The following is a 144,179-nucleotide window of genomic DNA, read 5'->3' as shown; positions in this document are numbered from 1 at the left end:
GATAATGGACAAATATTGGCACTCGAACCGTTATCCACCAATACCCGAGCAACTATCGAGTTTTCGCATTTGACAGTTAGGTAGATAGCTTTATTGTGCTCTGTACTTTCCACTGGCAGATCATCATCTGAGAATGTTACCCTGTTCACCTCGAAAATCTTGTTGGCAATGGTTTCCAGGTGGTTTACAGAAATCTCGTTGGGTACATGAGCTTCGTTTAATATTTTCATCAGGGCCCGACGATGCTCCTCAGAATGGAATTAGTAATGACAGCAGCGAGATCTGGGCCGGTGTTTTCCTCAGCTGTTCGACCACGGAGTAGTCCTGTACTTTCATCTTCCTCAAGAACTCCTCAGCCTCTTCTTCGGACACAAGTTTCTTGGTTGTAGCGGGGTTGGTTCTTCTCAGCTCCACCGGAGCAAAACACCGACCAGATCGAGTCAGCCCTTGCGCTTCACAACTAACTTCCTCCACTTGTTTTCCTTTGTACATCACCACTGCCTTCTCGTATTTCCAAGGCACAACCTTGCTATCAATCATCGGCAGCTGAACTACAGGCTTTATGGTGACCAGTTCCCTGTATACCCCTTTCAACACAACCGCAGGTGTGGGCGGAGCCCCTGATATTACCAACTTGTTTGGCTCGGGTTTGCTTGTTATGGCGGACGGGCTCTTTCCCAATATCACTACCGGCTTGATGCCTTCTCCCTGGGACTGTACCCCCGTTCCTCCACTGGTCGGTCCTTCTTTCGGAGCGGCCTGGATCATCATCACTGTTTGTGAGGGTTTTCTCAACTCTCCTCCCTCATACACCAACTCAATCATGTGAGTTTCGTGGTGCGCTGGCAGTGGGTTCTGGTTGATGTTAGGAGCCTCCGGTGTCTGGACCTCGATCTTATTGGTATCAATAAGATCCTGTATGGCATACCTCAACTTCCAACACTTTTCGGTATCATGCCCCAGCATCCCTGAGCAGTACTCACAGCTTACTGATCGGTCTAAATTCTGGGGTGGGGGATTTGGTTCTCGAGTCTGGACAGGACTAACCAAACCCAATTGCCTCAATTTGTGGAACAAAGCGGTGTAGGTTTCTCCCAACTCGGTGAAAGTTTTGTGTTTCCGCAGCCTATCATTCCTAGCATCTGGATTTCCCCGAAAGCCTACCCCTGGAGGGTTTCTATATGCCCTCTGTGGAGGATAGGTGTTTTGTGGTGGTGCATATGTGTTCTGGGGAGCCGGCGCGCGCCATTGCGGGCGAACCGGAGGCTGAGTGTATGTCTGGGCTTGGTGTATGGAGAAATGTGATTCTCGAGGTGGATAGTAGTGCTGTGTTGGGCTGTATGGGTAGTTTGTCCTGTGGGACCTGGGTTCGTTGTAGTGGGGTTTTCCAGACCTAGGCCAACTGCTTGCCTCAATCATGGCAATTTCTTCTTTCTTCCTTCTTCCCAGCGCACCTCCCGTGCCGTTCTGAATAGCCTGGGTTGTGGCCTTGAGTGCCGAGTAATTCAGGATTTTGTCAGACCTCAGACCCTCCTCTATCATGACCCCTATCTTTACTACCTCGTTGAAGGATTTTCCAACCGTCGTCACCAAGTGAACCAAAGTAGGTTGGATCCAGTGTTTGCAAGAAGTAGTCCACCATTTCTCCCTCTCTCATGGGAGGATCCACTCTAGCTGCTTGTTCTCTCTAGCGGAACCCGTACTTGCGAAAACTTTCCCCGGGCTTCTTCCCGGTCCTCAATAATGTGAGACAGTCAGGGACTATCTCGAGATTGTATTGGAAATGACCTGTGAAAGCCTGCGCCAGATCATCCCAAGTGTACCATCTGCTGGAATCCTGCCTGGTATACCATTCTAGTGCCGATCCGCTCAGACTTTGGCCGAAATAAGCTATCAGCAGCTCATCTTTGCCACCTGCCCCTCTCATTTTGCTACATAATCCCCACAAATGCGCCATGGGATCACCGTGCCCTTCATATAAATCAAACTTAGGCATCTTGAACCCAGCCGGGAGTTGGACATCCGGGAAAGGGCATAGATCTTTGTAGGCCACGCTGACCTGGTTTCCCAATCTGTGCAGGTTCCTGAAGGACTGCTCCAGGCTTTTGAATTTCCTCAATACCTCATCTTGTTCAGGGGCTTTAACCGGCTTTTCAATTTCTGCCGGTACCTCCAAATGCGGATTGTAGGCATGTGGTTCGGGGGCATGGAATGTAGGCTCAGGGGGGATAGTATTGCGTATCTGGAGCCTGAAACAATGGCTCGCTAGCCGTTCTCTGCAGGGTGGCTGATGTGGGTCCCGCAAAAGTGGGAACATTTGGTGTTGGGAGAGGTTGATGCGGTGGTGGAGCTTGGGAATCGTGCGGGCTTCTTTCTTGATGATAACGGGGATTTGTGAGGCTTGTTGAAGGGCCGGAGTGATGGTATTCCGGCATGTGCCCCAGTGGCTCAGGGTTCTTTTGTGCTTTGGCTAAAGCTAGCTGCATTGCATTCATCTCTAGTCCCATCCTTTCAATCTTTTCCATCGCTTCTTTTAACAACTGGCTCATCGGCCTTTCTCCCTCGGTACTATTCTCTGAAGTAGTCATGCTTGTTGCTACTGGTCCTTTGGATCTGGTTTGGTAAGGGTGTGTTGCCAGAATTCTTTAACAACTAACTGTCTGGATGCAGACAACAACAAACTTTGTTAGCGTTAGAGCTTAACAGATTTGATAACAACACATCGAGGATGCAATGCTCCTAGGCAGTTAACCGTTTCTAACATGCTTTGCTTCAAACAACATGCGTCATCCCGGCTTGCTCATTTGTCCTTTTAAAGCACTTTGTGAAACCCTGTATTTTATTTTATTCTTGTATTTATTATTTTTCTTTTTCTTTCTTTATTAAAGGCGGTCGAATCTTATGGGGATTGCCTACGTATCACGTCCCCGCGCGAATCAGACCAGGCGTAGTTCTGCCATAAAGTAAAGAAACACAAAATTCTTTTGGAATCATTAAATTCATTCTCAAAATTTTGCTATTACAAATTACTTCAAACAAGGAACAGCAATGGTACAGACTCCACAGTTCTTAACCCGATTTGACTAAAAGAAAAGAAAACAACATATGGGAAAGCAACAAAGTCAAATAAACAGGACTCGACCAAAGATTAATTTTCCAACTTAGGGGCCCGCGAGGCATCATTCGGCCTTTCCGCGGCCCTTGGTGTGAGGTCTCTCTGCAAGCTTTTCAACTCGTTCATAATCCGGTGGACGCAGCCCATGATGGAAATAAGGAGGGTCTTCCGAGGTATTTGCTCACATGCTAGGCATTTCATGTAGATGTAATGCCCAATTTCGTCGATCCTTCCTCGAATGTTGTCCCTTTCAACGAACAATTGTCTGATTCGTCGGTTCTTCAATCCCAGTGCCTGAGCATTGTCGGCAAGTCGATCCTGGAACAACTCCATTTGTCTTTCCATGCAGGTCATTGCATCGTAACAGTGTCTTCTGTCAGCCTGGGCATCTTGTGCTTGTTTGATGATCCGATCATGAAGAGTGGAGTTCGTTTTTCTTAATATCCCGATGCTCATTTCATAGTCCCTTATGACCTGTTGCAGACGCTGCCTCCGGGCCATTGTGCATTTTGCCCATCTGACCTTCATCCTTGCTACGCAAGCTTCTGATTGTTCTAATTTTTCTTGGCTTTGGATGACCTGATTTCTCAAACTTGCTATCAATCTTTCGTCGGAGCGACGCTTCTGTCGGTCGATGTTACTCTTACTGGCTTGGCGAATGCGGGCCTTTAGCGTCTGGTTTTCTTGGGCTAACTTGTTCTTCTCAACCCGCTCGGAGGCGATTTGCACGTTGTTCTCAAATACAAGCTTTTCAACTTGTTGTTTTAGCTTCCCGATTTCAGCCCGGTAGCCTTCCTCTCTTATTAAACAGCCCCATTGTGCATGTGATGATTCCTCAAAGTCTTGGATGTGAGCTCTCTTAGTTGGTCTCTGGTGCTCAAGCTCTCTTCAGTACCACGTGAGGTATTTTGGCGACACTTCGCCCTTGGCCCTGTCTCGTACACAAGTATCTACCTTCAGGGTTTGACATTCATTCCAGATTCGCCGAACGACCGCCTCAGGGAACTGCCCACCAGGCCCGATTTCGATCACCTGACTACTGAGATCCTCTTCTTTTGGGATTATTTGGTATCGTCCCAACTGTCTCAATACTCTGCATGGTGCGTAGGGCTGGATACTTTGGAGACCCATCAACAGTAAATAAGATTTGGTGGCTGACATGTGTATGACTTCCTCTATGGGTAGCCATTCGAATGCCCACTCTATCTGGTTTGCTGAAATAGAGCGCAGTAGCGTGACCCATTCGGCGACCCCTTCCGGCAATCTGAAACCGTCGATCCTGGTGGGAAACTCTTCTATACAAGTCTTTTGTGATGACCCATATTTCAGCAATTGAGGGCGATGACATAGATGCTCTATCATCCACATTTGCAGTAGTATGTTACATCCTTCGAAGAAAACCCCTCCGGTTTTGCAAATAGTGAGTGCGCGGAAAATATCTGCTATTATCATTGGTGCTAGAGTGCTGTTTTCTTGCTTGAGCAAAGTGCTGACGACCCCAGTGATTTGTATGTTAATTTTCCCATCCTTTCTAGGGAACACCAGAAAACCTAGAAAGGCTATCATGAAAGCAATACATCTATGCCATTCCCATTTCAAACGGCTTTCTCCACTGCAAATCTTATTCTCGGGATTGTTGAACCCTCCCAAATGACCGTACCTGTCGTACAGAAATGCAAAACTACAAAACCCTTTTGATAACTCTGGGTTATGTACCGTTCTGCGGATCTTTACGATGTCCAGGAATTTGTGTATGGTTACGGTCCTTGGTGCAATGAGATACTGCTCTTTCATAGGGATGTTAGGACATCCAATGTACCCTGCCAACTCCTCCAGTGTCGGGGTGAGTTCGAAATCTGAGAAGTGAAATACGTTGTGAGCCGAGTCCCAAAATGAAATTAGAGCCCTGATAACGTCCCCTCGTGGATCGATGTCCAGCAATCCAACCAAATTTCCCAAGTATATTTTGACCGTATCTTGCCCTGATCCTCCCAAGTCGTTCCACCACATGCGTAAGCCCAGAGGAACTTTGTTTATAATGGCCTCAGATGAACTCCTACTTGTGCTCATTCTGCACATTTATTAAGGTGATTTTAGACAAGGAATTTTTTTTTATTTTGACTCCAAACATTTTTTTTGAAAGAAATAATATGTGTATATACATACATGGGTATATATATATATATAATATATATATATATATATATATATATATAATTATTGGTAAAACAAAATCGGGGAGTTGGACCCGATAAGGGTTGCCTACGTATCCCACATCCGGTGGGAATCAAACCGACATAGTTTGGGTAAGAAATTTATCACTGTTTTTCAAAAATATTTGGACACTGCCTTTTAAGTGAGAAATTTTGAAATTCCTTTTTTCATATTTTTTTTATTTATTTATTTATTTTTCAAAATTCCCGTTACCACCTGTTGGTCAACATGCAAATTTGAAGCAAATTAATGCGATAACAGATAAAATGCCACATGATGGTCTTTTTTTGTTCCAGGTTGCTATTCCTAGACGGGCCCAACCCCTATGTTGAGCCCCCTAAGTCAAATGCAACGTGATGCAAATAAGCGCTTTCCTACTAGGGATCCGGCATGAAGTTATGTTTTACTAAGCTTCAAACTGGGCTTTGTTCTAGACCTGGCTTACACGAGCGGACAACTCGAGTTGAGGAGGGGGCTACGTACCGGGGACCCGCGGGGTCGTCCGGCTTTGTAACTTATCCGAGCCTCTTTCTACTTGGGTATGACACTAACAGAATAGGGAGTCTCGACCAGCGAGCTTCTCCCCGGAGGTAAGAAGAGAAGGGTTTCGGCACAATTTATATATGCAGTCAAATAATATCAAAGCGGTAACACACATCATTTTGCACATGAATCACATATAAGAATATCTGATAATAGACAAAGCCAAATAGAACAATTATTCCAAGCTCGAATTTCTAACCCTGAACCAGTGGTTCTGGGTCAGGAGGTCCCCAACAGAGTCGCCAGAGCTGTCACACCTCCTTTTTCCGCCCCCGCGAGGGTGCAAGGGAGTTTTTCCAATTAAAGGACAATCGAAACGGGATTTGTTTATTTATTTCAGAGTCGCCACTTGGGAGATTTAGGGTGTCCCAAGTCACCAATTTTAATCCCGAATCGAGGAAAAGAATGACTCCATATTACAGTCTGCGCACCAGAAATCCGGATAAGGAATTCTGTTAACCCGGGAGAAGGTGTTAGGCATTCCCGAGTTCCGTGGTTCTAGCACGGTCGCTCAACTGTTATATTCGGCTTGATTATCTGATTTTATACAAATATGAACTTATGTGCAAAATTTTATCTTTTTACCGCTTTCTTACTTATTGTTATTATTTTACGAGAATTGCAACGTCGTGGAAACATATCTCGAACCATGTTACATCAATGCACCCGTAGTTGTTTGGCATATCTCGACTCGGTTGAGATTTGGATTTGGGTCACATAAATGTGCACCCGAGTTAAGGAAAATAAATTATTAAAGGCGCGCCTAAAGCAACTAGTGTCTTGTTATTTTGGGGAAGGCCGTAAAATTCGCTAAACGGTCTGTCCTCGAATTCTAAGTATTTTAATATATACATTTAGAGGGCCCCGCAGCTTGTGCATTTTTTGTTTGTCGAGGCTCGTCTCATTCATTATTAAAAAAGAATTTGCAACGTCATGGAAATGCATCTCAGACCACGTCACAATTAATGTACCCGTGATTAGAAACACATTTCGATTTCGTTGAGATTTGGATTTGGGTCACATAAATGTGCACCCGAGTTTAAGGGGATAACATTATTAAATACGCGCCTAAAGCGACTAGCGTATTATTATTTTGGGTAGGGCCGTGAAATTTGCTAAACGGCCCTTCCCGACTAAAAAAATTCTTAAACCTTTACTGAGGGTCCTGCAATTTTTTTTTTATTTTTTTTTTATTTTGACGAAGTTCGTCTCACTTATTTATTTATTTATTTTTAAAAGGAAAGTAACTACATTTATATTTTTATTTGTCTCTAAATAAAGAAAAATCCAAGTTAATTACATGCTAAAAAAAGGTAACTTATTTAATTAATAGATTACAACAGATGCTAACGAAAATTATACTTGAACTTGTAAAAATGAAAAATTGTTTCGCACCTTATTCCATAAGCTAATATTACTAAAAATGGAATTATGTATATAAAAAACGTACAAGATTGACTAACGTTACTACAATTAGCCATTTTTAACTGTGGTGAGGTTAACTAAATGATCAAAGCTATAGACTAATTCATTAACCCTAATGGATTCGCAATTTAACTATACTTTATTGAAACTACTCTACATTAGTGTAAGTATACTTAATTATTAATACATAAAATTATCGACTACGACCTTTATTTATTTATTTATTTATTTATTTATTTACTTTTATTATTATTATTGGAGCTATAATGTTGACACTACCCAACCACCTTATTTTTACATTTTTATCAAGTCCACAATCTATCTATGTGAGATTATTTGTAACATGAATTAATGCCAATACTGATGAGAGTATAATCACTTAAGAGGACTAATGGAAATTAGTTTTAACCATCTAAACGAAATACTAATTGGGTTTTGACTAAGTACTCTATCTCATTTATGGACTACTTGAATATATGCATGGAAACAAACAACTAACTAGAGATATGCTACTTATCATGATTTACCCCATTAATCTAATAAAATTGAAAGGTTCATGTTATATCAGCGCATGACCATTTATACGATTCCTTCTCTTTTCAATCCAATTATACAAAAAAAAATAAAAAAATAAAAAATAAAACAGTTCATAAAAAAAACTAAATAGACCAGATTGTCTACTATCTGCTTTATTGAAGCGGTTCGATTTTATTGCTGCATTTCAACTTCAAAGCTTTATCACTACAAGATTCGAATGTGTACCTGGAATTCGAACTACAAATAGAGAAAAGAGGTCAGGAGCAACAATGTACAGCAGTAGCACAGCAACAGAATCCCACAGCAAATAACAGCAACAAAACAGCAATAACCAATGTAACAATGGTCAGAACCAAACTGAAAACCCCAGAAAGCTTGACTGAAAATCAGTAGTACTAAACGCAATCCAACAGATGGCAGTAACAAAGTTCTGATTTCAGCAGTAAAGAAAAGAACCTCACTTTCAGTTTTTAGCTCTCAAAGACTGATTTTTAGTTCTGAAAAATTAGCCTATCTCTCACTTTTAAGTTCTGAAAATTTCTGTTCTCTCAACTTCCAGTCTCAATCCTTTTTTTTCCAGTCCCCTTCTCTATATCAACTCCCCTTATTTATAGGCTAGAACTAAACATTATTTATTCAAAGCTTTTCACTTTCAGCCTGTATATTCCCTCTCATGTGCATCTATACACTTTTATCATTAATCTCATGCTTATTTTCTGATTTTCCACCCTTAAAGATACCAGACATGGTATATTCTGCACTACTAATTCCCTTTTCATTAAATAATTCATTAATTATACACTGAATATTAACTGGCAGACTACTAACACTAATCCTTTTAAATCTTTTAACACCCAAAAATACCCCTGAAAATCCCCTATTATTATTGCCTTGCCCTCACTCTTAGCAATATGTATTTAAACCTCTCTGATTTACAACTACACCAAATCACTACACAGCTACAACCAATCCTTAAGTCAAATTCACACAAAATGATTCAAGCATCAAAACATACCAACGAAGTGATTCATGCTGTATTCGTCCAAACAAAGCAGTCATAAACTAACTATTCGACGAAGTTGTTCAAATCGAATGTAGCTTATAACGCACACTCAAACAAACAGAAGAAAAATCTTGACCAAATAAAAAGGTCTTGAAGAAGAAGGAGAACTAATGAACAAAACAAGATTACAAAATAACACTTTAAACAAAGAATCAATAATCCGAAAAATAGAATAATAAAAAAAACAAGATTAGGAACAACATTTAAAACCAAAGCCATAACAGAAAATAAATAAAAATGAACTAAATAATCTTGAAAGAAAATCCTAAAACTTGAACGAACCCAAGTCGAGCTCGGAGTTGAACTATTGGAGGTTGAACGGACTGTTTTGTGGACGTTGAAAAAGGACGAAGCAGCAGCTGGACGTTTGGACTATGGCGGATTAGCATGGAGGGACGAGGGTGTCGTGGCGTCGAGGAGTAGCAGCGGCAACAAAACTCAGCAAGGCAGAATCGCAACAACCAACAGATGCTCGCGAAATATGAAACAACGACGACAGCAGTAAGGTCAACGAGAGGGGGGTTGCTGACGGGCCTGTTTAGTGGTGGCGTTACTGGTTCACTTCCGGGGATGCGAGGGGTCGTTTGGGCAGTGGACGATGGGCAGTGATGGGTGGTGGAAGGGTCTGTTTGGTGGTGGTGTTTGGTGGTGTTGTTTGGACGTGAGGGATTAGGGTCGGGGGATAGTGACGGACTGGTTTTAGAAGGGTGATGAGGGTTTAGGGTATGGTTGGTTTGGAGGAGAAGAACGTGACGCAGCAGCAGCAGTGTTCGTCAGATTTAATGGAGGATCGCCGGAAAATGGTTTGATGGAGCTAGGAGGAGGAGTGGTCGTGGGGTAGGGCTGCTAGGGTTTTTTGTTCTTCTTCTCTTGAGGAAGAAGACGATGAACAGTGCCCCCAAAATTTTTCAACTCCTCCAGTCCAACCCTTTTGCCCGTGCATTTGTACCCTTTTGCAAAGAAAAATGGACCCCCATGCGTGGTGGGGTTCAAGACTTGTGTCCCCCACGCGTGGTGGGGTTCCCCGTGTGTCGTGTTCCCCACGCGTGGTGGACTCGGATTATTATGGGCTAGGCCCAAAAATTAGGCCTAAAAACGGGTAGTTTGAACCCGAATATTATTCTTTTGCCCGGACCCGAGAAATAAGAACACGACGTTGCTCAACTAATTATGTAAGCAAAATAACTACCAAAAGACTAATATTTAAGACAAAACTATATCTTTTTAAATATTTTTTCAAGATTAAAATAGCTACAAAATATTAATAAAACTATTTTTGTAATTTTCGTTTTTATATAAAGATAAAATATAAAATAATATTTTTGTATTTTTTCAAAATTAAAATGACTACAAAACATTAATAGAACTATATATATTTTATTTTTTTTGGTAATTTTCGAAATTATATAAATTACAAAAGTAAGGTACAATTTTTGTATTTTTTCAAGTTTATGAGAAATACACAAACTAAAATTTATATATATTTTTTTGTAGTCTTCTTTTGCGGCGAAATAAGATAAAATAGTCAAAATAGCTATATTAGACCCAATTCAAATATTAACGTCTTGTAGCCCTCTTTTCTTTCTTTTTATTTATTTTTTTTTTATTTTTGATAAAACTAAAATTCTAATTGAGCTACAAACTAAATTGACTCCAAAAATACTAATTAAACTCCTAACAAAAATTATCATACACAATTAAACACCAATTAAAACAAAATTGCATAATTTGACATTAAATGCTAACAATGCAAAAATATCCCTATTTTTGTGACTTTCATTTTTTGTAAAACAAACTTAATTAAATACTAAATGAAAAATGTGATATATTTTATATTTTTATTAATTAAAACAAATAAACATGCACTCATAAAAATACAAATAATTATACAAAAATACCACAAAAATAACAAAAATTGCACACAAAGAAAAATTGTTTTATTTTGATTTTTTTGGGAGTAATTCTTTCATAGGGCAAAAATCACGTGCTTACACCTATTACCTGCAAAGTTTGACATGTTCATATGCTGTTGTTTGCTTTACTTTCTTGCGAATGCTTGATCCCTATACCTTTACCCTCTATGTGTTTGTAAATGGGGATTTAGGGCATGGCAACATGAGTTGTTGTCCATGAACGGAATTTTAACCCCAAGTAAAGGGTGTCAGTATGTTTTATTGCTGATCATGTCCTTTGCCCACTTTTCCTTTGTCTACTGTTTCTGTTATGAATCCCCTACCCTTACCCCCTATGTATGCTGAGTTAAGGCTCATGATCTGGTAGCCTCTTAAATGGCTGCCCAGGCCTGAGCCTGGCTTTCAATAAGCCCTAACTCCTCAACTTGAAATGACAAGTTGGTCAGGGGTGTGCCAGTACTTCAAGTTGCTTTGCATGACCACCAGCTTATCACTCCCCCTCCCCCGCACTTGCACCTACTCTTAGATTTTAAGTTCTGCCCCCCTCCTATGAGCCTTGCTTTGGGACCTTGAGTTCCCTCTGAACTTGGACATTTGAGGGCTGGCCCTTCCACACTGCACTATGTCCTTGATTCTGAAATATATTTGGGGTGTAAGCATTGCCCGGAGCCCCTTTGAGACTCTTGGGAACTTTGACACATCCCAAATAAGAGAAAGGCTTTGGAACTTGATCTTTGGAGTTGGTTTACTTCATGCTTCAGACAGAAGTACGAATCAGGCTCTCCTTGGTTGGGACTTTTAGTTTTCTGATGTAATTTTTATTTTATTTTTCTTTTATCAATTCTGGTTTGTAATAATCTTGTAATAAACATTTGGGTTCGGCTAGTGGAAAAGGGTGGGGAACTATGCATGCAAGGGGTAGATATCATACCTATAGGGGTTATCATTTATAAAATTCTGCATCTCATCTAGAGATCATGCCTATAGGAATTACTATGTTTTAAAGTTTTGCATTTTATAAATCATTGAAACTGCATTCTCATATAGATACCATGTCCGTAAGATTTTCTGTATTCTCATATAGACACCATGCCTATAGGACTTTCTGTATTCTGCATATGCATCTATCATTAGGCAAACGTGTATATAGGTTTGAATAACAATCAGTATTTTAGACACCAGACCTATAGGACTTCTGCACTTCTATAAACGTTTAAAATCAGTAACGTCTAGATATCATGTCTATAGGATTCTTGCAACTGTTTAAGATCAATGACACTTAGAAACCATGCCTATAGGATCAGTTAATTGAATCAGCCTCGTTTCGAATCTAAAACCCGTCTTAAAATCTGCAGATCCCTTTTTCTAAAATCAGTAAAGCTTTTCCTTAAAATCAGTATACTTTGCATTATTAGATATCATGCATATAGGTCTCACCTAGGCAAGCTTTAGGGTAAAAACCATAAGTGCATCAGTCTTTGACAATTCCAATCAGCAGGCAGGTCTGATTCGGATTTCTTATCTGAAGTATGTAATAAATCAGTCTGCCTCACGCATTTGTTTTAAGTTTAATTCAGACCTAATCATTACATGTAAGACATGCTAAACTCTATGCTTTTCTGACTTGAGGAGGTTTATTTGAGCCTTTCAATTGTTATGTGTTTTCCCATATCTGCGTTATGTATTTTGTTTGTCGCCCTAGAATTTTATCCTTTTAAAACCATAAAAGCCCCAACTCCCTTCCCTTCAGGATTAGTAGTCTCAATGCCTCCGAGATTGATAGGATTGGGACGGGTAAGAGCATGCGATAAGTAACGATACCATTCCGCGCTTTAATACCTTAATGGGGTGGGAAGGGTAGAATATGGATATGATGACCGGTGCACTAATATCACGTGCGACCCCTCTTCTGAGGAATGATTGCTGGATATTGCATTGAAGTGATCCATATTAATCACAAACCTAGGACCCCCTTTTCTTTATTCGCTTCCTTTAGAGTTGTTTAAACTTTTCAAATCCTTGCTCTCTTTCTACTTACTTTCATAAGTTTCAACCTAATTGCAATGTTGTATGCAAGTCCTTATTTGAGCTTTGATTGTTTACTTGTAAAGTCACAATTGTAGCATGGCCGGGAACCACACTAGTGGATCTTGAGGGGTGCCTAACACCTTCCCCTCGGGATAATTTCTAGCCCTTACCCTAATCTCTGGTCTCTTCATCTCAAACCCTTCTTAAAGTGTCCTAATGCACTATAATCATTAGGTGGCGACTCTTCAACTTCTAAACCCAATTCTCGAAAGGGAATAGAGTTGTCCTCCCAATGTCGTATACCCGATTTCTGACCCCACGGTTAGAGAAAAAGGGGGTGTCGACAAGGGTCTCCTCTCCCTAGTCTCTTTTACAACATAGGGTCTCCACTCCCTAATTGATTTTGTTTTAAGATATAGGGTCTCCACTCCTTAGTCACTTTTCCAACATAGGGTCTCCACTATCTAGTTGATTTGTTTTAGACATAGGATCTCCACTCCCTAGTCGTTTTTCCAACATAGTGTCTCCTATCCTTAGTTGATTTTATTTTATACATAGGGTATCCACTCCCTAGTCGCTTTTCTAACATAGGGTCTCCACTCCCTAGTTGATTTTATCTTAGACATAAGGTCTCCACTCCCTAGTCACTTTTCCAACATAGGGTCTCCACTCCCTAGTCGCTTCTATTTTAGACATAGGGTCTCCACTCCCTAGTCTCTGTTTTCTCAGGGTACACCAATCTCGCCTTTTAATGCTTTCAACAGTGAAGTAGTATAGATTTTTGTAACAAATAACTCATGAAATTTTTCTAGTGAAACTGGGGTAGAAAAATTTCGTTCATTCATTTGTTTTGGTGTCTGAGCAGGCTGTTACCTCGAGGCACAGGGTTCGAGATGACCAAAAAAGAAGTTTCAAGCTAAAATTAAAAAAAATGAATCCAAAGTGCAGAAGTGGAGAAAAGATTTGGACTGCTCAAGACATGACTAAAGTCACAAGCTTTGCATGTCCCGTCTTGATCAGGAAAAGTCTAAGAAGAATGAACTAGCACCTGCAGCTAGCAAGCATCAAGGTTCAAATCAGAGTCTGCGTGAAGAACCAGTCAAAACTCAAGATCAAACTTCAGAAGACTCATAGATAGGAAATCTTGCAACTCGTAGCTGATAGGCTTAGTTAGTCCTTTTCATTTTGATGTTGGTGTAATAAGGAGTTCGGCAAGTAGTAACAGCAGCAACATCAGTGAAATCATAGCTGTTCGGTAGTCCCAGCTACCAAAACTTCCAGAACTACACTGACCTGATTCCTTTATAGCCAAGGATATGTAGGCAACCTCCGAAGCAAGTTTCCGTCAAACTCTTTCAAAAGTACTTCTCATGGAGTATTCGAATGGGCAAAAATTGTTCATCATTGCTCGCTTTGTCTTTGCCCCAAAACTTTTAATGTTTCCGAGCAAAGAGGGGCAACTGTGAGCACCTAAATTTTGCCTTACAAAAATATTCCTACACAATCCACAAAAAATAAATCTTTCTAATTGTTTTTAATTTTTATAGAATTTTTGGAATTTCTTTTTAATTGTTTGCTTGCATTTAGTTGCATCTTTTTGCATATTTAACATTTTAAAATCATGAAAAATGCCATAAAATGTTCAATTCTTCGTTGAATAGCATTTTAGATTTTAATTGCATTTTGTATTTAATCACATATTAATTGTATAATTAATAAATAAAAATTACAAAAAAGACCCTAGTCGTGTTTATACTTTTAGCTTTTCTTTTAAATTAATGATTTCTTTTTATTAGTTTATATTGTTAAGGTAATTAATTAATTAATTAATTAATAGGTAAAGTAGCAAAGAGGTTAGTTTTGCAATTTTAGTTTACCTATTATGTTAGTTTATTTGGTGGCTTATAGTGAAATTTTAAAAAGAAAAGCATGACTATTTGAGCTTCATTAGCTAGATTGGGCCAAATTAATTTCAACATCCCAAAACTCCGCAAGAATCTGCCCAAGGCTCATTCCCCATGACCCGCCAGGCCCCAATTCCCTTTCCCCTCATTTAAACCAAATTATTTTCCCTACATTAGAGTCGGACCTTCCTTCCCCCCTTCCGAAGAAACCCTAAGATCCTCTTATTCACATTCTCTAAGAACAGACAACCCCAGCAACGGGACCCCATTTTTTTCCCCTTCGACTCTTAGTAGAAAACACACGGACCCTTTCCCCATAGAAAAAACCTAGTCGTTCCCCCTAGCTCTGTCATCACACAATAACAGCCACGCCTGTTCTTCATCTTTCTCTCAACAGACGAATAAACCTATGAGTTGTTGCCTCCCTCCACTCTAACTCCCTCCTCTCTGAAGAACTAGCAGTCGTCCATCCTCACTCTCACACACACGTCAAAACGACAAAAAAATTGAAAAAATCCTCTGAAATCTAAAATAAGGGAAGAAAACTGAAATAGCAAAGAGTTGGAGAAATTCTCATTGAAGAAAGGAAAGCAAATCGTGTTTGAATCTTGCTTGGAAGTGAAGTGCTTAATCTCAAATTTTTGACCGTTTTAGAGCTTATGATTTTCTATTAATTTGTGGGTTAATCTCTGGGATACCAAGAGTGATTGAACTCTTAGATTACTACCGAGCGCTGCTGAATCACTTCTTTGCTGGGCTCCATATTTATTTCCTATCACCGCCTCTCTTTATTCTATCACAGCAAGGTACTCTTCTAGATTTTGACTCTGTAAATTGATTTGGATCACTCGTGTTTTTATGAAAAAGGATTTCAGAAATTACAAGTTGTTCTCTGTTGAACTAGTGATCACTGATATTGATTTGCATGTCATATCTATTTGAGTATAAAGTTGGATTTATATACTGTCATAACACTTTGCATCTGAATTAGAGGCGTGTTGATTCAAGCAAAACTTTCTGCACAGAAGTGCTTTCTTCCTTTTCTTTGACTTGTAAATGTTTGATGAAGTTGCCTCATGTACATAACTTGTTTAGATGCTTTTAATCAAAGATAGGAATAAATTCCTATATGACTGGAATACAGTGTTGTTTGGGTGCTGTTGAAGTTTGTTTGTGAACCTTCGCGTTAGTCATTTGATCAATTGTATAAGATCTCTCATCTTAGCCTTAAATGAATGATTCTTTCCTTATTTGTTTGGCGCAATCGTTAAATTTCTTTATGCACTCAGTTAGTAGATGGTTTACTCGATCATCATTTGAAGCCTTTTGTTTTAAATTAGCAATTGGACCATGCAGTATGGTTGAAGCACGAGGATTCTTTTAGGCCGTTTGGACTTAGATAATTCAACTCTAGTGGGCCAAGAGTTAATAAAATTCATAAGCTATTTCATCTTTCTATAACTAATCTATATCCTTTTCTAAAATAATTTCATAACCTTTGCCTTCACAATAATCTCAAAGTAGGAAGAACAACTTATGAACATCGTAGCTTGCTTTAGGCACGATAAATAAAAAAATTATCGCAACTATGGGTACGGTTACCGTAGCATGGTCGCGATACATAATTCTCAATTCGAGTGTGTGTTTCACGTAACTCTACCATAACTTCAAATAATAATAAAAACAAACATGTTTTGAATCACGGGTACGTTTCACGTGGCGCGATTTTCAATATGTACCAAAACAACATGTCACGACCCCAAAACCAACCCGATCGTGATGACGCCTATCATGGAACTAGGTCAACCAACTCATTCCCAAAATAGTTCAACATTTCATTAAAAACTTTATAACAACCTTTTTCAACTGAAATTCCGTATAATATATAAAGTCGAAAACCAAAATACGGAAAATAAAAGCCCGACCTCGGGTGTCACTAAGTCATGAGCAATACTACAATTGTTCCGAAACATAACAAGACCAAAATAGTCTGGAAGTAGCAAAATATATACTGGAAGGAAGATAAAGAAGGAGAAAGGCGGGACTGAGAATGTCAGGCAGCTACCTCGCTATCTCTGGTGAAATTCGCGTCTGGAATAGTCAACAACCGCTACTATGGCCTGAGATGCCTGGATCTGCACATAAGGTGCAGGGGTAACGTGAGGACACCAACTCAGTAAGTAACAAGTCCAAACTATGGACTGACAAGTAGTGACGAACTAAACCTCAACAGGTAAACACAATTAAGCTATACAGTAAAGTAGGCATGCTTGTAGTTCAAGTATTCAGCTCAACAGTAAGCAAATACAAATTTGAACAATGTGAAGTATAAAGCTTAGCAAATCTCTACGTACCAATGCACATAAAGCTTGAAAATGTACCATATACCTCCACTCTCAAGGGCTCAACTACTCGGTAATGTATATGGCCATCGGACCTAGGGAAGATCCATCCCGGAATATATACACATCACTGACAACAGTCACCCAGTATCGAGGAAGGCCATTCAAGCCCTATGGAAAAGATCCATCTCCAGGTATATGTACTTCGGACAAGATCCATGTCCAAGTAAGATTCATCCCTCAATAATCTCAATTGCGCTCACTCGGGGTGTGTAGACTCCGGAGGTACTCCTTTCAGCCCAAGCTCTATAACAAGCCAATGAAGGCATAATCAATAATCTGCTGCGACGTTCAGCCTGATCCCATAACTGTCACTCATGATCGGGCTCTCGGCCTCACTCAGTCATCACTCTCTAGTCTCATACATACGGGCTCACACTGCCATAATACTAGCCTGAAACAATGATATGATGTGCCAAATGATAACAACCGAGACTAAGACATAATATGATATGCATGAACAAGACTGAGTACAGAATATCAATGAAACTAATGAGGTGACATCAAGAAACAACCACTCGGGTCTCAACAGTATTGGCGTGAACCCTAACATGATAATTAGCATGATTTACAATTCATTTACTTAATCACATAATCCCAACATAGATATCAGCAAGAAAGAGTCTCTAACCGGAGCCATGGAATGAACCAGGCCACAATTCTCATGGTGCACGCCCACACGCCCGTCACTTGGCATTTGCGTCACCTCAATACAAATCATATAGCACAATGTTCTGGGTTTCAAACCCTCAGAACCAAGTTTGGAAGGGTTACTTACCTCAAACCAAGCCAAATCCTACTCTGATGCGCCTTTGCCTCTGGAATTAACCTCCAAATGCCCCGAATCTAACCAAAAGCAATGCAACGCAATCAATATAAGCCAAGGAATCAATTCCAAATGAAAAACTATCAATTCAAACAAAAATCCCGAAATTCACCCAAACCCGGCCCCCGGGCCCATGTCTCGACACTTGACAAAAATCACAAAACTAGGAACTCCTTTCACTCCCAAGTATATACATACCAAGATCATCAAAATCCGACTTTAAATGGTCCTTCAAATCCTCAATCAAAACTCTCCAAAACTCAAGTCCTAAACCCCTAAATTTCACCCCTTTTCGCACTAATATCATGATTAAACAATGAGAAAATCATCACAAACACAAGTAATAAAGCCCAAGTAACTTACCCAACCGAAAACCCTTGATTCCTCTTGAGAATCACTGCCCAAAGCTCAAATCCCGGCAAAAAATGGTGAAAAATGACCAAAAATTCGCGAATGAGCCTTTATATACATTCTGCCCAGCATTTCCGCATTTGCGGCCCCTATTACGCATCTGCGGGGCCACATATGCGCAAAATTCTCTGCTTCTGCGGAATCTCATAAAAAGGGCATTTTCGCATCTGTGGTTGCCTCACTTCACCTGCGGTCATCACAGATGCGGGGACCAAACTGCACCTACGACCCTGTTTGCTCACCTGCTCAGAATGACTGCTTCTGCGGAACTCGCACCAGCGGTCCCCAACCCGTAGGTGTAGAAATGACAAAAGCAGCAACTTCAGCTGCTCAAACCAAGTTCCAATCATTCCGTTAACCATCCGAATTCATCTCGAGGCCCTTGGGACCTCAACAAAAAATACCAACAAGTCATATACCACTATTCAAACCTATTCCAACCTTCGGAACACTCCAAACCTCATCAAAATTCTAATTCACCCTCGGACTCAAGCCTAAAAACTTCTAAACTTTCGAATTCCACAAATGATGCCGAAACCCATCAAACCTCGTCTGAATAACCTAATATTTTGCACACACATCACAAATGACACTGCGGACCTACTCTAATTTCCAGAATTTCATTCTGACCCCGATATCAAAATTTCCACTACCGACCAAGAAACGCCCAATTTCCAAATTTTGCCAATTCAAGCCTAAATCTACCACGGACCTCCAAATTACATTCCGAACATGCTCCTAAGTCCAAAATACCTAACGGAGCTAACCGAACTGTCAGAATTCACGCTCGAGATCATCTACTCATAAGTCAACATCTAGTAGGCTTTTCCAGCTTAACTTCAAAATAAGAGACTAAGTGTCTCGTTCCTCTCTAAATCCACTCCGAACCCCAACCAACCAACACGATATGATGAAATACAGCTGAACAACACATAAAGAAGTAGAAATGGGGAAAACAGGGTTATAACTCATGAAACGACCGGCCGGGTCATTACATCCTCCCCCCTTAAACAAACGTTCATCCTCGAACGAGTCTAGAAACATACTTGAAGCCTCAAATAGGCGTGGATATCTGTTCTGCATCTCCCGCTCGATCTCTCAAGTAGCCTCCTCCACATGCCGACCTCTCCACTACACTTTTACTGATGCTATATCCTTTGATCTCAACTTTCGGACCTGCTGCTCCAAAATAGCCACTGGCTCCACGTCATAAGTCAAATCACCGTCCAACTGAACTGTGCTAAAATCCAAAACATGAGACGGATCACCAATATACTTCTGGAGCATAGAAACATGAAATACCGGATGCACCCCCGACAAGCTAGGTGGAAAGGCAAGCTCATAAACCACCTCCCCAATCCTCTGAAGGACCTCAAAAGGCCCAATAAACCGAGGTCTCAATTTGCCCTTCTTCCCAAATCTCATAACACCCTTCATGGGTGAAACCTTTAGTAGAACCTTCTCCCCGACCATGTAAGAGATATCACGAACCTTTTTGTCAGCATAACTCATTTGTCTTGACTACGTTATACGAAGCCGCTCCTGAATCACTTTCACCTTGTCCAAAACATCCTGTACCAGGTCTATACCAAAAGCCTAGCCTCGCCCGACTCAAACCAACCTACTGGAGATCTACACTGTCTCCCATATAAAGCCTCATATGGAGCCAACTAAATACTCGACTGATAACTGTTGTTGTAAGTAAACTTTGCGAGCGGTAGAAACTGGTCCCATGAACCCCCAAAATCAATGACACAAGCGCGCAACATGTCCTCCGATATCTGAATAGTGCTCTCGGACTACCCGTCCATTTGAGAGTGAAAAGTTGTGCTCAACTCAACCTGAGTACCTAACTCTCGTTACACGACCCTCCAAAACTGTGATGTAAACTGAGTACCTCTATCTAAAATGATGGAAACTGGGACACCATGGAGGCGAACAATCTCTCGGATATAAATGTCAGCTAACCGCTCTGAAGAATAGGTAGTACACACAAGAATGAAGCGCGCGGACTTGGTCAGCCGATCCACGATCACCTAAATAGCATCAAACTTTCTCAAAGTCCGTGGGAGTACAACTACAAAATCCATGGTGATGTGCTCCCACTTCCGCTCTGGAATATCCATCTGCTGAAGCAAGCCACGTGGTCTCTAATGCTCATATTTCACCTGTTGGCAATTGAGACACCGAGCTACAAATCCCACTATGTCCTTCATCATTCTCCTCCACTAGTAGTGTTGTCTCAAATCCTAGTACATCTTCGCAGCACCCGAATGAATGGAATACCATGAGCTATGGGCCTCCTCCAGAATCAACTCCCAAAGCCCATCTACATTGGGTACACATATCCGACCCTGCATCATCAATACCCGGTCATCACCAATAGTCACATCTCTGGCATCGCCCAACAGAACTTTGTCCTTGAGGACAAGCAAATGAGGATCATCATACTAGCGCTCTCTAATATGATCAAGCAAGGAAGACCGAGAAACCACACAAGCTAAGATTCGACTGGGATCCGAAATATCCAACCTCACAAATCAATTGGCCAAGGTCTGAACATCAACTGCAAGAGATCTCTCCCCAACAGGAATAAATGCCAAACTGCCCATACTCACCGCCTTCCTACTCAAGGCATTGTCCACTACATTGGCCTTCCCCGGATGGTACAAGATAGTAGTATCATAGTCCTTTAGTAGCTCCAACCATCTTCGTTGCATCAAATTGAGATTCTTCTGCTTGAACAAGTGTTGGAGGTTACGATGATCAGTAAATACCTCACAAGACACACCATAGAGATAATGCCTCCAAATATTTAACGCATGAACAATGGCAACCAACTCCAAATCATGAACAGGGTAGTTCTTCTCATGGGGCTTCAACTGACGAGAAGCATAAGCAATCACTCTACCCTCCTACATCAATATACAACTGCTGCCAACTCGAGAAGCATCACAATATACCATATAAGAACCTGAAGTTGATGGCAAAACTAATACCGGATCCATGGTCAAGGAAGTTTTGAGCTTCTAAAAGCTCGCCTCACACTCATCCAACCACCTAAAAGGAGCACCCTTTTGAGTCAACTTGGTCAAGGGTGATGCTACAGATGAAAACCCTGAATGAACTGATGGTAATAACCTGCCAAACCAAGAAAGTTGCGAATCTCTGTGGCTGAGGACAATCTGGGCCAACTCTGAACTGCCTCTATCTTCTTCGGATCAACCTGAATACCCTCATTGGATACCATGTGCCCCAATAATACCACTAAACTGAGCGAAAACTCACACTTGGAGAACTTTGCATAAAGTTTCTCCTCCCTCAACTGCTGCAATACAACTCTCAAATGCTCATAGTGCTCCTCCTGACTACGTAAGTACACCAGAATATCATCAATGAATACAATAACAAACGAGTCGAGATAAGGTCAAAGCACGCTATTCATCAATTGCATGAACGTTGCTGGGGCATTGGTCAACCCAAAATACATCACAAGGAACTCATAATGACCATATCAGGTCTTGAAAGCTATCTTAAGAATATCCGAGTCCCTGATCTTCAACTGGTGATACCCTAACCAGAGATCAATCTTGGAGAACACTCTCGCTCCCTAAAGCTGGTCAAATAAATCATCAATACGAGGCAAATGATACTTGTTCTTGATTGTGACTTTGTTCAACTGCTTGTAATCAATGCACATCCTCATAGTGCCATCCTTCTTCTTTACAAATAGGATAGGTGCACCCAACGGTGACATACTAGGCCGAATAAATCCCTTATCAAGGAGTTCCTGAAGCTGGTCCTTAAAATCCTTCAACTTTGCTAGTGCCATACGATACGGTGAAATAGAAATGGGTTGAGTGTCCGCCACCAAATTAATACCAAAGTCAATATCCATGTCCGGTGGCATGCCCGGCAGGTCGGCACGAAACACATTCGGGAAGTCCCTCACTATCGGAACTGAATAGATACTAGGGGTCTCTGCACTGACATCCCTCACAAAGGCCAAATAAGAAAGACAACCCTTCACAATCATCTGTTAGGACTTCAAGTATGAAATCACCCTACTGTGAACATAACCTGTCAAACCTCGCCACTCGATCCATGGCACCCCCGGCATAGCAACGTCACTATCTTAGCATGACAGTCTAAAATAGCACGACATGGAGATAACTATTCTATGACCAATATCACATCAAAATCAACCATACTAAGAAACAAGTCCACTCGGGTATCCAAACACCTAATAGTCACCACACACGACCGATATACGCAGTCCACAATAATGGTATCGCCCACCGAAGTAGATACACGAACAGATGAAACAAGAGACTTGCAGGTAGGGGTGTTCAAATGAAACCGAAAAACCAATCCGAACCGGTAAACCGAGTCAACCCGACTTAATAAACCGATAATCACTCGGTTTGGATTTAAATTTAAAAAAACCGATAATATTTGGTTTGGTTTGGTATTAAACCCCCCAAAAATCGTACCAAACCAAACCAAACCAAACCGACAATATATATATATATATATATATATATATATATATATATATATATATATATATATATATATAATTGAATCTTCTCTATCTTTTTTTTAAATAATTTTGGCTCCTCTCAAGTCCAACACTAATATAAATGAGTAGAGAAGAAAATTCCTAGCCCAATTGTCCCATAGCCCATTTAAGTTTAAGATGAAAAGTAAAAACCCTAGTCAAAAAGCTAAGCCAATATCATATCAACGAAAGCCTAAGCAGTCACAATTTTCAGCAAAGGAACAATTCTATTTCAAGTTCTTCTTAGTTCTTGCCATCAATAATGGCAACCCCGGTAAGAACTACTACTCCAAGTTTATTCTTTCAATATATTTTCTAATGTGTTTGAGACAAAGGGAAAACAGAGAAATTGGATATTTTGGTTTTTAATTGATTGTGGTTATTATCTTTTAAACTAGCTTTTTACTTTCTTTGCATCCCTTCTTTTTACTTTAGAAATTAATTTTGTCCATCGTTGGCTAAAATTTTAGCCGCTACGTATCTTGTGAATTTTTTGTTCCATTTAAGTTTTTACTCATTTTATGTCTTTGAATTTTCATGAGCAAGTACTATTTTTTAAGTTTGATTTCCTCCCTTCTATTGTTGTCCGAACTAACTAAAATTTGTGACTTTTCCAGATGGAAACTGAAAATACTCCAAAAGAGGTGGAACCCGTAGAGGTAATCAACAAAGTCTCTCCAACTACATTGTTGAAACCTGAGCTTAATGCTAACAACACCCCTGACAATATTCCTAATCCTCCTAAGAAGCATAAAAGAACAACTCCGTGTGACCCTGATGGTAGCCTTGTGAGTAGTGGCAGGGAAACATCTGAAGTTTGGAAGCACTTTTCCAAATATCTTGATAAATGGGGTATGCCTAGGGCGAAATGCAACTACTGTTCTAAAAATTTTGCTTCTGAAAGTAAGAATGGAACTTCAACAAAATGGAAGCATTTAAATGAGGTTTGTCCTAAATCCCCCTTTAGAATTATTGATAGAAAGCAATCAACACTCAGGCCAATTAGAAAAAAGGGAACAAACATATAGTACATGTACTTTAGAAAAGGTTGTGTTTAATGTTAATGAGATTAGGAAAGCAATTGCTGAGTTTGTCATTATCGACGAACAACCTTTTAAAGTTGTTGAAGGAGAAGGTTTTAAGAGACTAATGGCAGTTGTTTTGCCTAATTTTCAATTACCTTCTCGTCTGACTGTTGCTAGGCAATGTTTGAAAATATATCAAGAGGAGAAAGAAAAGCTTAAAAGCTTATTCAGAATCAACGTGTATGTCTTACTAGTGATACATGGACGTCACTTCAAAATTTAACTTATATGGTTATTACTGCTCATTGGATTGATGATGATTGGAATTTAAAAAAGAAAATTCTCAACTTTTTTCAAACATCAGATCATAAAGGTGAGACAATTGCTAAGGGGATTGAAGCATGCTTGTTAGACTGGGGGATTGAGAACATATTTACGGTGGCCCTAGATAATGTAACTGCTAATGATGCTGCAATTAAACACTTGAAAAGAAGGATTGAGGATTGGAAAGGAGGCATATTAGGAAATGAGTTCTTACATGTTAGATGCAATGCTCATATTCTAAATTTAATCGTGAAAGAAGGGCTAACTGAACAAAATGAGTCCATTTCTCAAGTAAGAAATGCTGTCAAATATGTTAAGTCCTCAGCTGGAAGGTTTGATTCTTTTAAGTCATTTGTTGAGAAGGCTAAGATTGGCACTCATAATCTTTTGACTTTAGATGTTGAGACTAGGTGGAACTCCACATATATTATGCTAGATACATCTGTAAAGTTTGAAAAAGCATTTTCAAGAATGTATGATGATGATCATAAGTACCTCAAATATTGTTTAGAGACGAATAGTATGGGAGGACATCCATCTATAGACGATTGGAAGAATGTTAAAGTTTTTATTAAGTTCCTTGAGAGATTCTACCAGGTCACTTTGAAATTCTCTGGAACTTCATATGTTACTTCTAATTCTTTTTTCCATGAGATCTTTAATCTTCAGAATTTTATTCAAAAATATTCTCATAGTGAAGATTCTATTTTGAGTGGCATGGCTGAGAAGATGAAAGTTAAATTTAAAAAATATTGGGGTACTTTTGAGAGTATGAATAAGTTATTATTTGTTGCTGTTGTTTTGGATCCTCGATATAAATTGAAGTATGTGGAATTTCTTTTCAACAAGTCTTATGGTAGTTTGGAGGGAGGCCAACAGTCAAAAAAGGTGATGGATACTTTGACTCGCTTGTATGACCATTACAAGAGTTCTTTTCGTGATAATTCTAGTGACATAACTGGTGGTCAAACAAGCTTGATGGATGAAATTGATGTCCTGGACAGTGACGAGATGTGGCAATCACAATGGGAGAAACATTTGGCAGATAAAGTCAATATTGAAAATAAATCTGAACTTGAGAAGTACTTGGTAGATGATTTGGAAAAGACCAACGATTTAAATATTTTGGCTTGGTGGAAAGTTTCATCTCCTAGATATCCACTTGTCTCTAGAATTGCAAGAGATGTTCTTTCTATTCATATTTCCACTGTTGCATCTGAATCTGCTTTTAGCACTGGTGGTCGAATTCTTGACTCTTATCGAAGTTCTTTATCACCAAAGACATTAGAAGCTCTTATTTGCACTCAACAATGGTTGAGATCAACTTATAAAGAATACAAGCTTGAAGATCTTTTAGAAGAAATTCAGAATTTTGAGATAGTTGAAAAAGGTAAATTTATACATTTAACTCTTTTGAATATGTTTTTATATTTTTAAAGCTTTAAGGCCTAGTATGTTAACTTTTTTCTTTTTCAGAATATGCTGGCACAACTTTGAGTATTGATTAATTTTGAGATACCAATTGAAAGTGGTAAATGCATGCAACTAGTAGTAGTAATAGTAGTAGTGGTAGTAGTAGTGGTAGTAATAGTGGTAGTAATAGTGGTAGTAGTAGTGGTAGTAGTAGTGGTAGTAGTGGTAGTAGTGGTAGTAGTGGTATAGTGGTGGTGGTGGTGGTGGTGGTGGTGGTGGTGGTGGTGGTGTTGGTGGTGTTGGTGGTGGTGGTGGTGGTGGTGGTGGTAGTGGTAGTGGTAGTGGTAGTGGTAGTGGTAGTCGTAGTGGTAGTGGTAGTGGTAGTCGTAGTAGTAGTGGTAGTGGTAGTGGTAGTGGTAGTAGGAGTGGTAGTGGCAGTCGCAGTAGCAGAGTGGTAGTAGGAGTGGCAGTAGGAGTGGCAGTAGCAGTAGCAGTAGCAGTAGCAGTAGCAGTAGCAGTAGCAGTAGCAGTAGCAGTAGCAGTAGCAGTAGCAGTAGCAGTAGCAGTAGCAGTAGCAGTAGCAGTAGTACTAGTAGTGTTTGATGAACTTGTTCAATTTGATGTAACTTCAATTGAGGATAAATTAAACTTTGGTAGTAAATTTTTAATTTTGCTATTATTTCAATTGAGGTTCATTTTGTAAGGTGTTTGGATTCTTATTTCACTGTAGTTATTTTCTATGGAATGAGAATGACAGTAGCATGATATCAAGTTAGTTTTGGTATCAATGTTTTCAGCTCTATGTTACGACTTACGACTACACTTGATTGTTTGATGGAGACTTATGGGTTGAGGCTTCATGATTGTTTAGATGTTATGCTCCCTTGTTTTGGTGTTCTACTGTAATTTTCTATAATAAAATGTTAGTATTCTAAATTTTGTTTTCTGTTGCAAACTTGCAAAAAATAATGCTTTCCCTTTTCACATTAATATGTATGAAGTTTCTGCTCGCTTAATTGATCTAAGACAAAAGCTCTATGTTTTAAAAAACATTGCCTAATTAACGAGCAATTTGTAGTTGTCGAAGATGACACCAATTTAGTCACATGCTCCTTACGTTTCGCTTTCCTATATCTCTTTTTTATATTTATTTTTTTAATCTCACTTATATCAATATTTTTGCACTATAAACTATATCTTTAAAAACCGAAAAAATCCGCAAAAACTGAACCAAATCGATAAAACCGATAATGTTTATACTATATTGGATTGGTTTGGTTTGAATATTAAAAAAACCGCTTTAATTGGTTTGGTTTAGTTTTAAGCAAAAACCGAGCCAAACCGAACCATGAACACCCCTACTTGCAGGGCGTATCCAAATAATGAGCAAAATATGATGACACATACGAAAAAGTGGAACCAGGGTCAAATAATACAGAGGCATCTCGGTGGGAGACTAAGACAATACATGTAATCACAGCATCTGAAGCAATAGCATCTGGTCTGGCTGGGAGTGCATAGAAACGGGCCTGACCACCACCTGATCAGCCTCCCCCTCTAGGGCGACCCCTAGGTGACTGACCTCCACCTCGAGCTGGCTGGACGGGTGGGAAAGTAACTAGTGCTGAAGCCGAAGGCTGAATCCTCTGCTGGGATGAACCTCCCATAAGACGGGGATAGAATCTCTTGATATGACCCAAATCTCCACACTTGAAGCAACCTCTCCCGACAAATGGCGATGGGGACTAAAGGGAGCCCCAAGCACCATGATACCCACTAGATGAACCAGGCATAGATGAACCCTGAACTGATGGTCCATGAGTCGAACTTTGAGTTGGAAGGGAACTAAGAGATGAGTGACCCTGATGTGAAATGTGAGAACCATGGCCAGATGATCCACCATGGTGACCTGAACGAGCTGGCTGAGCATGTCTGAATGAACGGCCTCTGCCATGCTGGAACTGACCTCTAGAAGGAACACCACCAAAACTGCCAGATCCCCGAGGCCTCTTGGCCTCCCTCTCAACTCGCTCCTAGCGGCGAACTGACTCTATCTCTCTGGCAATGTCAACCACCTCCTTAAAAAAAGCGCCAGATACTCTCTCTCTGGTCAGAAAAATCTGTAGCTGATAAGTGAGGCCATCAAAGAACCTCCTAATCCTCTCCCTATCCGTGGGAACTAGCCAGATAGCATGACGGGCCAACTCGGAGAATCTCATCTCATACTGCATCATGGTCATATCCTCCTGACGCAACTGCTCGAACTACCTGCGCAGCTCCTCTCTGCGGGAATGCGGTACATACTTCTCTAGGAAGAGAATAGAGAATTGATGCCAGGTAAGGGGCGCTACACCAACAGGCCAACGCCTCTCATAAGCCTCCCACTAAGTAAAGGCAGCTCCAGAATATTGAAAGGTAGTAAATGAGACCGCACTGGTCTCCAAAATACCTGTTGTACGAAGAATCCTCTAACACTTGTCCAAGAAACCCTGGGCATCCTCGCCCTCTGCACCACTGAAAGTCGGAGGATGAAGTCTACCAAATCTCTCCAATCGACACTGCTCGTCATCAGGAATGACTAGTACCAAAAATCCTGAGCAGGTGCAACCAGCTGGGCTGGTGGAGCCTCCGGTGTCTGAAGTCCCTGAGCAACCTACTGGGGTGTACGAGCGGCGGGAGTCTGAGTGCCTCCCGGCCTGAGAACTAGCTGTTGTAGTAGAAACAGCAACCGCCTGAGCAAGGCTAGTGCACACGGTCAAGATCCAAGCTAAGGTCTCCTGAAGAGTTCGGAACCTTTTTATTGTCTTTTTGGACAAAAGATACGTAAATAAGCGTAAAAAAAGTTACCTTTATATATATAACACCAAAACACACCACGCTATACCTTAAGGTATAGTGTGGTGTGTTTTGGCATTATATATACTGATATTTGACTGACACAGGTATAGCGTGCTATATTTTTACGCTATATATAGCGTACAAATACAACACGCTATACCCCTAATTAAATAATCCCTTCGTCTTCTTCCCCAACCAGAACGATCCCTCCCCCATTTTTTTACTTCAACCAGTTTCTGGTCCCCCTCCCCATCGTCTTCTTTAAAAAAAATTGTGGGCCCCAGCCGTCATACAAAACGTTAATAACATAGGTCCCACATCATAGTAGAGCATCGCATTATTGTGGTTTCACTCTTTCGGACTCAAATTTTCACACAAAACACTACATCAAGGTATTTTAATTTATTTTATGTCGTAACTTATATAATTATGCATATTTATTAGTTGATTGAATGTGTTTCCATGTTGTTTTGTGCTTTATTTGCGAAACTAGTATGTTATATTTATCCGAACTTAGATATTAGTGTTCTAAAAAAAGTCAAATTGAGAAATAATTTTTCTGTTGATATCAAGATTTAGATATTACTGTTTCCATGTCGGTTTGTGTTTTATTTTTGCTAAACTAGTATGTTATATGTATTTTTGTGAATGTTATGTGATTAAAATGTATTTATTGTTTATATTTAGTTTAGATTATTTATTAGCATAGTAAAATATAGAATCTTTTAGCGTAGTAAACTGTTGAGTATTTTAGCGTAGAATCCCTGTAGTTTAAGTATTTCTTATATTGGTAGATGAAAATATATACTTTGTACAATTAAATAATTAAAAATTAAGAATTTAAATTATAAAACAAACACACACAAAATTATCAAAATATTGAATTTGACACACATAATTATTCATGATAGTTTGGTGCTACTGGGCCTCAAATATTGAGCCTGGAACCCAATAGGTATATATACTTTGTACAATTAAATAATTAAAAATTAAGAATTTAAATTATAAAACAAACACACACAAAATTATCAAAATATTGAATTTGACACACATAATTATTCATGATAGTTTGGTGTTACTAGGCCTCAAATATCGAGCCTGGAACCCAATAGGTATATATATTTTTTATAATTAAATAAGTAAAAAATTAAGAATTTAAATTATAAAACAAACACACACAAAATTATCAAAATATTGAATTTGACACACATAATTAATCATGATAGTTTGGTGTTACTAGGCCACAAATATCGAGTCTGGAACCCAATAGGTATATAGACTTTGTACAATTAAATGATTAAAAATTAAGAATTTAAATTATAAAACAAACACACACAAAATTATCAAAATATTGAATTTGACACACATAATTATTCATGATAATTTGGTGTTACTAGGCCACAAATATCGAGCTTGGAGCCCAACAGGTATATATACTTTATACAATTAAATAATTAAAAATTAAGAATTTAAATTACAAAACAAACACACACAAAATTATCAAAATATTGACACACATAATTATTCATGATAGTTTGGTGTTATTGGGCCTCAAATATCGAGCCTGGAACCCAATAGGTATATATACTTCGTACAACTAATTAATTAAAAATTAAAAATTTAAATTATAAAACAAACACACACAAAATTATCAAAATATTGAATTTTGACACATATAATTATTCATGATAGTTTGGTGCTACTGGGCCTCAAATATCGAGCATGGAACCCAATAGGTATATATACTTTGTACAATTAAATAATTAAAAATTAAGATTTAAATTATAAAATAAACACACACAAAATTATCAAAATATTGAATTTGACACACATAACTATTCATGATAGTTTGGTGCTATTGGGCCTCAAATATCGAGTCTGGAACCCAATAGGTATATATATTTTGTACAATTAAATAATTAAACATAAAATTAATGTTGTTTAATTTATAGTTGAAGACATGGACGCGCCGCCTATACATTCCGGCCCTTACTCTCGTGAGATATTAGTGCTACAAGGCAATCATAGGTCCGCCCATATATGGGACGGGGAGTTACTGTCCCAGACTCTCCGCGCTAAGAGAGTAGACGACCTGTGGCATTTTTTGAGGCCCAGAGATCTCCACGAGCATGTAGTCCAGTGCATACAAGATACGGTATTTTATAGGATTATTTAGATCGGGCGGATGCAGCTTGACTGGGCTTTGATCACGGTGTTGATTGAGCGGTGGTGATCGAAGACGCAAACCTTTCACATGCCCATTGGCGAGGCCACCATCACGCTGCAGGACGTGGAGGTTTTATATGGCATGGCCATTTCACTGCCTATTGCTATGAGATCTATGTCGCGCGATGATTATTTGGACATGCTGCAGCAGCTCACGGGTTTTAGGCCACAGGACGAGACATTTTCGTCGGGCGTCAGTCGGTTGTCTTTGAACCCTACTAGACAGTACCTGGAGGTACTCCACCCCATTATCACCGACGATACAGAAGAGATACATATTACCCGGTATACGAGGTTGTTGTTGCTTCTTCTATTTGGAGGGGTCTTGTTCCCGAACACTTCGAGGAACCTAGTCAACCTGAGATTTCTTCATCATATTCAACTACTATATGAGTTACCATATTACAGCTGGGGTGTTGCTGTTCTCGCCTACATGTACAGGAATATGTGTCGGGCGAGCATGGGCACTTAGAGAGATGTTTGTGGTTTTCTGTCGCTTCTACAGGTGACAATATATTCGAATAATCTATTAATCAATTCCAACTCTACCTAGTTAGAATTTATCTTAAACCTGACGTCAACTTTCTATGTTAGGTTTGGGCCTCGGAGTGGTTCTTGCAGTTTCAGCCACCTCTACCACAATTACCTCCTAATGTAGTACCTCCGGAACTCCCTCTATCCAGGAGGTGGGTTCTCCGTCTTACACTTTCACGAGAGCATGATGCTCATCATAATCCCCCCCTCTGCAGGGATGTGTTGGATCTGGTGGAGGGCGGACATGTAAATATGTACCTAAACTTACCTGCTATAGATTAACTTAGTGTTGCGCATACTCATGTTTTGTTTTCTTATTTGATAGTTCATCTGGACGCCATATAACGATGATTTGATAGCTGGCCTACCAGCTTATTGCTGGGCCGACCGATTGATTTAGAGAACTTTTGCCCCGCTCATATGCCTCGTTATTGTGGAGCATCATGCCTCGGAGCGGGTACTTCGCTAGTTTGTCCGCCCGTAGTATATACCGAAGGGCCTATATTGGAGCCTAGGAATTATCAGAGGGATGATCATTGCAGAGCGGATGACACATTTATGGCATGGTTAGCGGTGCAGATCCATAGGACCAGCGATATCATATGATTTCGCCCCTACTTACACAGATCTAGGAGGTGGCTATTGAGAGGTATATGTCCTGGTACCGCCATGTTACCTAACTTTTTATTGGGAACCCTATTCATCAGGCTGGCGGTCGGTATGTTCCATACGTCGGGCGACACGAGGCCCTGGTATATTTTCTGTTATTATTAATTATATAACTGTAACTTAGTGCAATATATGTAGTTTATATTTTATACGTTGTGCAAGCTATTGGACTACATTCAGTCTATCAGATGGGACTGCAGATGTAGGATCATGTCGGTGATCCTGCAGCCGCCTTGCAGGATTACAGTTGTCGATTTGTAGAGTTGGCTGCCCGGACACTGCAGCGAGCCTGAGAGGATCAGCGTTTGGCACACATGCCTGATTATGTGGAGCCAGAGGAGTACGAGCGAGGCACTGGTGTCGCACGAGGTGGTGGTGCCCGACGAGGCGGGGGTGCCGAAAAACGTGGCGGTGGGTGGAGAGGAGGTGGTCCCCAGCAAGGGGGCATTGAGGCCCCTGCTAATGATGTTGCTGCAGATCTGCCGGGTGGCCTACATGAGACGGGCATGCCATCATACAGCCTTGGAATGGATCTCACTCTAGGGACTTCGCAGGTGACCCCGTCAGGTCAATTATTGATCATGGGCACGGACCTTTCTAGAGTCGATTGGGATACATACTTTTCAGGCTTGTCTACTGTTGTTGAGGACCGGCTGACCCGAGATTTACATAGTGGACGCCGGTTGAGTTATGCTTCATCATCACAGGCACAGGTATGGTTTTCTTAGTATTGAATTACAATTTGTCGTTATTTTCCATAACTTTATTAATTTCCTTTTTAAGGTTGAACGCGATGCTGACATAGCTGCGATAGATGATTATATTCAAGAGCCCGATGATATCGTGGTAAGACAATTTAAATTGTTGTGACTTATTATATACTTTGTTATACTGAGCTTTTTATTCTTATGTAGGTTTCTACTGGACTGGCGGCCCCTTTTACCGATCCTGTCAGCACCACTAATGTTCATGATGCGGCGCATCCGGCTATTAGGAGGCGACTTGATGATGACGATCCCGATAGCGTACCCAGGCGGGATGGGATGCGCCTCAGACCAGCGGCTGCATTGAAGCACACTAGATGCGGGACACATTGATTTTCTTTCCTTGTTTTTTATATTTGATGTAAACAATATTTTTGTATATACATTAACAACAATTTTTATATAATATGTGCATTACTTTTTAAATTCTCCGTTCATTAGTTAGTTTCGTACTACAATACAAACACTTAAATTCCATTACAATTAATAAAAATAAAGTTCATTACAAATAATTTAGTTTAATACTACAACACAAACACAAACATAGCAACTTAACATAATTAAAATTCAATACAACTAATAAAAATACACGACACATGAAATAGAAAGATAAAGTGATACACTAAACACATACATGTCAATGTTTAGTCACTGCCGCCCATTATTTTCTGCTCCAACCACTTAAATTATTCTTCCAGCTTATTTTTTTTCTTCTACCTCTTTAAGTTTCGCTTTCAACTCCGCAGCCTCTCTTTTATGTTCTCTTTCACGTTCCTACTATTTTAAACACAAATTATTAAGATCGTTCAATAATTCTTTGTAGTATTCCTGATAACAGGGTTCATCAATCCATACCTCAAAATCGCAAATAGGTTCGCCGGGAACCTTATAAAACTTGTTCAAACATTCCCAGTAGCTGCATCCAGCTTCACCATTATCCCAACAACTTTGCATCATGCATTTTTTCCACACTTGCACATTGGTACATAAAGAGGTTGAGACATTTGTGCGATAAAAAAACTTGCTTTTAGTTATTGTTGAGCGCAGAAAATAACTAGAATGAGCCCGTTATTTATAGGCAAGACAACACACATAACGTAGTATTTAACCGTGCTATATATATCCATAACATAGTATTTGACCGCGTTATGCTTTGTGTGTTAAAGGTTCTGACGGGTACGAAACAACTTTATGTCAGTTGGGCAGCTTTTTCAGTTCGACAAGACAACACATATAACGTATTATTTAACCACGCTATATATACACATAACGTAGTATTTGACCGCGCTATGCTTTGCTTGTTAAAGGTTCTGACGTGTACGAAACAACTTTATGTCAGTTGGGCAACTTTTTCAGTTCGACAATACAACACATATAACGTATTATTTAACTGCGATATATATACACATAACGTAGTATTTGACTGCGCTATGCTTTGCGTGTTAAAGGTTCTGACGGGTACAAAACAACATTATATCAGTTGGACAACTTTTTCAGTTCGACAAGACAACACACATATATAAAGTAACAAACATAATTAATATTAAATTAATCAGCTTTATGAAATTTCAATGTTGTTTCAAGTTCTTCTGAATATATATATTTTTTTAATTATCATTAACAAAACTGAAATGGAAAAGTTCAACTCATAATTAACAAACATAATTTTATTTTATAAATCTTGTAACATAAACAAAACAACTAAATATTACAACATAAACTCATTGATAGCTAGGCACAATAGAAGAACACCCACCACGAGCTTGATTACTATTGCCATCCAAAGGACATTTTTGACGGTCGTGTCCTGTTTGCGAGCATATACCACATCTGCGTGCATAAACAATATCACTAACATCCATTTGGTTCCGTATACGTGTTCTCTTCTGCACCTATATTCGACACAAATAGGACTTGTTACACACACATTTTAAATGATTCAGACGGCCAATAATGCTCAGCACCCACTGGCTGCAACTGCTTACTATATGTGTTTAGGTACTTCGCAACACTATATTATTGATCAACATAGTTGGTTATACCTAAACCAACTTTTTGAAAGCACTTGATGGCATGTGAGCAAGGCATGTGGTAGATGGACCATTTCCCACAAGAGCATAACCTTGTATATTCATTTACAGTATGTACATTATTCCCCCGATTTCGATGGATAACGGTTCGAATTTCAAAAATATTTCTTTCGTTATCATACTGCAAAAACCAATGCCAATGTGCTCGCCGTTTGTATTTCTCAAATCTCTTCATTGGCACTGGCATAAATTCAACACCCCTTTCCATCACTGACGTTGCAGCTGCAGACCTCTCAACAAACCTCTCCGCCATCTACTTGAACGACATCCGCACCATGGCCGTGACAGGCAATTCCCTTGCCAACTTCAATAACCCGTTGAAAGACTCTGACACATTTGTAGTCAGAGTTCCCCAACTGCCACCATCCGCATGCAAAGTCCACTTTTCAGGGTCATGTCGCATTAACTAACGATAGGTTGCCTCGTTTTCTTGCCTGATAGATTCCATGTGCCTCTGGAATTTATGCTGTTGGCGGTCTGTTGCTGCCATCCACATCAAATCATGCAGATCCTTGTTGGGATATGCCTTCTGAAAATTGGCTTTAAAGTGCCTCACATAGTAACGGTGGTAGGCATAAGGTTCTTGCCATGCAGGCAAGTTTTCCACAGAACTTAAGATACCACCATGACGATCAAATATTAGACAAATACCGAAACGTTGTTTGACAATGTGCTCTTTCAAGTGGTTCAAAAATAGCGTCCACGTCTCTTGGCTTTCATTGGAAAAAATAGCAAAAACTAGAGGAAATATCTGTCCATTAGCATCTACTGCTACGACTATCAATAGCTTGATATCGTACTTTCTATAGACATAAGTGTCGTCTATGGATATTACGGGCCGACAATGCAAAAAACCATCAATTGCTGGTTTAAACACCAAGAACACGTAATTGAATATATATTCTGGTTTACCCGGACTCCACTCAAGCTTCCATTCAACAACCCTCCCGGGGTTAAAGTGCTGCAGTACGACCATGTACCTAGGCAGAGCTGCAAATGACTTATCCCAGTTACCATAGACTATTTCAAACGCTCATTTGCGCCCGAGATATGCCTTTCTTTTGGTAATGGTATGGCCATATTCCTGGTGGACTAATGTAATGCACTCTTTGATTTTATACCTTATGGATGCTTCGATGTGTGGAATAAGGACAAGAGAAATCAAGTCAATATCCAAGTTGAAGTGATTCCCGTTGAATGTGTCCATTTCGCATGTGTGGGTGGGAATGTATTTACCCACTTTCCACAGACCTATCTTCTTCTTGCTTGCACGCAACATCCAATGACATGTCCAAAACCACCTGCGACAAACAACTTTGTATACAATCGGACTTGACTCCCATACCATCATCTCACGACACTCTTTTACGTTGTGCATTTTACAAGCCCTACTTACGCGCACTTTATCAGGAAAAAACATGTCCTTTTCCATCACCGTTGGTCAAGACTCATCCCACATTGCTGTCCGAATTTCATCAAAATCCCTTGTGAGAGCTTCCACATCCGGCATGCTTGGCAAGTTATCAAGGTAAGGAATCTCCCTTGAATGAAACAGCACTTGGGACTCGTACACACTTCGTCTAGGGGGGTGGAGCATACTCTCTGGTCGAATCAGGTCCTTCCTTCTCATCCTCCTCATCACCATCCTCACGAGGAAAGGGTGTCTCGTCTCCAGATTCATCAGCATTGTTGTCGTAATCACTGTTCTCTTCCTCACTCTGTGCATCTGCCAGATCCCGATTTAATACGTCGTCTTCGGGCAATTGAGTGAGTACATGTGGTTCAACTTGCTCGTTTTTACTACACAATCAAAAAAATAATAAGTTACTGAAATTAATAAATACTTTCCATATAGCTGTATCACTTCACTTACAAGTCGTAATGTGATGAAATTCCATGATGAACATTTTCATTTAGGTGATGACTACCGGATGGACCCCCATGATCCAACACACCAAAACTATGCTTGGGTTCATAATTTGTAAAATTCATATTCGATCGGTACCTCCTATTAAATGTATGAGCGTTAATACAAATTCAATACAACAAAAATGTACATCGTAACACAAAGGAAAATTAAAGTTTACCACTCGTCTTGTGAATTATGAAAAGCAGGCGGTGATAAGTTTAAATCAAGGAAAACTCTTTCATCCAGAACTTGTCCGACAAAAACTGCTCCAGAATAACCACCCGATGATTGGGGCTTATCCGGAACCTGTCCGGCAACCTCATTGTTGGGAACGCCTCCTTGACGTACATATCCAACATTTTTATTACAAGAAATTCCCAATATTCATCCGGAGTCCTTAGAAAATCCCTCAAAGTTTCATCATCGTAGATGTTTAACTTCGAGTAAAAAATAGCCCCTTGCGAAGTGACGGAATATGGATATCTTCCGGTTACTTTAAGTATCACTCGGTGTTTCCTCACACTCATTTTTTTGCATAACAACGATATCAATTTATCGTACTCCATTGTAAGTGGTAATTTAACATGACCCCGTGGAGATAAACTATACCTCACTGAGTTATTCTCCATCACAACCTCACCACCCCAATATAATAAAACTCTTAATCAACGCTCTTCAGACATTACGGAAAAATGCTTGAGAATTTAACAAGAAGAAAAGATTGAATGGGAGTTAAAAAATTTTGCGAGCCCGGGGGTTGATACATTCACTTATTGGTGGGCCCATAATAAGGGGTATAGTGTGTTGTATTTGTACGCCATATATAGCGTAAAAATATAGCACGTTATACCTGTGTCAGTCAAATGTCAGTATATATAACGCCAAAACACACCACGTTATACCTTAACAGCAAAAGTTACCGTTAAGGTATAACGTGGTGTGTTTTGGTGTTATATATATAAAGGTAACTCTTTTTACACTTATTTACGTATCTTATGTCCAAAAAGACAATAAAAAGGTTCCGGACTTGTCTCCTGAAGACTTAGAATAATAATAGGCACAGTCGGTGCCTGAGCTGGTTCTGCTGGAGCATCCATAGCTGGAACATGATCATGAACTGGGAAAGCTGGTGGATCTGCAGGTGCTGCCCTAGCTGCTGTGCGGGCTACATCCATGGCCCTACCACAACCTCGATCGTGACCTCGACCTCTAGTGGCCCCAACTGGTGGTACTGGTGGACGTCTGTCCTGACCGGTAGCACGTGTCCTCACCATTTATGAGAGAATAGAATAACAAAAGTTTAGTACCAAAATCAACAGATTCGCACGACAAGAATTCAAGAATGTGAAATTTTTTCCTAAAGGTTCTACAGCCTCTCAAAGATAAGTACAGACATCTCAGTACTGATCCGCAAGACTCTACTAAACCCGCTCATGACTCGTGAGACCTATGTAACCTAGGCTCTAATACCAACTTGTCACGACCCCAAAACCAACTCGGTCTTTATGGTGCCTATCATGGAACTAGGCCAGCCGGCACATTACCAAAACAGTTTAAAATTTCATTAAAAACTTAATAACAACCTTTTTCAACTGAAATTCCATATAAGATATAAAGTCGAAAACCAAAATGCGGAAAATAAAAGCCCGACCTCGGGTGTCACTAAGTCATGAGCAATACTACAATTGTTCCAAAACATAACAAGATCAAAATAGTCTGGAAGTAGCAAAATATATACTAGAAGGAAGATAATGAAGGAGAAAGGCGGACTGCGAACGTCAGGCAGCTGCCTCGCTATCTCCGGTGAAATCCGCGTCTGGAATAGAAAATAACTACTACCGTGGCATGAGATACATGGATTTGCACATAAGGTGTAGGTGGTAACGTGAGTAGACCAACTCAGTAAGTAACAAGTTCAAACTATAGACTGACAAGTAGTGACGAACTAAACCTCAACAGGTAAACACAATTAAGATGTACAGTAAAGTAGGCATGCTTCCTGTTCAAGTATTCAGCTCAACAGTAGGCAAATACAAATCTGAACTATATGAAGTATAAAGCTTAGCAAATATCTACGTACCAATGCACATGAAGCATGAAAATGTACCATGTACCTCCACTCAAGTGCTCAACCACTCGGTAGTGTATATGGCCATCCAACCCAGGGAAGATCCATCCTGGAATATATACACATCACTGACAATAGTCACCCAGTACCGAGGAAGGCCATTCCAGCCCTATGGAAAAGATCCATCTCCAGGTATAAGTACTTCGGACAAGATCCATGTCCAGGGAAGATCCATCCCTCAATAATCTCAATTGCGCTCACTGGGGGTGTGTAGACTCCGGAGGGGCTCCTTTCAGCCCAAGCGCTATAACAAGCCAACGAAGGCATAATCAATAATCTACTGCGACGTGCAGCCCGATCCCATAACTGTCACTCATAATCAGGATCTCGGCCTCACTCAGTTATCACTCTCCAGTCTCATATATACGGGCTCACAATGCCATAATACTAGTTCGAAACAATGATATGATGTGCCAAATGATAACAACCAAGACTAAGACATAATATGATATACATGAACAAGACTGAGTACAGAATATCAATGAAACTAATGAGGTGACAGCAAGAAACGAGCACTCGGGTCTCAACAGTATTGGCGTGAAACCCTAACATGATAATTAGCATAATTTACAATTTATTTACTTAATCACATAATCCCAACACAGATATCAGCAAGAAAGAGTCTCTAAGTGGTGCCATGGAATAAACCAGGCCATAATTCTCATGGTGCACGTCCACACGCCCGTCACTTGGCATTTACGTCACCTCAATACAAATCATATAGCACAATATTCGGGGTTTCGAACCCTCAAGACCAAGTTTGGAAGCATTACTTACCTCAAACCAAGCCAAATCCTACTCAGCTACGCCTTTGCCTCTAGAATACAGCCTCCAAATGCCCCAAATCTAACCAAAAACAATACAACGCAATCAATATAGGCCAAGGAATTAATTCCAAATGAAAAACTATCAATTCAAACCAAAATCCCAAAATTTACCAAAATCCGGTCCCAGACCCATGTCTCGGAATCCGGTAAAAACCACAAAACTAGGAACTCCTTTCACTCCCGAGTCTATACATACCAACATCATCAAAATTCGACCTCAAATGATCCTTCAAATCTTCAATCAAAACTCTCCAAAACTCAAGTCCTAAACCCATAAATTTCACCCCTAATTCCCACTAATATCATGATTAAACAATGGGAAAATCATCATAAACACAAGTAATAAAGCCCAAGTAACTTACCCAACTGAAAACCTTTTATTCCTCTTGGGAATCACTGCCCAAAGCTCAAATCCCAGCAAAAAATGGTGAAGAATGACCAAAAATTTGCGAAGGAGTCTTTATATACATTCTGCCCAGCATTTCTGCATCTGCGGTCCCCACTATGCATCTACGGGGCCGCATTTGTGCAAAATTTTCCGCTTCTGCAAAATCTCATTAAAACGGCATTTCCGCATCTGTGGTTGCCTGACCACACCTGCGGTCATTGCAGATACGGGGACCAAATCGCACCTGCGACCCTGTCTGCGCACCTGCGCTGAATGACCGCTTCTGCGGAACTCGTACCTGTGGTCCCCAATCCGCAGGTGCGGAAATGATAGAAGCAACAACTTCAGCTGCTCAAACCAAGTTCCAATCCTTCCATTAACCATTCGAATTCATCCCGAGGACCTCGTGACCTCAACCAAAAATACCAACAAGTCATATACCACTATTCAAACTTATTCAAACCTTCAAAACACTCCAAACATCATCAAAACACCAATTCACCCTCGGATTCAAGCCTAAGAACTTCTAAACTTTCGAATTTCACAAACGATGCCGAAACCCATCAAACCTCATCCGAATGACCGGAAATTTTGCACAAATGTCACAAATGACACTATAGACCTGCTCCAATTTCCAAAATTTTATTCCGACTCCGATATCAAAATTTCCAATGCCGATCGAGAAACGCCTAATTTCCAAATTTCGCCAATTCAAGCCTAAATCTACCACGAACCTCCAAATTACATTCCAAATACGCTCCTAAGTCCAAAATCACCTAACGGAGCTAACCGAACCGTCATAATTCACTCCCTAGATCATCTACTCGTAAGTCAATATCCGATTGACTTTTCCAATTTAACTTCAAAATAGAAGACTAAATATCGCATTCCTCTCCAAAACCACTCCGAACCCGAAACAACCAATATGATACGATGAAATACAGCTGAACAACACATAAAGAAGCAAAAATGGAGGAAATGGGGCTATAACTCATGAAACGACCAACCGGGTCGTTACACAACAAGTGTACGACATCGTAACTTGTTCAAGAAATAATTTCATAAATCCTAAAATCAATTAAAATAATTAAAAGCAGTATAGAAGCGAAAAAATGCACAATATGTTTTAAACATATAATAAATCAGATAATTAAGCCAATTATTAATAGTTGAGCGACCGCGAAACTCGAGAGTGCCTTCCACCTTTTTCCAGGTTAACAGAATTCCTTACCCGGTCTTCTGTGTTTGCAAACTTTTAAAACAGAGTCAAATTTCCTCGATTTGGGATTTTAAAATAAATCGGTGACTTGGGACACCATAAATTATTCCAAGTGGCGACTCTGAAATTAAATAAATAATCTCATTTCGATTAATGTCACTTTAATTAGGAAAACTCTCATATCCCCCTGGAAAGAAGGAGGTGTGACAGCGATGCTTCTTGTGTTTCTGCATTTCCTTTCCTGTTTGAAGGTTGTGGAATTGCCTTCTTTGTCTAAGGAATATGCTTCTTAGCAATTGATTTCTTCCTCATGTTACCTACATGCAAATATACAATGTCACATTTAATAGTTTAAAACTTGTGATTAGAATAAGAAAAATAAACCCCAATTCCGGCAAACATGTATGACCAAAAGACAAACGACCACATGCTTATCAATAAACATTAAGCAGCCATTCCAACGATATTCTAAAATACAAAGCATAGAGGTAGTCCAAGAAAGATATAACCACCCCACGCATAATATATGGTTATACACAACCCAATCGATTTTAAACATGCACATGAACAAATTACTCTACAAAACCCGAAATCACAAATGTAAGAAATAGAAGAAAAAAAAGAATTTAGGATTTACCAAAATCGGCACGTTTTGAGCAACAATACAGTGCTTGTTGGTCTATAGAGATGATTCCACCCAAAATCGAAGCTTAATTCTTATCCCTTCCCGCTGGAAACCACTGTGGTTAAGGGGTTGAGCGAGAGAGACGAAAAAATAGAGAGATAAGAGAGAAATTGGCAGAAAAATAAGAAAGAAATATTATTTCAAACCTTATAGTGACCCACAAATTTTGAAAATATTAAAAAGGCCTCATGTACCTTAACGTAAAAATTGCGTGGGTAGCCACTTTTTAAAGTGATATTTGTGAGCACCTAATTTTTGTCCCATATATAAAATTACTGCTAAAAAATATTCAAAATAGTTTTAACTGTTTAAGTAGAATTTTAGGAATTTTTCTCTATTTTTATATTTGTTTGGCATTTATTTGGAATTTTAGCATATTTAGTAGCATTTCAAATAACAAAAAATACAAAAATATTTTATATTTTATTTCTTATATATTTTCATATTTTAATTCCAAAATACTAAAATCATAAAGTGTATTAATTAATATCATTTTTATATTTGTAGGTTTAATGAGTTAATCAATTTGTTATATTATAATTTAAATAGTTTAATATTAGATAAATGGGTTATTTGTGCAATATTAGAATTAAATAGGGAAGTGATTAAAATGGAAAGACAAGGTTAAGGAAAGAATTAAGAGCTAAAGAAAAATGGGCTGTTGTTTTGAAATTGGGCCGACCAAATTACTCAGCCCAATTACCCATCCCTATAAACGACCATTCCCCTTTTTTCTTCAGGAGATCGGATCCCCCTCTAGAAAAAGGACCCATCCCTGTCAACGACCATTCGCCATCTCTTCATCAGCTGTTTTTCCTGCTCGTTTTGCTTCATCTGTGGCTGGGTTTCATCATCTTCTTTTTTCAGAATTTTGGTCTCGGTTTTGTTTGCTGTTTAGGTATGTTGTACACCCATGTCACTCCTTTTGAGATTTTTCTGAAATTCCATGTTGTATTTGTTCCGATTCTGTTGAGCTGCGTGGATTTGTCACGTGTTTGATTGTTGAGCTGCTTGAATTAACTTATCTGGCAACTTCTGAAATTATTATGTTCCAGATTTGCTCAAATCTTTAGGATCTGTTACATGTATGTGCTGTTTTTAAGTTTGCATTTTACTCCCTGTTTGAGTTCTGGACTCCAGTGCTTCTGAAATTGGACATTTGAGGTAATAGTTTGTCTTAGCTAAGTGTTTAAGAGTCAAATCCTTCCGTGAGGCAACTTGTTAATCACACGACATTCTAGGATTAATCTCATAGTTTCAATTGTTGCTTATAACTGCTCTCATGTTACTTTGAATTTCTAATTTGTAACTTGTTTTGGCTACAAATTGTGTATTGATCAGTTTAATTGCTATTGAGGGTGGAACTGTTTCAATAGAGCAAGTTCATAAGTTCAAAAATGGCATTATTTTCATTAGGAGACAAGCTTTCATTGGAACAGTCATGTAATTAGATCAGTTCTTCTTTGATTATGCTCAAATAGTGTTGAAATACAGATATTGATGAGGTCTTTGGTCTGTAAATAATGCAAGCTACTTGGAGTATTTTGGACATGAATTTGAGAACTAAATTTGTGAGTAGGGATAAAGTGGCTATTTGATTAGGGGGTATGTAATTTTTCTCTGTTCTATCATCATTGGCTACGAATTGACTAAGTCATCATTGGCTACGAATTGACTAAATCAGGTGGTTGAAATAAAGTTTGTGGTTGTAGTACTTCAAAATTTGAATTTCAAATGTATGCTAATGGACCTTGGCTTTCTTGGAATGCCAGAACGTAGTGTTTGGTTGTTTGGTTCAACTGGATATGAGTTTAGGCTAATAGTTGATGATTTTTTGAACTGCCAGCACTTATTCCAACCCAATACATGGCTCCATAACTCTCAACTTTAACACACGATCTTGAGCGTAGAAAAGTAATTGATTCTTGAATCTTCGTAGTTGCTTCAGGCGCGATTAATCATAATCATCGTGACTATGGGTACGGTTCCCGTGACATGGTCACGATACATAATTCCATTCGGGTGTACATTTCATGTGACCCGACTATAGCTTCAAACAATAATAAAAATAAACATGTTGTAAACCGCGGGTGCATTTCATGTGACGCGATTCACAATGTGTTTAAAACAGCGAGTGTGCAACATCGCGACTTGTTTAAACCAGGGTTCAGAAAAGCGTCCGCTTCCTCGCTTTAAGCGAGAAGCGAAGCGGAGCGGGAGGTTGGGCGCTACTCCAATTAAAAGCGGCTCAAGAAAAGCGCCCGCTTCTCTCTAAAAAGCGAGAAGCGGTGAAGCGGATTGAAGCGGAAGAAGTGGTCGCTTTTTGAATTAAAAGACCTAAAGTCTTTTTTCAATTAAAAGACCAAATCGCTGACTTCTGTTCCAGACCCATTAGTTTCTTCGACTTCTTCACCAGCAAACTAGGGTTCTAAACTAGCGATTTCTTCCTCACTAAAACGGTAAAACCAGCAATTTCTTCAAGCAAACTAGGGTTCTTTTCTTCTTCAACACTACAACAACAACTTTCAAGTTTCAACAGGTATGTTTTGCTTTTGCACTTTTTATTTTCATTCTTCTTCTTTTTCTTTTTCTTTTTCTTTCTAAACGTCCAAAAAGCGCTGAAATGCTGACAAATATTTTTCAAAAAAATTCTTGCCCAGTTTCTGCCCAAATTCTGCCCAATGATAGTGGAATAAAAGAATTTGACAATCTTGTAGAAGAATAGGATGCTCATTTTGTGCTTAATTGATGCTACTCTTTAGTTTTTTAATTGAAGTATTGAATATTTGCTTACAATTACATGTGTTGTCTATGTCGTATTTATTTTAATTTTTTTTTTAAAATTTCCCTTCACTTAAAGAAAGCGGGCGCTTCGCTTCTCGCTTTTCGTGAAATGGGGGTTATCGCTTTTCCTCGCTTCACGCTATTTTTAACACTGGTTTAAACAAATTTCATAAATAAATAAAAGCGGTTATAAAAGTAAAAATGCATTATAGATTTAAAACATGTGATAAATCAGATAGTTAGGTCAATTATTAATAGTTGAGCGACCGTGCCCGGGTTAACATAATTCCTTACACGGTCTTCTGTGTTCGCGGACCAAAAATAGAGTCAATTTCCTTAATTTGGGATTTAAAATAAACCAATGACTTAGGACACCAATAATTATTCCAAGTGGCGGCTTTGAAATTAAATAAATAATCTCAATTCGATTTATGTCACTTAAATTGGAAAAACTCCCTATCCCTTCGGGAAAAAGGAGGTATGACAATATTTACTTTTTATCCAGCATTTTTAATGCTGAGCAAAAGTAGCCACTAGTCTATTAAAATTAATATGAAAAGACAGCGTTACACTTTCTTCTATCTCTTTCCCTTCCCAAACGGAAATGCATATTCATTTCTCCTTGTGCTTCCTGCAAATTATTAAGGCGTCACTGTGCCAAAGACGGTATCTTTGCTCCTTACTTTCCTCCTGATGATCCCCACAAGTTTGCCATTGTTCACAAGGTGTTTGGTGCTAGTAACGTTAGCAAGATGTTGCAGGTTTCTCGTTCTTCCTCTCACCTTTTATACATCCTTCTTATGTAATTCTACTATAATACATCAACCCAAAAGAACAACATTAAACCCTTTATTAATTAACTTTCACGTAGGGTTGTGCAACCATTTAAATTTACGTTTCTTTTAAAAGTAAAATAGAGTTGGTCCTGAACTTAGAGTTGGATGTTCAAAAATTAAGGACACTTGGTCCTTAACTTAGAGTTACAAGCACAGAAATTAAGGACAGGTAGTCCTGAACTTCGAGTTTCAAGTTCAAAAGTTAAGGATAGCTGAACTTATAGTAACAAGCTCATAAGTTAAGGACATTTGGTCCTGAACTTAGAGTTGGAAGTTCAAAAATGAAGGACACTTTGTCCTTAACTTGAGTTACAAGTGCAGAAATTGAGGACAGGTAGTCCTGAATAGTGTTTTGAAAAGCGAACGCTTCGTCGCTTTAAGCGTGAAGCGAGGTGAAGTGAGAAGCTGTCGCTTTTTCCTTACTGAAGCGACACGACCAGCAGAAGCGATCGCTTCAGCCAAAAAAGCGAGAAGCGACCCAGAAGCGAGAAGCGCAAAAGCGCTCGCTTATGTTCAGAGGGGCCATTTTGAAAAAAAAAAGTTTGGGTCTTTGTTTTTGTTATACAAAACAAACCCAAAGTGAAAAGACCTTCTTTGTCTTGCCAAAAATTGAACATTAGCAGCAGCAGCCAACTAGGGTTCAGCCTCCAGGTAATTTTTCTCTTTTATTCTTCTTCTTTCTTCTTCTTCTTCTGATGAACGTTAGCAGCAGCAGCCAACTAGGGTTCAACCTCTAGGTAATTTTTCATCTTTTATTCTTCTCTCTTCTCATTTTCAGTTTTTCTCGTCCAGTGTTTGTGCTAGGGCGTTGGTTTTTCCCCCTTTTATTCTTCTTATTTATTAATTTTAATATGTATTTTAGTTTATAAAATTAATTATTATATATATATATATGTTATATTTTCAGTTTATTTGATTTGTTTAATGTGTATTTCAATTTATAAAATTAACTATATATATATATATATATATATATATATATATGTATGTATGTATATATATGTATGTATATATATGTGTGTGTGTGTCTATATATATATATTCAGTTTATTTGATTTTTTTAATGTGTATTTCAGTTTATAAAATTAATTATTATATATATGTTATATTTTCAGTTTATTTGGTTAATTATATATATATATATTATATATATATATATATGATATGTTATATTTTCAGTTTATTTGAATTTTTTAATGTGTATTTCAGTTTATAAATTAATTATTATATATATGTTATATTTTCAGTTTATTTGATTATGTATTTTCTTATATTAATAGGGATTTAAAAATGTCCCAAAGTTTTTAAATTGAATTTTTGGATTATTTATATTGTGTCTTTGCCATGTTTACATTATGTTTTTTTTTAAATTGCGCTTCACTTTAATGAAGCGTGCGCTTCGCTTTTGAAGCGAGGTGAACCCCTGTCGCTTTTTTGCGCTTCTCACTCTCAAAAACACTGGTCCTAAACTTCGAGTTCCAAGTTCAAAAGTTAAGGACAGGTAGTCCTAAACTTAGACTTATAAATTATGGATAGCTAGTCCTGAACTTACAGTAATAAGCTCATAAGTTAAGGAACTTGGTCCTGAACTTTATGAGTAGAAGGGTATTTTCGTCCGGGTGGGAAAAAGTTTATTAAAGCAGTGGCTAAAGACTAAAGATATTTTAAACAGTGGCTTAAAAGTAAATACATGTCTTATTACTGGCTAATTGTGCACTTTCCCCTACCTTAACTCACCCATTTAGCTATTTTCCAACCCAAAAAAAAAATGAGAAAAAAAAATAGGAATTTAAGTTTTGAGTGGCTTCTTGACAATTCCTCGACAATTCCTCTCTGCTAACTACTAATATGAGTAACATCTACATGTATTTCATTTCTAACGAAAGAAAAAAATATTTATTTCTCTTGCTTTTCTTTCCCAGAATCTGTCAAATATAATCCTTCACCGCCATCGGCAAATCAACCTCCCTTTCGGCCGTGCGCCGCCTGCCTGCCCTACCTTGCTTGGTTGTCTTCGATCTTGGATTCTCGATTATACCCTCTGACCCTTTTATTTGGTATGGTATCTCACCACTTATATTTACTTGTTTTTCTGTTTTAGTTTCTGTTCTTTGATTTGTTTGTTTCTGCCTTCTCCATATGCTTTAGTTTCTCTTACGGCTTTTCGATGTTGGTCATCTCAATTGAGTAGTGCTAAATTGAATCATTTGCTGGTGCCTGTTGTAAAGAAAGGACTTCTATTTCTGAAATTGAATTCAATAGGTTTCCTTCGTTTGAAATATATGCAAGTTTTGCATTCTGGTCTTAGAAAGTGCCGAATTTGTGTGCCCTTTCTAGAAATTATTCATTATATTTGCTTTAGCTTTAAGCCCCTGTAACTATTTTCTCCGAAGTGCGCCTTGAACCCATTAAATAAGTAGGACTAAAGTAGTATAGAAGCTGATGGACAAATTCTGAATTGGGTATAGTGTTGGTTCTTCAATGGTTACTGTGGAAGATGATGTCAAAAATGTATAGTGGGGTGGCATTACATTCTTTTGCAAATAAATTCCTACGGAGTTTGATGGCTGAGCTGTGCTAAATTTTTTGTTTGTTAATTCTCAATTGTGAGGAGAAAAAAACCCTTTAATTTGTGAACAGAGAAAGTTCATGTTTTGATTAGGAAATCGCGGAAATATTTGATTGATTATTATAAACTTCTTGCCTAGTTGGAGATTGTGAAGGAGGGGACCTCCTGACATATACCAATGTCAACTGCTCAGACCATGATGAGTCAGCTTAATAATAAAGTGAATGAGCGTGCAGCCTCCTCTGCTTCCAAGGTTCAGAACCCAACTTCATCATACAAAAGATTGGGAAGGAAATCGCCATTTATGAGATATGGACTTCCTATGATCTCACTAACGGTGCTTGGATCTATTGGTCTTAGCCAACTTCTGCAAGGCAGGTTAGTTACACTTAATGTCAAACTACTCAATTGAAGTTCATGTAACTCTTACAAACTGACATAACCTATTCTAAGTTTTTGCATGTCCTGCCTTTCTGTTGGCACAGTTATGAAATCCTACAACTAAAAATAGTTTGGCTTCCAATAGGTTATGTAAGAGTCATTACCAACAATCCTGGCAAGTGTTTGAGCTTAGATCAGAAAGCATGTTGGTTAAGGGGGTTTGTCTGTTTTATGTAATTTGTCCTTGTTTTCCTTGTCTACGTTTGTGCTACAGTGGAGGCTCTTTGTAGGGTCATATTTTCATGGTTTAAAAAGTATTCCAACTAGTCCTTTTATGACTATCTGCAATTGCAAGTTTGGGCTTGGATTCTATTTTCCTTGCTTTGTTTTGATTTACTTGTATTGTATATCTAAGTCGCAGTTCTTTGCTTTTCCTTTTGATGCCTTTTTTTCTCTGAGTTCTCAAAGCTTTCCTAGTTGCTGCTTCCTTGGCAGTAGCTAAAATGTAGTAATTTTTATTTATTTTTTGGGTAATTCTTAGGCATCTGAGTCCATAGGTTGAGGAAGTCAGGTGGAGATGACCTTTACATATTAATCGATATGGGTCTTAGATACTGCAGACTCATATGTAGCTTCAAGTCCCTAGGGGGCATGGGATTGTGAAACCTCTAAGGTGTCATTTGGTAGGATGTATTAGAGAAAATAATGCATGCATTAGCTTTTGGTATTACTAATTTATTGTTTGGTACATTTTGTCAACCTATGTATTACTAATAAGTATTAGTTATACAATAGATTGGGCATTATCCTTTGTATAATTAATACATAGCAAATCATGGTATTAGCAATACCAAGGCTATTAATGCATGCATTAGCATGGTTAAAGATAAAATTGTCCTTGAAGTCCTTTAAAGCTAAAGAATATGGAGGGCATTTTTGTAAACAACTAATTTTCTTAAAAATTATTCAAAGCATTTTAATTTTTAATGCACCACACCAAACAGTGGATAAGAAATAATCTCTGCATAACTAATGCTTGCATTACTAACCCATGCATTACTAATTCCTGCATTACTAATACACTTTATTCAATACTATTCTTATACATCCTACCAAACGAAAAAATGATACTCTAGCATGTGTAATGAGATTTTTCCGCGAAAAAAAAGGTTCATCCTGAATGATTGATGAATGGAATGGCATCCATGGTGATTTTTTGTTTTTGGTCTTTTTGTGTTCTTGCGCTGTGATTTTTATAGATAAGATTTAGTTGCTACACCCATGTGAGCGGTCTAGTGGTCAATGAAGTGGGTTGAGAACCATGTGGTCTCAGGTTCAAATCCAAGTGGAAGCAAAACCACTCTTCCATATGTCCAAAGCCGTTGTGGACAGAGTTACCCGATACCTGTGTGCTGGTGGTAGTTAACAGGTATCCCGTGGACTTAGTCGAGGCACACGCGAGCTGGCCGGGATACTATGGTTATAAAAATAAATAAATAAATTTTGTTGCATATTATTATGAGAAGTACTAACCTTCAAAATGTGTAAGATGACTTATCTTAGTATTGCTAACAGAGTTAAGCTGTTACACTATATCATGTGTAGCTACTAGCTTATGATATCTCGCCTATTCAAATCACCTTCCACCTGGACAACTTGCAAGTTGTGCTTGCTTAGCCTTTGGATCGGTGCTGCTTATTCGTGAAATAATTAAGGGTAGTGTATTGATGATTCGTAGTGGTTCATGGGTAGATCTTATTGTGCTTGGTAGGATTTTACATATATCAAAGCATTAAGAGTCGTAATGAGTGGAAGAAAGAAGCCATTGCAGATGATGATAAGCACAACAATGTCTTATCCTAAGTTGCGCGGACTCTTCATTTTTGGTGCCACACCCATCCGAAATTTTAATAAACACAATCCGAAATCCGATCCAATCCGAAATCTGAAATCCGAAATTGAACGGATCGGCTCGAATTTCGGGTATCCGATCCAAATGAACTGGCCTACTTGAATGGCTTTCTTTCTCTTTATAGCTCTATTTTTTTTTATAATTTTGAAATTTTTTTAGCCGAACCCCCGCACCTGTATCCATGCCTAGATCCGCACCCCCGAATCTCAAAATTTCGGTTTTGCCGAATCCGACACCCGAATCCGTGCCCGTATCGGATGCCCGCACCGGAGTCCGAGCAACTTAGGTCTTACCTATTACTATAACTTTTTCTCTCTTTTATTTTCTCTATCATTCATTTTGACTTTATCTCATATAATGGCATGATCTTTGCGGGAAAGAGAAAATATCAAGAAATAAAGAGGAGTTAAAAGGCATGGAGAACTCTTTTCATTATCATCTCATGTAATGGTAATAAGTTTTCACTCTTCCAGCCATTCTGACTGTTATTTCGTCAATACTACAAATTCAGAGGATGGAGCCATGTATAATGGGGCTAATGGTAGCACCCTTTAGAGGAACTACTGAATCTTTCCTCAATTTTGTGACTCCAATATTCAAAGGATTAAACTGTCCGTTCTAGACAATCAAACATGCAAACAAACGGTTAAATTTGCATGAATATAAACATACCCCATAGCTTGTCCAAAAAAGCTCAAGTATCCCAGACCCTTATATTTCATAATAGCGTTGGAATATGAATTATTTATTGTCCATTAGATTTATAATTAATATTGCTATCAACAGGGAACAACACTAACATACATTTACCATGTATAGTTAACACTGTAAGGGGTTGTAAGGGGTCGTTTGGTATGAGGTATAAGAAGGTATAGTGCTGATATAAAAATTTAATACCACCTTAATACTTCGTTTGGTTAGCAAACTAGGTATAAGTTATCCTAGGATTAAAATTAACACCGGGATAACTTATATCTTATAGAGGGTACAATAATTAGCACCGGTATAACTTATACATTCTTCTTACAAATTATGCAATTGTCATATTTAATACAACATACCAAATAATGGATAAAAAACAATCCCAGCATAACTAATCCCAGCATAACTTATACCAGTATTACTTATCCTGGCATAAGCCGTATTCAAACAAAACGACCCCTAAAAGGTAACTAAATAAAGTTGAAGTTAGCTTTTACCCCGTTAATTCCCCTGAAACTTTTTTGGACTTTGTCAGCTCCTTAACTTTAGATTAGACCTTTTGTAATTGAGCTAACATTGTCTTTATATTTTTATCTTGCATTGTAATTTTTTCGTTTTCTTGATGTCATCTATGAAATTCATTACCTTATTTAAAAAACTAATATTTGGAGGAGAATCATCATTGAAGTATGACAAATGCCAAAGCAAATGTAATAAGTCAAAAGGTAAAATTATATTGATGGTGCAGAAAAAGTTTGACAATAATTCAAGTTGAAAAATTCACTTACTTTTTGGACCTAAATTCCATGTATATCTTGTTTTGGATCATTGTACTTTTATCTTTTCACACTCTGATGTTATTGTGCTTTTGTCTTCTGGATCATTATGGTGATGATGGTATGTATGTGTATTGCTAATGCAATAATAACCTACTAGTGCTACTAACTAATAGCATCACGCTAGATTAAATTTCTTTAGCTCAAGCGCAGCCCTTAATTTTAATGGGCTATTTAAGTCCGCCCATGTCTAAGGGCCAATATGAGGGCCAGACAATAAATAAGCCATCTCTTACCCCTCACTGGATGTAATTCTGTGGTTCATGCCCACCCTTCAGTTTACAGATAGGCAAAATTCTCAGCTTTTGGTGTTCTCCCTATGCTCATGCCATATGCGGGGCCTCATGAATGCCTTTTAAGATGCTGTCCCCTTCTTTCTGCCCTGGTTTAAGACTAAGTGGTGCAAACTTTTGTAGTTCAGCAAGGATATAGCTAAAGTAAAGGACGATCAAGAGTGGGAAATCATCGAAACAAGAAAAGCTCTTTCCAGGGCTGGACCTGTCAATGCATATAACCCCAAAAAAATTAACTTGGAGGAAGAACTAAAGGTACGAATATTCTCCTCAAGTGTGCATGTGTTGAATTCCTTTCTTAAGCTTACCTTGATGCCTATTGTCCTTTGCAGGCTTTGCAGGAGAAGGTGGATATTAATGATTATGAATATAAAAAAATCCCTAAGCCCAAGGAAAGCGCATAAAACAACGAAAAGGTTACTGAGATTCTCGTGTGCTATAATTTTGCAGCTCGTAGGGATTCTCTTTTGCAATAATATACCAGCAGTGCAGCTCTTCCTTTCCTTGAGTTAACTGGTGAATTTTTTTGATCGGTTGTTGCATTGTGCATGCTTTTTTAGTTGTATATGCAGCTCTAAGCAGGATGAATGTAAGTGACTCAGGCAATTTTGGGATTTTAAATTTCCTGAAACAACCTATCCAGAGGAAAGTCAGTTGTGGCATTAATGTGAATATTTATGGAAGTGTTATGTTCTCTTAGTCCTGAAACCCAGTGTCCAATTTCAGCAAAGCCTGACAAGTTAGGGATTTCATATACTTATTTTTTGAATTGTTCAAATCGGTAACCTGCCTAGGATGGTACGGTTTTCAAAATTTGGCATATTAGTCTTATCCATTATCTTGTTCAATAGGGGTCTCATTTTGTTTACATCAATTTGAGTTTGAATTTTGATTTCAAGATATCTCATATTATGCAAGGTCATAATTAGTGAAGCTTAAGCTGGGATGCTATAACAGTGATATTGATTGGAATTATGCAGGTTTACATTGGCGAGAGAGGAATACCTAGTTTAATGAAGGACCTTCCATTTGTAACCAAATGTTAGGGTTTATAACAATAGAGTTTGATTGTTGTGTGTGTGGGGGGGGGGGGGGGAAGGAGGTGCCTTACCATATCAAAAAAATAAACTAGGAAGGCTCAGATTCCCCTCAAACAAACGCTGTACTGACGAGTTCTGAAGTTCAAAATACGAAAGAGAATTACACCTTGGGTCACAAGTTAGTTGTGATGTTTTGTTTTTTCGAAAGTCAAATTACGTGAACAAAAACTAACATTTTAAAATATTTCTTTTTTATCATATTGACACGGAGGGAGTAAGTCTGAAGAAAGGTGGACAGTTTTCTTGGAAGTGGTAAAGTTTACGACGTGGCTAACATACTACGTCATGAGTTATAAAAGATTAAAGAAAGTTGGAGTATAAAGCATAATGAATGGGCCACAGATTAATAAATAGCACGAGATAGTCAGTTTTCGAACTGGTAATTCAAAAGTAGCCAGCGTTTGCAAAATTATTGAAAAATAGTCACTATTTTGTTGCAACACGAAAAGTTCCAGCATAATATACTGGAGATCAGTGCACCTATGTATGAACTTCCAGCGTATTATGCTGGAATTCCAACACGTGGAAAGTTTCAGTATATTATACTGGAGTATTTTTCCGGATCTTGAACAGTGTTTTCGTTCAGATTTATCTTTATATAAAAAAAGTGGTTATATTTCAATTACTTCTGAAACTGTGGCTATTTTTAAATGACCACTTGTAAATCTGGCTATTTTTTAATTTCTCCCGAAAAAAGTGAGTGCATAATTGCAGCTTAAAATCACTTCACTTTCATATTTTGTCATGAATTATAAAGATTGCTTCTTTTTTCCTTTCATCCTTCTTAACTTTTCCCATACTAAACCATGAAGCCTCACAACTACAGCACAAAGTCCTCTCACCATCATACTCTGTCATGAATTCTAAAGATTGCTTCTTTTTTCCCCTTTAATCATTTCTAACCTAGCTTTTTGACATAGTTTTTTTTCACTCTCATCCTTTTAACTTTTTCACTATAAAGCATGTAGCCTCTCGTTTGTAGTAGCTAAGCTTCTGCAAAGTGCATTTAAATTCAAAAGTTGAACTCAGTCTGTCCTCCGTCTAAAACCCCCCACACCTATATATATATATATATATATATATATATATATATATATATATATATATATATATACTAGTCTTAGTATACGCACGTCGCATGTGTACCTATCTCGATGATAATTTTATTAATAAAATTGACATAAATATTAAGAGCAAAAACACATAGCCTTTGAAGATGTAAATATTTTTTTTTGATTTTTTTGTGAAAAGTTATTTTCAAGTTCATTCATTTTTTTTTCAAGTTCATTCTAGAAGACACAAACATGATCAGGTAATTGACGTAAGACGGACTTTTTCTTTCTCCCAAGCAAAATATGCAAGTTCTTCTATATGAATTGCTTCTGACAAATTAGAAAAGAATAAATTATTATTGTAAGAGCAAAATTCAACAACTACTTTTAAAGTCTTAAATATTAAAAATCTAATTAAATGATAATTTTATTTAACGTGAAATTAATCTTTAAAAGTGAAAGATTATCAATATTTTGTATTGGAGTTTTCCGCTTTTATAATTACTAGTTTCTCAGCACATGCGTTGCCCGTGTACTCTATCTCAATAAGTATTATGTTTTTAAACAATCACATAAATGTTGATATTAAAAAAATTTGTTTGAGCAATAAAGTAAAAGTTAAAAACAAAAGTATGTAAGTACAAGAAAATGATAATTGTTGCTTCTTATTTATCCAGCCTAATAAAAGAAGAAACTCTACCAGATATGTCCTCAATCATCTTAAATCTAAATTGATATATTCAACTTAAAATTGTTCAAGTTTTTTGTATGAATTTTCTTGAAAGAGTATTTATTCATAAATACACAAATTTTCTTGAAAAGGTATTTATTCATAAATACACAAAAACTGAAAGATGTCTTTTTTTCTTTTTCACAAGCAAAATACATCAAAATACAAATTGTCCTTTTTTTTTTAATCTATAAGAAGTTATTTTCAATATATTGAAGAATAAAGCATTATTGCAAAATAAAGTCTAACTGTTACATCTTGATTAGTCTACTCTTTTTACATTTTGAGGAGAGAATTCTCTCTGCCGATACACACAACCATGCATCTGAATATTGTTTTTTATGGAGGCAAGAGTCTATGATTGTTAATATTATCCGAGAAACAGTGAAAATATGAGAAACGTGTTAGTATCATATTACAATTTATTCTTTCAACTAATTTTTATAAATATTTAAGTTTTCGTGTTTGTCTATATACAATTAATTATTATTTAAATTTGGACTTTTTAAAAATAAGCTTAGTTCGATGCAAAAAAAATATTTTAAGTATTTATATTTTCTATAGATATTTTTAAGAGAAATATATTACAAAAATACTCTGCCTATCTCTTTTCTATTTTTTTCTTCATATTATATTTCTTTTACTATTTTATTTTCACTTAAAATAGCAAGTGGTTTACTATTATTTAGATTTCTGCGCTAAAATATAATATAATAGCTTGCTAATCAATTCACTTTTAAATTATTTTTTAAATTTTTATTATGGTTTCTTTAATTGAGGATCATTAATATATTCTAAATTCCAGTCACTTATAAGCACCTTCGTAAAACTATACATTCATTTCCTTTCTTCGTAATAACTTAATTTTATCTTTTAATAAAGTACATTTTGTTTGTAGAATAATAAACAAATATAGTTACATAAACTCTCATGCAGTAAGAATTGCCTAATAAAGATATGCTACATAGTATTTATTAAGGTGTTTTATTATGCCTTTACCCTTAAAAAACAATGAAAGTTGAGCATATCTTTCTAAAGTTTGTAACTTTTTCATATTGCCTTTTTATAGTTTGTAAACTTTCATTCGTAAATATATTTAATACAAAACAATAATTTTGATCTTCAACAAATGCATGAAAAAAAATACCCCACATAAATTATTATAGTTTCTCTTTTTTAATCTCCAAAATAAACCAAGGCAATAAACTAAACTAAAAACTTAATATTATGGTAATAGATACTAAACTAAACCAATATATATGTAAGGCACAGGAAAATAAGAGTTTTATATGGACAACATTAACTTACCGATCGAAGAAAAATATTTGATGTGTGATGGACTCCTCCATTTATTTGCTTTTTTATCTCCATATTTTAAGTGAAGAAGTCAAAAAATCAAGGAGTGAAAAAGAAGAAAAAGAAAATCTAAATTAAAGATATTACTGTACACGCATGCATGTTGACTTAGCTTTCTTCAAAACATTATTCATCCTATATAATTTTGGATCTCTATGCTATTTGTCATGCTGTATGAAGGCAATATGATTTTCAAAACTTCTAAGCCTCAAAGAATACCACAATCTCGTAGGACCATTATTTGTTTGGTTAGAATAATACTCACACTTGCAAATGAATTTAGCCTTCATCATTGGTTTTTAGCCGCATATTTGTACCGTTTCAAAAACTTTGTAAAATATAAAATCTGGAAATTAAGAAGGTGAAGTGGCACGTCCTCTCTTCGGCCATATACCACAGTTATCTTTTTCTCAAAATTTCAGCCTTTTCCAATTTTTTTCCTTTGTTTCATTTTTTAAAAAGCCACAGTCATTTCTTAAATGACGCCTGTTTTTGAAGGAAAAGGTACCTTTTCGGACGAGGGGTTTTAAAAAAAATTATAAGTAAGAATATTTAAGATATTTAAAAGGGCATTTAAGTAATTTAATTTTTAACTAAGGGCTTTCCACTTTTATAATAATATATAATATAATAAGATCAATAAATATATAATAATAATAAGTATAGGTACTTCAAAGAAAATAATAAATGTATCGACAAAGAAAAATCGGGCTAGGAGATGACTCATAATCGAGCTCGCTATTGGACCCTGAATCCACCAAACCCGTATATTTCATATAATGATATTGATCTAAAATAGCAGAACATACTGGTTTTAATATCTAAATTACAGACCTAAATAACATTATTCGTGCTAAAAATCAATAAACTTATAATTACCTTAAAGAAATACTACAATTTATGCTCACAAGGTAGGGGTAAGGTCAACATGCACACTACCTTCCCTAGATCCTACAATGTGGGATAATACTGGGTATGTTGTTGTTGTTGTAAATGCATACAATTTTGATGTATATATTTTAGTATCTTATCTTTATCTAATTGGGTTTATGTTTTAACATATATAAATTTACAAAAGAAATTGATGTACATTATATTATTCACTATAACTGAATTATAGTTTAAAATGTAGTCCTATCATTTGTAAACTTATTTGTAGATATTATTTTTATTCATAATTTATTATAGTATTTTTTCAAATGTACGTTTACATAAATTGAAAAAGAGAAACTTTTAGCCTATAATTATTCTTTAAAGCTACTTGTTGTAAGGTGGATTGTGAATACACTTTGAAGTATTCACGCTAAAAGAGTACAATTTTATTACATTAGAATTCTTAAACCTAAAAGGGATTTCTATGTGCACGAGACTTCATTTGTAGTTTTTCATTCTTTTTTAATTAAATTTTATTTTACTTAAATTATTAATAAGTAATTGGTTATAATTCTATGAAAAGAATAATGACTACTAAATCTTAAAAGAGTTCAAGTGGACGAAACTTTCCTACTTCAATTTTTGGGTGTTACTTTTATTTTACAAATATATTCTCTTACCTAGTTTAAATAAGAGAATTCAATACAAAAAGTTTAGTTAGATTTTGAATTCCTAAATATAAGGAAAATAATTAAATAATTATTCCTTATATTAGGAAAAATAATAAAATAACTATTGTGTCTAGTGTGAAATATATTTTTAAAGGGTAAAAAGGTGAACGACATTTCGCTAAAGGCATTCGTGCTTTTAATATATATATATATATATAAAGAAACAAAAGAAAAGGCCTTTGGACTAGCTGACTAGCATTTGCATTGTCAATGCTTGTGGTTATGCAATTATAATTAAGCCAATTAGAATCTTCAATAAAAGAAGTGCCAATTTACGCCATAAGCGGATGAATTGTAGCTTGGTTAAGCTCCATTGGAGAGCTCTAGAAGCTTCGATTGAGAGAGGAGAAGAGGATTGATTTCAGAGATAAAAGAAATGAACTTCTCATCTTTGTATTGCTATGTATCAGTACATATATACACACTAGTATAAGATAAAAAATAGCTAACTCTAACTGACAACTAAGCAACTCTAACTGACAGCTAAGCTGGTCTTTAACTAACACTAACTAACTGTACAATACTAACAGCTAAGCGTACAACGTATAAAAGCATATGAAATATGTATACACATCTCAATACCCCCCTCCCCCCCTCCCATCAAGTTGGAGGTGAAGTCTTCACACCCAACTTGTTTAAGAGAGCAGAATGTTTGATAACAATGAGAGCTTTTGTAAGAACATTTGCTAGTTGAGCACCGATTGCAATGTGATGTAAGGAGATGAGGCCTTCATGAAGTTTGTCTCTAACAAAGTGACAGTCGACTTTAATATGTTTAGTCCTTTCATGAAAGACAAGATTTCTAGCTATGTGTAGAGCAGATTGGCTATCACAGAAGACAGAGACTAGTTTGGGATAAGAGATAGTAAGTTCATCAAAAAGTCTGCACAACCAAGTCAATTCTCCTACAACTTTCCTCAAGGACCTGTATTCTGCTTCTGCAGAGGATAAGGAAATTGTTTCTTGTTTCTTAGATTTTCAACAAATTGGATTGTTCCCCAATAGGACTATGTACCCTGTGACTGATCTCCTAGAATCTGGGCAGGATGCCCAGTCTGAATTATAACATCCCTTTAGACTGCAGTCAGAATCATTAGACATGAAAATTCCTAAAGTAGGATCACCTTTCAAGTACCTAAGAAAATGAAAAGCATCTTTCAAATGTTGTTCTCTGGGATCTTGCATGAATTGACTGAGATATTGTACATTGAAGGCTATGTCCAATCTGGTGTTTGTGAGAAAGTTCAACTTTCCCACAAACTTTCTGTAATATGTAGGATCTGGTAATGATTTTTTCTCTTTGGCCCTCAGCTTTTTATTAGGATTAAGAGGAGTATAAAGACTACTATAGGAGAGGCAGTCATATTCCTTAAGCATGTCCATAGCAAACTTCCTTTGTGAAATGATCACACCATCAGCTGTATATAGAACCTCCAGTCCAAGGAAATAATGTAGTTTTCCCAGATCTTTGATCTTAAATTAATCATGTAAAAAAAGTTTGAGTTGAATAATCTCTGAAAGATCTGTTCCAGTAATAATGACATCATCTACATAGACATCTATATAAATTGTGGAGTGTTCTATCTTTTTGTAGAAAATGGAATAATCATTCAAGGAGTACACATATCCCCTTGAACATAAAGCTTCAGTTAGCTTAGAGTACCACTGTCTGCTTGCCTGTTTAAGGCCATACAATGACTTGTTCAACTTGCAGACCAAGCCTGGAGAATCAGTTTCTAGTCTTGGTGGCATTTGCATATACACCTCCTCACGGAGATCCCCATGAAGGAAAGTATTATTCACATCCAACTGAAAAATTTACCATTATTTCTTTACTGCTGTGGCTATAAGGTCTCTCACTGTTGTCATCTTTACAATAGGGCTGAAGGTCTCAGTGTAGTCTATGCCTGCTTGTTGAGTATAACCCTTCACTACCCACCTAGCTTTGAATCTCTGCATTGCTCCATCAGCTTTGTGTTTTATCTAATAAACCCATTTGCAGCCAATGGCTTGCTTCCCACTTGGCAGGGGTACAATATCCCATGTATGATTTGCATGTAATGCCTCATACTCCTGAGTCATTGTTGCTTGTCATGCAAGATTGAGTGCAGCTTCCTCATATGAAGATGGTTCACAGTCATTGCAAACATTCATCACAAGTAATTGACTATCATGGATTAAAGATGCAAGTGAGATATGTCTGTTTAAGGAAATAAGGAACTAAGAGAAGTGGAGGATGTTTATTGGTCATTAGTTACAGAAGGGGGAGTGGATTTCAATTGAGGTACAGTGTAAACATAATCTTGTAAGTGAGTAGGGAGCTTGTGTTGTCTCCCAAATCTCCTAGGTTCTAGAGTTGGTGGAGGATATTGTAAGGTGTTATCAGGTAAGTCTTGTGAGGTGACAATAGGAATGCCAGAAGGTTGTGGTTCAGGAAAAGAACCTGCAGAGTGATTGATGGTAGACTCATCAGATGTAGTCTCAACATTGTCTGAATTGAATGGAATATCTGTTGTGGGTTGAAGAGCATCAGCGTGTAGTTCAGTGATGAAAGGAATTGAATGAATGGTTGAAGGGAAGAAATAAACAGTAGGAGAAATGGCAAAAGGAAAAATGTCTTCATGAAAAGTTACATCTCTAGATATATGGATCATTTTGGAATCCAGATCTAGCACTTTATAGCCTTTGGTGTCAAAAGGATATCCAACAAAAATATGTGGCACAGTTCTGGGCTCAAACTTGTCTCTTTGTATTTTTGGTTTGGTAGGAAAACACAGACAACCAAAACTCCTAAGGTGAGAGTAGTTTCGCTTTGTCTTGTACAGAAGTTCAAATGGACATTTGTTTTTTAGATAAGAAATGGGTAGTCTGTTTATCAGATATATAGCTGTTAGAATACACGCTCCCCAATACCTCACATGCAACTTTCACTGAAATAAGAGTGTCATAGCTATCTCTAAGAGATACCTGTGCTTCCTTTCAACTACACCATTCTGTTGTGGTGTATATGGACAAGTTCTTTGATGGACAATGCCTTGATCTTGGAAGAAAGAAGTTGCTTCCATACTAGTGAATTCTAAACATTTTCTGATCTGACTAACTTTATGGTTGTGTGAAACTAGTTCTTAACTAGAGAAACAAAGGCTTTGAGAACCTGTAGGGCATTACTCTTACCGGACAAGAGGCGAGTCCAAGTGGACCTGCTATAGTCATCTACCATGGTAAGAAAATATTTTTGATTGTTATATGTAGGTATATGATAGGGTCCCCACAGATCAATGTGTAACAAATCAAATATCTGTTTGGTATTGTTGGTTCTTTGGGGAAATGGCAACCTGGTTTGTCTGGCCATTGGGCAAATAGAGCACATGAAAGGTTGTTTGTTAGAAAATGCAACAGGAATGGTAGAAATGCTCTTCATTTTAACAAAAAGAACATGTCCCAACCTATTATGCCACAATACATTCACATTATTGCCATGAAACAAACAAGAGAAAGGAGAACAATGACCAGTGAACAGTGTCGTAAATAGTGACCCGTGAACAGTGTCCCTTTAGCATAATGCGACATATTCGTTGCGATTTTGGGCAGATTCGACGCACGTGGAGGCCAATTCGAGGGGCAAAGGCGTTGCGAGCTAAAGAAGTAGCCGGTTCGAGGTGAGTAATTGATGCAACTGTTGTTCTGAGGGTTTGAAACCCCGGACTTTCACATAGTAACGCTATATTGAGGCGTGACACGCATCCCATGGCAGGTGCGGGGTCGTATATGATTGGGGATTGTGACTTGGTCCATCCCGAGTGATAATTATAGTATATTGGCGACTGATTCGCACATTGTATTGATACTTATAATATGTTGGCGACTGATACGCACATGTATTGATGATATTTGGGCTTAATGCCATGTTTGGGGGCCTTGTGCCGACTTGTAGAATCCTTCGGGGATTAATATCATTTAATTTCAGTCCAAGATTTTAATTACTGTTTTGCAAACTTAGCCGTAATTCTAAGTGTTGAAAACTCAAATGACATTTTAAATGTATTTCGGGCTGGAAACTTCTATTTTGTAAATGCCCAAGGGGCTTATTATATTATTTTCTGGACTGATTATAAAGTGACTTGAAACAGTGGTAACAATGACACTGTATGATATACTTGAAACAGTGGTAACAATGACACTGTATGATATACTTGAAACAGTGGTAACAAATGGCACTGTATGATATACTTGAAACAGTGGTAACAATGGCATTGTATGATGTAAATTGGTCAGGTAACAATGGGCTGACCGGTCAGGTAACAATGACTGACCAAGATATTGCGCTTGGGCTGTAGCCCCTCCGGAGTCTGTACACACCCCCAGTGAGCGCCGTCGACGATAAATAAATATGGATGGCTCGGTCTGCACGCCGCAATGGGTACTGGAATGTACCATCATATGCATTGCATTGCATTCATGTATTTGTATTTATACTGTTGTTTAGCTGCTCAGTTCCATATATTGCTGTATATTTGGATTTTAGCTTACTTTGTGTATTTACTGGATTTTCTTATCTTCGGATTGCAGTTACTTTTATTACTCACTGGGTCGGAGTACTCACTTTAATCCCTGCACCTCGCGTGCAGCTGCAGGTATTGATCACCCGGTAGTGGGATATTAGCTCATTGAAGGTATTACTATTGTAGCTGAGCAAGGTTACCGCCAGCGTTTGCGGCACCGGACATTGTCTTTAGAATTTCAGAATTTAATTTTGTATATTATTGGCCCTGTAGTTGTGTTCAGGATTTCTTTAGATGCTCGTGACTTGTGACACCCCGGTCGGGTTATGTTGGGCTTTAAACACTGGTTATTATTGTCATTAAGCTGTATTTATTTATTCATTTATATTTAATAATTGTTAAAGATACGATTTGGGTTAGTTGGCTGGCCTTGTCTTCACGAGAGGCGTCATCACGACCGGGTTAGAAAATTGGGTCGTGACAAGATAGATATGAGATTAAAATTGAATCATGGGACAAACATGACTCTACGCAAGGTGATTTGAGGAGCAAGTAACATGCTACCAATTTCTGTCACAGTAACCTTGTAACCATTTGGGAGAGTAACCAACAAAGGGTAGGGTAGTATTCTAATGTTTAGCAAAGAAGATCTATTGAAAGTCATATGATGGGATGCCCCAGAATCTAGAATCCATGTGTCAATCCAAGTTTAGATTGACCATATTGTTCCTCAGACAAGTTTAGATTCTGGCTTTCATCTTTGGGTCTAAACTCATATGTTTTAGCACATGTTTCATCTGGCGAAGTGACATGTGCATAAGGCTGTATTGTGGTCCGGTCCCGGGCCTAAATGGGCTAAACGGGCCGAGCCAAACAGTCTCGGGCTCTGGTGGCTCGGTCTCTAGCGGTCCCAGGCTTAACGGTCCTGGAGGATAGAACCGACCCATTACGGGCCTAAGCCCACATGGTCCTGGGCTAAATGGGCCGGGCCCACGGGCCTAAATGTTCCGGGCTATTTATTTTTTTAAAATTTTTTATCTAAGGCAATTTCTTGTAAACTATATATATATATATATATAATTTAGATAATTTACAAGAAATTGCCATATATAGTATATTGCCTTATATAAGATTTTTGAATTTTTTTTATCTAAGGCAATTTCTTGTAAATTATATATTATATAATTGTGACTTAAATCTTCTAATTCAAATTTAAACATAAAATAAATTGCAAAGAAATATTCAAGGGAATGCCTTATAATTTTTATTATTACGACATTAACAAAAAATGACAATATCTTTCTTAGTCTTCCTTCCCCCAATGGAATGAGCACAACAAGGTGCTAATACCACCATTAAAAGGAAGAAAAAATAATGAAGATGTGCCAAAATACAAGTTACATATTACTCTATGTATTATCTCTAACAAATTTCATAAATCCTTCAAGGTCCGGAGGAATTTTCGTTGGTGGTGGCGGAAAAGAAGCTTGTTCATCACCGCTTCTGGGCGAAGCAACATCCTGCGCAAGTTCTGCTATCATTTCATCATAAGCTTCGTCCATCTCTGGTTGTGATTCAGCAAGTCCAAAATTTCTTCTTTCCGAACGGATTCAATCTCTGAAGAGTACTGATTTTTCCAAGTTCTCCCTCATAGACGCTCTATGATCACTGATTTGAAGTCTCACTTGACTGAAAGCGCTCTACGATGCCACTGTTGAAACTTGAATATTTAAAATATCTCGAGCCATCCTTGAAAGAACCGGATAATGTTTTTCTTTGTCCTTCCACCATTTCAAAACATCAAAGGAGCAGTCAGAATTCTCTGATTCAAGTCCCTGCGACAAATAAACTTGAAGCTCATTTAGTTGTGAACTATCACCAATATTATCACCTTGAGAACCCCTGAACTCCGTCTAAGAACTAAGTGCTTTTAGACTCATAGTTCTTTTAGATGATTGCAAACTAGACGAAGTAGGAGTTGAAACATTTGGTCTAACATGATCTAAGCCAAGTTGATAAACATTATAAATTGTTTGAGCATTTATTTTAATTGAGGCTTTTGCATCTGCAAGTGTAGAATATTCCTCATCTGAAAGTGATAAAGCCCTATAAATATTTATATACTAAAAGTAAGGACCTCCTAATTTCATGGTAGGATTTAACATGGCAGCAACACCAAAAATAGTGGGATAGGGAAAAAATATTTTTTAAACTTATCTTTAATAGAATCAATAGCAAGTTGATAAATTACCCCACCCTCTGAAAATTGAGTAAACAAATCTGCAAGTGCTGCAATATAAACTAAACAGTTAGAAATAGTAGGATAATATTGCCCAGATAATTCATTTGTAGCAATCGAAATTGTTCTAAAAAGTCTATAAACATTTTAATATTAGTCCAATCCTGATTTGTAAGGTGCTCATCATCATCATCATCAACACCACCAACACGAGCATTAAACATTGCTTTTATTGGGTTTCTATATTCATATGCAACAACTAAACTTTCATACATGTAATTCCATCTAGTCGGACAAGGTTTAGGAACCTTTCTTTCTCTAAGGCCAAATTCATCACATTTTAAAAATATTCTCTAAGTCTACTTCTACGGTTTGAATAAAAAAGCCAATTAAGAGCCATTTTAACCTTTTCAATTTCAACATTTAATATTTTCATACCATCACTGGCGATTAAATGGTAAATATGACAAATACATCTAACATGGAAAACATTACTAAATGCATGATTTAGTGTAGTTGTAAGCAACCCTATAACATTAGTATTACTAGAAGCATTATCCATTGAAACTGACATTATTTTATCTCTAATGCAAAAATATCTACAAATATCTGCAACTGTGTTAGCAATAAACTTACCTGTGTGACGTGAATTAATTATTCTATAAGCAATAATGCGCTTTTGCATTTTCCATTCCTCATCAATCCAATGAGTGGTAACAGTAAGATAATCATAGTCATTACCACTTCTACCAATATCAGTAGTAATAGCAACGCGATAATTTATATGAGTAAATAAATAGCGCAAATATTGTTCATATTCATGTTTATATTTATAAATATCGCTCTTTACGGTTGCGCGAGGCCTTCCTTTATAAGTAGGATTAAAAACTCTTCTAATATAATGCACAAAGTGAGGGTTAGAAGGAAAACTATAGGGTAAGCACATAACAATAACCATTTTTGCCAATTCTTTACGATCTTTATTTGGATCGTAATATAAAATTCCACCGGTAACAATGTTAATTTCAGGTTGAACTAGATTTGACCTGGTACTAGGGTTAACCTCAGTACCAACACTTGTCCCCTCTTGCACAACTTTCATTTAAAGATATCTAGCTTTATCTCTAGGGTGTGTCTTTATGTGTCTAGTCAAAGTACCCGTACTGCTACGGTCTCCAGTATATTTATGAGCCATCAAAGACCCACAAGTTTTACATTTAGACTTATTTTGAGCTCTTAGTTGAGTAAAAAAGTGCCAAACAAGAGATGTTTTGGGCCGTCTAGAAGGTTGTCTATTAAAAGTAGGGGGTACTACAGGAGGGTTAGGCAGAGCATCATTTGGATTATTATCAGTTGGGTTAACAACATGACTAGTAGGTGTATCATCTAAATCCGGTTGCGTTTAATCTAAATCATCATTTTCCTCATCATTTTCATCGATAGTTTGATTAGGATAAGGAGCATTCATATAATCATCATTCAATTGTTAACCTGGTGCAATATCATGGCAAAATTGACTATCGGTAAATTGAAAACAAGGGTTATCACTATCAAGAATAATAGGCGGAGGAGGACGGGTAACAGGTCTGCGTCGGGGAGTCGGGGGAGCAGTGGTATTGGCCACTAGTTTCACCAATTTTAGATTTTCCCTTAACCTTACCACCAAATATTTTTTTCAAAGAAAAGTCCATATTAATTATAATTATACAAACTAAAACAAACAAAACTATAATATTAAAACTTAAGAGTTGGAACAAGTTTACCGAATTGACGAACAATTTCTTGAAAATTGTATATCGTTGAAGACTTGAATACTTCAATTCACCAACTTCACAATTTTTCACAAATTGCAGTAATAAAGTAAGGAGTTATAGAAGAAAATTAGAGAGAGATTGATGATTTTGTGAGTAAAATAAAAGAATGAGGGGGTATTTATAGTTGAGAATAGGGAAAAAGTGTAATTATAAAAAGTTTGGGGGCCAAATGACTATTTTTTAAAAAGCCAAACCGCTAAATTGGCAGGCCAACGGCTAGTTTTTAAACTTCCAACCATTGGCCAATTTTAATTTTTTTTTTGAAAAATAGTCGTTGGGCCCGGTTGAACCAGCCCAGGCCTGCCAGCCGGTCCCGGGCTCGCGGTCTCAACATGGAGGACCGGCCCACAGTGGGCTCCTAGGACCGCTTGGGACCGGACCGTTTGGACCAGCCCGTTTAGCCCATGGTCTCGCGGTCCCGGGCAGGTCCCGGATTGGGACCGGACCACAATACAACCTTACATGTGCATTGGCTATTACCCTTTTATTTTTGTTATACTTGAAGTTTTGATTGTGAACCTGAGGATAACCATGAAGCTTGAAGCATTTGTCTTTAGTATGACCTAGCCGTTTGCAGTAATCACATAATGGTCTAGTTCTGTTGGTGTTTGGAATGTTAGCATTGGGGGCATAATTGGTTCTGAAGTTATTGTTTCCAAAATTGTTGGCATATCCTGAAGTGTTGACATGAAGGGAAACAGATTCTGCAGCCAAATGATTTGTAGGTTTCATCTCTCATTGCTTTTCATCTTGAATGAGCAGTGACAAGGCTTGTGCCATTGAAGGCAGTGGATTCATCATGAGAATGCTACCCCTTACAGCTGTATAGACCTCATTAAATCCCAAAAGAAATTGAATCAATCTCTTGTCATGTTCCGCCTTGTGCATATTCTCCTTGGCACCACAAATGCATTGACAGCTGCACTGTGTCTTTGCACTGAAGGTGCTCAGTTCTTCCCAAAGCTTCTTCAGTTGAGTATAATAGTTAGTGATATCCAAAGTACCTTGGGGTAGATCATTGATCTCCTTCGGAATTTGGTACAATCTCGCATCATTGGTCTGTTCATATCGATCTTCTAGTTCTCTCCACAGTTCAACTGCATAATTAGCATATTCTACACTATCTGCTATCTCCTTTGATAATGAATTAAGAATCCAAGATGTCACCATTCATCACAATGTTCCCATTGTCGAAATTTAGGTGACTGAGGATCAGGTCGTTTGCTCTCTCCACTGATAAATCCAGTCTTATTTTTGACAGATAAACCACGCAAAACAGCGCGTCGCCATGACCTATATCCAATTCCACTAAAGGCTATACTGACTAACATAGCTCCAAGATTGTCTGAAGGATGTAAATAGAGTGAATCACTAGGATCAATTACATAATTAGGAACATCTTCTACATTTGGAGTAATACCAGTTCTATCGCTTTGATCGGTAACAACCATGTCTATTTTGAAGAAATACCTAGTCGAAAATCAAAAGAAACCTAGATCGAGGGCGAAATTAGGCACTTACACAGTATGTATTGAAAGGATTTTGAACAGAATCGAGAAGTCCTTTGGACTGAGGGACGACCGGTACGAGTGGATCGAAGGTCTCCATGCTCTGATACCATGTCAATTTACGCCAAAAGCGGATGAATTGTAGCTTGGCTAAGCTCCATTGGAGAGCTCTAGAAGTTTCGATTGAGAGAGGAGAAGAGGATTGATTTCAGAGATAAAAGAAATGAACTTCTCATCTTTGTATTGCTGTGTATCAGTACATATATACACACGAGTATAAGACAAAAATAACTAACTCTAACTGACAGGTAAGCAACTCTAACTGACAGCTAAGATGGCCTTTAACTAACACTAACTAACTGTACAATACTAACAGCTAAGGGTATAACGTATAAAAGCATATGAAATTACTACTTATTTATAAGAGGGACTACAGGCGCCTCAAGGTCAATATGTGTGCTTCCTGAAATTAAAAATTTATCTGAGGGTACTTCTATCATTTCAATGATATTCAGTCCATCCACGTGGGGTTCTAATTTTAACATTTGGCAACAATCGCTGGTACACATCTATCCATCCACGTGGGGTTCTAATTTTAACATTTGGCAACAACCGCTGGTACACATCTCAATAAGAGGAATCTTTCCGGACACCTGAAAGCTACTGATTTACATACAGAGAGAAAAACAAAAGGAACAATTCAAGAAGCCATGCAAAACAGGCTAATTTTTGTATAGGATCACCTATATATAGATGAAATTTCACAAGGTATATCCCACAAAATTACTTATACCCATTTTTCCTTGAGACAAATCTTTCCTTATGTACATCACCCACAACTACAAAATTCTAAAGAAAAGCAACAAAAAAGCAATAACCTAACTAGTGCATCCCCCCACTTTTCTATAATTTACATTTTACCCTTACCATTTTCCCCTAGATCAAAGTTTATTCCTTTACAAGAATAGACAGGAGTATATTGACATACAAAAAAATTTCTCTAGTTCCATTCCAAAACTAATTATACTAAAAGACAAATGAAGTACATTTGTAACCTCTTATGATTAGAAACCCTCCCTGGTTATGTACTACTGTTACCTAGGTTTCGGCTGGGATGCTAATGACCATACCGGTCGAACAAATCTCTGAGCAGATGGGCTACCAAGTAATGTAGCCTGAAAGCGAGTTACCATCTCTACCATTGATGGGGTTTGATAGGCTTGGACGAGACTTGATCCATCTGTAGAGTCACCTCGTGCTGTTGCTCTCTGCCATGAGTGTGAGCTTAGTCCGGACAATATATATGCCCTTCCTGATGCTTCATAAACATGTCTGCTTGCCATTCTCTCCTGCATCTCCTTGAGCTCAGCATCAAGTGCAATACAGAGCCGGTCTTGAGATTTAGCCGACACTGACTCAGCCAACAACTTTCGGCAGTTTTCTAGGATGGAACTTGCACCAACCAGGTCTCCTTTCTCAGCAGCTGCTCGCGCCTGAGCCATTGCTTCAGCTGCTCGGAGTCTGTTCTGCTGCCTGTCTACTTCGATTGAAACACGCTCTTGTACAACCTTTTCAGGTCTCTTTATTTTAAGTTCTTCACTTCTGAGGGTAACTGTTTGTTTCGTCAAAGGATCCACATAGACACACTTAACCTTCAAAAGTGAATTTTCTGGGCTCAATGATTCGGCGGGGATATTGATTGAAACCAGAAAGTCCCTTTCTTCATCGGCATATAGATCTCCAACATCAATTGATCCCATCCGTCTATCAGACATTAAACGGTTTGGATAGCTTCCAGCTTTCACAGAGCCAAGCTGGACTCCTATTTGAAGACACTCGATGCTTACATGCAGATCCTTGACTACGACACTGAGGAGCCCACCAATGCATTGAGCAAATGCATCCTGTATTATATCTTCTGTCTCAACAAAAGAAAAGGTCCGTCCTGAAATCTCTGATATCGAATGCATTGATGAAGCATCATGATCCACACCAAACCCAAAAGCATGCACTGGAATTCTAAACCCTGAACTGTCTCCGCTGTGAATAGACAAGGGAAGAAGCAACTTGTAATTGGGTTGCTGTTGGTTACTACTACCATGATTATTGACTGTTTATGTGTCCTGACCATCAGACAACAGAATTATACTAGCAACTGGGTTCTTTTCCCTGCGGTCTTCCATTATTTTGGCACCCTTTCTCAAGCCTTCAGCAATATTGGTTCCTCCATTAGCAACTAAGGAGTTTACAGCTTGTAGTGCTTGCTGCCGTCCTGTTTCAGACATCCGACGAAGCGGGAAGAGGCGACGAGCTGTAGAAGAGAAGGCGATTACTGCCAATCTATCACTGGGACCAAGATTCTGTATCACAAAACCCATAGCCCGTTTTAGTAGTGTAAGTTTGGTGCCAGCCATACTTCCACTGACATCAATAACTGTCACAAGGTCAACAGGGGCACGAGGCGTATGGGATACTTTGGGCAAACTAGCCTGGTTTCTGCAGGGATCTTGAACCGAAACTGAACCAGGAGCTTTGAGATGAACTAATACAGAAATTATTTGTAGGTATAGACCTTGGGACAGCGGGAACCTCTGGAAAAGTTTCAATCTTTACAGCTCTGTTGTCACAGATGTCTATTGAACTCTCATGCGAAGCACTTTTGTCAGTAGAATCAACTTGTTGACCCACAGGTTCATCATCATTAAAGATGGGCAGGTTCAGGAGCCTGAAATAATGGTGAAATATGCCGATTGGGGGTTGGACGACTTACTGGTGGACGATGTGTTACTGTCGTTAACGCATTATTTTGGGGCCAGTCTACAGGATTGATTCTAGCCCTCCCAAGGGGAGTATCCAGGCTGGGAAAATGAACAGGGATTTCTTTCCATTTTGCCCTGCAAACTGGGCAAATTTGGTTTCCATGTTTTACATTTGAAACAATACACTGGAAGTGAAATGAATGTGTACATTCAGCAGTAAATATCGCATGACCATCCCCTCGCTTCATTGAAGCCAAACATATAGAGCACGTTCTCTGCAAGTTGAAACTACTTACTGGTGAGATAAGAATAGAATAGTAAAAACAATTTAATGACATGAGATAGCATAAACTGTGGGAAAAGGTACAATCAGAAAAAATGCATCACATACTAAAACGCAAAGAACCATGACAATATGAGGCAAAGCCTGCAGTAGATATGCATAAACTAATATTTTTAGTTCTGCAACTATTACAGTAATACACTACAGTCCTAGAAGACAAAAAATGCCAATAACATTTTCAATGTCATAAGAAAGAAATTAAGCCTGCAGAGAACCATACACTGCCCATACTGAACACTACTGGTTCACCAGACAAATAGTACTACTCCTAAAAGGGCTCGCATTTGAATATAAAGGATTTAGCCAAAGTGCTCTATATAAGATTACCAACACAAAAGAAATTAGAAAAAAGCCTGCAACTTGAGCTTAAACTCATTAATCTCCTTGAGAAATAAGGGTCGCCATTTGTACATCACAGTAGTTGGGTTAAAAGTACATTTCACAATCAAAAATGGATTATATGTTCAGTTTTAAAGAAGCTTGAGGACATAGCAACAGTAGTGGTATGACAACATAAGGCATCTAAATTAACAAGATGAAAAGATGGCCATCCATGATCTTACTAAGAATATGATTAGCATCCCTATTAATCAAATTTGTTCCCTTATGCCACATTCAGCAGCCACAAAATAGATCTATGGCCCTGTCAATGACCCAAACTACGCTAAAGAGAAACACAACTTTCCTGCTTCCTTTCTTGGTTGGGACAAGTATGTAAACTTTAAGATGAAGAGTCTACAAAGAAAGTTGCAGAAAAAGCCATCTTTCGAATTGTCCAAGATATGTAAAATGCCTCTATTAGAGGAAGAAAATAACAAAGATCCTGAAAAGGACACATATAGTAAATGCAGGCCTTATCTTGGACGCGTTCATTTTGTACTTCGAGAAATCATAAAGTGTAAATAAAGGATGGAAACCGATTGCCAACATGGGCAAATGGGAAAAAAATGTGCATACATTTTTTGGATATTTAATAAGGAAGCTGCTGAACGACCACCTCTCTTTCCGATTTATTAAAAAGAAAATCTATGAGATGGTACAACGAGTCATGTGCTTGCAAAAGGGGCTTTTACGAACAAATCACATGCAAGAGCTCAAAATAGTTGATCTCTTCACTTTGCTCTACTTGAAAAGTTATGAAGTAAACACAAGAAAAAAAATCTCAAGTTAGTAATATTAAAAAATTGAATAGACTTATCATGTGAGTGATTTGGCAACAGAAGACACCTAAATCAATATGCTAAAAGACTGAAAAAGAGTTCAAATTGTACATACAATGATGACTATGCTTTTATTTTTCAATTAACTATAAAGGGGGAAGCATCAACATTTTTGAAGTCAAATATAACAAACACAAAAATAACAATATAGTAGACTTTTAAAACTATCTAGTATTACCATTTCATATCTTCTGTTATTTGGTTACTCACGTAAGAATTTAGTCAATATGAAAGATTAAGTACTTGGGTACCATGAATCATCACCAATCATAAAAAGGCAGACGACAGGTAATCAAAATCCACCAAAGGAAAACAGGGGATTGCCACATATTACATGACATAAATAGAAGAATAGAGAAGCAAAAGTAACTCCAACCAAATTGAGAGGGGGAAAGAAACAAAAAATGAATGCCAAAAATCTTAAAGAAAAGCATAAAAACTATTACTAGTACTACTAGATTGATAGATATCATTCTTTACTCATCTCCATAAAAATTAATTTCCAATATTACACATCACTTTCAAAATTTTCTGACCAACCAAACACATCTGCATACGGATTAAAACCCCAAAAAATATTCCATTTTAAGAATTCATGTATTACTCACCAAACAAATACTAGAATTCCAAAACTTATCAAAAAGCTTTAAAGACAAAGATAGATATACCTTAGAAGACCTACTAAAGCTCTTGGACAACTTCGACCCATGAGGCACCGTGACCGGAGGAGCACGTTGAATGTCAGCCGTCGCCGGCGAGATAAGGGCGGCGCCGGAGTTCTTCTCAGGCTCAGAAACAGAGGAAGAACTATCCTCTTCATCATCATTATCAAGTGTTCTTGGAATATAAGTACAAAGATTCAAACCCAAAGCCAGCTTCACTTTAGCCCATTTGCTTCCCATTTTTTTTATAAAAAATCAAGATTTTAAGACACCCTTTTCTCTTCTTCAAAATGGGTTTTTTTTACACAGCAATAGGAACAAATAACAAGAAAGTCTTAACCTTTTTTCTTTCTTTTCACCGAATGCAAAAGAGAAAAAGTTGAGAAAATAAATAGGTGAGCACAGAAACCAAGGAGAATAGAGAAGAGGGAAAGGGTCATAGAAGGTGAGCAGAGGGTTGTTTGTTTTGAGTTTGTGACTTTTTTGTGTTGTTTGGCGGCCAAAGCGGCCATCATCAGAATGGGAACTGAGCTGACTCTGTATGCATGCTGATTGAGTTGGGGGTTGTTATTTCTTGACCTGTGCTAAAAGTGCTTTTGTACCACTCCCTAATTACAAAGATACCAAACACCCCCCCCCCCCAACCCCATTTTCAACCCCACAATTTTATGTAAAGGAGAAAGAATTACTCCCTCGGTTCCAAAAATAAGCAATTTTTTAGTTTTTTCATATATATTAAAAAATTTATCTTTTAACATTAATTATTAATAAAATTGACCATATTAACATTTAGTATCTCTTCACATAAATACTCTTAATACATACTCCAACACTATTTATTCCAAGGGCAATGTAAGAAAAAAATAATTAATTCATTCTTGCAATCTGAAAAAATAATTTATTTTGGACCAAAAAAAGGCCAAAAAATCACTTATTTTGGACCGGAGGGAGTATAGTCTCTAAAATAATTCTTAGATATTTTCGTTACTATAAATCATCATATGATAAAAATGAGAATTTTATAGTTAATTATTTCTAAATATAAAAATATAAAATTTATTTTGGGAAAAAATAAAAAAAAATATGTACTACATATATTTTTGTTCCTATTGAACACCTACACTCAAATCAAATTGTATCTATCAGGCATGTTTTGCTGACATGGCTTAGTAGGTGTGCCACACTTGATTCTCAGCGCGTAAGCTATGGTTTTTCACACAGAAAAAAATTCTCCTTTTCACTCAGTTTCCCAACCACAATCTCCTCCAGCTTCTACCACCATCCGGCACCATCCACCTTCTGCAATCCGGGTCTTTGAGCCACCCTCAAAGTAGTACCTAACACCAACCATGAAAACTCCATCGGCATTGTTAGTACCGGCAACGATCATGCCGTCAACTGAAAGTAAAGATTCTTCAATCTTCAACTATCCTTTCTTGATGAATGATAGGAACCAATTTTCCCTTTTTGTACATTTTTTCACTGATCATAGTCAAAACATGGAAAGTAATTTTTTGTATGAAAACGAGATAGGAAAATAAAATAGAAGAAAAGGATAAGAGAGAAAAGTTATGAAAACAAGAAAAAAATCTGTCGAAGAATTATCCACAAAATTTCCATTAACCCAATGTCTTATCATTGTATTTGGAGTCATCTCCAGAACAATTTCATTACATAATTCAATATGGTGAAAGTGATTACTAATTTTGAAAGGAAAAAAAGTGATTACTGGTAAAGACGTGAAGAAGAATGGCAAGGGCAAGGGGAAGGGGGGGGGGGGGATGTAAGGGCTTAGGAGAAGACGAAAGGTGAGAGGGGATGAGATTCTGAAGAAAAAAAGAGAAATTGTTTCTAATTCTTTTTACTTTTCCAGGTGTCGCATGTTAATTTATTTAATTTGCCACGTTGGAGGTGCTTGGCCCCATGCTCTTAAGTTATTTTTGAGGTTGTGCTAACCGTGCCTGATAGACACAATTTGACTTGAATTTAGCTGATCAATAGGAATATATCTTAGTTCAAAGTGTCTAAATAAAAAAAATGGACAAATAACGTTATGATACACCTGGATTAAATATTGGAGATTAAGAAAGAAAGAAAGATTTTCATTATGATTATAAATATGTCATTATATATATATATATTAGGATCATTTTATTATAAGTAAAATAAAAGAAAGTTTTCAAATATAAAAATATATTATTATTTTTTTATAATATATTAAAAAAGAATGACATAAAAATGTATGAGTCAATTTTATCTCATTTTGTGCAAGAGTCTGATTTTTGGAGTTCAAGTTAATAATTTGATAGTACTTAATTTTAAAACGAAAACAATTAAAGATGTTTTTGTTTAGCATTATTTCGTAGGAGTATATGCATGATCATATTCATATGTAGTTTTTTCTTTCTTCCTGATATTGTTAGACTGGAGGTAAGCTGTAATTGCGCAATTGCCTTTTAGTTTATACAAAGTGTTTTACAAATTTTCTATTTAAGAAAATGGGCACCATTTTGATATGGTTAAAAAAAAGGGTAAGATTATCTTGCACAACATTAACTCGAGAAATTTTTTCAGTTTGTAGCTTGACTCATCAGCATTTGTCAAAATGTTGTTTTCAATACTAATATTTGTATAACATAATTTGTATAAACCTTTGACTAATATTTACTCAGAGTTGACAATTAATTTAAAAGAACCCTAAATAATAAATAAATAAATAAACAAAAAATAATACTAATAAATAAGAGAAAATAAATATTTCCCACCAACAAGGAAGAATACCGGGGAGGGGGGGGGGGTTGGTTGGGGTTCCATTCGTTCTTTTAGTGGAATTGGGCTCCATCATTGTTTGGCAAATGGGCATAAGCATCATTAGCATGGCAAGAAATATTAAAAAGGGAAAAAAGAAAAAGTGGAGTCAATTTGTTGGGATTTTCCTAATAATGAAATATGATCCCATGGTATGATAAGTACTCCAACACGTGCGCTTAATATTCATATTTCATTACTTCTAATAAGTCATTCACCCCTATTTTTGGTCTGCTATCGGTCAAGCTTTTTTTTTTTTTTAAAAAAAAAAATTGAAGTATCTAATAAAGTGTTTTAAATTAATTATGGTGCTTGAAGTTTGAGGTCAAAAGTTTGAATAACACTAGGGTTGAAATTCTTTTTAAAATTATGATCCACTCTTAATTGGAAAAAAAATCAAATTGAAGCATCTAATAGAGTGTTTTTGATTGACTTATAATGTTATATTTGACGTAAAAAAATTAAAATACGTTTAAGTCCCCGACAAATTAAAAAGGTGAGATTAGAAATAAAAAAATTTAGGTTGAAATTCTTTTTAGAAGTATTTAGTTTTTCAACACAGTGACATGCATATTAGGATTCTCCTGGTCAGCTCTTAATTAGCCAAAGCAATCTAGATCAGAAACTGATGACTGAGAAGGAAATCTTTGAAATGATTAATCTGTACTGGATAAAGACGTCCTAGAACGACTCGTCAGAGGATCACAAGCGTCCCCAAAGACATTTCCCCCAAACCAATGAACTTAAAAATTCATCAAGTGTAAGGTATGCGATATGCTAGAAATACTCCTAACAGATTGGCGTGATATTAGAAAATAGTTATAGTGAGGGTGTCCTATAAATTTTTTCTTTTCTACCATTGTAAATCATCTTGATACACCTTTATATATGCTATTATATTGAAACAATAACAAACATATTGTGCTCTCTTCCTTAGCATTCCTATTATCTATTAGTTCAAATCAATAAAAATCTCTTTGTTTTGCTATTTAATACTAATATAATTTTATTTTTTTATTATTATCGTAATTGTCTTATCTTTTATTGTCAAAAGTTCAATAACGTTGGGTTAACTAATTGTTTATGGCATAGAATACAAATTCAATTGCTAGCATATTAAATGAATTTTAGGTTAAATATTTTATTGTTGGGGCCAAGTAATTATATGATTATTCCAAAACATCACTGATCATTTGATTAATTTTTTGTTTGTTGGAAGAGAAACATCATGGTTGATGTTCAAAGCAGATCGCAATCAAAACGTTCGACTCCAAATGAGTCTTACCAGAATTCACATCGGCAATAAGTGAATATTTATCTCAAAGAAATAGAAATAGAGAAACTAAAAAGGCCTAGCCAGGCTTAGGTGAATTTACAGACCATCAACACGCTTGAAACCAGAGATTAGTGCGGTAATATTGGCCTTGACGAGAATGTGAACATAGAATTGTCACATCTTCTTTTTACTACACCACGGAAGGGTACAAGGGAGTTTTTCCAATTTAAGTGATAATCAAAACGGGATTAATTATTTAAAATTTAGAGTCGCTACTTGGGATGGTTTGTTTTCTGGTGTACCAAGTCACCGGTTTATTTAAAATCCCAGATCGAAGAAATTCGACTTTGCTTTTGAAGTCTGCGAACCAGAAATTCTGAATAAGGAATTCTGTTAACCCGAGGGAAGGTGTTAGGCACCCCCGGATTCCGTGGTTCTAGCACGGTCGCTTAAACTATTACAATTGGTCTATTATCTGATTTTAAAACAATTTTGAACCTATGTGCATTTTTACTTTAAACCGCTTTTAATTCATTTTAGGAAGATTTCAACGTTACACAAAATATGTCTTTGGATCACGCCACATGAAATGCACCCGCGATCCGCGACATATTTATTTAACGTTGTTAGGATTTGGATTTGGGTCACATGAAATGCACACCCGAGTTTAGGAAAGTAATATTATTAAAATAACCCGCCTAAAGCAACTACGCGTTTTTAACTTTGCGAGGGCCATGGAAATTTGTTAAATGGCACGCCTTGAATTCTAAGGATTTTAAAAGAAATAATTAAATGAGGGCCACGCATTTGAGATTTTATTTGGCGCGGCGCACCTCAATTCCAATTTTTAAAAGGGAATTCAAACTACATTTGGAGGGCCATAAATCATTTATGTTATTGAATATGGCTCGCCCCAACTAGTTAATAGCCTAATTGATTAACACTAAATATAGTTAAAGGTTCCATTTAAATTAATTAAGATGGTTTATGTGAGGGAAAATCAATCCATTATACAAAAAGGCTTGAGCCAATACAAGAGGACTGATGGTCCAACGAAAGAAATGGACCGGATCTCGTTCGAAGAACTTTCAGAATTGGGCCTCATAATTGAGCCCAAGTTCGGAGCCCTGCAGCTGCTGAGCACCAGGCTCAACATCGAATCCTTGTAATGTATGAGCAAGCTTGAAGTTGCAAATGAATTCAAAGGGACAACAACGAGACTAATACATATGCAAGCAAACTTTGGAATCGTCTTTAACTTATCAATAGCCAATTACATGACATCCAATAATGATTTGATCTTGAAAGCAATTGTGAGTTCCAATTCTAATAACTCATAGTAGTTAGCGGAATATAACAGTTTCAACGTCATAACAACACGGCTAATCACATTACTTTTGTACAGAGGTTACAATATCAAATTATTTTTGGTCATTCAGCATCTAATACCACCAATAGTCTTTACCAGCAAACAAATTACTAACCCAGACTCCTAAATGGAAACTTCAAACAAACAACTGAAATTCAGAAAAGTAATACAGAATACTGCATATGCAAATACCTATTATGAATGTCCTTGAAAGTCCCTTTATACATATACACCAATTCAAATCCATGAAATCCAAGTAGCTAAGCCATAATTTGTTCCATGTTTCAAACCAAAGCTAATTCTAGGACAAAGAACTTAGCAGGTATACCCAACAATAAGATGATTACAAACATAATCATACTATATTCAACCATAAATATACTCGACCAAGCTATTTCTGAACTAAGTAATACACATTATGCATGAAAGTGAAAGAGACAGAAGTGAGAATTCAATAGCAACCATCATCCTATTTGTTCATATTTCAGATTCAAGCTTCAGACTATATTTAAGTGGTGTCCGTGGAATTGACAAATACCTGAAATGAAAAGAAAGGGGATGTAAGGTCAGCAGTAACAACAACAATAAGCAGCAGCAGAAATAAACCTCCCAGAACCAACTTTAAACCAAGAATTGTTGTGCAGCAAACAAAACAAGCAACCAGAACTTCAAACCAAGTCCTTTTAAACCATCAAACTGAAATGTTTCAGCCCAGATAGATCAGAAACTATTTCAGGAATTAGAAACTAAAGAAATCACAAAAAGAGTTCAATGAAACAGTAAAATCAGTCGTTTGTATTTTCTGTATTTTCGGCTCTTCCCCTGTTCTCTATCTCTGTAATTTCTATCTTTCTATATCTCTCTGTATTCTTCAGTATTCAGCCCCCTTAATAGGCATTCAGCTTAGTGCATTCACCATCATCAATTCATCTTTTTAATTTTTAATTATCCACTTAATTAGTGCAATTCTAACTCTACCATCTATTAGAAGCTTCTTAAGTAGGTGAACACCCTTTTTATTAAACAGTTCTCAAGGTACCCCTCATAACCCCCTGTTAATTACTTCTTCTGCCTAAAACTAACAATGAGTCAATTTTGAACCAATAGTTTAGACCTAAAGGATGGGTCAATCTTGAACCCAAAGCCTAAACCAAGAATCAGAAATCCAAACATGACTAATTCGAGTGAGAAGCAATCACAAAAGCCTAAAACACAAACTAATCATTGATTTTCTTTTAAGCTAAATACCAAACTGGAATCAAACTAAACTAATCATATTAACAAAGGTCCAATTCAAGCTAATTAATCAAAAGTGCCAATAATTTAAAATAACGTTAAGAAAATGAAGAATATCAAATAGCAAACTTGAAAAGGAAGTACCGAAAACTGACAAAAATGGACCCTAGATTAGTCTAAAGGGAATGACCAGGTTCAAAATTTTCAACAAATTCAGACGAAATTCATGCCATTCGAAGAATTATTGAAGAAGAAGAGGAGGAAAAGAATAAACGAACAAAAACTGGACGAAGAGAGAAAAAGAAACTTACCAATTCAAATCTTCTAACTTGACTGCTCTTATAATTTAATCCTCAAGTAATGTCATCCGCTTGTTATTTGTCAAGAACAAGCGAACAACGTTAGTTCAGGATTAAATGAATCTTGACCGCTAAGAAAATCTCAAGGGATGAACGAACTTGGCTATGGTTTTTAGGGCTTGAAAACCTAGATTGAAGATTCAAAGAAGCTCGGGCCATGTTTGAGGGAAACAGAGTAAGGTTTTGAGAAGAGGGGGTTGAGGTGGTTATACGGTGGCGACGTCTCTAGAGTTTGGTTAGAGACGAAGGGGTTGAGGGGTTCTGAGGGGGGATGTAAGGGAATTGGGTATATTAAATTGGGGGATTAACACGAGCTGTTGGATGTGGGTGAAATCAACGACTCAGATCAAAGGCCGTTTTAAACGGCATCGTTTGGTTTAAGTGGGAGACCGGACTAGGTCAGGGGATGGGTCGGGTTGTGGGTGAGATGGGTAATGGTTGAGAATCTAGACCGTTTGATCAAACTAATTCAACGATCTAGATTAAAATGCCTGAAACGGCATCGTTTAGATGAGGCTGGACACGGACCGAGTTGGGGGCTGGTTTTGGGCTGGACTAGGGCGGGTTTCAGGTGTATTTGATTTGGGCCTCTTGAATTAAATTGAATTTGGTCCAAATTTGATTTATTTCTCTTTTATTTAATTCTTTTCCTTTTCTATTTATTTCCAAACTATTTTTCAAAATTAAAACTAAAATCCTAAATTAAATTATAAAAAACCCAAATTAACTTAAAAAATACCAATTAACTTTAAATAATACTTATCACAAATAATTAAATACCAAACTAAAAGAAAATCACAAAATTTTGACATTAAACACTAAAATGCAAAAATACGTTATTTTTTGTGATTTTTTCATTTTGTAAAACAACAATTTAGTAAATTAACCCGAAAAATGTAAAAAATCAAATCCTAAGTGCATATGCTATATTTTTGTATTTTTTAATGCATTAATAAAATTAAACATGCACACAAAAACATGCAAACAATTAGGAAAATCGCACAGTAATTCCTAGAATAACACATAATTAAAGAAAAGATCTAATTTTGGGAATTCTTTTGGAGTAATTCGTGTGAGGCAAAAATCATGTGCTCACAGCTGCCCCTCTTTGCCCGGAAACACGAAGAGTTTTCGTGCAAAGATAAAGTGAGCGGATACGAGCGATTTTTGCCCGTTTGAATACTCCATGGGAAGCATTTTTTGAAAGATTTGACCGAACATCTGCTTCAAAGGTTTCTTACATATCCTTGGCTATAAAGGAATCAGGTCAATGTAGTTTGAGAAGTTTCGGTAGCTGGGACTACCATGAAGCTGTGGTTTCACTGTTACTGCTGCTGCTGCTGTTAATACTGCTTACTGACCTTCTTATTACACAATGACAAAAATGAAAAAGCTAGACTAAGCTATAATCTATGCTTTACAAAGATTTATTTTCAAACTTGTTCTTGTGGCTGTTGTTGCCTCGTTGACCTGTACTTTCCTCAGAAGTTCCTTTGTTGCTGACTTGAAGTGTATTTTTTAAGACGCTTTCCCTTTTCTCCAGGCGGGTACCCAATTGCTGAACCTCTAAACGTCTTCCTTTAACCATTGTTGCCCTTCCTCTGTTCTACAGATGGGCTCCGGATTACTTGAACTTGAATTGCTTCTTCCCTTCGTTCTCCAGGTGGGTTCTTGATTATTTTGAAATTTGAATTGTATTCCCTTGTTCTCCAGGTGGGCTACTGATTGCTTGAACTTGAGTTGTTGCTTCTTGTTTTCCAGGTGGGTTCCTGATTGACGAACTTGCATTGCTTCTTCCCTTTGTTCTCCAGGCGGGCTCCTGATTACTTGAGCTTGAACTGTATCCCCTTGTTCTCCAGGTGGGCTCCTGATTGCTGATACTTTAACTATTGTTCCTTGTTCTCCAGGTGAATGCCTGATTGCTGATATTTCAACCGTCTTTCCTTGTTCTCCAAGTGGACGCCTGATTGCTGATATTTCAACTGTCTTTCCTTGTTCTCCAGGTGGATGCTTGATTGCTGGTGTGAACAGTTTCTCCTTGTTCTCCAGGTGGATGCCCGATTGCTGAATTTTTAATTGCTTTTCCTTTGGCTTGTTCTCCCTTGTTCCTCCAGGTGGGTGCCTGATTACCAATACTTGTGTCAATCTTCCTCGAAACTTGATTTGTTTTCCCTTGTTCTCCAGGTGGGCCCCTGATTACTTGGTCATGCTCTGCTTTTTATCTTTAATATCCGTGTTGTTCTTCCCTGTTCTTCAGACGGGCATATGACTTTAGCAAAATAGACAACAAAAGAAAATTTTCTGCCCCAGTTTGGTAACTAGGCGCATCTGTGAGTGTTAATTGAATCCTTTTACCAAATATCTCTAACAATCTGCAAGATATATCCATTGTCCAGGAGGGTCCTGAAAATCTCTAGTAAGTTTCCAAAGCTACATTATATTTTTTAGAGGTATGCCTTCCGTCGAATCTTGCTATCTAAGACAGTCTTAAAGCTACATCTCATTATCCATGAGGGTCCTGAAATTTCGAATTAAAGCTTATCTTATGAATGACAATTTCAACGCTAAACTGTACTCTCTTATAACAACACTTACTTATCTAATGGAATGCTTAAAGTTATGTCCCATTATTCAGATGGGTCCTGAAAACTCTTATGAGATCTTTGAAGCCAACTTATATTCCTTTTGGTGCACATTTGTCCTATATTTACTACTTATGATTGTTTTGGATTTTAACCTAGGTCCCATTTTCCAAGAGGGTCCTGAAGTTTCGAATTGAGTCTTGTTTTTTTTTAAAAAAAAATGAAAGATTCAAACCAACCTATATTTTCACAAAGTAGAGCTTATGCTAGATATTGTACTCATGAATGTTTTGAATTAAATCTAAGTCTCATTATCCAGGAGGGTCCTGAAAATTTCCACTTAAATCGGGGGAAAAGGTGGAAAAAGATGGTGTTTCTTCTTGGGGGAAAAGGTTGAGGAAGCAGAAAATCATAACCACCAGTCTGGGAAAGAAGAGAAGTCAGAATCTTTGTTCTCATAGGGTAAAAAGGTGGAAAAAGATGGTGTTTCTTCTTTCTTGAGAAAGTAAAGCGGAAACGGGTTCTTTTTGGTCCCTTTTTGGCCAACCCGAGAGATAGAGGTTATGAGAGATTCCCCAAATTACTTTGAAATCCGAGGCCTCTGGGGTAATGTCCAAAGTGTATCTCAAATATGCAAACTTCGAAGCTCCACTTATAATCCTTTGGGGTGCATTTATGCCACATTATGCTACTCATGTTTATTTTAAATCTTAAACGAAGTCCCATTTTCCAGGAGGGTCCTGAGAATTTTGCGACCAAACCTGCCTGGTACTTGCTTTCCTTACAGAGTGCTTCCTGAAACAAATGCCATCTTTTCCCCTATTTCAAATCAAAGAAAATCTTGTCAGTTTAAAACGTGGCGGCTAGTTGTGGCATTCTTGCTGAGGGTGGTTTTCTCTTTGCCATGCTTTGCTTCGTTCGACTGCCTTGAACTGGTCGAAGAGACTGTTTTGACCTTCTAACTGATCCTTAACTGCAGGATCCCCCACCGTTGTTTTCCCTTTCTGACCTTTCTGTCTGAATTCATACATCTCCCACGACATTACTGAACCATTCCACCGATTTAACCTTTGCTCACACTCTATGTCCCACTTTTCATCATACTATCTCTAGCATGTCCTAGCCGTATTTTGCTTTGTGCAATTTTTGAATCTGGTAGTACACTTTGTCATTCCTTCTTATTTGTTGAAACAAGGCTAACCTTGGAAGAGCTTAGGAGGAGTAGAATTAACAGCAATGAAATGCAACGATTTTGAGAATTAAGAATAAAGAAGAAAATCCAAATTTGGATAACTATTGGAGATAGGAAAAGAAACTTATCTGAGTGGAGTCACTGGCACCAATGATCATGGTATGCATTTTGGATTAATCAGCCAGTCTTTTTAACCAATCTCCTTTCCAATTGTTTTACTTTGTGCTCCAAGATTTTCACAACCCAATTTTTACTTTCCGCCAACTTACGGACCATGTTCGACTTGTAGTGCCCTGAAGGATTTTCACCGACAAACCTCTCTCATTTGTTTATTCCTCAATTCCTTATCGCCTCATGGTGCCCGCGAAGGTTTTCACCGATTAGACTCTCTCATTTTTACTTTCTCTCAGCTTTTGTCGCCTCATGGTGCCCATGAGGGTTTTCACCAATAAGACTCTCTCATTTTTTGATTTCTCTTGCTTAAACCGGAGTGTTGCCCCTGATATGAATTCTCTTTACTTGTTTGATTTGGCATCTCTCGAAGACTGATCGGGAGGTCTTTCTTTGGACAACCATGTGGGTTCTTAGATATGTTTGGAAAGAAAAAGGGTATTGAAAAGGCTCCAAGCATCTCAAATGGGTTAGAATTACAACTTTTGGAATCAGATTTCTTATCACAATCACAACTTCTGCCCTAGTTTTTTGCTTGGGGATATTTTGATATTTTATTTTTCTATGACCGAGCCGTGAGGCTGCCTACGTATCCTTAACAGGAATCAGGTTAAACGTAGTTCACACCTGAATTTCCTTGTTGTTATACTTTCTCTTTCACTTCTTTTCTTTTCTCTTTTTCTTTTCTTTCTTTTCTCTCTTTTTCGTTATTGATTCCAAAAGAGGGGTATGAAAGAAATAAATAAGGCTCAAAAGGGGGAACAAAGGGTAAAGTGTTTAGATATCACAACAAATTGCCTTCGTCATTTCAATCTTTGAAATAATGCTAAATACAAACAATCAACAATTATACCAAAGAAATTATACATAATATCTCTTGACTACATCAGAATTGATAGCCATGTCTACACATTTACCTTCAATATCTTTTAGATACAAAGCACCATTGGAGAACACTCTCGTCACAATGAATGACCCTTGCCAATTTGGGGCGTACTTGCCCTTCGCTTCGGCCTGGTGTGGAAGGATGCGCTTTAATACTTGCTGACCTACTTCAAACTTTCAGGGATGCACCTTTTTGTTGTACGCTCTTGACATTCTCTTTTGATATAACTGCCCATGACACACTACTGTCAATCTTTTCTCATCGATCAAACTTAACTACTCCAAACGGGTTTTGACCCACTCATCATCATCAATCTCAGCCTCAGAGACAATCCGAAGGGACGTGATTTCAACTTCTGTAGGTATTACTGCTTCAGTGCCATATACCAACAAATAAGGAGTTGCACCTACTGAAGTACGGACAGTAGTGCGATAACCCAACAACGCAAATGGTAATTTTTCGTGCCATTGTCTCGAACCTTCTACCATTTTCCGAAGTATCTTCTTTATGTTTTTGTTGGCTGCCTCGACTTCGCCTTGGGACGATATGGGGTAGAATTGCAATGTGTAATCTTAAACTATTGACATACCTCTTTCATCAAATTATTGTTAAGATTAGCACCATTATCCGTGATGATCACCTTTGGGATTCCGAATCGATAGATGATATTTGAGTGAACAAAATCGACCACTGCTTTCTTGGTCACCGATTTGAAAGTTTTGGCCTCAACCCACTTGGTGAAATAATCAATGGCTACCAGAATGAATCTGTGCCCATTGGATGCTGTTGGCTCAATTGGTCCAATGACATCCATACCCCAAGCAATGAAGGGCCATAATGCAGACATTGTGTGCAACTCGGATGGCGGAGAATGAATTAAATCTCCATGTACTTGGCACTGATGACATTTGTGCACAAAACTGATACAATCTCGCTCCATGGTGAGCCAATAATAACCTGCTCGGAGAATTTTCTTTGCCAGCACATATCCGCTCATATGTGGTCCGCAGACTCCCGAATGTACTTCAGACATGATAGCCGTAGCTTGTGTAGTATCTATGCATCTTAACAATCCAAGGTCTGGAGTTCTTTTATACAAAACTCTTCCACTTAAGAAAAACCCACTTGCCAACCGTAGAATTGTTCTCTTTTGATACCCCGTGGCTTGCACTGGATATATCCCCATTCTGATGTACTCCTTGATATCGTGGAACCATGGTTCGCCATCAAGTTCTTCTTCTATCATGTTACAGTAAGCATGCTGGTCTCGGACTTGAATACGCAGAGGATCGACATAAGCTTTGTCCGGATGGTGTAACATTGATTCCAAGGTAGCCAAAGCATCGACAACCTCATTATGGACCCTTGGAATATGCCTGAACTCCACTGATCGAAATCGTTGACAAAGATCATGCAAACATTATCGGTACAGTATGAGCTTCAAATCGTGTTTCCCATTCTCCTTGAATTTGATGTACTAGAAGATCCGAGTCTCCCAAGACCAAAACTTCCTGGACATCCATGTCTGCAGCTAGCCTTAAACTCAAAATGCATGCCTCATATTCAGTCATATTGTTGGTGCAATAAAACTGAAGCTGAGCCTTAACAGGATAGTGATGCCCTGTTTCAGAAATAAGCACAACCCCTATTCCAACTCCTTTCATGTTGGCAGCCCCGTCCAAGAAAAGTTTCCAACCTGGTTTCTCAATCTGCTCCATTTCGTCGATATGCATCACCTCTTCATCGAGAAAATAAGTTTTCAATGTCTCGTACTCATCATCGATCGAGTTTTCGGCCAAATGATCGGACAATGCTTGGGCTTTCATCGCAGTCCGAGTCACATAAATGATGTCAAACTCTGTGAGCAAAATCTGCCACTTCGCAAGTCTTCTTGTCGGCATAGGCTTTTGAAAGATATACTTCAATGGATCCAAGCGCGAAATGAGGTAAGTAGTGTAGGATGACAAATAATGTATCAATTTCTGAGCCACCCAAGTTAGGGCATAACATGTCCTTTCCAGATGAGTGTACTTAACCTCATAAGCCGTGAACTTCTTGCTAAGATAGTAGATGGCATGTTCCTTCCTGCCAATGATGTTATGCTTACCCAATACATAACCAAATGAATTTTCCAGGAATGTTAAGTAAAGAATCAAAGGTCTCCTTGGTTCTGGTGGAACCAACACAGGTGGGTTTGACAAGTATCCTTTTATCTTATCAAATACTTCTTGACACTCATCAGTCCACTTGACCGCAACATCCTTCTTCAGCAACTTGAAAATAGGCTCACAAGTTGTCATGAGCTGAGCAATAAACCTGCTGATGTAGTCCAACTCAATGCCTTGACGACTGACTATGAACCCCAACAGCTTTCCGGATGGAACACCAAATGTGCACTTGGCAGGATTAAGCTTGAGGTTGTACCTGCGAAGCCTCTGGAAGAATTTCCTCAAATCCCCAACGTGGTCGGCCTGATGCTTTGATTTTATGATCACATTATCTACGTATACCTCAATCTCCTTCTGTATCATATCATGAAACACAGTAGTCATTGCCCTCATATAAGTTGCCCCAGCGTTCTTCAAACCAAATGGCATTACCCGGTAGCAATAAATTCCCCATGGCGTGATGAATGCCGTCTTTTCTACATCTTCTTCATCCATTAGAATTTGATGATAGACGGCATAGCAATCCACAAAAGATCCAATCTTACGCTTGGCACAATTATCGATCAAAATGTGGATATTAGATAGTGGGAAGTTATCCTTCGGACTTGCTTTGCTAAGATTGCGGTAATCGACGCATACTCTGATCTTGTCATCCTTCTTTGTCACATACACGACATTAGCCAACCAAACAGGATATCGAGTGATCCGAATAACCTTTGCATCCAATTGCTTGGTAATTTCTTCTTTAATCTTCACACTCATATCAGTTTTGAATTTCCTCAACTTTTGCTTGACGGGAGGAAACACTGGATCAGTGGGCAATTTGTGGACTACTAAATCGGTGCTTAAATCCGGCATGTCATCATATGACCACGCAAAAACATCTCTGTATTCGATGAGTGCTTTGATTAACTCTTCCCAGATCTTTGGCTCGAGGTGGACACTTATTTTAGTCTCTCGAATATTATCTGTGTCCCCTAAATCGACTGCTTCTATTTCATTCAGGTTGGGTTTGGGTTTTTCTTTGAAGTGAATTAACTCCTTACTAATCTCTTCGAAGGCTTCATCCTCATCGTATTCTGATTCGCAGTCACAATCTACTTCTTGAACTATTATTTCAAAATCAGATTGATGTTTAAGACTGGGCTGAGGATTCCTTATGCATGCCATGTCATTAGAACCAGCGTAAAAAGAACTATACAGAAAAGAAAAGAAAAACAAAAAGGAAAACCATCAGGAATGATGAAGAAAGATAAATTGCATTTCATTGAATGAAAAAAGATAACAAGGTCTGCACACTCAAACAGACTGAAAGATAACAATCTGGATTACAACCCTGGAATAACCTAGACAAACTGAAGGAAAATCAAAATAAACTACCAAAACTCCTTCCGAATGGGAAGAGGAGTAGCTTTCAAATTACTGATCTTTGCACTTGGCCCAATGAATTGCACATCTGCTTGACTTGATCCTTCTCCAGTTTCCACCATGTTAACATCACTGAACAACCTCTCGAACCCCTTATCCAAATCTCCATCAACATCATCCAATGAACTATGAACCGTTGTTGTTGGGCACTTTTTGGCACTGGGCCTAACAAATGATCTGGACAGCCGTGGGATGGGCTTTGGAAGGACCCACACCCTTTGCCTTAACTTTCTGGCTCTTCTTACATCCGCAACTATGGACTTAAACCCCAGACCAAAGGTATCCAGGTTTTTGGGAAAAGATACTGGTTGTATGATGCCCTGCAACGAAACACCCAAACCCTTGTCAGGTATGAAGCCATTCTTCAACATCTCAGAAGCCACTATGACTGACGTTGCTATTACCTTAGGAACTGGAATGCTTTTCCCCTCTGGGATCTTTTCAATTGATACTGCGTCAAAGACCTGATATACCCATGGCCCTTTGTCATCTTCAACTTCGATGAAAGGTATGATGGCATCACTTTGGGTACACATATTATCCTCACCGTGTACCACAATTTCCTGTCTGTCACATTCAAATTTAACCATCTGGTGTAGTATTGATGGGACTGCTTTAGCTGCGTGAATCCATGGTCGACCTAACAGCAAATTGTAGGAAACAACTATATCTAGCACCTGGAACTCCATTGTGAACTCAACTAGTCCTATTGTCAACTCTAGCACTATATCCCCAACTGAATCTTTGCCTCCGCCATCAAATCCCCGCACGCAGATACTGTTCTTATAAATCCTCTCATCTTCTTCTTTCAACTTGCTCAAAGTGGAGAGAGGGCAAATGTTCGCACTGGAACCGTTATCGACCAATACCCAGATAACCGCGGAGTCCTCACATTTTACTGTGAGGTAAAGAGCTCTGTTGTGCTCAGTACCTTCTACAGGAAATTCATCATCGAAAAATGTGACTCTGTTTTCTTCGAAGATTTTGTTGGCTATTTTCTCCAAATGATTCACGAATATCTTATTGGGAACGTGCGCTTCATTCAAGATTTTCATTAAAGCTTGACGGTGCTCATTCGAGTGGATTAGTAATGACAATAGCGAAATTTGAGCAGGCGTCTTTCTTAATTGTTCCACGATAGAGTAGTCCTGTAGCTTCATCTTCCTCAAGAATTATTCTGCTTCTCCCTTAGTTACGACCTTTTTTACCAGCGCCGGATTGTCTTTTGTTCTTCTTAACTCCTCGGGAGTAAAACACCTTCCCGAGCGAGTCAAACCCTAGGCTTCACAAACTTCTTCTTTGACCTCCTTCCCTTTGTACATCACTGTTACCTGTTCGTAATTCCATGGAATAGCCTTGCTGTTGATTATTGGTAACTGGGTTACCGGCTTGATAATAACCCGATCTGCACGGGCACCTTCCATAATTATGACGGGTTTGCTGGCCGCTCCTAGTACGATTACCTTCACCCCTTCCTGTTTTGTTGAAACTTTGCTTAAAGACCCCTTCTCAACTGCCACAAATGGCTCAACACTCTTTTTGCTCGACTTGAGCACTGACTTCTCACCTGCTGATTGTTCAATTGTCTTGACTCCACTGGACCGAATCATCATGATGGTCTGTGATGGCTTTCTGGGCTTTCCCTCCTCATGCACTATTTCAATCATATTTGCCTCTTGGTGGGATGGCATTGGACTCCTGTTTATATTGGGTGCCTCGGAAGCTTGAACTTCAATTCTATTGGTATCAATGAGCTCCTATATCACACTTTTCAAGTGCCGACACTTCTCTGTGTCATGAACTGGAGTACCAGAATAATACTCACAACTGATAGTATAGTCAAGGTTTTTTGGAGGAGGATTTGGCAGTTTGGACTGTATCGTCCTCAGCATGTCCAGCTGTTTTAGCCTATGGAATAGACTAGTGTATGATTCTCCCAACGGAGTAAAGGTTTTCTTTTTCTGCAACCTTTCACCCTTAAATGCTTGACTAGGCCGAAAATTTGGTCCGGGAGTGTTTTGGTAGACTCGTGGAAGTGGGTAAGTATTTTGTGGAATGGGAGCACGCCATTGCGTGTGGGCGGGAGGTTGGTTGTATGCTTGTGCATGATGGACGGAAAAATGAGTAACTGGTGGGGGATAGTAGTGTTGTGGTGGATTGTGGTGGTAAGTTTGTTGGTAGGATCGAGGTTGATTATAGTGGTAAGGTGAGCCTCTGGGTTCGGCCCAAGTTCCTGAATAAACCATTGCCGCGTCCTCTCTCTTCTTTTTCCCAATCCCTCCTATGCCGCCCTGAATAGCCTGAGTAGTTGCTTTGATAGGCGAATAGCTCATAATTTTATTCGCCTTGAGGCCTTCTTCTACCATGCCCCCCATCTTCACCACTTCGTTGAATGACTTCCCTATAGCTGAGACCAGATGGCCATAGTAGGTAGGTTCTAAATCCTGTAGGAAGTAATCCACCATCTCACTTTCCTTCATTGGGGGGTCTACTCTTGTTGCTTACTCCCTCCATCAAAAACCATATTCCCTGAAACTTTCACTGTGCTTTTTATCCAGTTTAGTCAAGGACAGTTGATCTGGAATGATCTCAAGATTATACTGAAAGTGACAAGCGAACGCTTGTGCTAGATCATCCCATGTGTACTATCTTCCGTAATCTTGGCGGGTATACCATTCCAATGCTGATCCACTCAAACTCTGACTGAAGTAAGCCATTAACAATTCATCCTTTCCTCCCGCTCCCCTTATCTTGCTGCAAAAACCCCTCAAGTGGGCTACTGGATCACCGTGCCCGTTGTATAGATCGAACTTGGGCATCTTGAAACCTGCTGGCAATTGCACATTCGGGAATAGACATAGGTCCTTGTAGGCCACACTTACTTGACTCCCAATCCCCGCATATTTCTGAATGATTGTTCTAAACTTTTAACTTTCCTGAACATCTCCTCCTGTTCGGGATTTTTGACTGGTTTATCAGCTTCTATCGGGAGGTCAAAGCGAGGCGTATAGGAATGTGTTTCTGGAGCTTTGAAAGTGGGCTCCAAGGGGTAGTTTTGGTTATCCTGGGCCTGGAACATAGGCTCACTAGGAGATTTGTGGAGTGTAGCTGGTGGAGGTGCTACAAAAACAGGAGTTACTGATGGAGGAGGGTATGGAATTGGTTTAGGGGGTGGAGATTGTGGTGTATGAGAAGTGGTGCCCCGGTAGTGTTTGTAAATGGGAAAACTCGGGGACAGATCGGTGGTAGGATGATCCTGAGACTGAGCCGGTGGTGGGGTGAAGGTATAGTTTGCCGGGTAAGCTGATGGCGGTTGTCCTTTAGCCCAGGCCTGATACATTTCGGCCATTTGTTGTTTCAATTTGTACATCTCTTCTTTCATGGCATTAACGTCCAACTCTTCTCCATCTCTTGAAGGATCGATGACACTGGTGTCTACATCTGGGATAGACATGATTATTTCACCTTTGGATCTGGTCTGGTAGGGTGGGTTGCCAGTATGCTTAGGTGAACTAACTGCTTGAATTCTGGTAACAACAACAAAACTTGTTAGTGATTAGAGCTTGAACAAATAGGCAACCACACATAGGAATGCAATGCACCTAGGCAATTAGTCATTTCTATCATGTATTTGCTCGGTTGCTTGTGTCATCCCGACTTTTCCTTTTTATGACCTTTCCCTTTTATTGTTACTCACGCCTATCTTTTATTCCCTTTTTTTTCTGTTTTATTCTTTTTCTTTTGGTTGTGGTCGAATCCTATGAAGATTGCCTACATATCATGACCCCGCATGAATCAGACCGAGCGTAGTTCTAGGGATAAAGTGTAAAAATGAATAACAAAATATTTTCAATTCTTCTCATAAAAAGGAAATTCTTTGCATTACAACGATTCAAAACTAAAAGGCTAAAAAAAACAACAGACTCCAACAACTTAATGACAATACAGACTTACGAACTGACTTACGGACTCTGACTAACAGACTCCGATAGAAAAAGAAAGGTACATACTCAACTAAAATCAAGAATACATTAATGCTCCTGGTGCTCGCGGGACATCATTCGGTCTCACAGCGAGCCTAAATGCGATATCCCCTTGCAGTCGCTCCAAATCACTCATAACTTGGCGGACGAAAGTCATCACTGTAGCGAAAAAGGTGGTACGAGTCATGTCCTCGCACGCTTGGCACTTCATGGTAATGTAGTTAGCGATGGTTCTGATCTTTTCTCTAATTCTGCCTTTTTCCTGAAGCAATCGTCCTATCTGCTGATTCCGGGCTTCTAACACTTGAGAGTTATGAAGGTGTTGATTTTGCAACTGCTGCATTCCTTCCTCCATCTGAGCCATCAGATCATAACAGTGCTCCCTATCAGTTTTGAAATCTTTAGCCTGCTTGACTTTCTCATTCTCGAGAGTGGCTATCTTTCTTCTTAGGATAATGATGGTCCCTTCATAGTTCCTCTTCATTTGTTGCATAAACCGTGCCCGCTCTTCTGCCTTCTTTGTCCATTTTGCCTGGATTTTTGCTAGACTAGCTTTAGATTTTTCCAGGTCTTCTTGACACTCGAGGGCTTTCTTTTTCATACCGCTTATGAGTCTTTTATCAGCCCGGCTTCTTTCCGGGTTTCTGGCAGCTATTTTCATCATCTGGATCCGAGCTTTGAGGGCCTCATTTTCCTGAGCTAGTTTTTTCTTTTCTCCCTTGTCTGCAGAGGCTTGAACACCATTTTCAAACTGAAACTCCATGACTCGCCTTTCCAACTAGCGTATTTTGGCCCTGTACTCGTTTTCTTTGGTCAACCAATCCCATTGCACCTGTGCCCCATTGGTAAATTGTTGGACATGGGGTCTCTTTGCGAGCCTCTCGGGGATCTGGAATCTTTTGCCGAACCAGGCAATGTACTTAGGGTCTACTTCACCTCTAGCTAAATCTCGCACCATGGTCTTAGGTTCAAGAAACCTACATTCATTCCATATCTGGCAAATTTTCCCTTCTGGAAATGTGGCTTTTGGGCCCAGTTCAATGACATATTTACTCAAATCTTCATCATTGGGGACAGTTTGAAATCTTCCTAATTGGCGCAAAACCCTGAAGGGAGCATAAGGCTGGATGCTCCGGATGCCCATTAAGAGGATATAACATACTTCAGCTGATGTGTACACTACTTCAGTGACAGGAAGCCATCCGAATGCCCACTCAATTTTATCAGCAGTCAAGGATCTCAAATGTGTAAGCCAAGCTTTAATGCCTTAGGGGAATTCAATACCTGCCACTCGGCTTCCGAATTCCTCAATACAGCTCAAACCGTTCAAATTGTAATTCATATACCCAACCTGGTGACAGAGATGTTCTTGCATCCATAATTATAGCAACAGATTTTAGCCTTGGAAGAACTTTCCCCCTTCCCAACAGATAGTCAAGGCTCGGTAGATTTCAGATAAGATTAGAGGAACCACAGTGTTGTTGGCTTTCTTGATTGCAACATCGATCATTCCCACAAGACCTATCTCTATATTACCATCTTTTCGCAGACAAACCACAACACCCAAGAAGGCTACCATAAAAGCTAAACCTCGCCTTGCCTCCCATTTGTCTTTATTTCCGGCATGGGTTTGACCAGTGTTCGGTTCTTTAAAACCTCGGGGGTTACCATGTCGATGATACAAGAACTGGAGCATACAATACCCTTCAGATAAGGTTCTGTCTTGAATATCCCGACTAATACTCAGCAAATCCAGAAATTTGTGGGGGGATACCGGTCTTGGTGCCAATGGATATCGACTTCTAAGGTTTCCGTTAAGGCTCGCATAACCCGCAACTTCCTCCAATGTAGGTGTAAGATCAAAGTCAGAAAAGCGGAACACATTGCGAGTCGGGTCCCAAAAAGGTTTTAAACCTTCAATTATGTCCAACCTTGGCTTGCCATTCAATAGTCCGACGAGGCCTCCCAGAACGTTTACTACTGTTTCTCTACTGCCTTTTCCTAGATCATTCCACCACATGTGGAGCTTTAAGGGGATCTCATTAAGGACTGTGACGGGTACAATTTCGTTTGTGCTCATCCTGCACATTTATTAAGGTGATTATTTTGACCCAAAAAGAAAAGTAACACCATTTTTAAAAATTTTTTCATTTCAAAAACAAACTCGGCTTCGCAAATACGGCCTTTCAGCACTTCGGGGAAGAAGATTTTAAGGTTGTGCCTGCTAACCGTTAAAAATGACCCAAGGTGGCTGTTCTTGCAAAAACAACCTTCCGGCGCCCTTTTGGGGACATTCGGCTTATTTTAAACAAGAATGACATCACCCGACTTATTTGTGACACAAATTAACATTTTGTTGTTTTTGGGCTATTCTTGCAAAAAGGGAAAGTTGGACCCGATAAAGGTTGCCTAAGTATCCCACATCCGGTGAGAATCAAATTGGCGTAATTCGGGCAAATAAAACTATTTTTGAAAATAAAACTCTTTTTTTTCATTTCATTTTTCTCAAAAAAAAAATCGACAGAGTTTCAGTACTATTTGGACTTTGGTTTTTTTCAAAACAAGTGACTAACTCACTCAACCCTTATACCGCTATTTTCTTTTCCAACTTTTCTCTAATCATTCAAAAGCCGGTCAGCATGCGAACCCAAAGCAAATAAATGCACAAGTAGCACGTAAAATATGCATTAGTATGGTCTTTGATTATGGGTACACCTGTCCTAGACGGACCCAACCCCTGTGTTGAGTCCCCTAAGTCAAATGCACATGATGCAATAAAATGTTCCTACTAGGGATCCGACATGAGGCTGAGTTATTCTAGGTTTAAAACCTGGGTTTATTGTTCTAGACCTGGCTTACCCAAGCGGACAACTCGAGCCGAGGAGGGCAGCGTACCGGGAATACAGAAGCTTCACCGGCTTTGCAACTTGTCCGAACCTCGTTCTAAAATGGGATAAGACTCTAGACAAAAGAGAAGCCACACGAAGTGCACCCTTCTCCATGATTTAGAAGACTCAGAAAGAGGGAGGGTTTCGTAGCAGTTTATATATACAGTTCAACCATATCAAAAAGGTAAAAGCAACATTTAGCATATTAAGTCCACAAAATACAGTAATATCAACAATAAAGCCAAATAAAAATTGCATTAACAAGCTCAAATTCTTGAACCCTGAACCGGAAGTTCTAGGTTTGTTTCCCAGCGGAATCGCCAGAGGTGTCGCACCTCCTTTTTACTACACCACGGAAGGGTACAAGGGAGTTTTTCCAATTTAAGTGACAATCGAAACAGGATTAATTATTTAAAATTCAGAGTCGTCACTTGGGATGGTTTGTTTTCTGGTGTCCCAAGTCACCGGTTTATTTTAAAATCCTAGATCGAAGAAATTTGACTTTCCTTTTGAAGTCTGCGAACCAGAAATTCTAAATAAGGAATTCTGTTAACCCAAGGGAAGGTGTTAAGCACCCCTGGATTCCATAGTTCTAGCACGGTTGCTTAAACTATTACAATTAGTCTATTATCTGATTTTAAAACATCTTTGAACCTATGTGCATTTTTACTTTAACTCGCTTTTAATTCATTTTAGGAAGATTTCAATGTTTAACAAAACATGTCTTTGGATCATGCCACATGAAATGCACCCGCGATCCGCGACATATTTATTAACGTTGTTAGGATTTGGATTTGGGTCACATGAAATGCACACCCGAGTTTAGGAAAGTAATATTATTAAAATAATGCGTCTAAAGCAACTACGCGGTTTTAACTTTGCGGGGGCCATGGAAATTTGTTAAATGACATGCTTTGAATTCTAAGGATTTTAAAAGAAATAATTAAATGAGGGCCACGCATTTGAGATTTTATTTGGCGCGGCGCACCTCAATTCCAATTTTTAAAAGGGAATTCAAACTACATTTGGAGGGCCATAAATCAGTTATGTTATTGAATATGGCTCGCCCAACTAGTTAATAGCCTAATTGATTAACACTAAATGTAGTTAAAGGTTCCATTTAAATTAATTAAGATGGTTTATGTGAGGGAAAACCAATCCATTACACAAAAAGGCTTGAGCCAATACAAGAGGACTGATGGTCCAACAAAAGAAATGGCTCAGATCTCGTTCCAAGAACTTTCAGAATTGGGCCTCATAATTGAGCCCAAGTTCGGAGCCCTGCAGCTGCTGAGCACCAGGCTCAACATCGAATCCTTGTAATGTATGAGCAAGCTTGAAGTTGCAAATGAATTCAAAGGAACAACAACGAGACTAACACATATGCAAGCAAACTTTGGAATCTTCTTTAACTTATCAATACCCAATTACATGACATCCAATAATGATTTGATCTTGAAAGCAATTGTGAGTTCCAATTCTAATAACTAATAGTAGGTAGCGGAATTTAACAGTTTCAATGTCATAACAACACGGCTAATCACATTACTTTTGTATAGAGTTACAATATCAAATTATTTTTGGTCATTCAGCATCTAATACCACCAATATTCTTTACCAGCAAACAAATTACTAACCCAGTCTCCTAAAAGGAAACTTCAAACAAACAACTGAAATTCAGAAAAGTAATATAGAATACTGCATATGCAAATACCTATTATGAATATCCTTGAAAGTCCTTTTTATACATATACACCAATTCAAACCCATGAAATCCAAGTAGCTAAGCCATAATTTGTTCCATGTTTCAAACCAAAACTAATTCTAGGACAAAGAAGTTAGCAGGTATACCCAACAATAAGATGATTACAAACATAACCATACTATATTCAACCATAAATATACTCGACCAAGCTATTTCTGAACTAAGTAATACGCATTATGCATGAAATTGAAAGAGACAGAAGTGACAATTCAATAGCAACCATCATCCAATTTGTTCATATTTCAGATTCAAGTTTCGGACTATATTTAAGTGGTGTCAATGGAATTGACAAATACCTGAAATGAAAGGAAAGGGGATTCAAGGTCAGCAGTAAGTAGCAGGAGAAATAAACCTCCCAGAACCAACTTTAAACCAAGAATTGTTGTGCAGCAAACAAAACAAGCAACCAGAACTTCAAACCAAGTCCTTTTAAACCATCAAACTGAAACGCTTCAGCCCAGATAGATCAGAAACTATTTTAGGAATTAGAAACTGAAGAAATCACAAAAAGAGTTCAATGAAACAGTAAAATCAGCCGTTTGTATTTTCTGTATTTTCGGCTCTTCCCCTGTTCTCTATCTCTGTAATTTCTATCTTTCTATATCTCTCTGTATTCTTCAGTATTCAGCCCCCTTAATAGGCATTCAACTTAGTGCATTCACCATCATCAATTCATCTTTTTAATTTTTAATTATCCACTTAATTAGTGCAATTCTAACCCTACCATCTATTAGAAGTTTCTTAAGTAGGTGAACACCCTTTTTATTAAATAATTCTCAAGCTACCCCTCATAACCCCCTATTAATTACTTCTTCTGCCTAAAACTAACAATGAGTCAATTTTGAACCAATAGTTCAGACCTAAAGGATGGGTTAATCTTGAACCCAAAGCCTAAACCAAGAATCAGAAATCCAAACATGACTAATTCGAGTGAGAAGCAATCACAAAAGCCTAAAACACAAACTAATCATTGATTTTCTTTTAAGCTAAATACCAAACTGGAATCAAACTAAATTAATCATATTAACAAAGGTCCAATTCAAGCTAATTAATCAGAAAGTGCCAATAATTTAAAATAACATTAAGAAAATGAAGAATATCAAATAGCAAACTTGAAAAAGAAGGACCGAAAAACTGACAAAAATGGACCCTAGATTAGTCTAAAGGGAATGACCAGGTTCAAAATTTTCAACAAATTCAAACGAAATTCATGCCATTCGAAGAATTATAGAAGAAGAAGAAGAGGAGGAAAAGAATAAACGAACAAAAACTGGACGAAGAGAGAAAAAGAAACTTACCAATTCAAATTTTCTAACTTGACTGCTCTTATAATTTAATCCTCAAGTAACGTCATCCGCTTGTTCTTTGTCAAGAACAAGCGAACAACATTAGTTCAGGATTAAATGAATCTTGACCGCTAAGAAAACCTCAAGGGATGAACGAACTTGGCTATGGTTTTTAGGGCTTAAAAACCTAGATTGAAGATTCGAAGAGCTTGGGCCATGTTTGAGGGAAACATAGTAAGGTTTTGAGAAGAGGGGGTTGAGGTGGTTATACGGTGTGATTTTAGTGGTGAACGGAGCTAGCGCCCTAAGGCGGTGAGGGTACGGTGGTGGCGCCTCTAGGGTTTGGTTAGAGACGAAGGGGTTGAGGGGTTCTGGGGGGGTGTAAGGGAATTGGGTATATTAAATGGGGGGATTAACACGAGCCGTTGGATGTGGGTGAAATCAACGGCTCAGATCAAAGGCCATTTTAAACGACATCGTTTGGTTTAAGTGGGAGACCAGACTGGGTCAGGGGACGGGTCGGGTTGTGGGTGAGACGGGTAATGGTTGAGAATCTGGACCGTTTGATCAAACTAATTCAATGGTCCAGATTAAAATGCCTGAAACGACATCGTTTGGATGAGGCTGGAGACGACCGGGTTGGGGCTGGTTTTGGGCTGGACTGGGGCGAGTTTCAGGTGTATTTGATTTGGGCCTCTTGAATTAAATTGAATTTGGCCCAAATTTGATTTCCTTCTCTTTTATTTAATTTTTTTCCTTTTCTATTTATTTCCAAACTATTTTTCTAAATTAAAACTAAAATCCTAAATTAAATTATAAAAAACCCAAATTAACTTAAAAAATATTAATTAACTTTAAATAATACTTATCACAAATAATTAAATACCAAACTAAAAGAAAATCACAAAATTTTGACATTAAACACTTAAATGCAAAAGTACGTTATTTTTTTTGATTTTTTCATTTTGTAAAACAACAATTTACTAAATTAACCCAAAAATGTACAAAAATCAAATCCTAAATGCAGATGCTATATTTTTGTATTTTTTAATGCATTAATAAAATTAAACATGCACACAAAAACATGCAAACAATCAGGAAAATCGCACAGTAATTCCTAGAATAACACATAATTAAAGAAAAGACCTAATTTTGGGAATTCTTTGGAGTAATTCGTGTGAGGCAAAAATCATGTGCTCACAAGAATCACCTGTATTTCCAAGAGTATAACTGACTATAGGTACAACGGATGACGCACTAAGAAGTTCTGAACTACCGGAGACTTGAGGTCTGGGGTGCATGAATCGATAACATAGAGCAAGGTACCGATACTACTAGAACTTTAGAGCTCAATTTTAGCTCTGCAAAAGACCCTTATGAAATTGATTAAGGAGCAAAATGACCATATCGATCAGATTCCAGGGGTACCACATGTTTTTAAAGGAGTAGATTTGGAAAGGTATTTCCAACAACTATGGAAACTAAAGCTTCACCTTTGCTCATACATAAAAAATTCAAAATGTGAGATCTTGCCAAGTATGATACAACTACAAAACCCCGAGGCAATACAAGAACCTACACTACAGGGATCAAAGGATCATGAAGTATCAAATTAAATCCATACTGGTTAAGAAGTTCGAAAAGATACTTACTAAGGGAGCATTAACTTGGTATTCACTCTTAGCTGAAAACTTTATAAGTTAATTTACAGATCTGAATGATGCATTCATTAAAGCTCACATCAGTGAATAAAAGGTGGAAAAACGATGAAAGATATATTCAAAATCCACCAGGGAGATTGTGAGCTTCTCCAAGACTTTATAGACCAATTTTAGATGGAAAAAAGGATATTTCCAGAGGTCCCAAATAATTGAGTTGCTTTGGCTTTTCCAAAAACTATGAACGAAAAGAGTTCAGAGGATACTAGGAGGCTGAAAATAGTCATCGAAAATCCCATTCAAAATCTTGGAGTGATATGTACAATCACTACAGGACTATGTTGCGGGTAGAAGAGTATATAAGGCACTACTAGTTAGTATTGAATGAATGCCAGGATGGAGGTATAATGATCAAGTAGTGTATAAATTCAAATGACTAGAATCTGAAAATAGGAATTTAGGCAATCAATATAATCCTTACACTGTGAGTTCTCGACAAGGGTCAAAAATAAGAAAAGAAGTTAGGCGAGATAACATGGGACCTATCCGGAGAGAAAACAGTAGACCTTCCCAGGCGAGCAAGGAACCTAATGTGCCAAAGCTCGTGAACCACAACTTTTGTATCAGTCCTTCAAAGCTAGTAGTTCTTTGATAGACATGGGAGACGAAGTAAGATGACCCAAGAAAATAAAAACAGATCCTAACAAAATGATCCAGGAGTTTTGATGCAACTTTTACAATAATCACGAGCAAATAACAGATTGCAAATCCCTACAGGATGAGGAGTGTCACGACCCTAATCCCAGACCCGGTCATGATGACGCCTCTCGTGAAGACAAAGCCAGCCGACACACTCCCAATTCATTTTAAGCAATAAAAATAATACAAATTAAGTCTTTAACATAATAATAATCCCAAACTACAGGTGAATAATACAATTTTTCGGAACAGACATAGCCCGACATCGGGGTGTCACCAGTCATAAGCATCTAATAACTGATAAAAGGTAGGAAGAATCTACATAATCGATTACAGAACTAAAATGAGAGAAAATAAGATAGTAGGAGAATCACTGGGCTACGAATGCCGAGCAACTACCTAGTGAATCACCGAATATGCTGGAAGCTCTTAACCCTCGCAAGCAGGACCTGAAGCGCCTGAATCTGCACACGGGGTGCAGAGAGTAAAGTGAGTACTCCAACTCAGTGAGTAATAATAATATATGAAGACTGAGTGATAAGAAATCACGTAAAGGAACATCAACATGCTATAAAGAAGCAGTATAAAGCCAGTAAAAACAATGAAACAATGAAAACATATAAAGTCACCTTAGTTCAGTTAAGCTTCTTCAACATACCTTTTTAACAGTTAAGCAGGTAAATAACATGCAACTAGAAAAGATAAACACATAAAGAACCGCCCCTCGGACACAATACCAATAGAATCAGCCCCTCTGACAACACATGGAACAACACCAGCCCCTTGGGCTATATCTCATATCACAATGGGTACTCGCGCTCACTGGGGGTGTGCAGACTCAGAGAAGGGCCCCTTATGGCCTAAGCGCAATATCAAGCCATCTTGTGGCATAATCAATAGGCTCTCGGCCTCATATCAAGCCACCTCGTGGCGTACAACTCAGGCCCTCGACCTCATAATCATGAATCAGTATATCCTCACAGCACATGCCCTCGGCCTTACTCAGTCAGAATCTCATAAGCCACTCGGGCAACAGTAAAACATGATGCTCAACCCAAATTATCATTTAAAATATTATTTAATGTATTAAAACAAAGTAAACATGGCTAAGTTATGAAAATAGTAGAATATAACATGACTAAGTACAAGTAAAAAGTCAAAACAGTGAGGAAATATCAGTAAAAATCCCCTAAGGGTTCAAATAGTTGGCACGAGGCCCAAATATGGCATTCAGCCCAAAACATGATGATAGAAAACAGTTTTCAATCAAATACGCGATAAAACCATCATTCGTGATGGACTAAGTCACAATCCCCAACGGTGCACGACCCAACGCTCGTCATCTAGCGTGTACGTCACCTCAATATAGTACAATGATGTGTAATCCGGAGTTTATACCCTCAGGACAATATTTAAAATCATTACTCACCTCAATCCGGTCCAAACTCTAGCCTGCGATGCCTTTTCCCCTCGAATCGGCCTTAACTCACATCAAATTTATCCAAAATCAGAATCACGACGTCAAAATATGCTAAGGGAATGAAGCCCATGCGAAAATAATCAATTTACAACATAAATCCCGAAATTAACCAAAATCTGACCCCCGGGCCCACATCTCTGAATTCAATAAAATTTACATCAATAGAATCCTTATCTCCCCATGAGTTCATACATATCAAAAGTCCCAAAATCTAACCACAAATGACCCCTCAAATCCTCAAGTCAGGGTCTCCAATACTAAGCCCTAGTTTCCCAATTTTAACCCTTAATTTCCTTAAATTACATCTCTAATCCGTGAAATAATACCATAGAAACGAGTTTTAGGTTCAACAATCTTACCTCCAGACGATATCCCTTGAATCCCTCTTCAAAATCCCCCAAAAAGCTCCAAAACTGACTTGAAATGTTGAAGAACAACTCAAAAATCGCAAAGGAATCCTTTTATACCTTCTGGCCCAGGCTTTTCGCACTTGCGGACCATATTACGCTCCTGCGAGACCGCTTCTACGGTCCAAGCACCGCTTCTGCGGTCACCACTTAAATCCCAGGTGCCGCATCTTCAAAGAAATTCTCGCACTTGCGCTACCGCAGGTGCGCCTACCTAGCTGCTTCTGCGACTCCAGCTCTACTTGGCCACTTTTGCTTCTGCGACCCTTTTCCGCATCTGCGGGGGTCGCACCTGCGGCCTCCCAATCACATATGCGGTTATGACAGTAGTTCTAACACTTCTGCTGCCATTTCCAAATTCCCATCTTCCGTCAACCATCCGATATTACCCCGAGGCCCCCGGGACCTCAACCAAAAGCACAAACACATCACATATCACTACCTAAACTTGTACCAATAATCAAAACCCCTCAAACAATATCGAATCAACCGAAACACATCGGATTCAAGCCTAAGTTTCCAAAATCTTCTGAATTACGCTTTTGATCAAAAAGTCTACCAAACCACGTCCGAATGACCTGAAATTTTGCACACACATCCCAAATGACACAACTTACCTACGACAACTCCTGGAATTCCATTCTGACCCCTATATCAAAATCTCACCTACCAACCGGAAAATGCCAAAATTCCAATTTCGCCAATTCAAGCCTAAATCTCCCCCGGACCTCCAACATACACTCCGATCACGCTCCTAAGTCTTAAATAATCTCCCAAAGCTATCCGAATCATAGGAACTCACATCTGATCCCTCTAACACATAAGTCAACATCCGGTTGAATTTTCCAACTTAAGCTTCCTCAAAAGAGACTAAGTGTCTCAAACCTTACCAAAACCTTTTCGAACCCAAGCGAACCAACCTGATCACACATAGAACCGATAACCAAATCATAAAAGGAAGAAATAGGGGAAACGAAGCGGTAACTCATGAAATGATCGGTCGGGTCTTTACATCCCCCCTCTTAAACAAACGTTCGTCCTTGAACGAGTTAAGAGACATACCTGAAGCCTCAAACAGGTGAAGATATCTGCTCCGCATCTCCCGCTTGGTCTCCCAGGTAGCCTCCTTCACGGGCCGACCTCTCTACTGCACTTTCACTGAAGCTATATCCTTTGATCTCAACTTTCAAACCTGACGCTCCAAAATAGTTATTGGCTCCACATCATAAGTCAAATCACCATCTAACTGCACCGTGCTAAAATCTAGAACATGAGACGGATCCCCAATATACTTTCGGAGCATAGAAACATGAAATATCGGATGCACACTCGACAAGCTGGGTGGCAAATCAAGCTCATAAGCCACTTCCCCAATCCTATGAAGCACCTCAAAAGGCCCAACGAACCGAGGACTCAATTTACCCTTCTTCCCAAACCTCGTAACATCCTTCATGGGTGAAACCTTCAATAAAACCTTCTTACCAATCATGTAGGACACATCCCGAACCTTCCAGTCAGCATAACTCTTTTGTCTCGACTGCACCGTATGAAGCCTCTCCTCAATTACCTTCACCTTTTCTAAAGCATCCTGCACCAAGTCTGTCCCCAATAGCCTAGCCTTACCCGGCTCAAACCAACCAACTGGAGATCTACACCGCCTCCCATACAAAGCCTCATATGGAGCCATCTGAATACTCGACTGGTATCTGTTGTTATAAACAAACTCTGTAAGCGGTAGAAACTAATCTCATGACCTTCTGAAATCAATGACAAAAGCACGCAACATGTCCTCCAATATCTGAATAGTGCGCTCGGACTACCCATCCGTCTAAGAGTGAAATGCTATGGTCAACTCAACCTGAGTACCCAACTCTCACTGCACAGACCTCCAAAACTGCGAAGTAAACTAAGTGCCCCTATCTGAAATGATGGAAACCGGGACACCATGCAAACGAACAATCTCCCAAATATAGATCTCTACCAACCGCTCTGAAGAATAGGTAGTACACACAGTAATGAAGTGCGCAGACTTGGTCAACCGATCCACAATCACCCAAATAGCATCGAACTTTTTCAAAGTCCGTGGGAGTCCAATTACAAAGTCCATAGTGATCCGCTCCCACTTCCACTCTGGAATATCCATCTACTGAAGCAAGCCACCCGGTCTCTGATGCTCATATTTCACCTGCTAACAATTGAGACATCGAGCTACAAATCCCACAATGTCTTTCTTCATTCTCCTCCACCAATAATGCTATCTCAGATCCTGATACATCTTCACAACACTCGGATGAATGGAATACCGTAAGCTGTGGGCCTCCTCCAGAATCAACTCTCGAAGCCTATCTACATTGGGCACACATATCCGACCCTGCATCCTCAACACCCCATCATCACTAATAGTCACATCTCTGGCATCATCGTGCTGAACTCTGTCCTTAAGGACAAGCAAATGAGGATCATCAAACTGGCGCTCTCTGATGCGATCATATAAGGAAGACCGAGAAACCACACAAGGCAATACCCGATTGGGCTCCGAAATATCCAACCTCATGAACCGATTGGCCAAGGCCTGAATATCAACTGCAAAAGGTCTCTCCCCAATTGAAATATATGCCAAACTCCCCATACTCACCGCCTTTCGGCTCAAAGCATCGACCACTACATTGGCCTCCCCCGGATAGTACAATATAATGATATCATAATCCTTTAGCAACTCCAACCATCTCCGCTGACTCAAATTGAGATCCTTCTATTGAATAAGTGTTGGAGGCTACGATGATCAGTAAACACCTCACAAGACACACCATACAAATAATGCTCCAAATCTTCAGCGCGTGAACAATGGCAGCCAACTCCAAATCATGAACAGGGTAGTTCTTTTCATGGGGCTTCAACTGGCAAGATGCATAAGCAATAACTATACCCTCCTGCATCAATACACACCCAATACCAACTCTTGAAGCACCACAATACATGCTATATGAACCTGAAGCTGATGGCAAAACTAACACTAGAGCTATGGTCAAGGCTGTCTTGAGCTTCTGAAAGCTCTCCTCACACTTACCCAACCATACAAATGAAGCGCCCCTCTGAGTCAACTTGGTCAAGGGCGATGCGATATATGAGAATCCCTGAACAAACCGGCGATAACAACCCACCAAACTAAGAAAACTGCGAATGTCTATGGCTAAGGATGGTCTGGGCCAACTCTGAACTGCCTCTATCTTCTTCGGATCAACATGAATACCCTCACTAGACACCGCGTGCCCCAAGAAAGCCACTAAACTAAGCCAAAACTCACACTTGGAGAACTTTGCATAAAGCTTCTTCTCCCTCAATATCTGCAACACAACTCTCAAATGCTCCACGTGCTCCTCCTGACTATGCGAATACACCAGAATATTATCAATGAAGACTATGATAAACGAGTCGAGATAGGGCCGAAACACACTGTTCATCAAATGCATGAATGTTGCTGGGGCATTGGTCAGCCCAAAAGGCATCACCAAGAACTCATAATGACCATATTGGGTCCTAAAAGCTGTCTTGAGAATATTTGAGTCCCTGATATTCAACTGGTGATAACCTGAACGGAGATCAATCTTGGAGAACACTCTCGCTCCCTAAAGCTGGTTGAATAAATCATAAATGCGAGGCAAATGATACTTGTTCTTAACTATTATTTATTCAACTGCATATAATCAATGCACATCCTCATAGTTCCATCCTTGTTCTTCACAAATAGAACCGGCGCTCCCTAAGGCAACACACTAACGCGAATGAACCTCTTATCAAGGAGTTCCTAAAGCTGCTCCTTTAACTCCTTCAACTCTGCCGGTGCCATACGATATGACATAATAGAAATAGGCTGAGTGCCCGGCACCAGGTCAATACCAAAATCAATATGCCTATCTAGTGGCATGCCCGGTAGGTTTGTAGAAACACATCGGGAAAATCCCTCACAACTGGAATAAAATCAATACTAGGAGTATCTATACCGGCGTCACTCACAAAGGCTAGATACGAAAGACAACCCTTCCCAACCATACGCTGGGCCTTCAAGAATGAAATTACCCTACTGGGAACATAATCAGTTGAACCTCGCCACTCAATCCATGGTACACCTGGCATAGCCAATGTCATTGTCTTAGCATAATAGTCCAAAATAGCGCGACACGGAGATAGCCAATCCATGCCCAAAATAACATCAAAATCTACCATACATAAAAACAAAAGATCCACTCGAGTCTCCAGACCTCCAATAGTCACCACACACAACTGCTACACACGGTATACAACAACAATATAGCCCACCAGAGTAGATACATGAACAGGTGAAACAAGGGACTCACGGGGCATATCCAAATAACTAGCAAAGTATGATAACACATAAGAATAAGTGGAACCGGGATCAAGTAATACAGAGGTATCTCTGTGGCACACTGAGACAATACCTATAATAACAGCTTCGAAAGCAATAGCATCGGGTCTAGCTGGAAGTGCATAGAAATGGGTCTGACCGCGACCTGATCAAACTCCCCCTCTAGGGCGACCTCTAGCTAACTAACCTCCACTCCTAGCTGGCTAGGTGGGTGGTGGTGAAGTAACTGGCGCTGAAGCCGATGGCTGACTCCTCTGCTGAGATGAACCCGCAAGAGGACCAGGACACTGCCTCCACATATGACCCATCTCTCCACACTCATAACAACCCCCGAGTGTTGGAGACGGGGATTAAAGGGAACCCCTAGCACTGAAATGACTAGTAGATGCACATGGAATAGAAGAGCCCTGAACTAATGGAGCACAGGGAAAACTCTGAGCTATAAGGGCACTAAGTGATGACTGGCCCTGATGAGGACCATGAGAACCATGACCCGATGATGCCCCATGATAACATGGGCGAGTTGGCTGAGCATGCCTGAATAGGCAGCCTCTGCCGTACTAAAACTGACCTCTCAAAGGAGTACCACCATAGCTACCAGATCCTCGAGGCCTCTTGGCCTCCCTCTCATCTCGTTCCTGGCGCCGAACTGACTAAATATCACGAGAAATGTCTACAACCTCCTCAAAAGTAGCACCAGTCACCCTCTCTCTGGTCATGAGAATATGAAGCTGATAAGTGAGGCCATCAACAATCCTCATAATCCTCTCTCTATCTGTCGGAACCAACGAAATCTCATGACGAGCTAACTTAGAGAACCTCATCTCATACTGCATCATAGTCATCTCTCCCTGACGCAACCACTCGAACTGCCTGCGTAGCTCTTCTCTACGAGACTGCGGCACATACTTCTCCATAAGGAGAACAGAGAACGGCTACCAATTAAGGGGTGCTGCACCAACAGGCCTACGCCTCTCAAATGCCTCCCACCAAGTGAAGGCAGCTCTAGAAAACTAAAAAGTACTGAAAGCAACCCCGCTGGTCTCCAGAATACCCATTGTGTGAAAAATCCGCTGACACTTGTCCAAGAAACCCTGGGCATCCTTGCCCTCTGCACCACTGAAAGTCGGAGGCTGAAGATTACGAAACCTCTCAAACCTACGCTGCTTGTCCGCTGGCATGGCAGGAGCTACATAGTTCTGAGCAGCTGGACCCGGCTGGGCTAGATGTGTCTCCGGTGTTTGAAGTCCCTGCACGACCTGCTCAGGTGTGCGAGCGGTAGGAGTCTAAGAGCCTCCCCCGGCCTGAGAAGTAGCTGCGGCTGTAGTAACTGAGATCGCCTGGGCTAGACCAGTGCATACTGATAGAATCTGAGCCAAGGCCGTCTAGAGACCCAGAATCACAATGGGCACAACTGGTGCCTAAGCTGGTACTGCTGGAGTGTCCACAACTGGGACCTAATCCTGAACTGGGGCGGCTAGTGGATCTGCAGGTGCTACCCTAGATACTGTGTGGGCCACACCTCTACCCCTACCACGACCACGACCGTGTCCTCGACCTCTAGTGGCCACAGCTGGTGGTACTAGCGGTCGTCTATCCTGATCGGTAGTGCGTATCGATCTGCAAGACTCTACTAAACCAGCTTATGACTCTTGAGACCTATGTAACCTAGGCTCTGATACTAACTTGTCATGACCCTAAACCCAAACCCGGTCGTGATGACGCCTTTCGTGAATACAAGGCCATCCGACACACTCCAAATTCATTTTAAGCAATTAAAATAATACAAATTAAGTTTTTAACAAAATAATAATCCCAAAATAAAGGTAAATAATACAATTTTATGCATTAGACATAGCCCGACATCGGGGTGTCACCAGTCATGAGCATCTAATAACCGATCAAAGGTAGGAAGAGTCTACATAATCGATTACAGAACTAAAACAAGAGAAAATAAGATAGAGGGAGAAGCAATGGGCTGCGAACGCCGAGCAGCTACCTAGTGAATCACAAAATCTGCTGGAAGCTCTCAACCCTTGCAAGCAGGACCTGAAGCGCCTGAATCTGCACACGGGGTGCAAGGAGTAAAGTAAGTACTCCAAATTAGTGAGTAATAATAATAAATGAAGACTGAGCGATAAGAAATCACGTAAAGGCACATAAACATGCTATAAAGAAGCAGTATAAAGCCAGTAAAAACAATGAAACAGTGAAAACATATAAAGTCACCATAGTTCTGTTAAGCTTCTTTAACATACCTTTTTAATAGTTAAGCAGGCAAATGACAGGTAACTAGAAAAGATAAATACATAAAGAACCGCCCCTCGGGCACAATACCAACATAATCAGCCCATCTAGTAACACATGGAACAACACCAGCCCCTCGGGCTATATCTCATATCACAATGGGTACCTACGCTCACTGGGGGTGTGCAGACTCCGAGAGGGGCCCCTTACGGCCTAAGCGTAATATCAAGCCATCTTGTGACATAATTAATAGGCTCTCGGCCTCATATCAAGCCACCTCGTGGCGTACAACGTAGGCCCTTGGCCTCATAATCATGAATCAGTGTATCCTCACAGCACATGCCCTCGGCCTTACTCAGTCAGAATCTCATAAGCCACTCAGGCAAAAGTAAAACATGATGCTCAGCCCAAATTATCATTTAATGTATTAAAATAGAGTAAACATGGCTGATTTATGAAAACAGTAGAATATAATATGACTGAGTACAAGTATAAAGTCAAAACAGTGAGGAAATATCAGTAAAAATCCCCCAAGGGTTCAGATAGTTGGCACGAGTCCCAAATATGACATTCAACCTAAAACATGATGATAGCAAATTGTTTTCAATCAAATACGCGATAAAATCGTCATTAGGGATGGACTAAGTCACAATCCCCAATGGTAAATGACCCAACGCTCATCATCTAGCGTGTACGTCACCTCAATATAGCACAACAATGTGTATTCCGAGGTTTCATACCCTCAGGACAACATTTAAAATCATTACTCACCTCAATCTGGTCCAAACTCTAGCCCGCGACGCCTTTGCCCCTCGAATCGGCCTCAACTTGCGTCGAATCTATCCAACATCAGAATCACGATGCCAAAATATGCTAAGGGAGCGAAGCCCATGAGAAAATAATCAATTTACAACATAAATCCCAAAATTAACCAAAACCCGACCCCCAGGCCCACGCCTCGGAATTCAATAAAATTTACATCAATTGAATCCTTATCTCCCCACGAGTTCATATATATCAAAAGTCCTAAAATCCGACCACAAATGGCCCCTCAAATCCTCAAGCCAAGGTCTCCAATACCAAGCCCTTGTTCCCCAATTTTTAACCCTTAATTTCCTTAAACGACATCTCTAATCCTTGAAATAATACCATATAAATGAGTTTTAGGTTCAACAATCTTACCTCCAAACGATATCCTTTGAATCCGTCTTCAAAATTCCCCCAAAAGCTCCAAAACCGACTTGAAATGGTGAAGAACAACTCAAAAATCGTGAAGGAATCCTTTTATACCTTCTGGCGCAGGCTTTTCACACCTGCGGACCATATCTCGCTCCTGCGGTCACCACTTAAATCCTAGGCGCCGCATCTGCGAAGAAATTCCCGCACCTGAGCTACCACAGGTGTGCCAACCTAGCCGCTTCTGCGGCTCCAACTCTCCTTGGACACTTCTGCTTCTACGACTCTTTTCCGCATCTGCGGGTGTTGCACCTGCGGCCTCCCATCCGCAGATGCAGTTATGACAACAGTTCCAACACTTCATCTGCCATTTCCAAATTCCAATCTTCCGCCAACCATCTGAAATCACCCCGAGACCCCGGAACCTCCACCAAAAGGACAAACACATCACACATCACTACTCAAACTTCTACCAATCTTCAAAATACCACAAACAACATCGAATCAACCAAAACACATCGTATTCAAGCCTAAGTTTCCAAAATCTTTCGAATTACGCTTTTGATCAAAAAGTCTACCAAACCACGTCCGAATGACCTAAAATTTTGCACACAGGTGAGGATATCTGCTCTGCATCTCCCGCTCGGTCTCCCAGGTAGCTTCCTCCACGGGCCGACCTCTCCACTACACTTTTACTTAAGCTATATCCTTTGATCTCAACTTTCAAACCTGACGCTTGTAGACATGTGATTTTTGACCCTCCCCAAGATTTTTCATATTTTAGCACGTAAATATTTAATTTGGGCCTAATATAACTATTTCAATTAATTTTGACTATTTTACTTTATTTTATTACAAGAAAATGAAAATTACAAAAAAAAAAAAAAATAGTTTCATTAATGTGTTGTAGTCATTTTTAATCTTGAAAAATACCAAAAAATAGTTTTGTTTTAACGGTCAGTCTTATTTTAATAGTTATTTTATATAAGTAGGATTAATTAATAAATGAGATCGTATTTTAATCTCGTTCACAGGGAAAGAATAAAACTTGGACTCGAGCAACTCATTTTTAGGCCTAATTTTTGGACATAGTCCATAATTACCAAACCCATAATTCCTAGGCCCATACCCATAACCTAATTTCTACCCCTATATAATAATACCTAACACCTAAATATAAACCTTTGCGTAAAACCTAACATTCTTATCAAATCCGCCGTTTCTCCATAAGATAAAAAAGCATAAGCGTCTTCTTCATTTTAAAGACAAAAAGGACTATCAGCCTAAGAGACCTACAAAAAATACAAAGCAACAAACTACTCTTGATCGACGACTACGATTACCTCATCAAACTACTCTTGATCGACGACAGCGCTATGGCGACTAGTAGCAGCCCCTGTTTCGCCAAAATAAGCAGGAACAATCCCATTCTCGTTTGATAAATCTGAAGGAAACAGTCCGAAAAGAAAAAGTCTCCGACGAGGTCCCGGTTCGAGTTTCCGGTGAGTCAAGTTGTAATCTTGTTGTTCGGATGATGAGTCGATGTTTAAAGTCCTGTAATTCGATCCCAAAGAAAACGCCATTAAGCTCAATTGAAGGTTTGTTCTTTCTGTTCCGTAAACACTTTTGTTGTAATTTACACTTTGTTATTGATTTTCTATTGCCTTACTCTATTTGTTGTTTGAGTTAGTGTATAATCCATTCTCCAATTTTGTAAATTTGTTCTATCTTCTTCACTGTTATTGCCTTTCTACACATATATGTTGTTTAGTGATTGCACGTAACTACTCCACTGTTTTCTTAAATTTTCCTTATTAAGATGTTGGTTGGTTTGTTGATTCGAAAAAATAAGTTGTTGTATAGTTGATTTTTATAGTTGGTTGAGGTACTGGATTTGTTGAACGTGGACTAATGATTTCACGGGCTTTTGTCTATTTAAATTTGTTCTATCTTTTTTGTTGTTTTGTTTTGATGCAAATTACCTGGAAGGCTAGAGGCTAAGTTTGAAGGCAGGTTACTGCATAGTCCATTTGTGCAAGTGATAGTATTACTTGTAGTGAAGAAATGTTGAAAATAGATGCTGCAGCAACTTCACCTGATAAGCATCGGTGAAGCCGTGACATAGTTATATTGCCTAATTCCCAAATTTGGGGGTGCATTTCATGTAACCCGATTATAACAACTTCGAATAATAAACCCTTTGGAATAATTTGAGGTGTGTCATGCCAAATAAAACCCCTAAACCCATGGCCCTCACAAAACTAGTTAGCTTTCTATAGAAAATTTGAGGTGTGCCATTTTCATTAAGTAACCCATGGCCCTCATATAATTAATACTAACTCTTTAAAAATCGAGGTGTGCCATCAATCAAATTTTCCATGGCCCTCGCAAATCTTGTTATTAATTTGAAATTTCGTAGTTTCTTTAGGCGCGCTATTTAAATTAATTTCCTTTATTTATTAAATTCGGGTGTGTATTTCATGTGACCCTCAACAACATTAAATAAAATGTATCGTGGACCGTAGGTACATTTCATGTGGCGTGGTTCAAGGCGTGTTTTAAATAACGTTGTACCTTCCTAAAAATAATTAAAAGCGGTTAATAAGTTAAAAATTGTACCATAGGATAAAACATGTATTAAAATCAGATAATAGGCCAGTTATAATAGTTTAAGCGACCGTGCTAGAACTACAGAACTAGGGAATGCCTAACACATTCTCCCAGGTTAACAGAATTCCTTATCTAGAATTTCTGGTTTGCAGACTTCAAAAGGAAAGTCGAATTTCCTCGATTTGGGATTTAAAAATAAACCGGTGATTTGGGACACCAAATAAAATATTCCAAGTGGTGACTCTGATAAATAAATAATCTCATTTCGAATAATGTCACTTAAATTGAATAAACTCCCCATATGCCCTTCGAGTGGTAAAAAAGGAGGTGTGACAGCTATGATGACTCTGCTGGGAAAAAAAACCAGAACTTTTGGTTGAGGGTTCAAGAATTCGAGCATAGAATAGCTGTTATACTTGGCTTTATTTATTATCTGATTTTTACATGTTTGATCCTAATGCGCTAATTAACGCTTTTTACTGCTTTGATATTGTTTGGACTGTTTATAAATTGCTACGAAACTCTCTTCTCTCTAAGTCTTCTAAATCATTTGGGAAGTGTACACTTCGTGTAACTTCTCTTATGTTAGAGTCATATCTCAATTTTAGAACGAGGTTCGGACAAGTTGCAAAGCCGGTGAAGCTTCTGTATTCCCGGTACGCTGCCCCCCTCGGCTCGAGCTGTCCGCTTGGGTAAACTAAGTCTAGAACAATACACCCAAGTTTTTTAAACCTAGATAACATAGCCTTATGCCGGATCCCTAGTAGGAATGCTTGTTTGCATCATGTGCATTTGACTTTGGAGACTCAACACAGGGGTTGAGTCCGTCTAGGACAGGTGTGCCCAAACTAAAAAGACCATCATGATACATCTTACGTGCTACTTGCGCATCTGTTTGTTTCGGCTTGCATGTTGACCGACTTCTAGAATAGAGAAAGAAAATAAAAAAAAAATGAAAAGAAAATCAAAAAAAAAAATGAGAGGTAGGTATTTAGAAAATTTTGAAACTCTGTCGAAATTCTGAAAAAAGAAAAGTCATTTCAAAATAAGCCAAAATTTTCAAGCACCATGATTCCCTTTTTCCGTTAAAACTGACCCAACTATGTGAGTCTGATTCACATCGGATGTGAGATACGTAGGCTAACCTCATCGGTTCCGACCCCAATTTTTAAAAATCCAAAAATATTTTCCTTTAGAAATCTTTCCTTAGAAAATTAAAAAATAAGGAAGTTTTTAAAACTCAAAAAGGTAGTTTCCTTCTTTCTAGAGTATTTCATACGAGTTTTCTTTGTTTTGAAGTATTTTTCCAAATTTTTTTTAAAAAAAATCAAAAACATATTCCAAAAAAAAGAAATTTTTTTTTCCTTCTTTAAAAGTATTTCTTTCGTAAATGTCAAAAATAAATTAAAAATTGAAGTCCAAAAATATTGTTGCTTTTCTTTAGAAGTACTTTTGTAAATAAATTAAAAAAACTCAGAAATTCGAAATATTTTCTTAAAAGTCCCTCTTTCGAAAATTAAGATTCAACATCCAAAATTAAAAAAAAATATTTTCTTTCTTCATTAGAAAAAGAGAAAACAAATGAAAATTCAAACGAAAATATTTTCTTTTTTACTTTTAAAAATCCCAAAGTTCCAATATGAAGAAAAGGAACTTTTATAAGTCTTTCCAAAAAAAATAAAAAAAATCAAAATCAAAAATCTAAAACAAAAATATTTCCTTTCTTCTTTTAAAGCATTTCTTTCGAGAAAACAAAAACAAAAACAATTAAAAAAATATACTTTTCTTTTTCTTAAAGCTTTCTTGGTTTGAGTTTTATATAAGTAAACAAAAAAAGAGTTAGCTTATTTTACTCCATTCTCGATCTTCCCGAACTACGCAAGATTTGATTTATACGGCGTCATGATACGTAGGTAATCCCCATCAAATTTGATCATAGCCATAGAATTAATTGAGTGAAAAAATAAACTGAAAAAAAGAGAGAAAGAAAAATTGAGTGAAAAAAGAAAAGAGAGCGACAAAAATAAAAGAGTGTAAAAAAAGAAAATTAAAAAAAGAAAAAGAGAGTGCCAAAATAGAAGAGCAGCAAAAACAAGATGGAAAAAAAATCAAGATTGAGTAAAGAGAGGCAGAAATGAAGAAAAGAGGTACAAAGTGAAAAGGGCTAGTTAAGGCCGGGATGAAACATGCAACCGTTCGAACACACGGTAGAAGCGTTTAACTATTAGGTGCATTGCATCCCAACGTGCGATTTCCTATATATTAAATGTTTCAAAACTAACAAGGTTGTTGGATGTGCAAACTAGCCAGATTTTGGTGGTTGGTTTTGTTGGTAGTCTAGCCTTCCCTCATTCACAAAATCCAAAGGCATAGATGACCTCCGCAAGCAATCTACCAATCATCAGTCCTGAGGATAGCCCGGCATCGGCTATTCTGCAGCTAGAATCAGCAGCTACTAAAGAGAATAAGATGTTGCATCTCCGCATATTGGAAATGTGGGACGCCTGGTCTAATGGTAGGGAACCACCAAGGGTAATCCTTGGGTTCCCTGAGTTGATCCCCAGGTCAGGTGAGGTTACCAACGCCCCTATGCCCAACCCGCTTATCCCATGCGGGCACCCTCCAATGCCCTCTAATGATCTTGGTATGCCTTCTGTGGTTCGCCCCCAGGCACCGACTTCAAGGGTACCGCCTCCAACGTTCATCTTTCAGGGTCCACAGCATCAGTCAGAAATAGCATATGTGACCCCGTACTCCTTCACTCAACCTCCACAATATGATCTCTCGGTGGAGCGAGAAAAAGTTGTTAAAATCCTGAGCAAGAGGAAATGGTTCGGAAGATGAAGAGCCTGGAACAAATCCTAAAAAACATGCAAGGTCTGAGTCGCCAAAAGAGTGTCTCATACTCTGACCTCTGTATGTTCCCCATGTCCACTTGCCAGCTGGCTTCAAGATGCCAAAATTTGAAAAGTACAATGGGCACGGAGACCCGGTCTCTCATATGAAACGATACTGTAACCAGTTAAGGGGTGCTGGTGGAAAAGAGGAGTTGCTAATGGCCTATTTTGGGGGAAGCCTCGCCGGAATCGCTTCTGAGTGGTATATAGATCAAAAAATTACTCATTGGCATGTGTGGGACGATATGGCTCGCGATTTTGTCCGCCAGTTCCAATATAATGTGGACATCGCGATCGTCAGAAACTCCTTGTCCAATTTGAAAAAGAAAACAATGGAAAGCTTCCGCGAATAGGCTGTCAAATGGCGTGAGCAAGCTGCCAGGGTAAAGCCTCCAATGGATGAAAGTGAAACAATCACAGTCTTTCTACAGGCCCAAGAGGCAGACTACTTCCAGAACATGATGTCTGCTGTGGGTAAGCCCTTCGCTAAGGTTATCAAAATTGGGGAAATGGTTGAAAACGGTCTAAAAACGGGCTGAATCTTGAGTCATGTTGCTTTTAAAGACACATCACCAGATGTTCAAAATGGTTCGGAGGGTCTGATGAACAGAAACGGGAGTGAAGAGGGATCTATGATGGTTTCAAGCTCTAGGGAGGCCCGCAGGTCATTCAGCCAATCATATGCGCCTCTTATGGTCCTACCACACTATTATCCCCTTCAAGATGCTGCTTATGCCTTGGAACCGCCTCCCTATGCGGTGATGAGCGCGCAATCTTACACGCAACCACAACATCATACACAAAACCTAGCTGCACCTCCCTGAAATGCCCATCCTTACCAAGCTCAATATAATCCTCAACCAAATGATCCCTAATACAATCTTCGCCCAAGAGAGCCTTTCAGAAAGAATCAGTTCACCCCTATTGGTGAATCGTATTCAAGCTTGTTCCAAAAGCTAATCAGGCTAGATCTATTGCAGTCAGTGGCCCCGAACCAGCCAAACCCCGAGTCCCCCTAGCATTGAGCTGACGCTAGATGTGAATACCACTCTGGAGCAGTGGGACACAGTACAGAGGACTGTTGGACCTTCAAAAGGGCAGTTGAAGATTTGATTGAAGCTGAAAGAATTGTTTTTTAGGATGAAGAAGCTCTTGATGCGATGAACAATCTATTGCCTGCCCACAACAACGGGCCAATAGTCGGAATGATTTGTGAAGACGAGGAATTTGATCCGGCACTAAAGGTCATTGCAGCCATTGCCGAGACAGAAGAAAAGCAAAAAAACGGTTGCCAAGCCTGAAAGTTCCCCATCAGACGGGAGTCTCGGTAGCCAGTCTTGCTATCCTTTCTGCATCCGGATTATCTCAGGGTGTGATCCGGATGTTTTAATTTATTGTCTTACTTTCCGATGTAAACCCTTCTACCTTCAAAAATTGAAAAAAAGGAAAAATCAAAAATCAAAAAACAGATGAAATTAATATTTCATTGTCCAGGAATGTCTCTTTTCTTAATCTTGTCATTTTTCTTATTGCCTTTTTAGTTCTGTTAAATGCAAATTTCAATAATATGACATGCTTGCGGACTTCATGCCCAGATCCTGAAACGCTGTCAGACCTCGAAATAATGAATCAAGGATTAGATCGCAATAAAGATAAAGTTTAAGGAACTAAAACAAAGAGTTGGAACATCTGAAGGAAAATTGGTTTCAGATTCGAATGGCCCATTCATTACAACAAGAGTACTGCCAAAAGAATGCGTTGTACTTGAGACACATCAAAGGAAATGTCCCCGAAACAGCTGTCTATGCAAATGCAGTCAAAAGGTGCTCTGTTTGATCCTCTATATAATATTAATATTCTCCGGTTGGGATGATGAAAGCTTTCATTCTCGCTACCCAAACACTATTAACCCTTTTGTAAACCATTTCAGCCGGTTACTCTTCTTTGATTACCCTCTTTGGAACCTGCAAGTGTTATTGAAAAAATAAAAATTGAAAAAAAATGAATTGAAAAAAAGATGATGAAAAAGGAGAAGAAAAAGAAAGATACAAAAAAGGGAAGAAAAGACAGAGAATATGAAATGAAGAAAAAATGAAAATGGAAAAAAAAAGAGGAAAAAGGAAAGGAAAAAGAAAGAGAAAATAAAACAAAACAGAAAAACAAAAGAAAAAAAATAAAGTTTCTTAAACTACGTTCGACTTGATTCCGAAAGGATACGTAGGCAGCCTCTCTCTGGGGTTCAGCCATACCAAAACACAAATTCAATTTCCCCCAAAAGTGAAACTGAGGCAGATGTTATAATGGTTTGACGATGATCCCGCCTGGACGATTCCAAAGTTGTAATTTGATCCAAGTTCTCTTTACCAAACCTTATTTAAGTTCTTCCGATCAATCGGTGAAAGGTGTTCAAAATAGGGGAATGTAGTTTGTTTGGATCCGATGCAACCAAGATGAGAGAAATAAAATGAGAGAGTCTTATTCGTGAAAACCCACGGGCACCGTAAGACGATGGTGAGTAGAGAAATTGAAATGAGAGTCTTGTTAGTGAAAACTCATAAAGAGCACTATAAGGCAACGGTGAGAAGAGAAATGAAAGAGGTCGATTGGTGAAAACCCGCAAATGGCGCCGTTGACCGAAAAGAAGAAATCCCTCACCACCATTGGCACTAAAAGAGTCCTGGCAAGGTTTCTCAATTTTAAAAAATGGGTCGCAATGGGTTTATGAGAGGTTGGATAGTTGTGCAGACTGGGTATCCAGTCCAAGAAGCATGTCATGTCTATTGAAGTGCCAATGGTGGTGAGGGTCTCCACTCCCTAGTCAAGAAGACTGAGTATCCCTAGTTGAGATTATTTTAGACATAGGGTCTCCACTCCCTAGTCGCCTTTTGCGAACATAGGGTCTCCACTACCTAGTTGAGATTTTAGACATAGGTTCTCCACTCCCTAGTTGCCTTTTGCCAACATAGGGTCTCCACTCCCTAGTTGAGATTATTTTAGACATAAGGTCTCCAGTCCCTAGTCGCCTTTTGCCAACATAGGGTCTCCACTCCCTAGTTGAGTTTTAGACATAGGGTCTCCACTCCCTAGTCGCCTTTTGCCAACATAGGGTCTCCACTCCCTAGTTGAGATTATTTTAGACATAGGGTCTCCACTCCCTAGTCGCCTTTTGCCAACATAGGGTCTCCACTCCCTAGTTGAGATTATTTTAGACATAGGGTCTCCACTCCCTAGTCGCCTTTTGCCAACATAGGGTCTCCACTCCCTAGTTGAGATTATTTTAGACATAGGGTCTCCACTCCCTAGTTGAGATTATTTTAGACATAGGCTCTCCACTCCCTAGTCGCATTTTGCCAACAGGGTCTTCACTCCCTTGTTGAGATTATTTTAGACATAGGGTCTCCACTCCCTAGTCACCTTTTGACAACATAGGGTCTCCACTCCCTAGTTGATATTATTTTAGACATAGGGTCTCTACTCCCTATTCGCCTTTCCAACATAGGGTCTCCACTCCCTAGTTGGTTTTTAGTATAGATATAGGGCTCCACTCCCTAATCTCTTTCCCAAGGATACACAATCCTTATTTTATGGCTTTCAAATAAAGAAATAGTTTAGATTTTAGTTACAAATAACTCACGAAATTTTCCTAGTGAAAACTGGGGTAGAAAAATTTTGTTCGCTTGTTTGTTTTGATGTCTGAGCAGGTTTTACCTCGAGGCATAGGGTTCGAGGCGACCAAAAGGATGAGTCTCAATCCGGAATAACAACAAAAGAAGAAGAAGAAGTGAACTCAAAATGCAGAAGTTGATGAAAGATGTGAGCTGTTCAAGCCATGGCTGAGGTCACAAGCTCTGCATGTCCCGTCTTGATTTGAAAAAGCCGAAGAAGATTGAACCAACATCTGCAGCTAAAGAGCATCAAGATTCAGATCAGAGTCCGCATGAAGAACCAACCAAGACTCAAGATCAAGCTTCAGAAGACTCATAGATAGGAATCTTGTAACTCGTAGCTGATAGGCTTAATTAGTCTTTTTCATTTTTGGTTTTGATGTAATAACGGGATCGCGGATCGGAACCTCGATGGCACCTCACTAGGCTCTCCACCTCTGTACACTCCATCACCTCATTCACTTCTAAACTACACGTGGCATGATTCTTTTATAACCAAGGATATGTAGGTAGCTCAGATGCCAGGGCTCGGTCACATTCTCCTTTCTCTTAGCTTTCGTTCTCTCTAAATAAGGGTCGAGTCAAAAAACCTGTCTAGTCATTCTTTGTCTGAAAACTCTTTGCGTTTTCAATCAAAGAGGGGCAACTATAGACATGTGATTTTTGACCCTCCCCAAGATTTTTCATATTTTAGCACATAAATATTTAATTTAGGCATAATATAGCTATTACAATTAATTTTGACTATTTTACTTTATTTTATTACAAGAAAATGAAAATTACAAAAAAAAAAAAAATAGTTTCATTAATGTGTTGTAGTCATTTTTAATCTTGAAAAATACCAAAAAATAGTTTTGTTTTAACGGTCAGTCTTATTTTAATAGTTATTTTATATAAGTAGGATTAATTAATAAATGAGATCGTATTTTAATCTCGTTCACAGGGAAAGAATAAAACTTGGACTCGAGCAACTCATTTTTAGGCCTAATTTTTGGACATAGTCCATAATTACCAAACCCATAATTCCTAGGCCCATACCCATAACCTAATTTCTACCCCTATATAATAATACCTAACACCTAAATATAAACCTTTGCGTAAAACCTAACATTCTTATCAAATCCGCCGTTTCTCCATAAGATAAAAAAGCATAAGCGTCTTCTTCATTTTAAAGACAAAAAGGACTATCAGCCTAAGAGACCTACAAAAAATACAAAGCAACAAACTACTCTTGATCGACGACTACGATTACCTCATCAAACTACTCTTGATCGACGACAGCGCTATGGCGACTAGTAGCAGCCCCTGTTTCGCCAAAATAAGCAGGAACAATCCCATTCTCGTTTGATAAATCTGAAGGAAACAGTCCGAAAAGAAAAAGTCTCCGACGAGGTCCCGGTTCGAGTTTCCGGTGAGTCAAGTTGTAATCTTGTTGTTCGGATGATGAGTCGATGTTTAAAGTCCTGTAATTCGATCCCAAAGAAAACGCCATTAAGCTCAATTGAAGGTTTGTTCTTTCTGTTCCGTAAACACTTTTGTTGTAATTTACACTTTGTTATTGATTTTCTATTGCCTTACTCTATTTGTTGTTTGAGTTAGTGTATAATCCATTCTCCAATTTTGTAAATTTGTTCTATCTTCTTCACTGTTATTGCCTTTCTACACATATATGTTGTTTAGTGATTGCACGTAACTACTCCACTGTTTTCTTAAATTTTCCTTATTAAGATGTTGGTTGGTTTGTTGATTCGAAAAAATAAGTTGTTGTATAGTTGATTTTTATAGTTGGTTGAGGTACTGGATTTGTTGAACGTGGACTAATGATTTCACGGGCTTTTGTCTATTTAAATTTGTTCTATCTTTTTTGTTGTTTTGTTTTGATGCAAATTACCTGGAAGGCTAGAGGCTAAGTTTGAAGGCAGGTTACTGCATAGTCCATTTGTGCAAGTGATAGTATTACTTGTAGTGAAGAAATGTTGAAAATAGATGCTGCAGCAACTTCACCTGATAAGCATCGTTGAAGCCGTGACATAATTATGATGCCTAATTTCCAAATTATGGGTGCATTTCATGTAACCCGATTATAACAACTTCAAATAATAAACCCCTTGGAATAATTTGAGGTGTGTCACGCCAAATAAAACCCCTAAGCTCATGGCCCTCACAAAACTAGTTAGCTTTCTATCGAAAATTTGAGGTGTGCCATTTTCATTAAGTAACCCATGTCCCTCATGTAATTAATACTAACTCTTTAAAAATCGAGGTGTTCCATCAATCAAATTTTCTAGGGCCCTCGCAAATCTTGTTGCTAATTCAAAATTTCGTAGTTGATTTAGGCGTGCTATTTAAATTGATTTCCTTTATTTATTAAATTCGGGTGTGCATTTTATGTGACCCAATTTCAATTCTCAACAACGTTAAATAAAATGTGTCATGGACTGCGAGTGCATTTCATGTGACGTGTTTTAAATAACATTGAATCTTCCTAAAAATAAAAAAAAGCGGTTAATAAGTTAAAAATTGTACCATAGGCTAAAACATGTATTTAAATCAGATAATAGGTCAGTTGTAATAGTTTAAGTGACCGTGCTAGAATCACGGAACCAGGGAATGCCTAACACCTTCTCCCGGGTTAACAGAACTCCTTATCTAGAATTTCTGGTTCGCAGACTTCAAAAGGAAAGTCGAATTTCCTCGATTTGAGATTTAAAAATAAACCAGTGACTTGAGACACCAAATAAAATATTCCAAGTGGCAACTCTGATAAATAAATAATCCCATTTCAAATAATGTCACTTAAATTGGAAAGACTCCCCATATGCCCTTCGGGTGATAAAAAAGGAGGTGTGACAGCGCTCCAAAATAGCTGCTGGCTCCACATCATAAATCAAATCACCATCTAACTGCACCATGCTGAAATCTAGAACATGAGACGGATCCCCAATATACTTTCGGAGCATAGAAACATGAAATACTGTATGCACACTCGACAAGCTGGATGGCAAAGCAAGCTCATAAGCCACCTCCCCAATCCTCCTAAGCACCTCAAAAGGCCCAATGAACCGAGGACACATCCCAAACCTCATAACACCCTTCATGGGTGAAACCTTCAATAGAACCTACTCACCAACCATGTAGGACACATCCCGAACCTTCCTGTCAGCATAACGCTTTTGTCTCGACTGCACCGTACGAAGCCTCTCCTGAATTAACTTCACCTTTTCTAAAGCATCCTGCACCAAGTCTGCCCCCAATAGCCTAGCCTCACCCGGCTCAAACCATCCAACTGGAGATCTACACCGCTTCCCATACAAAGCCTCATATGGAGCCATCTGAATACTCGACTGGTAGTTGTTGTTATAAGCAAACTCTACAAGCGGTAGAACCTGATCCCATGACCCTCTAAAATCAATGAGAAAAGCACGCAACATGTCCTCCAATATCTGAATAGTGCGCTCGGACTACCCGTCCATCTAAGGGTGAAAAGTTGTGCTCAACTCAACCTGAGTACCCAACTCTCACTGCACAGACCTCCAAAACTGCGAAGTAAACTGAGTGCCCCTATCTGAAATGATGGAAACTGGGAGACCATGCAAACGAACAATCTCCCGGATATAGATCTCTACCAACCACTCTGAAGAATAGGTAGTACACACAGGAATGAAGTGAGCGGACTTGGTCAGCCAATCCACAATCACCCAAATAGCATCGAACTACTTCAAAGTCAGTGGGAGTCTAACTACAAAGTCCATAGTGATTCGCTCCCACTTCCACTCTAGAATATCCATCTACTGAAGCAAGCCACCCGATCTCTGATGCTCATATTTCACCTGCTGACAATTGAGACACCGAGCTACAAATCCCATAATGTATTTCTTCATTCTCCTCCACCATTAATGCTATCTCATATCCTGATACATCTTCGCGGCACCCGGATAATTGGAATACCGCGAGTTATGGGCCTCCTCCATAATCAACTCCCGAAGCCCATCTACACTGGGCACACATATCTGGCCCTACATCCTCAACACCCCATCATCACCAATAGTCACATCTCTGACATCATCATACTGAACTCTATCCTTAAGGACAAGCAAATGAGGAACATCAAACTGGTGCTCTCTGATGCGATCATATAAGGAAGACCGAGGAACTACACAAGCCAATACTCGATTGGGCTCCGAAATATCCAACCTCACGAACCGATTGGCCAAGGATTAAACATCAACTACAAGAGGTCTCTCCCCAACTAGAATATATGCCAAACTCCCCATACTCACCGCCTTTCGACTCAAAGCATCGGCCACTACATTGTCCTTCCCCATATGGTACAATATAGTGATATCATAATCCTTTAGCAACTCCAACCATCTCCGCTGCCTCAAATTGAGATCCTTCTGCTTGGACAAGTGCTGGAGGCTACGATGATCAGTAAACACCTCACAAGACACACCATACAAACAATGCCTCCAAATCTTCAGCGCGTGAACAATGGCAGTGAACTCCAAATCATGAACATGGTAGTTCTTCTCATGGGGCTTCAACTGGAGAGAAGCATAAGCAATAACTCTACTCTCCTGCATCAATACACACCCAATACCAACTATCGAAGCATCACAATACACGCTATATGAACCTAAAGCTGATGGAAAAACTAACACTTGAGCTGTGGTCAAGGTTGTCTTGAGCTTTTGAAAGTTCTCCTCACACTCACCCGACCATACAAATGAAGCACCCTTCTAAGTCAACTTGGTCAAGGGCGATGCGATAGATGAGAATCCCTGAACAAACCGGCGATAATAACCCGCCAAACCAAGAAAACTGCGAATCTTTATGGCTGAGGACGGTCTGGGCCAACTCTGAACTGCCTATATCTTCTTCGGATCAACCTGAATACCCTTACTGGACACCACGTGCCCCAAGAAAGCCACTAAACTGAGCCAAAACTCACACTTGGAGAATTTTGCATAAAGTTTCTCCTCTCTCAATCTCTGCAACACAACTCTCAAATGCTCCGTGTGCTCCTCTTGACTACGCGAATACACCAGAATGTCATCAATGAATACTATGACAAACGAGTCCAGATAAGCCTGGAACACACTGTTCATCAAATGCATGAACGCTACGGGGGCATTGGTCAGCCCAAAAGACATCACCAAGAACTCATAATGACCATATCGGGTCATGAAAGCTGTCTTAAGAATATCTGAGTCCCTGGTATTCAACTGGTGATAACCTGAACGGAGATCAATCTTGGAGAACACTCTCGCTCCCTAAAGCTGGTCGAATAAATCATCAATGCGAGGCAAATGATACTTGTTCTTAACTGTTACTTTGTTCAACTGCCTATAATCAATGCACATCCTCATAGTTCCATCCTTCTTCTTCACAAATAGAACCAGCGCACCCCAAGGCGACACACTAGGCCGAATGAACCCCTTATCAAGTAGTTCCTAAAGCTGCTCCTTTAACTCCTTCAACTTTACTGGTGCCATACGATACGGCGAAATAGAAATGGGCTGAGTGCCCGGCACCAGGTCAAACCAAAATCAATATCCCTATCCGGTGGCATGCCCGGCAGGTCTGTAGGAAATACATCGAGAAAATCCCTCACAACTGGAATAGAATCAATACTGGGAGTCTCTGCACCGACGTCCCTCACAAAGGCTAAATACAAAAGACAACCCTTCCCAACCATACACTGGGCCTTCAAGAATGAAATTAACCTACTGGGAACATAATAAGTCAAATGTCGTCACTCAATCTGTGGCACACCCGGCATAGCCAATGTTACTGTCTTAGCATGACAGTCCAAAATAGCGCGACATGGGGATAGCCAATCCATGCCCAAAATAACATCAAAATCCATCATACATAATAACAAAAGATCCACTCGGTTCTCCAGACCCCCAATTGTCACCACACATGATCGGTACACACGGTCTACAACAACAGTATCACCCACCGGGGTAGATACATGAACAGGTGAAACAAGGGACTCACGAGGCGTATCCAAATAACGAGCAAAGTATGATGACACATAAGAATAAGTGGAACTAGGATCAAATAATACAGAGGCATCTCTGTGGCAGATAAAGACAATACCTGCAATAACATCATCGAAAGCAATATCATCGGGTCTAGCTAGAAGTGCATAGAAACGGGTTTGACCGCCACCTGATCGACCTCCCCCTCTAGGACGACCCCTAGCTGACCAACCTCTACCCCTAGCTGGCTAGGTGGGTGTTGGTGAACTAACTGGCGCTGAAGACGATGGCTGACGCCTCCACTGAGATGAACACACAAGATGACGAGGACATTGCCTCCACATATGACCCATCTCTCTACACTCATAACAACCCCCGAGTGTTGGAGACAGGGACTGAAGGGAATCCCTAGCACTGAAATGACTAGTAGATGCACATGGCATAGAAAAGCCCTGAACTAATGGAGCACAGGGAAAACTCTGAGCTGGAAGGGCACTAAGTGATGACTGGCCCTGATAAGGACCATGAGAACCATGACCCGATGATGCCCCACGATAACCTGGGCGAGCTGGCTTAGCATGCCTGAATGGGAGGCCTCTGCCATGCTAGAACTGACCTCTCGAAGGAGCACCACCATAGCTACCAGATCCTTGAGGCCTCTTGGCCTCCCTCTTATCTTGCTCCTGGCGCCGAACTGACTCAATCTCACGAGCAATGTCTACAACCTCCTTAAATGTAGCACCAGTCACCCTCTCTCTGGTCATGAGAATACGAAGCTGATAAGTGAGTCCATCAACAAACCTCCTAATTCTCTCTCTATCTTTCGAAACCAACCAAATCGCATGACGAGCTAACTTAGAGAACCTCATCTCATACTACGTCACAGTCATCTCTCCCTGACGCAACCACTCGAACTGCCTGTGCAGCTCCTCTCTGTGAGACTACGACACATACTTCTCCAAAAAGAGAACAGAGAACTGCTTCCGGGTAAGGGGTGCTGCACCAACAGGCCTACGCCTCTCAAAAGCCTCCCACCAAGTGAAGGCAGCTCTAGAAAACTGAAAGTAGTGAAAGCGACCCCGCTGGTCTCCAAAATACCCATTGTGCGAAGAATCTGCTGGCACTTGTCCAAGAAACCCTGGGCATCCTTGCCCTCTGCACCACTGAAACTTGGAGGCTGAAGTTTACCAAACCTCTCCAACCTACGCTGCGCGTCCGCTGGCATGACAGGAGCTACATAGTCTCGAGCAGCTACAACCGGCTGGGCTGGATGTGCCCCCGGTGTCTGAAGTCCCTGCATGACCTGCTCAGGTGTGCGAGCGGTGGGAGTCTAAGAGCCTCCCCCGGCCTAAGAAGTAGCTGCGACTATAGTAACTGAGACCGCCTGAGCTAGACCAGTGCATACTGATAGAATCTAAGCCAAGGCCTCCGGAAGACTTGAAATCACAATGGGCACAGCTAGTGCCTGAGCTGGTGCTACTGGAGCATCCATAACTGAGACCTCATCCTGAACTGGGGTGACTGGTGGATCTGTAGGTGTTACCCTAGTTACTATGTGGGCCACACCCATGCCCCTACCACGACCGCATCCTCGGCCTCTAGTGGCCACAACTGGTGGTACTGGCGTTTGTCCATCCTGACCGGTAGTGCGTGTCTTTACCATCTGTGAGAGAATAGAATAACAGAAGTTTAGTACTTGGATCAACAGATTCACACGACAAGAATTTCAAGAATATGAAGTTTTTCCTAAAGGTTCTGCAGCCTCTCGAGGATAAATACAGATGTCTCCGTACCGATCCGCGAGACTCTACTAAACCTGCTCATGGCTCGTGAGACCTATGTAACCTAGGCTCAGATACTAACTTGTCACGACCCTAAACCCAGACCCGGTCGTAATGGAACCTATCATGAAGACAAGGCCAACCGACACACTCCCAATTCATTTTAAGTAATTAAAATAATACAAATTAAGTCTTTAACATAATAATCCCAAAATAAAGGCGAATAATACAATTTTGCGGATTAGACATAGCCCGACATCGAGGTGTCACCAGTCATGAGCATCTAATAACCGATCAAAGGTAGGAAGTTACAAAACTAAAACAAGAGAAATAAGATAGAGAGAGAAGCACTGGGCTGCGAACGCCGAGTAGCTACCTAGTGAATCACCGAATCTGCTGGAAAGCTCTCAACCATCGCAAGCAGGACCTGAAGTGCTTGAATCTGCACACGGGGTGCAGGGAGTAAAGTGAGTACTCCAACTCAGTGAGTAATAATAATAAATGAAGACTGAGCGATAAGAAATCTTGTAAAGGCACATCAACATGCTATAAAAAAGCAGTATAAAGCCAGTAAAAACAATGAAACAGTGAAAACATATAAAGTCACCTTAGTTCAGTTAAGCTTCTTTAACATACCTTTTTAACAGTTAAGAAGCAAATGACAGGTAGCTAGAAAAGATAAACACATAAAGAACTGCCCCTCGGGCACAATATCAACAGAATCAGCCCCTCGGGCACAATACCAACAAAATCAGCCCCTCGGGCACCACATGGAACAACACCAGCCCCTTGGGCTATATCTCATATCACAATGGATACCCGCGCTCACTGAAGGTGTGCAGACTATGGAAGGGGCCCCTTACTGCACAAGCGCAATATCAACCATCTCGTGGAATAATCAATAGGCTCTCGGCCTCATATCAAGCCACCTCGTGGCGTACAACTCAGGCCCTCGGCCTCATAATCATGAATCAGTATATCCTCACAGCACATGCCCTCGCCCTTACTCAGTCAGAATCTCATAAGCCACTCGGGCAACAGTAAAACATGATACTCAACCCAAATTATCATTTAAAATATTATTTAATGTATTAAAACAGAGTAAACATGGCTGAGTTATGAAAATAGTAGAATATAACATGACTAAGTACAAGTATAAAGTCAAAACAGTGAGGAAATATCAGTAAAAATCCCCTAAGGGTTCAAATAGTTGGCACGAGGCCCAAATATGGCATTCAGCCCAAAACATGATGATAACAAACAGTTTTCAATCAAATACGCGATAAAACCGTCATTCGTGATGGACTAAGTCACAATTTCCAACGGTGCACGACCCAACGCTCATCATCTAGCGTGTTCGTCACCTCAATATAGTACAACGATGTGTAATCCAGAGTTTATACCCTCAGGACAACATTTAAAATCATTACTCACCTCAATCCGGTCCAAACTCTAGCCTACAATGCCTTTTCCCCTCGAATCGGCCTTAACTCACATCGAATCTATCCAAAATCAAAATCACGACGTCAAAATATACTAAGGGGATGAAGCCCATGCGAAAATAATCAATTTACAACATAAATCCCAAAATTAACCAAAACCTGACCCCCGGGCCCACATCTCAGAATTCAATAAAATTTACATCAATAGAATCCTTATCTCCCCAGGAGTTCATACATATCAAAAGTCCCAAAATCTGACCACAATTGGCCCCTCAAATCCTCAAGTCAAGGTCTCCAATACTAAGCCCTAGTTTCCCAATTTTTAACCCTTAATTTCCTTAAATTACATCTCTAATCCGTGAAATAATACCATAGAAACGAGTTTTAGGTTCAACAATCTTACCTCCAGACGATATCCCTTGAATCCCTCTTCAAAATCCCCCAAAAAGCTCCAAAACCGACTTGAAATGTTGAAGAACAACTAAAAAATCGTGAAGGAATCCTTTTATACCTTCTGGCCCAGGCTTTTCGCACCTGCAGACCATATATCACTCCTGCGAGACCGCTTCTGCGGTCACCACTTAAATCCCAGGCGCCGCATCTGTGAAGAAATTCCCGTACCTGCACTATCGTAGGTGTGCCTACCTAACCGCTTTTGCGGCTCCAGCTCTCCTTGGCCACTTCCGCTTCTGCGACTCTTTTCTGCATCTGTGGGGGTCGCACCTGCGGCCTCCCAACCGCAGATGCAGTTATGACAGCAGTTCCAACACTTCAACTGCCTTTTCCAAATTCCTATCTTTCGTCAACCATCCGAAATTACCTCGAGGCCCCCGGGACCTCAACCAAAAGCACAAACACATCACATATCACTACTCAAACTTGTACCAATCTTCAAAATACCTCAAACAACATCGAATCAACCGAAACAAATGGGATTCAAGCCTAAATTTCCCAAATCTTCCGAATTACGCTTTTGATCCAAAAATCTACCAAACCACGTCTGAATGACCTAAAATTTTGCACTCACATCCCAAATGACACAACGGACCTATGGCAACTTCCGAAATTCCATTCCGACCCCTATATCAAAATCTCACCTACCAACCGGAAAATGCCATAATTCTAATTTCTCATTCGCGCTCCTAAGTCCCAAATCACCTCCCGAAGCTATACCATCGGAACTCACATTCGAGCCCTCTAACACATAAGTCAACATCCGGTTGACTTTTCAACTTAAGCTTCCTCAAAAGAGATTAAGTGTCTCAAACCTTACCAAAATCTTTTCGAATCCGAGCCAACTAACCCGATCACACATAAAACTGATAACCAAAGTAATAAGAAGAAGAAATGGGGAAAATAGAGCGGTAACTCTTGAAACGACCGTCCGGGTCGTTACAAGGAGGCATACATCTTGAACAAAGGTATTTCAAAGAATTGCTCAATGATAATAGAAAGCATACTTACTCAAGGAGCTGGAATAATGGCGTACCTCAGGCTACATCACCCAAACATAAGATAAGTGATATTTTTTATAGATCTAAAGTTAGGGGGATCACGTATACAACCACAAAAAAGTATGTTAAGGTGTCCATCACACACAAAAAGTGAATTTCAAAAGCATTCGCTGGAGAATATTTTCTTCGTCGATCCTGACTCGGACGAACTACTATTTTCCCACCATGGCGTAATAAGTTGTGTGTGTTAGGTGATAGTATTAAATGTGTTTTGATTGATCCAAGTAGCTTTGTAAGTATAATTCATTCACGGTCATATAGGAGATATGATTAATGGACAAGGTCATTCTAATGTTTCTGGATTCAACAACTCCATTGAGACAACTTACATGGTAATCATCTTGCACACCTTTTTAGAAAAGGGATATCAAAGATACACCATTTCAAATAATAGCTAGAGATATGACATATAGTATCATCATGGGAAGACTATTAATTCATGTGATGGAAGCAGTACCGTCTATACAACATCAAGTGATTAAGTTTTCTTCATAATGGAAAATTATTAAAATTAAAGGAGAGCAAAGGATGGATCGAGAATGCTACTATTCTATCCCATTCTTGAGAGCAGGCATGACACTTGATACTTTAACTTGATTTAGTGGACCAACATGTTATGACATCACCTTACATAACTCAAGCATGGTTTAAGAACATAAAGCTTTTCTTAAATCTATTTGCTTTCATAAAATTAAAATTATAAACTAATAAAATTATTCATACATTCCATATGAGACCTCAATAGGAAATGATAGAACATAATTTGACCCACACATATCTATGAAGCCTCTATGATAATATGAAAGAAAAAAGTGCCAGCGATAAGGCCATGTCTATACCAAAAGGAATACTGAAAGTTTGTAACAACAAAAGAATGTCACGAGCATGAAGTAGAGCTCACCAATAATTGAGGAAATGAGGGAATTCTTAGTGAGGTCCACAATATCCATAGTATTACCACCTGCATCCACAAAAGAGATGCAACACTCCGACGAAGGGATATGAGTACATAATAAAAAGTAACTCGTATGCGTCGTAAGATGTCTCACATAAACCTGAACAAGAACATAGAAAAAAAAATAAGGAAGGCGATATGCAATTTAACATAATAACCAATTCATTACATAAAGAAAAATATGTGAGATTTTGAATTTTAAACAAACTAATATTTAGTGCGGAGTTCATTAGTACTAAATCCCATTAAACCTATTGGGTTGGAGTTAAGACAAGTGCAAGAGAAAAAAGGTCAACCAAAATAAACTACAAAAGGAAGGCGACTAAGAGGTCATAACAAATAAACTCACCGGTTAAGGAAGGAGCAGGACCAAACTCTTGAAAAAGCCTAATCACTCATAAATTCCCGCAATGTGAGGGATGAGCCGATCGACCCAATCAGAAATGTCTTCGACTAAAGGAAGGGGTGAAGTCTTGGCTACATTAAAAAAGGAGCAAGAGATCAGAACCCACGACTTAGCGAAGTAAACCAAATGCCTCAACAAAGAAAGGTTAGACGCTTACGAGAATAATTTCAAGTTTCAGGGAAGCCGTCTACGTTGGCCACCACGTCCTCAGTTCTGACAAAGAAAAAATTATGCCAGAACTGGCGGTTAGCCTTGTCATCCATCTTCACCACCAGGCACTTGCCCCCTCGGTGGTGAAGGTTTAACATCATCCCCTATAGAAACTAGGGGCAAAGAGACGCATCAAATGCCAAAGCGTGATCTCAACCACGGCCAACTCCACAAACTTAGTAAGCATCCTTTTGAGCATATAGATATAAGGTGTGAACTGAGCCTGGAAAACGTCATAGAAACAACAAAACTCCTCCGCCAGTGGAAGAAGGGAAAAGTGTAGCCGATGTGAAAGGGGTAAGCGTAGAACGCACAATACCAAGGGCAGTGAACTTGTACCATGTCCCGCCCGGTAGGGACCAACTTGATGCAAGCGGGAATGCCATATTTAGCCCTAAGCTCTAATAAATTGGCCTCCTTCATCGCCGACTCAGAGATTTTGGTTTCAACTTCAGGAGCCTTTATAGAATCAGACATGAATTTCTCACCACAAGGAATTATCTCCTCCACCATAGAAAAGTTCTCGTCTCAACGGCAACGGAGACGCTGATGTCGCCCAAACTCACACCACAAATATAGGTAGTGAGGCACTCGAAGCAATAATAAAACCCAACGCAAGTCGGGGTCGAATCTACATGAGCTAGAATTGGGATTAGGTATATATTTAGTATAATTGTATGATGTGCCTCAAATTACACTTCCACATTCTTGTTTGTTGTTCTATTTCTACTTTATGCTATTGATTGTAATTATAAAATTAGGAGACGATATTTTTGATTTTGGTTGTTTTTCAAATAATAAAAGATCTAGGGTTGTGACTTCTACCTAGGTGATTACCTAACGGGTCGTAAACTCAAGGGCAAGTTTGATTAGTCTGGGTTGTCATATAGCAATCATATGCAATTACCCACTTTATATCTCTCGGTAGTTTGAGTGAATTTGTCCAATTTGGCTTTCTCAAGACCAAATGAGTATTGCACAAATAAGTGATATATGCTCAAGTCGGGTCTTACTATATCTAGATTTGACCCTTTAATTGGGTCTATCAATTTATTGAGTTCACCCCAATTTCTTGTTAGCCAAGTTTTCCTAGACTTAGTCTTTCTTTCTCTTCCTAGCCAAGTCAATTAGGCATGAATCAATGTTTGCAACCATTAATTCTCGAATTCAAGCAAGAACTAGGCAAAATATCACTAACCCAATCACAAACAAGTCCTAAATCAAACACCCATTAAGTACCCACACTAGGGTTGGGCCACAACCCTAGCTAGAAATTTAGCTACTCATGAAAAATGAAGAAATTAAGATAAAATATATAATAACTGATTAGGGATAGAAAATCTAATGTATAGAAGATAATCTAATACAATATTACTCAAAACGGTAAAGAAAAATGGCTCAGGTGCTCTCCCAATTCTGAGCTCTGGCTTTTGGGGGACTTTTGAGGATCGCACAATTCTGAGTGCGTCCACGCTCTTGATTATGCAGACACACAAAAATGATTCGGTCTGCATTCCTTCTTGATTCTAAAATCCTATCTCTCTGATCCTTTCCTTCTACGGAACGCATAATTGTGAGTGCGGCCGTGCTTGTCGTCCTGCGGCCACACAATTGTGGTGCGGTCCGCACTGTAAGCCTTTTTGCCTTATTTTGGTTATTGTCCACTTTTGAATCATTTATGAGTTGATATTGACTTCTTTTGATCGTTTCCCAATATTCCTGCACGAAAGCACATTTTAGTTCTCGGGACTACCTTTAAGCATTTTTGAGCTAAAACGCAAGTAAAAAAGAGCAAATAAGCGATCAAAATCCCTACTTATCAACTCCCCCAAACATAAGCTTTTGCTTGTCCTTAAGCAATTAAGGCAATTTCCACCTCCACTAGAAAAAGGGATATTTCAGTTAGCCAAAGGTGAATCAATCATACATCAATTGAGACCAACAATTACCCACAACATGTATGAATTATCAACAATGCAATGATTTGACTTTTTAAGTACAATAGTTCTAATGTGACACTAGAGCATCAAAAGTTGACTCTATTTATCAAGGACACTCGCTCTATTATGTAAGTCATTGTGGATCCCAAACTCCTCCTCCTCTACTCTCCATTATCAAATCTCACTTTAGAATGTAACACTCGAATCAAAGATTGTGAAAAGTTCGCTCATCTCTCTCAAAAGAATATCACAAGTCCAGCTCTAAGTACCTTAAGCTTGCCCTTTATGTAAATACCACTAATGTAAGGTCACTTAACCTGAAATCATGTAGGGCTTTTGCGGGATGTAATGAAGGCTTTTGGACCAGGCTAGGACTTGTTGGAATAGAATGGTTTCATTTTTCCTTAAGCACTCCATTTTCTCTTTTCGGCTCATACTTTCTCGACTCTTTGAGTCATTTTCTTTTTCCTTGGAGGAACTAGAGAGATGTACCGTCATGCTTTCTTGGTCATGACATTCATTTTTCTCCTTTTCTATTTACTCCATGCCTTTCATCGTTGTTTTCTTTGAATCCCTTCAACTTTTTGCCTTATTCACTTTCTTTTTGGCATTTTTCTTTTTGTTCTTTCTTTCTTTTCTTTGCCTTCCCTTTTCTTCATTTATTTCTATTCTTTGTACCTTTTATCACTTTCAAACTCCTTGTCTCTCTCCCAAACTTATGTTTTCGCCAATTTTTTCTCAAGAATGTTAAGGAAAGATCGGGTGCCAAGAGAGGGTCATTACAAAATAGATAAAGGCTTGTAACATGGTTATTGAAAGAAAAAGGGCTTCGGCTCAAAGGGGTTGACTAGGGATATCACATTGGTAGGCTATGGAAGATTTCAAATTTCAAATTGGATCAAGGAGAGCCTACAATCATTTTTCAAGACAAGCTACACTTAGAATTTTGCCTAAAAAATATTTGGGGCAAGTTCTAGACTATTAGCACGGGTACTTGGACTTGTAACTAAACATCTCACCTCTCACACTTCTGGATTGCTAAAGAGAACGGAGTCGAGGGCCTACAAGAACCCTAGTTAATATTGAGAATCACAAATGGCTCGACTGAATCACTCGATCACTATTTTAAGTCAACACAAAAGTCAAAAGGTCACAACTATAGCTATATTTTGCCAACAACTTGTTTTTAACCATAAGGTCATAGGTAAATGTGTTGGTACCAAGTGAAACATGCTTGAGACCCTTTTATTCATTACTACTATATTTGCCTAAACATAAAAGAAAATGGACTCAATCCCTTAAGAAGGTTGTCATGCCATCCATCGTTGGGAAGATCCAACCGGTTCACACGAAATCCACCTTTAGAAAGAACCATGGCATTAAGAAAACCGAAGGCTTATTGTTCACTCAAACGTAAAAAGAAGCTAACAAATTAAAATGAAGCTACTAAGATAAATACGAAGTTATACTACTAAGAAAGACAAACTAAAGAAGCTACGAAATAAACTATGGTAAGCAAGATAAATGAATATACAAGCCGAAGCAAAATGAATATATACTTAAGGGAAACTAAATATATACATCAAATTTAAAGGGACGAATATATACATACCAAAGGGAAAATAAAGATAAAAGAAAAATAGTTTAAGAGTTATTACAAGCCAAATGTCAATGTCAATCAATCAAAATAGACCACCCCCCAAATGAAAATAAGCATTGTCCCCAATGCTTAACAAAAGTAAAAATAGGGAAGGGTAGAGAGTTAAGAAAACTCCCTATGTAGTCACAATCTGCATGGGTTCCTCAACACCCTCTGTATCCTCTAACTGTACGTCATTATCTCCTGGATGAGGAATAATAGGGTTGCTGAGCATTTGGAGCATCTCCTCAGCGGTATGGGCAGTCACATTCGGCTCCTCATACTGGCCGACTACTACCTCTGGTGCCCTGGAAACTGCTTGTGCTGCCGGGGCTGAAGGCTCCATAAGTAGGTCCAATGGTAGATCTCCGACAGATGCAATCTTGGTGACCTCTTTTCTCAACTTGTCCACTGACCTCTTTGATGCTTGAGACTTCCACATCTTCTTGACTTGTTTGCCCAAATCCTAATGGCTTTCCCATGCGCCACCATTGTAGCCATGATAGTCTTCTGGTTGTCCAGAGGATTTTTTAATGCTTCCTCCACTGACAGAGGTACGTGTGGTGCTGCTGGGGCAGAAGACTGTGCTGCAACAACACTGGATATGTCAGTCAGCTTTGTAGTAGCTGCTTGCATCTAGTTGTTGAGACTCGCCAATGTCTGGGAGACTCGCAGCGCAGTCTGAGGATAAGTAGATGAGGCTGGCACTGATGGTCTAACAGAGGAAGATGGTGGTGTAGCGCCCCCTTTTTTTCCCTTTGCGGGGAAGTTTGGGTTTCGACATTCATAGGGGAATAACTCGTTTCCTTTTGAGAATTAGGTATTTTGAAGAGTCGACACCTAACAGATTATGGTGTGTTAGAGCACCTAGAGTGATTAACTCATGTAACTAGTTTGCATTACCAGAGATTAGGGTAAGGGCTCGAAATGACCTTGAAAGGAAGGTATTAAGCACCCCTCGAGGTCCACAACGGTGGGTCCCGGTCGAACTTAAACTATGTCATTATTCAATTGACAAGTAAGAGAGTATTTTCAAATAAAGGTAGTTTTCACATTATAAATATATATATGATCAAGGAAATGAAAGTAAGAAAGGTTTGGACAACTTACACCTGTATAAGTAAAGGAAAGTAAGTTTATAGAATTTAAACACACAGGGGAATTGGGAAAGGAAAGTCCTAAGTTGATTGGCCTACAGGATTATACCCATGCAATGCCCGGTAATCACTCCTCAATGAGAGGGACTACACGTGACATTAACGTGCAGGTCATCAATTCTTTTTACTACCCATTACCCTCCCCTTAGTGATTAAATGAGCGAGTTTAATTAATGACCCCTAAGCATGCTGCTACCCGTCCCTTCCTTATGGTCCTGGAGGAATTTAGGACCTCTAAATCTGGACAATTTTAGACAACCTAAGGTTTTTAAAAAGGTACAAATCTACGCGACAAGCAAATAACATGTAAGGCAAGCAAATAGGGACAAACAGTTAGAAACTCATATTTACCTCCGCACATATATAGGCAAACAAACATCACGTCTAAAAACACAGATTGTGAAGAAGTTCAGAAATCCTAAGAACATGATGCCACACCTCTTTTTTACGCACTACACCCCGCAGATGCATAAAGAGAGTTTTTCCAATTAAAGGACAATCGAGACGGGATTTTATTTAAAGATTCAGAGTCACCACTTGGGAGATTTATGGTGTCCCAAGTCACCGGTTGAATCCCGAATCAAGGAAAAAAAATGACTCTGTATTACAGTCCGCGCACCAGAAATCTGGATAAGGAATTCTGTTAACCTGGGAGAAGGTGTTAGGCATTCCCAGGTTCCATGGTTCTAGCACGGTCGCTCGACTGTCATATTCGGCTTATTTATCTGATTTTATACGTGCTGAACCTATGTGCGAATTTTAACTTTTTACCGCTTTTGTTACTATTATTTTAAAAGGGAATTGCAACGTCGTGAAAATGCGTCTCAAACTGCACCACATAAATGCACCCGTCGTTATTGACACATTTCGACTCCGTTGAGATTTGGATTTGGGTCACATAAATGCGCACCCGAGTTTAAGAGAATAAATTATTAACAGCGCGCCTAAAGTGGCTAGCACGTTATTATTTTGTGGAAAACCGTGAAATTCGCTAAACGGCCCGTCCCGAAATCTAAATATTTTAATATATACATTTAACGAGAGCCCCGCGATCTTTGTTTTTTTTCATTGGCGAGGCTCATCTCGTTTTATTATTAAAGGAAAACCTAAAGTAAACTACAATTTTCTATTTAATATCATTGTCTCTAATAATAAAAAAAACTTTGTTAATTTATGAACTACTATATTTAAAAACCTGCGTGTTTAAAAATGCCCAATTTTGGGGCCTTTGATCAAAGCATCGGGCTAACAAGCATGTTAGTGGCCTAAAGGGGGGTGGGCTTGTTACCAAATTCGAATGATCCATACAATTGGGCCACGGTATGGCCCAGACTGCTCATATTAACTTAAACGATCCTGAATGAAGTTTCTAAGCCACTAGTTTAATACCAATCCACTAATTCATTACCTATTGTAATTAAAACGAATTAATAATGCACTGAAAGCAGGTAAACAACTCGCAAAATGATTTTGTATTTCCAAAACATGCAATTGACACCCCAACTCTGTTTTTAACTAACAGATCAGCCAACGTCTTATGTCGCTGCCATCCTAACATCTAGTTCGACATTTACATGAATGTTGTTACCCAATTTGAACAACGGCCCTTAATGCAAGCACAATATCATAGGTTCCAAAATAGAATGCTAACTCCAGTTATTTCTAGCTTTAAGTGTTTAAACTAAACACACACACTAAACTAACTATAGCTAATGCCTACAGTCGACGCTTTAACCAAATTCCAATACTATTTACATTCTACACTTTCCTTTTCCTTTCAATTGATGTGGTACTTTCCTGAATTAGCCATTGGCATAAAAATTGACATTCAGAATTAGTCGAACATAATCCAATGATCCAGTAATCTAACAGTCACAATACAGATTAATTTAACAGTCCAACAAGCTCATTTTTAACTATAGGAATCAGTTACCAGATGCTAACATGTTTCAGTATGAACTATATTAAAAATAATTTCCCATACAACTCCATTTCAGTCCACTTACTACATACTAACAGGGATCTATATACTAACAGCAGTGACTGAATAATTTAAATACATCAGTCATATAGAAACCAAAACAAAATTTCAACTCTTCACGTATATTCAAACTCCATGTTTTCAGCTTACAAATGCCAAAGTTACAGTTGTGTACCTGGAAATCAGTTACAATGGAAGAAGAAGAGATCAGCCACAGCAATGCAACAGTAGCAGCAACAAACAATAACACCAACAGGTTGACAATCAACAGCAACAAACAGGGCCAAGCTCAAGACCAAACCACAGTCACAAAGCCCAGGAAGAAAGAAGCTCAACCAAAACACTGAATCTGCTAGAAATTAGACTAGGCAGTCATAGGACACCTTTCAGCAATTCAGACAATACCCAGCCCCCTCGAGTAAATCCCCAAATATCTTCAAATGCCATGAATACCCAAGCACAGAACAGGAGCAGAAAGATTTGAACTACTTCTGCTCTTAATATCAATGTAACAGTGTGAGATGGTTGTCTAAAGCACTCTCTCAAAGACTAAACCCCCAAAAGAAAAAGACCCCCCCCCCAGATTGTTTTTTTTTCTTTTTTCTTTTTAGAATTTCTTGTCTATTTTCTCTTCCTCTCTTTGAATTCTCTATTTTCAGATTGTTTTCAAATCCCCCCGACAATGAATGATTCATAGCTATTTTAATAGGCATACCATTAGTGCTCAATCCACTAACATCTTACCTTTTCAATTCTTTTTTTACCCCCATTACCCCAGTCCTTTTATTTTAATCATTAATGCCTATTTCAGTCCCTAAAATCAGCGAGTGCATTCCCCACTATTATATGTTCCTTGCCATTATTTAATTCAATTGGTATGGGCATACTATATTTTAATCAATTCCCATTAACCCATGTTACTTCTGACTTAATCCAACCCATCATTCCCCTTTTCCATCAGCCAATTTGAATTAGTTTAATGGTATATTAGTACCCGCTGACAGACCACTAAACCTTTTCAAGTTTTGAATCCTAAATTACCCCTGAAACCCTTGTGATTCACTGCCCTACCCTATTAGCTATAGCCAATTCATCTAATGAGGAAAACTAACAATTGACTAAACTAATTCCTAGTTAATCACTGGAATACTAAGGCTAGATATAAACCAAAGTCATATTGATACTAAACATCAAACTCAACAGAATATGATCATGCTTCAAATCGTCAAATTCAATAACAGTTCGTACTCAAAACCTAACCAAACCGAACAGAGTTGAAACAAGGATGAAGGATTCACTAATCAAAGCAGCAATTAGGTTGACATGAAAGATTAACTACACACGGAATGAGTTAAACCATGAATTAATACAAAACGAAAGAGGTATGAAACATAATTCATATATGTACAAATTGACACATAATGCAGAACAAATCCGACCAATCCAACCATTCTGAACCAAATTCATAAAAGAAAAGAGTAGAGGAAAATAGTAATCGGAGTAATACTGAACATAAACATAAAACAAACAACAACTCACCGGATAAACTGGGAATCAACCTTGGCACCTTAACTTTGAAATCGAACTCCCATTTTGGATTTGAGATTGAAATGGACCTTAATCGAATGTTCTCGACTGAGAACATACGACTAAGGTTGATTGCAACCTCAATTTTGTCCAATTTGCATTAAAACTGGAGTTTGGTTTTTTTAGGGCTCGTTCATTCGAATTAAAATTCGAAAAGTTCCAACTTGATTCGAATGAAAGTGGTGTTAGATTAGGGATGAGGGAGGTTGGGTGGTCCAGTGGTGTTACTTTGGGGTTAATTAGATGAACTAGGGTTCTGGTCCAATTTTCGATCTGATATTCGAAACAAATGACTGGGATTCGAGGGATAAGGGTTAGGGATTCGTAACGGGGAGGTCGAGGGGAAGTGGTGTAAAGATGGAGTCATTTGGACCACCGGAACCGCCGTGAGGCGATTTCCGGTGGGCGGAGCATGTTTGGTCTCTGAAGAGAGATGGGTGAGGGGGGAGAAGGTTCTGAGGGGGGTAGGGTCTGTTTGGCAAAATATATACTGGGGGTGAAATTAGATCCAGGCCGTTCGATCAAACGAGATCAATGGCTTGGATTATTTGATTAATTTGAACGACATCGTTTATTAGGCTTAGAGGCTGGATCGGGTTTAAGGGGAGTCGGTTCAGGGTCGGGTTAAATGGGTACTGGGTTGTATCTTAGCCGTTGGATGTGAGGAATGAAAGGTTGAGATTGGTTGACACTGAAACGACGTCGTTTGAGTCGCCTTTGAGGCCTGAATTGAACGGACCGGGTATGGCCTGGGTTTTGGGCTGGTTTTAGTTAGGTATTATGTGTATTTGTGTTTGGGCTTGGGATTTAAATGGGATTTTAGCCCAATTTTGATTTCCCCCTCTTTCATTAGTCATTTTCATTTTCATTTCTTCCAAAATTAAAGCTAAGATCCTAATTAAATTTTAAAAAACCTAATTAACTTAAAAAAGATTAATTAACTTTAAATAATACCTATCACAAATAATTGAACACCAAATTAAAAGAAAATAAATCACAAAATTTGACATTAAACACTAATAATGCACAAATACGTTATTTTTTGTGAAATTTTCATTTTTGTAAAACAACAATTTACTTAATTAATGTAAAAATGTAAAACTAAATTCTAAATGCAGATGCTATATTCTTTTTATTTTCAATGCATTAATAAGATTAAAAAAATGCATAAAATATGCAAACAATCAGGAAAATTGCATAGTAATTCCTAGAATAACACATAATTAAAGAAAAGGACCTAATTTTGATAATTCTTTTGGAGTAATTCATGTGAGGCAAAAATCACGTGCTCACAGCTGCCCATCTTTGCTAGGAAACATGAAGAGTTTTCGTGCAAAGATAAAATGAGCGGATACGAGCGATTTTTGCCCGTTCGGCTACTCCGTGTGAAGCATTTTTGAAAGATTTGACCGAACCTCTACTTCAAAGGTTTCCTACATATCCCTGGCTAAAAGGGAATCAAGTCAATGTAGTTCGGGAAGTTTCGGTAGCTGGGACTACCATGAGCTGTGGTTTCACTGTTACTGCTGCTGCTGCTAATACTGCTTACTGAACTCCTTATTACACCTTGATAAAAAATAAAGAAGTTATACTAAGCTATGGTCTATGAATTACAAAGATTTATTCTCAAACTTGGTTATGTGACTGTTGTTGCCTTGTTGCCTTGCTGTCTTGTTGCCTTGTGTTTCCTCTGATGTTTCTTTACTTCTGAATTGACTTGTATTCTCTCTTGATTGTCGAATTTGAACTGCTTATTTCCGTCTTGTGAGCTTCGAATTATTTTTCCTTCGAAGATTGAACTGCCTTCTTCTGACTAGTGTTGCCTTCCTTCCACTTCTGAACTTTAATTTATGCTGGGGATCTTTGTTGTAACCCTCCGCTTTACTGACTTTAAACTTCAATGTATTCCTCTGTTATACGGGCGAGCTCCCAACTTCAAGACTTGAAAATAAAACGCCATAAGTCTCTTCAGGAGGGCTCCTGACTTTCAACAACAACTTAGAAAATAAAACGTCATTCCGATCTCCAGGCGGGCTCCTGACTTCAATAACAACATCGAAAATAAAACGTCATTCCTCTCTCCAGGCGGGCTCCTGACTTCAATAACAACTTCGAAAATAAAACGCCATTCCTCTCTCCAGGCGGGCTCCTGACTTCAATAACAACTTAGAAATATAACGCCATTCCGATCTCCAGGCGGGCTCCTGACGTCAACAACAACTTCGAAAATAAAACGCCATTCCTCTCTTCAGGCGGGCTCCTGACTTCAATAACAACTTAGAAATATAACGCCATTCCTCTCTTCAGGCGAGCTCCTGATTTCAACAACAACTTTGAAAATAAAACGTCATTCCTCTCTTCAGGCGGGCTCCTAACTTCAACAATAACTTTGAAAATAAAACGCCATTCCTCTCTCCAGGCGGGCTCCTGACTTCAATAACAACTTAGAAATATAACGCCATTCCGATCTCCAGGCGGGCTCCTGACTTCAACAACAACTTCGAAAATAAAACGTCATTCCTCTCTTCAGGTGGGCTCCTGACTTCAATAACAACTTAGAAATATAACGCTATTCCTCTCTTCAGGCGGGCTCCTGACTTCAACAACAACTTTGAAAATAAAACATCATTCCTCTCTTCAGGCGGGCTCCTGACTTCAATAACAACTTAGAAATATAACGCCATTCCTCTCTTCAGGCGGGCCTCTGACTTCAACAACAACTTTGAAAATAAAATGCCATTCCTCTCTTCAGGCGGGCTCCTGACTTCAATAACAACTTAGAAATATAACGCCATTCCTCTCTTCAGGCAGGCTCCTAACTTCAACAACAACTTAAAAATAAAACGCCATTCCTCTCTTCAGGCGGGCTCCTGACTTCAACAAAATCTTAAAATGCGTTCTATCGTCATTTTTCCTTCTTGCCTCTTGAACCATTTTCCTTCTAAGTTGAATTATCTTTTTTCAGAACTGCTTCCCTCAAAACTGGTGTTTCATTCCTCTGAGAACTGCTGGGATAACGCCGGTGTTTCAAAAAATATGTTATTTTCCTCCTTCAAAGACTACTTTCCTTAAAGCTGATGTTTTCCTTCTTCAAAACTACTTCCCTCAAAACTGGTGTTTTCATTCCTCCGCAAACTGCTGGGGATAACACCCTTTTTCAAAATATGTTATCTTCTTACTTCAAAGACTACTTCCCTTAAGACTGGTGTTTTATTCCTCTGCAAACTAGTTCCCTCTTTTTCCTTTTTTCTTTTTCTTTTTTCTTTTTTTTCTTTTTTTTTTGATTATCTTCTTCACTCGAAGACTATCTCCCTTAAAACTTGTGTTATCTTCCTTCTTCCTCAAGTGGGTACCTGACTTCAGGAAAATTTTTCAGCCCTAGTTCGATAACTTTCCTTATATCATACCTTTCCGTCATCAATAACATTTCCTGTCCCTGTTTCAAATCAAAGAAAAAATTTGGTCAGTTTAAAACCTAGTGGTTGGTTGTGATACTCCTGCTGGGGATGGTTTTCCTCTTTTTTTCTTTTCATGTTATGCGTTGTCTGACCATCTTGAAACTTGGCTGATACCTTCCGACCTTCTTGACAATTCCTTATTCACAAACCTCTCAACCATTTTCCTAGTCTTCTTATCTGACCCCATGTATTTTCCATGACAGCCGATTTCACTTGAAGATCTTGCATGTTTATTGATTAACCACTTTCTCCATCGTCTGTGTTACTGAAATACCTTTTTCCCGTGCAGACCCAATATCTTCTTTCTGGTACTGTTCGT

The 144,179-nt window shown here is 38.8% G+C and overlaps 1 protein-coding gene and 1 pseudogene across 2 annotated transcripts; one reads left to right on the top strand and one right to left on the bottom strand.

Moving 5' to 3' along the window:
- Positions 1-42,719: 42,719 nt before the first annotated feature.
- On the top strand, positions 42,720-52,977 carry LOC104215297 (uncharacterized). Of its 2 annotated transcripts, XM_009765067.2 has the most exons (5): positions 42,721-42,879; positions 47,524-47,658; positions 48,310-48,548; positions 52,423-52,549; positions 52,627-52,977. In XM_009765067.2, the coding sequence occupies exons 3-5, from the start codon at positions 48,349-48,351 to the stop codon at positions 52,696-52,698; spliced, it is 399 nt and encodes a 132-aa protein (XP_009763369.2). In that variant the 5' UTR covers positions 42,721-42,879; positions 47,524-47,658; positions 48,310-48,348; the 3' UTR covers positions 52,699-52,977. The 2 variants fall into 2 exon arrangements, with proteins under 2 accessions (XP_009763370.2, XP_009763369.2); XM_009765068.2 differs by lacking the exon at positions 47,524-47,658 and having other exon boundaries at positions 42,720-42,879.
- Positions 52,978-69,178: 16,201 nt separating this feature from the next.
- On the bottom strand, positions 69,179-73,796 carry LOC104215298 (E3 ubiquitin-protein ligase WAV3-like; annotated as a pseudogene).
- Positions 73,797-144,179: the final 70,383 nt, after the last annotated feature.

The sequence above is a fragment of the Nicotiana sylvestris genome, chromosome 12 (genome assembly GCF_000393655.2).
Source record: "Nicotiana sylvestris chromosome 12, ASM39365v2, whole genome shotgun sequence".
NCBI classification, from domain to species: domain Eukaryota; kingdom Viridiplantae; phylum Streptophyta; class Magnoliopsida; order Solanales; family Solanaceae; genus Nicotiana; species Nicotiana sylvestris.
The sequence above is the reverse complement of the archived record's forward strand: the minus strand, read 5'-3'. Positions and strand labels throughout refer to the sequence as shown.

Bases quoted from the DNA above. Each gene is read 5' to 3' on its own strand.
- LOC104215297 (XM_009765068.2), top strand. From the start codon at position 48,349: ATGTCAACTGCTCAGACCATGATGAGTCAGCTTAATAATAAAGTGAAT. The intron at 48,549-52,422 runs GTTAGTTACACT...TTTGTAGTTCAG, and splicing joins AGCCAACTTCTGCAAGGCAG to CAAGGATATAGCTAAAGTAA. The intron at 52,550-52,626 runs GTACGAATATTC...TGTCCTTTGCAG, and splicing joins ACTTGGAGGAAGAACTAAAG to GCTTTGCAGGAGAAGGTGGA.